The 144179-nt window shown below is 39.7% G+C and overlaps 31 non-coding genes and 1 pseudogene across 31 annotated transcripts; 19 read left to right on the forward strand and 13 right to left on the reverse strand.

The window, feature by feature from the left end:
• The first annotated feature begins 3035 nt into the window (after positions 1–3035).
• On the forward strand, positions 3036–3122 carry trnay-gua (transfer RNA tyrosine (anticodon GUA)). Its single transcript is given in 2 exon segments — positions 3036–3072; positions 3087–3122. It is a non-coding gene; the product is annotated as a tRNA-Tyr (tRNA).
• Positions 3123–3176: 54 nt separating this feature from the next.
• Positions 3177–3248, reverse strand: trnae-cuc (transfer RNA glutamic acid (anticodon CUC)). Its single transcript has one exon. It is a non-coding gene; the product is annotated as a tRNA-Glu (tRNA).
• Positions 3249–6546: 3298 nt separating this feature from the next.
• trnay-gua (transfer RNA tyrosine (anticodon GUA)) lies at positions 6547–6633 on the forward strand. Its single transcript is given in 2 exon segments — positions 6547–6583; positions 6598–6633. It is a non-coding gene; the product is annotated as a tRNA-Tyr (tRNA).
• A 54-nt stretch (positions 6634–6687) lies between these two features.
• trnae-cuc (transfer RNA glutamic acid (anticodon CUC)) lies at positions 6688–6759 on the reverse strand. Its single transcript has one exon. It is a non-coding gene; the product is annotated as a tRNA-Glu (tRNA).
• Positions 6760–10057: 3298 nt separating this feature from the next.
• trnay-gua (transfer RNA tyrosine (anticodon GUA)) lies at positions 10058–10144 on the forward strand. The gene is given in 2 exon segments: positions 10058–10094; positions 10109–10144. It is a non-coding gene; the product is annotated as a tRNA-Tyr (tRNA).
• Positions 10145–10198: 54 nt separating this feature from the next.
• trnae-cuc (transfer RNA glutamic acid (anticodon CUC)) lies at positions 10199–10270 on the reverse strand. The gene has a single exon. It is a non-coding gene; the product is annotated as a tRNA-Glu (tRNA).
• A 3298-nt stretch (positions 10271–13568) lies between these two features.
• trnay-gua (transfer RNA tyrosine (anticodon GUA)) lies at positions 13569–13655 on the forward strand. The gene is given in 2 exon segments: positions 13569–13605; positions 13620–13655. It is a non-coding gene; the product is annotated as a tRNA-Tyr (tRNA).
• A 54-nt stretch (positions 13656–13709) lies between these two features.
• trnae-cuc (transfer RNA glutamic acid (anticodon CUC)) lies at positions 13710–13781 on the reverse strand. Its single transcript has one exon. It is a non-coding gene; the product is annotated as a tRNA-Glu (tRNA).
• Positions 13782–17079: 3298 nt separating this feature from the next.
• trnay-gua (transfer RNA tyrosine (anticodon GUA)) lies at positions 17080–17166 on the forward strand. Its single transcript is given in 2 exon segments — positions 17080–17116; positions 17131–17166. It is a non-coding gene; the product is annotated as a tRNA-Tyr (tRNA).
• A 54-nt stretch (positions 17167–17220) lies between these two features.
• trnae-cuc (transfer RNA glutamic acid (anticodon CUC)) lies at positions 17221–17292 on the reverse strand. The gene has a single exon. It is a non-coding gene; the product is annotated as a tRNA-Glu (tRNA).
• Positions 17293–20590: 3298 nt separating this feature from the next.
• Positions 20591–20677, forward strand: trnay-gua (transfer RNA tyrosine (anticodon GUA)). Its single transcript is given in 2 exon segments — positions 20591–20627; positions 20642–20677. It is a non-coding gene; the product is annotated as a tRNA-Tyr (tRNA).
• Positions 20678–20731: 54 nt separating this feature from the next.
• trnae-cuc (transfer RNA glutamic acid (anticodon CUC)) lies at positions 20732–20803 on the reverse strand. Its single transcript has one exon. It is a non-coding gene; the product is annotated as a tRNA-Glu (tRNA).
• Positions 20804–24103: 3300 nt separating this feature from the next.
• trnay-gua (transfer RNA tyrosine (anticodon GUA)) lies at positions 24104–24190 on the forward strand. Its single transcript is given in 2 exon segments — positions 24104–24140; positions 24155–24190. It is a non-coding gene; the product is annotated as a tRNA-Tyr (tRNA).
• Positions 24191–24244: 54 nt separating this feature from the next.
• trnae-cuc (transfer RNA glutamic acid (anticodon CUC)) lies at positions 24245–24316 on the reverse strand. The gene has a single exon. It is a non-coding gene; the product is annotated as a tRNA-Glu (tRNA).
• Positions 24317–27616: 3300 nt separating this feature from the next.
• trnay-gua (transfer RNA tyrosine (anticodon GUA)) lies at positions 27617–27703 on the forward strand. Its single transcript is given in 2 exon segments — positions 27617–27653; positions 27668–27703. It is a non-coding gene; the product is annotated as a tRNA-Tyr (tRNA).
• A 54-nt stretch (positions 27704–27757) lies between these two features.
• On the reverse strand, positions 27758–27829 carry trnae-cuc (transfer RNA glutamic acid (anticodon CUC)). The gene has a single exon. It is a non-coding gene; the product is annotated as a tRNA-Glu (tRNA).
• A 3300-nt stretch (positions 27830–31129) lies between these two features.
• Positions 31130–31216, forward strand: trnay-gua (transfer RNA tyrosine (anticodon GUA)). The gene is given in 2 exon segments: positions 31130–31166; positions 31181–31216. It is a non-coding gene; the product is annotated as a tRNA-Tyr (tRNA).
• Positions 31217–31270: 54 nt separating this feature from the next.
• trnae-cuc (transfer RNA glutamic acid (anticodon CUC)) lies at positions 31271–31342 on the reverse strand. The gene has a single exon. It is a non-coding gene; the product is annotated as a tRNA-Glu (tRNA).
• A 3298-nt stretch (positions 31343–34640) lies between these two features.
• On the forward strand, positions 34641–34727 carry trnay-gua (transfer RNA tyrosine (anticodon GUA)). The gene is given in 2 exon segments: positions 34641–34677; positions 34692–34727. It is a non-coding gene; the product is annotated as a tRNA-Tyr (tRNA).
• Positions 34728–38153: 3426 nt separating this feature from the next.
• trnay-gua (transfer RNA tyrosine (anticodon GUA)) lies at positions 38154–38240 on the forward strand. Its single transcript is given in 2 exon segments — positions 38154–38190; positions 38205–38240. It is a non-coding gene; the product is annotated as a tRNA-Tyr (tRNA).
• Positions 38241–38294: 54 nt separating this feature from the next.
• Positions 38295–38366, reverse strand: trnae-cuc (transfer RNA glutamic acid (anticodon CUC)). The gene has a single exon. It is a non-coding gene; the product is annotated as a tRNA-Glu (tRNA).
• Positions 38367–41666: 3300 nt separating this feature from the next.
• trnay-gua (transfer RNA tyrosine (anticodon GUA)) lies at positions 41667–41753 on the forward strand. Its single transcript is given in 2 exon segments — positions 41667–41703; positions 41718–41753. It is a non-coding gene; the product is annotated as a tRNA-Tyr (tRNA).
• Positions 41754–45179: 3426 nt separating this feature from the next.
• trnay-gua (transfer RNA tyrosine (anticodon GUA)) lies at positions 45180–45266 on the forward strand. Its single transcript is given in 2 exon segments — positions 45180–45216; positions 45231–45266. It is a non-coding gene; the product is annotated as a tRNA-Tyr (tRNA).
• Positions 45267–48692: 3426 nt separating this feature from the next.
• Positions 48693–48779, forward strand: trnay-gua (transfer RNA tyrosine (anticodon GUA)). Its single transcript is given in 2 exon segments — positions 48693–48729; positions 48744–48779. It is a non-coding gene; the product is annotated as a tRNA-Tyr (tRNA).
• A 3426-nt stretch (positions 48780–52205) lies between these two features.
• On the forward strand, positions 52206–52292 carry trnay-gua (transfer RNA tyrosine (anticodon GUA)). Its single transcript is given in 2 exon segments — positions 52206–52242; positions 52257–52292. It is a non-coding gene; the product is annotated as a tRNA-Tyr (tRNA).
• Positions 52293–55718: 3426 nt separating this feature from the next.
• trnay-gua (transfer RNA tyrosine (anticodon GUA)) lies at positions 55719–55805 on the forward strand. Its single transcript is given in 2 exon segments — positions 55719–55755; positions 55770–55805. It is a non-coding gene; the product is annotated as a tRNA-Tyr (tRNA).
• A 54-nt stretch (positions 55806–55859) lies between these two features.
• trnae-cuc (transfer RNA glutamic acid (anticodon CUC)) lies at positions 55860–55931 on the reverse strand. Its single transcript has one exon. It is a non-coding gene; the product is annotated as a tRNA-Glu (tRNA).
• Positions 55932–59230: 3299 nt separating this feature from the next.
• Positions 59231–59317, forward strand: trnay-gua (transfer RNA tyrosine (anticodon GUA)). Its single transcript is given in 2 exon segments — positions 59231–59267; positions 59282–59317. It is a non-coding gene; the product is annotated as a tRNA-Tyr (tRNA).
• Positions 59318–62743: 3426 nt separating this feature from the next.
• On the forward strand, positions 62744–62830 carry trnay-gua (transfer RNA tyrosine (anticodon GUA)). The gene is given in 2 exon segments: positions 62744–62780; positions 62795–62830. It is a non-coding gene; the product is annotated as a tRNA-Tyr (tRNA).
• Positions 62831–62884: 54 nt separating this feature from the next.
• Positions 62885–62956, reverse strand: trnae-cuc (transfer RNA glutamic acid (anticodon CUC)). Its single transcript has one exon. It is a non-coding gene; the product is annotated as a tRNA-Glu (tRNA).
• A 3301-nt stretch (positions 62957–66257) lies between these two features.
• Positions 66258–66344, forward strand: trnay-gua (transfer RNA tyrosine (anticodon GUA)). The gene is given in 2 exon segments: positions 66258–66294; positions 66309–66344. It is a non-coding gene; the product is annotated as a tRNA-Tyr (tRNA).
• Positions 66345–77218: 10874 nt separating this feature from the next.
• LOC113569182 (E3 ubiquitin/ISG15 ligase TRIM25-like) lies at positions 77219–79172 on the reverse strand (annotated as a pseudogene).
• Positions 79173–144179: the final 65007 nt, after the last annotated feature.

Below are 144179 nucleotides of genomic sequence, written 5' to 3' on the forward strand. Positions count from 1 at the left end.
GACTGAATGACTGAATGAATGATTTAATTAATTAATTAATTAACACTTTATAGTCATCATACATATTACAATGAAATTCTGTGCTGTCCTCTCAACATGAACCATATTAAAAGAGATACATGACAAACACAGACAAGCACGTAATTAAATACAGCAGCAGACAGCAGTAGGGAGCAACAGTAAATACAAAAGAGCAATAATGTGAAAAATAGGTGCATGTGCAGTGTGTGTCTCAGTGCGTAGGTTAGGTATATACAGATGGGGTAATCGGGGGGAAAAGCTGTCTTTAGTCTATTGGTCCGAGTTTTTATTGTTTTATATCTCTATCCTGAAGGCAGAGGGACAGAAAGTCTGTGGCCTGGGTACTTAGGATCTATGCTAATACTGCAGGCTAATGTTGCAGACATTAGTGCAGATCCTGCATGAGTTCAGGTCAGGGAGAGTGGTCATCTTGCAATCCCACAGTCCTGAGTTCAGATCAGGGAGCAGGCATCCCGCAATCCCACAAATCCTTCATATTTTGTGCTCCACAGCTTTCAAATCATAGTCATATTACAGAGACAAAGAATACTTTCAGTGGTGCTTCTCTGGAAGTTTTCCGGTAACTGGGAGTAGAGTCCAGCCTGATTGAGCTCCCTTGAGCTGCTGGGCCCTCATCAGCCAGTGGGATATGAACAGTGCCCAGATAAGGTGGGCTATAATGTGGAGTCCCATGTACATTATGTTGTCTACAAACTCCGCTTCCTCAGCTTGTATGAATAATGGAGCATGCACTGTTCTTCTGTAATCCACAATGACCTCTTTAGTCTTGGTGGTGTTCAGAACAAGTTTGTTGCATAAGCACCACATGGCTATGTGATGGATCTTCTCTCTGTAGTAGGTCTCATCATTATTCGCTATGAGACCTATTACTGTGGTCTCATCTGCGAACTTCACAATGGTGTTGGAAGCATGGATGTGATGCAGTCATGTGTGAAAAGGGTAATGAGGATGGGGCTAAGCCCCCAGCCCTCGAGCAAACCTGTATTCTTGGTGAGTGGAGATGATGTATGGATCAAGCACCACTCCACCCTTTTCTAAATAGCCTTGTTCAGTGTCTGTTCCTTTAAATGATAATGAGCCAAAGATTAATCTGTTTTTACCCAGAGAAAAGCAGCAGAAATAAAGACTACTATGTCTTTGTGTTGCAGTTATTTGACTAATTTCCTCCTTTACTAATATTTATTCCTGGCACTCTGCTTGCTACAATCACAGCACTCATTCTCTTAGCCCATCCCGACCACTCTGAATAATCACCTGCACCCATCCCTTATTTTTCTCCACTGAATTTAATCCCCACAAATGCCCAAGTAGTATGGATGGCCGTCTGATGCCAGTTAGAGATGTTGGTAATCCTGCTGCTTTCTTCACTGAATATTTTTTTTATCCTTGTTTTGCCTTTTGCAAATAAAATTATTTCCTCATTTTGCCTTCATCCTGTTTTAGAATATCAAAGTAGATCAGGCAGACAACAGTTTATTTACTATCATTAATATATTTAAGATAGCATACAGCCTATGTATCCTTCAGCGGAGTGGGTTGTTAGTATTGTTGCCTCTGTGTGCGAGGGTTTGAGTCCCTATCTGGGTGAAGTTCCCATACTCTGCTTGTGCTGTGCAGCATTACTCGGATGGTAGCGCAGCAGACTTTTACTCTGAGGGTGTAGGGTTCACGTGCAAGTGAAAACAGGATGTACTTTCTCATATCTTTCTGTTCGCTTCCTTTTGTACACACTACAGACTGTGCCCTAGAGATGCTTGAATGAATCTTCAACATTCACACTTGTGCTGACTGTCAGCTAATGCATCAGGGAAGCAATTTTGGAACAAAAGCAGACTTTTACTCTGAGGGTGTAGGGTTCACGTCCCTGTGCAAGTGAAAACATTGCTACTTTGCCTCTAAAGTGTGCTTATGAACTTGCATTGAATACCTCTTGATCAAATCAAGAATCAGGACCCTGCTAACTAAACTGACCTTTCACATTTCTATCCTTTCCCCCATCTGTGACAATGTGTGTTGGCTGTTATCCCAAGTTAGGCTAGCTAGTTCTCTTAGCAAGGAGTAAATGTTATGATCCGGCTTACTTTATAAAATCAAGACTTCTGAGCCTATCCTTTATGACTTACTGAGATGATTCTGATAGCAAGTTCATTGCACCTTGTGTACTTGTAGTGCGGGCAGCAGTTTCAATATAGGCTGAGAGAAGGAGCAGACTTGTTCTAGTCACATAATCCATTAACATTTAAACAACAGAAGCTTGTCAGTGGAGGTTGTACTTTCTCATACATTTCTGTTAGCTACCTTTGTACACAATACAGACTGATGCTTGAATGAATCTTCAACATTCAAACTTGTGCTGACTGTTAGCTAATGCATCAGGGAAGCAATTTTGGAACAAACCTTTGAGGCAATTGTTTTTCAGGTAAATTGTCTGTATTCAGGCGAAGACATGTGCATGTTCAAGTCCTTGCCCTCTACTTCATTCTTTGCACTTGACTGAAAAAGACCTGACATTGTGTAATGCCATTGCTTAATCGAGGGCCAAAACAACAGCAATCTTGGTTATCAAAGACTCACTCCACCCTGAACAAAGCCTCTTCACTTAGAAGCCATGATAAAACCTCCAGCGCAGCAGGTGAGGAAAAATCGATCCTTTCAAGAGGTTTTATATTCCACAGGCAGTTTGACATCTCAATGCGTTCCACATGAAAGCAATTTTCTTTCCATATGTGCACATTGCACTTTTAATGTTTCTGATATTTCAGCCACTCGTTTTTCTCTCTACATGAAACACTTTAAAAAGTTTTTTATAAAAGCACTGCATGTTATTCTGACCAGTTATTTCCTTTCTCCATTCATGTACACAAAGTCCAGTATGCATCTAAATGTCATCAGAAGAGATATGTCAAATGAACGTTACAATTTAAACATTCACAACTGGCTGTGTTTCTTGCCAACAAACTGGTGTTTGGACCTTTGGGACACCGTCTGTGTTACCTTCGATAGCTCAGGTGGTAGAGCGGAGGACTGTAGAAGTTAAAGCAGTTATCCTTAGGCCGTTGGTTCAAATCCGACTCGAAGGAAGTTGATGTTTTCACGTGTAATTTTCCATTTTAAGGTAGGAAAAACATAGATCATTCCCTGACCGGGAATCGAACCCGGGCCGCGGCGGTGAGAGCGCCAAATCCTAGCCACTAGACCACCAGGGACAAAGCGTTAGTTTCCTCATGACACCAACATTTTTCAAAGTCTGCACTCCTACTATACGGATGACATTTGGATGCATACTGGCTTTGGTATGCATGTGAGGAAACAGGCCATAAAGCGAGTTATTCATCTTTCTTTTTGTTCAAAAAAAAAGATGAAGTTTGCAAGAGTCAAAGCTCTTTTTTTACCATCTGGGATCATTCAAGAAAAGTGGGAATGCTAGTGTCACTAACACATGGAAAGAGCTGTTAATGTAATGTCTCATACACACAGGGAGAACAATTCAGGCAGAACTAAAGGGGCACCCAGCCCTCGAGCAAACCTGTATTCTGGGTGAGTGGAGATGATGTATGGTCCCCTATTCTCACCACCTGTGTTTTATTGGTAAAAAAAAGTCTCTAATCCGTGGATAGTTCCATACTGTAGGAGGATTACATTTAAAAATAAATCCACAAAATATCAACAAATTACATCTTAACATATGTATTAGGATGTTTTAGGTGGCACAGAAACTTAAACTGCAATTTTTGGCCGGATATAAGTATGGCAAGAAAACTGCACACATCCCCTATATCTGTCACTACACATACAGATACAACCCTCCCCAAACCTTACTACTGTTCCTAGAGGGTCCACACTAACAAGAATGTACTGCTCAGACAGGCAGATTACAGGCACACAACAATTTGCATAGTGCCAGCACTGTACTGCTGACATCACTCCTCATTGCTGCACCAAGACAGTGCAGGCAGCAGCTAGAACACCTGCCAACAGATTAACTTTCAACATTTTGTAAACCATACTTCCGTATTTTAGTGAGCGCTTTACAGATTAGAGATTTCTCAGATTGTGTATCATTAGCAGAGCTGTACTGGGGTGCGGAACAAAAGCAAATGATGGTAGATATCGATAAAATTGCAGACATTGTAAGAGACCATGACACCAACACACAGGATGAAATTTATTTCTGTGAACTGATTTATTTCATGAACATCCACAAGCTCATGCTAATAACAATTCTATGTAAGCTGTATATTGTCAAAACAATAAAATGGTGCAAGTTAAAGGGCACCTACTATACCCCCTTTAAAACAAGTTAACACAGTTCCATGAGGTCTAAATAAAATGTATGTGACATCCTTGGATTAAAATACCACAAGGATCAAGCACCACTCCACCCTTTTCTAAATAGCCTTGTTCAGTGTCTGTTCCTTTAAATGATAATGAGCCAAAGATGAATCTGTTTTTACTCAGAGAAAAGCAGCAGAAATAAAGACTACTATGCCTTTGTGTTGCAGTTATTTGACTAATTTCCTCCTTTACTAATATTTATTCCTGGCACTCTGCTTGCTACATAATTTCTTAAATAGGTAATAAAATGAACAGTGAGAACTCAAACAGGAGCCTTTCTGACCATGTTGTCTGTGCACTCTCAAAAAATGCCTCCTTTAACTGACCCATCATTTATGCAATATCATACACCCAGCCAGATATTGCTCAGACCACACCCACCAATCACAGCACTCATTCTCTTAGCCCGTGCCAACCACTCTGAATTATCACCTGCACCCATCCCTTATTTTTCTCCACTGAATTTAATCCCCACAAATGCCCAAGTTGTATGGATGGCCGTCTGATGCCAGTTAGAGATGTTGGTAATCCTGCTGCTTTCTTCACTGAATATTTTTTTTATCCTTGTTTTGCCTTTTGCAAATAAAATTATTTCCTCATTTTGCCTTCATCCTGTTTTAGAATATCAAAGTAGATGTCAGACAACAGTTTATTTACTATCATTAATATATTTAAGATAGCATACAGCCTATGTATCCTTCAGCGGAGTGGGTTGTTAGTATTGTTGCCTCTATGTGCGAGGGTTTGAGTCCCTATCTGGGTGAAGTTCCCATACTCTGCTTGTGCTGTGCAGCATTACTCGGATGGTAGCGCAGCAGACTTTTACTCTGAGGGTGTAGGGTTCACGTGCAAGTGAAAACAGGATGTACTTTCTCATATCTTTCTGTTCGCTTCCTTTTGTACACACTACAGGCTGTGCCCTAGAGATGCTTGAATGAATCTTCAACATTCACACTTGTGCTGACTGTTAGCTAATGCATCAGGGAAGCAATTTTGGAACAAAAGCAGACTTTTACTCTGAGGGTGTAGGGTTCACGTCCCTGTGCAAGTGAAAACATTGCTACTTTGCCACTAAAGTGTGCTTATGAACTTGCATTGAATACCTCTTGATCAAATCAAGAATCAGGACCCTGCTAACTAAACTGACCTTTCACATTTCTATCCTTTCCCCCATCTGTGACAATGTGTGTTGGCTGTTATCCCAAGTTAGGCTAGCTAGTTCTCTTAGCAAGGAGTAAATGTTAAGATCCTGCTTACTTTATAAAATCAAGACTTCTGAGCCTATCCTTTTTGACTTACTGAGATCATTCTGATAGCAAGTTCATTGCACCTTGTGTACTTGTAGTGCGGGCAGCAGTTTCAATATAGGCTGAGAGAAGGAGCAGACTTGTTCTAGTCACATAATCCATTAACATTTAAACAACAGAAGCTTGTCAGTGGAGGTTGTACTTTCTCATACATTTCTGTTCGCTTCCTTTGTACACAATACAGACTGATGCTTGAATGAATCTTCAACATTCACACTTGTGCTGACTGTTAGCTAATGCATTAGGGAAGCAATTTTGGAACAAACCTTTGAGGCAATCGTTTTTCAGGTAAATTGTCTGTATTCAGGCGAAGACATGTGCATGTTCAAGTCCTTGCCCTCTACTTCATTCTTTGCACTTGACTGAGAAAGACCTGACATTGCGTAATGCCATTGCTTAATCGAGGGCCAAAACAACAGCAATCTTGGTTATCAAAGACTCACTCCACCCTGAACAAAGCCTCTTCACTTAGAAGCCATGATAAAACCTCCAGCGCAGCAGGTGAGGAAAAATCGATCCTTTCAAGAGGTTTTATATTCCACAGGCAGTTTGACATCTCAATGCGTTCCACATGAAAGCAATTTTCTTTCCATATGTGCACATTGCACTTTTAATGTTTCTGATATTTCAGCCACTCGTTTTTCTCTCTACATGAAACACTTTAAAAAGTTTTTTATAAAAGCACTGCATGTTATTCTGACCAGTTATTTCCTTTCTCCATTCATGTACACAAAGTCCAGTATGCATCTAAATGTCATCAGAGGAGATATGTCAAATGAATGTTACAATTTAAACATTCACAACTGGCTGTGTTTCTTGCCAACAAACTGGTGTTTGGACCTTTGGGACACCGTCTGTGTTACCTTCGATAGCTCAGGTGGTAGAGCGGAGGACTGTAGAAGTTAAAGCAGTTATCCTTAGGCCGTTGGTTCAAATCCGACTCGAAGGAAGTTGATGTTTTCACGTGTAATTTTCCATTTTAAGGTAGGAAAAACATAGATCATTCCCTGACCGGGAATCGAACCCGGGCCGCGGCGGTGAGAGCGCCGAATCCTAGCCACTAGACCACCAGGGACAAAGCGTTAATTTCCTCATGACACCAACATTTTTCAAAGTCTGCACTCCTACTATACGGATGACATTTGGATGCATACTGGCTTTGGTATGCATGTGAGGAAACAGGCCATAGAGCGAGTTATTCATCTTTCTTTTTGTTCAAAAAAAAAGATGAAGTTTGCAAGAGTCAAAGCTCTTTTTTTACCATCTGGGATCATTCAAGAAAAGTGGGAATGCTAGTGTCACTAACACATGGAAAGAGCTGTTAATGTAATGTCTCGTACACACAGGGAGAACAATTCAGGCAGAACTAAAGGGGCACCCAGCCCTCGAGCAAACCTGTATTCTGGGTGAGTGGAGATGATGTATGGTCCCCTATTCTCACCACCTGTGTTTTATTGGTAAAAAAAAGTCTCTAATCCGTGGATAGTTCCATACTGTAGGAGGATTAAATTTAAAAATAAATCCACAAAATATCAACAAATTACATCTTAACATATGTATTAGGATGTTTTAGGTGGCACAGAAACTTAAACTGCAATTTTTGGCCGGATATAAGTATGGCAAGAAAACTGCACACATCCCCTATATCTGTCACTACACATACAGATACAACCCTCCCCAAACCTTACTACTGTTCCTAGAGGGTCCACACTAACAAGAATGTACTGCTCAGACAGGCAGATTACAGGCACACAACAATTTGCATAGTGCCAGCACTGTACTGCTGACATCACTCCTCATTGCTGCACCAAGACAGTGCAGGCAGCAGCTAGAACACCTGCCAACAGATTAACTTTCAACATTTTGTAAACCATACTTCCGTATTTTAGTGAGCGCTTTACAGATTAGAGATTTCTCAGATTGTGTATCATTAGCAGAGCTGTACTGGGGTGCGGAACAAAAGCAAATGATGGTAGATATCGATAAAATTGCAGACATTGTAAGAGACCATGACACCAACACACAGGATGAAATTTATTTCTGTGAACTGATTTATTTCATGAACATCCACAAGCTCATGCTAATAACAATTCTATGTAAGCTGTATATTGTCAAAACAATAAAATGGTGCAAGTTAAAGGGCACCTACTATACCCCCTTTAAAACAAGTTAACACAGTTCCATGAGGTCTAAATAAAACGTATGTGACATCCTTGGATTAAAATACCACAAGGATCAAGCACCACTCCACCCTTTTCTAAATAGCCTTGTTCAGTGTCTGTTCCTTTAAATGATAATGAGCCAAAGATGAATCTGTTTTTACTCAGAGAAAAGCAGCAGAAATAAAGACTACTATGCCTTTGTGTTGCAGTTATTTGACTAATTTCCTCCTTTACTAATATTTATTCCTGGCACTCTGCTTGCTACATAATTTCTTAAATAGGTAATAAAATGAACAGTGAGAACTCAAACAGGAGCCTTTCTGACCATGTTGTCTGTGCACTCTCAAAAAATGCCTCCTTTAACTGACCCATCATTTATGCAATATCATACACCCAGCCAGATATTGCTCAGACCACACCCACCAATCACAGCACTCATTCTCTTAGCCCGTGCCAACCACTCTGAATTATCACCTGCACCCATCCCTTATTTTTCTCCACTGAATTTAATCCCCACAAATGCCCAAGTTGTATGGATGGCCGTCTGATGCCAGTTAGAGATGTTGGTAATCCTGCTGCTTTCTTCACTGAATATTTTTTTTATCCTTGTTTTGCCTTTTGCAAATAAAATTATTTCCTCATTTTGCCTTCATCCTGTTTTAGAATATCAAAGTAGATGTCAGACAACAGTTTATTTACTATCATTAATATATTTAAGATAGCATACAGCCTATGTATCCTTCAGCGGAGTGGGTTGTTAGTATTGTTGCCTCTATGTGCGAGGGTTTGAGTCCCTATCTGGGTGAAGTTCCCATACTCTGCTTGTGCTGTGCAGCATTACTCGGATGGTAGCGCAGCAGACTTTTACTCTGAGGGTGTAGGGTTCACGTGCAAGTGAAAACAGGATGTACTTTCTCATATCTTTCTGTTCGCTTCCTTTTGTACACACTACAGGCTGTGCCCTAGAGATGCTTGAATGAATCTTCAACATTCACACTTGTGCTGACTGTTAGCTAATGCATCAGGGAAGCAATTTTGGAACAAAAGCAGACTTTTACTCTGAGGGTGTAGGGTTCACGTCCCTGTGCAAGTGAAAACATTGCTACTTTGCCACTAAAGTGTGCTTATGAACTTGCATTGAATACCTCTTGATCAAATCAAGAATCAGGACCCTGCTAACTAAACTGACCTTTCACATTTCTATCCTTTCCCCCATCTGTGACAATGTGTGTTGGCTGTTATCCCAAGTTAGGCTAGCTAGTTCTCTTAGCAAGGAGTAAATGTTAAGATCCTGCTTACTTTATAAAATCAAGACTTCTGAGCCTATCCTTTTTGACTTACTGAGATCATTCTGATAGCAAGTTCATTGCACCTTGTGTACTTGTAGTGCGGGCAGCAGTTTCAATATAGGCTGAGAGAAGGAGCAGACTTGTTCTAGTCACATAATCCATTAACATTTAAACAACAGAAGCTTGTCAGTGGAGGTTGTACTTTCTCATACATTTCTGTTCGCTTCCTTTGTACACAATACAGACTGATGCTTGAATGAATCTTCAACATTCACACTTGTGCTGACTGTTAGCTAATGCATTAGGGAAGCAATTTTGGAACAAACCTTTGAGGCAATCGTTTTTCAGGTAAATTGTCTGTATTCAGGCGAAGACATGTGCATGTTCAAGTCCTTGCCCTCTACTTCATTCTTTGCACTTGACTGAGAAAGACCTGACATTGCGTAATGCCATTGCTTAATCGAGGGCCAAAACAACAGCAATCTTGGTTATCAAAGACTCACTCCACCCTGAACAAAGCCTCTTCACTTAGAAGCCATGATAAAACCTCCAGCGCAGCAGGTGAGGAAAAATCGATCCTTTCAAGAGGTTTTATATTCCACAGGCAGTTTGACATCTCAATGCGTTCCACATGAAAGCAATTTTCTTTCCATATGTGCACATTGCACTTTTAATGTTTCTGATATTTCAGCCACTCGTTTTTCTCTCTACATGAAACACTTTAAAAAGTTTTTTATAAAAGCACTGCATGTTATTCTGACCAGTTATTTCCTTTCTCCATTCATGTACACAAAGTCCAGTATGCATCTAAATGTCATCAGAGGAGATATGTCAAATGAATGTTACAATTTAAACATTCACAACTGGCTGTGTTTCTTGCCAACAAACTGGTGTTTGGACCTTTGGGACACCGTCTGTGTTACCTTCGATAGCTCAGGTGGTAGAGCGGAGGACTGTAGAAGTTAAAGCAGTTATCCTTAGGCCGTTGGTTCAAATCCGACTCGAAGGAAGTTGATGTTTTCACGTGTAATTTTCCATTTTAAGGTAGGAAAAACATAGATCATTCCCTGACCGGGAATCGAACCCGGGCCGCGGCGGTGAGAGCGCCGAATCCTAGCCACTAGACCACCAGGGACAAAGCGTTAATTTCCTCATGACACCAACATTTTTCAAAGTCTGCACTCCTACTATACGGATGACATTTGGATGCATACTGGCTTTGGTATGCATGTGAGGAAACAGGCCATAGAGCGAGTTATTCATCTTTCTTTTTGTTCAAAAAAAAAGATGAAGTTTGCAAGAGTCAAAGCTCTTTTTTTACCATCTGGGATCATTCAAGAAAAGTGGGAATGCTAGTGTCACTAACACATGGAAAGAGCTGTTAATGTAATGTCTCGTACACACAGGGAGAACAATTCAGGCAGAACTAAAGGGGCACCCAGCCCTCGAGCAAACCTGTATTCTGGGTGAGTGGAGATGATGTATGGTCCCCTATTCTCACCACCTGTGTTTTATTGGTAAAAAAAAGTCTCTAATCCGTGGATAGTTCCATACTGTAGGAGGATTAAATTTAAAAATAAATCCACAAAATATCAACAAATTACATCTTAACATATGTATTAGGATGTTTTAGGTGGCACAGAAACTTAAACTGCAATTTTTGGCCGGATATAAGTATGGCAAGAAAACTGCACACATCCCCTATATCTGTCACTACACATACAGATACAACCCTCCCCAAACCTTACTACTGTTCCTAGAGGGTCCACACTAACAAGAATGTACTGCTCAGACAGGCAGATTACAGGCACACAACAATTTGCATAGTGCCAGCACTGTACTGCTGACATCACTCCTCATTGCTGCACCAAGACAGTGCAGGCAGCAGCTAGAACACCTGCCAACAGATTAACTTTCAACATTTTGTAAACCATACTTCCGTATTTTAGTGAGCGCTTTACAGATTAGAGATTTCTCAGATTGTGTATCATTAGCAGAGCTGTACTGGGGTGCGGAACAAAAGCAAATGATGGTAGATATCGATAAAATTGCAGACATTGTAAGAGACCATGACACCAACACACAGGATGAAATTTATTTCTGTGAACTGATTTATTTCATGAACATCCACAAGCTCATGCTAATAACAATTCTATGTAAGCTGTATATTGTCAAAACAATAAAATGGTGCAAGTTAAAGGGCACCTACTATACCCCCTTTAAAACAAGTTAACACAGTTCCATGAGGTCTAAATGAAACGTATGTGACATCCTTGGATTAAAATACCACAAGGATCAAGCACCACTCCACCCTTTTCTAAATAGCCTTGTTCAGTGTCTGTTCCTTTAAATGATAATGAGCCAAAGATGAATCTGTTTTTACTCAGAGAAAAGCAGCAGAAATAAAGACTACTATGCCTTTGTGTTGCAGTTATTTGACTAATTTCCTCCTTTACTAATATTTATTCCTGGCACTCTGCTTGCTACATAATTTCTTAAATAGGTAATAAAATGAACAGTGAGAACTCAAACAGGAGCCTTTCTGACCATGTTGTCTGTGCACTCTCAAAAAATGCCTCCTTTAACTGACCCATCATTTATGCAATATCATACACCCAGCCAGATATTGCTCAGACCACACCCACCAATCACAGCACTCATTCTCTTAGCCCGTGCCAACCACTCTGAATTATCACCTGCACCCATCCCTTATTTTTCTCCACTGAATTTAATCCCCACAAATGCCCAAGTTGTATGGATGGCCGTCTGATGCCAGTTAGAGATGTTGGTAATCCTGCTGCTTTCTTCACTGAATATTTTTTTTATCCTTGTTTTGCCTTTTGCAAATAAAATTATTTCCTCATTTTGCCTTCATCCTGTTTTAGAATATCAAAGTAGATGTCAGACAACAGTTTATTTACTATCATTAATATATTTAAGATAGCATACAGCCTATGTATCCTTCAGCGGAGTGGGTTGTTAGTATTGTTGCCTCTATGTGCGAGGGTTTGAGTCCCTATCTGGGTGAAGTTCCCATACTCTGCTTGTGCTGTGCAGCATTACTCGGATGGTAGCGCAGCAGACTTTTACTCTGAGGGTGTAGGGTTCACGTGCAAGTGAAAACAGGATGTACTTTCTCATATCTTTCTGTTCGCTTCCTTTTGTACACACTACAGGCTGTGCCCTAGAGATGCTTGAATGAATCTTCAACATTCACACTTGTGCTGACTGTTAGCTAATGCATCAGGGAAGCAATTTTGGAACAAAAGCAGACTTTTACTCTGAGGGTGTAGGGTTCACGTCCCTGTGCAAGTGAAAACATTGCTACTTTGCCACTAAAGTGTGCTTATGAACTTGCATTGAATACCTCTTGATCAAATCAAGAATCAGGACCCTGCTAACTAAACTGACCTTTCACATTTCTATCCTTTCCCCCATCTGTGACAATGTGTGTTGGCTGTTATCCCAAGTTAGGCTAGCTAGTTCTCTTAGCAAGGAGTAAATGTTAAGATCCTGCTTACTTTATAAAATCAAGACTTCTGAGCCTATCCTTTTTGACTTACTGAGATCATTCTGATAGCAAGTTCATTGCACCTTGTGTACTTGTAGTGCGGGCAGCAGTTTCAATATAGGCTGAGAGAAGGAGCAGACTTGTTCTAGTCACATAATCCATTAACATTTAAACAACAGAAGCTTGTCAGTGGAGGTTGTACTTTCTCATACATTTCTGTTCGCTTCCTTTGTACACAATACAGACTGATGCTTGAATGAATCTTCAACATTCACACTTGTGCTGACTGTTAGCTAATGCATTAGGGAAGCAATTTTGGAACAAACCTTTGAGGCAATCGTTTTTCAGGTAAATTGTCTGTATTCAGGCGAAGACATGTGCATGTTCAAGTCCTTGCCCTCTACTTCATTCTTTGCACTTGACTGAGAAAGACCTGACATTGCGTAATGCCATTGCTTAATCGAGGGCCAAAACAACAGCAATCTTGGTTATCAAAGACTCACTCCACCCTGAACAAAGCCTCTTCACTTAGAAGCCATGATAAAACCTCCAGCGCAGCAGGTGAGGAAAAATCGATCCTTTCAAGAGGTTTTATATTCCACAGGCAGTTTGACATCTCAATGCGTTCCACATGAAAGCAATTTTCTTTCCATATGTGCACATTGCACTTTTAATGTTTCTGATATTTCAGCCACTCGTTTTTCTCTCTACATGAAACACTTTAAAAAGTTTTTTATAAAAGCACTGCATGTTATTCTGACCAGTTATTTCCTTTCTCCATTCATGTACACAAAGTCCAGTATGCATCTAAATGTCATCAGAGGAGATATGTCAAATGAATGTTACAATTTAAACATTCACAACTGGCTGTGTTTCTTGCCAACAAACTGGTGTTTGGACCTTTGGGACACCGTCTGTGTTACCTTCGATAGCTCAGGTGGTAGAGCGGAGGACTGTAGAAGTTAAAGCAGTTATCCTTAGGCCGTTGGTTCAAATCCGACTCGAAGGAAGTTGATGTTTTCACGTGTAATTTTCCATTTTAAGGTAGGAAAAACATAGATCATTCCCTGACCGGGAATCGAACCCGGGCCGCGGCGGTGAGAGCGCCGAATCCTAGCCACTAGACCACCAGGGACAAAGCGTTAATTTCCTCATGACACCAACATTTTTCAAAGTCTGCACTCCTACTATACGGATGACATTTGGATGCATACTGGCTTTGGTATGCATGTGAGGAAACAGGCCATAGAGCGAGTTATTCATCTTTCTTTTTGTTCAAAAAAAAAGATGAAGTTTGCAAGAGTCAAAGCTCTTTTTTTACCATCTGGGATCATTCAAGAAAAGTGGGAATGCTAGTGTCACTAACACATGGAAAGAGCTGTTAATGTAATGTCTCGTACACACAGGGAGAACAATTCAGGCAGAACTAAAGGGGCACCCAGCCCTCGAGCAAACCTGTATTCTGGGTGAGTGGAGATGATGTATGGTCCCCTATTCTCACCACCTGTGTTTTATTGGTAAAAAAAAGTCTCTAATCCGTGGATAGTTCCATACTGTAGGAGGATTAAATTTAAAAATAAATCCACAAAATATCAACAAATTACATCTTAACATATGTATTAGGATGTTTTAGGTGGCACAGAAACTTAAACTGCAATTTTTGGCCGGATATAAGTATGGCAAGAAAACTGCACACATCCCCTATATCTGTCACTACACATACAGATACAACCCTCCCCAAACCTTACTACTGTTCCTAGAGGGTCCACACTAACAAGAATGTACTGCTCAGACAGGCAGATTACAGGCACACAACAATTTGCATAGTGCCAGCACTGTACTGCTGACATCACTCCTCATTGCTGCACCAAGACAGTGCAGGCAGCAGCTAGAACACCTGCCAACAGATTAACTTTCAACATTTTGTAAACCATACTTCCGTATTTTAGTGAGCGCTTTACAGATTAGAGATTTCTCAGATTGTGTATCATTAGCAGAGCTGTACTGGGGTGCGGAACAAAAGCAAATGATGGTAGATATCGATAAAATTGCAGACATTGTAAGAGACCATGACACCAACACACAGGATGAAATTTATTTCTGTGAACTGATTTATTTCATGAACATCCACAAGCTCATGCTAATAACAATTCTATGTAAGCTGTATATTGTCAAAACAATAAAATGGTGCAAGTTAAAGGGCACCTACTATACCCCCTTTAAAACAAGTTAACACAGTTCCATGAGGTCTAAATAAAACGTATGTGACATCCTTGGATTAAAATACCACAAGGATCAAGCACCACTCCACCCTTTTCTAAATAGCCTTGTTCAGTGTCTGTTCCTTTAAATGATAATGAGCCAAAGATGAATCTGTTTTTACTCAGAGAAAAGCAGCAGAAATAAAGACTACTATGCCTTTGTGTTGCAGTTATTTGACTAATTTCCTCCTTTACTAATATTTATTCCTGGCACTCTGCTTGCTACATAATTTCTTAAATAGGTAATAAAATGAACAGTGAGAACTCAAACAGGAGCCTTTCTGACCATGTTGTCTGTGCACTCTCAAAAAATGCCTCCTTTAACTGACCCATCATTTATGCAATATCATACACCCAGCCAGATATTGCTCAGACCACACCCACCAATCACAGCACTCATTCTCTTAGCCCGTGCCAACCACTCTGAATTATCACCTGCACCCATCCCTTATTTTTCTCCACTGAATTTAATCCCCACAAATGCCCAAGTTGTATGGATGGCCGTCTGATGCCAGTTAGAGATGTTGGTAATCCTGCTGCTTTCTTCACTGAATATTTTTTTTATCCTTGTTTTGCCTTTTGCAAATAAAATTATTTCCTCATTTTGCCTTCATCCTGTTTTAGAATATCAAAGTAGATGTCAGACAACAGTTTATTTACTATCATTAATATATTTAAGATAGCATACAGCCTATGTATCCTTCAGCGGAGTGGGTTGTTAGTATTGTTGCCTCTATGTGCGAGGGTTTGAGTCCCTATCTGGGTGAAGTTCCCATACTCTGCTTGTGCTGTGCAGCATTACTCGGATGGTAGCGCAGCAGACTTTTACTCTGAGGGTGTAGGGTTCACGTGCAAGTGAAAACAGGATGTACTTTCTCATATCTTTCTGTTCGCTTCCTTTTGTACACACTACAGGCTGTGCCCTAGAGATGCTTGAATGAATCTTCAACATTCACACTTGTGCTGACTGTTAGCTAATGCATCAGGGAAGCAATTTTGGAACAAAAGCAGACTTTTACTCTGAGGGTGTAGGGTTCACGTCCCTGTGCAAGTGAAAACATTGCTACTTTGCCACTAAAGTGTGCTTATGAACTTGCATTGAATACCTCTTGATCAAATCAAGAATCAGGACCCTGCTAACTAAACTGACCTTTCACATTTCTATCCTTTCCCCCATCTGTGACAATGTGTGTTGGCTGTTATCCCAAGTTAGGCTAGCTAGTTCTCTTAGCAAGGAGTAAATGTTAAGATCCTGCTTACTTTATAAAATCAAGACTTCTGAGCCTATCCTTTTTGACTTACTGAGATCATTCTGATAGCAAGTTCATTGCACCTTGTGTACTTGTAGTGCGGGCAGCAGTTTCAATATAGGCTGAGAGAAGGAGCAGACTTGTTCTAGTCACATAATCCATTAACATTTAAACAACAGAAGCTTGTCAGTGGAGGTTGTACTTTCTCATACATTTCTGTTCGCTTCCTTTGTACACAATACAGACTGATGCTTGAATGAATCTTCAACATTCACACTTGTGCTGACTGTTAGCTAATGCATTAGGGAAGCAATTTTGGAACAAACCTTTGAGGCAATCGTTTTTCAGGTAAATTGTCTGTATTCAGGCGAAGACATGTGCATGTTCAAGTCCTTGCCCTCTACTTCATTCTTTGCACTTGACTGAGAAAGACCTGACATTGCGTAATGCCATTGCTTAATCGAGGGCCAAAACAACAGCAATCTTGGTTATCAAAGACTCACTCCACCCTGAACAAAGCCTCTTCACTTAGAAGCCATGATAAAACCTCCAGCGCAGCAGGTGAGGAAAAATCGATCCTTTCAAGAGGTTTTATATTCCACAGGCAGTTTGACATCTCAATGCGTTCCACATGAAAGCAATTTTCTTTCCATATGTGCACATTGCACTTTTAATGTTTCTGATATTTCAGCCACTCGTTTTTCTCTCTACATGAAACACTTTAAAAAGTTTTTTATAAAAGCACTGCATGTTATTCTGACCAGTTATTTCCTTTCTCCATTCATGTACACAAAGTCCAGTATGCATCTAAATGTCATCAGAGGAGATATGTCAAATGAACGTTACAATTTAAACATTCACAACTGGCTGTGTTTCTTGCCAACAAACTGGTGTTTGGACCTTTGGGACACCGTCTGTGTTACCTTCGATAGCTCAGGTGGTAGAGCGGAGGACTGTAGAAGTTAAAGCAGTTATCCTTAGGCCGTTGGTTCAAATCCGACTCGAAGGAAGTTGATGTTTTCACGTGTAATTTTCCATTTTAAGGTAGGAAAAACATAGATCATTCCCTGACCGGGAATCGAACCCGGGCCGCGGCGGTGAGAGCGCCGAATCCTAGCCACTAGACCACCAGGGACAAAGCGTTAATTTCCTCATGACACCAACATTTTTCAAAGTCTGCACTCCTACTATACGGATGACATTTGGATGCATACTGGCTTTGGTATGCATGTGAGGAAACAGGCCATAGAGCGAGTTATTCATCTTTCTTTTTGTTCAAAAAAAAAGATGAAGTTTGCAAGAGTCAAAGCTCTTTTTTTACCATCTGGGATCATTCAAGAAAAGTGGGAATGCTAGTGTCACTAACACATGGAAAGAGCTGTTAATGTAATGTCTCGTACACACAGGGAGAACAATTCAGGCAGAACTAAAGGGGCACCCAGCCCTCGAGCAAACCTGTATTCTGGGTGAGTGGAGATGATGTATGGTCCCCTATTCTCACCACCTGTGTTTTATTGGTAAAAAAAAGTCTCTAATCCGTGGATAGTTCCATACTGTAGGAGGATTAAATTTAAAAATAAATCCACAAAATATCAACAAATTACATCTTAACATATGTATTAGGATGTTTTAGGTGGCACAGAAACTTAAACTGCAATTTTTGGCCGGATATAAGTATGGCAAGAAAACTGCACACATCCCCTATATCTGTCACTACACATACAGATACAACCCTCCCCAAACCTTACTACTGTTCCTAGAGGGTCCACACTAACAAGAATGTACTGCTCAGACAGGCAGATTACAGGCACACAACAATTTGCATAGTGCCAGCACTGTACTGCTGACATCACTCCTCATTGCTGCACCAAGACAGTGCAGGCAGCAGCTAGAACACCTGCCAACAGATTAACTTTCAACATTTTGTAAACCATACTTCCGTATTTTAGTGAGCGCTTTACAGATTAGAGATTTCTCAGATTGTGTATCATTAGCAGAGCTGTACTGGGGTGCGGAACAAAAGCAAATGATGGTAGATATCGATAAAATTGCAGACATTGTAAGAGACCATGACACCAACACACAGGATGAAATTTATTTCTGTGAACTGATTTATTTCATGAACATCCACAAGCTCATGCTAATAACAATTCTATGTAAGCTGTATATTGTCAAAACAATAAAATGGTGCAAGTTAAAGGGCACCTACTATACCCCCTTTAAAACAAGTTAACACAGTTCCATGAGGTCTAAATGAAACGTATGTGACATCCTTGGATTAAAATACCACAAGGATCAAGCACCACTCCACCCTTTTCTAAATAGCCTTGTTCAGTGTCTGTTCCTTTAAATGATAATGAGCCAAAGATGAATCTGTTTTTACTCAGAGAAAAGCAGCAGAAATAAAGACTACTATGCCTTTGTGTTGCAGTTATTTGACTAATTTCCTCCTTTACTAATATTTATTCCTGGCACTCTGCTTGCTACATAATTTCTTAAATAGGTAATAAAATGAACAGTGAGAACTCAAACAGGAGCCTTTCTGACCATGTTGTCTGTGCACTCTCAAAAAATGCCTCCTTTAACTGACCCATCATTTATGCAATATCATACACCCAGCCAGATATTGCTCAGACCACACCCACCAATCACAGCACTCATTCTCTTAGCCCGTGCCAACCACTCTGAATTATCACCTGCACCCATCCCTTATTTTTCTCCACTGAATTTAATCCCCACAAATGCCCAAGTTGTATGGATGGCCGTCTGATGCCAGTTAGAGATGTTGGTAATCCTGCTGCTTTCTTCACTGAATATTTTTTTTATCCTTGTTTTGCCTTTTGCAAATAAAATTATTTCCTCATTTTGCCTTCATCCTGTTTTAGAATATCAAAGTAGATGTCAGACAACAGTTTATTTACTATCATTAATATATTTAAGATAGCATACAGCCTATGTATCCTTCAGCGGAGTGGGTTGTTAGTATTGTTGCCTCTATGTGCGAGGGTTTGAGTCCCTATCTGGGTGAAGTTCCCATACTCTGCTTGTGCTGTGCAGCATTACTCGGATGGTAGCGCAGCAGACTTTTACTCTGAGGGTGTAGGGTTCACGTGCAAGTGAAAACAGGATGTACTTTCTCATATCTTTCTGTTCGCTTCCTTTTGTACACACTACAGGCTGTGCCCTAGAGATGCTTGAATGAATCTTCAACATTCACACTTGTGCTGACTGTTAGCTAATGCATCAGGGAAGCAATTTTGGAACAAAAGCAGACTTTTACTCTGAGGGTGTAGGGTTCACGTCCCTGTGCAAGTGAAAACATTGCTACTTTGCCACTAAAGTGTGCTTATGAACTTGCATTGAATACCTCTTGATCAAATCAAGAATCAGGACCCTGCTAACTAAACTGACCTTTCACATTTCTATCCTTTCCCCCATCTGTGACAATGTGTGTTGGCTGTTATCCCAAGTTAGGCTAGCTAGTTCTCTTAGCAAGGAGTAAATGTTAAGATCCTGCTTACTTTATAAAATCAAGACTTCTGAGCCTATCCTTTTTGACTTACTGAGATCATTCTGATAGCAAGTTCATTGCACCTTGTGTACTTGTAGTGCGGGCAGCAGTTTCAATATAGGCTGAGAGAAGGAGCAGACTTGTTCTAGTCACATAATCCATTAACATTTAAACAACAGAAGCTTGTCAGTGGAGGTTGTACTTTCTCATACATTTCTGTTCGCTTCCTTTGTACACAATACAGACTGATGCTTGAATGAATCTTCAACATTCACACTTGTGCTGACTGTTAGCTAATGCATTAGGGAAGCAATTTTGGAACAAACCTTTGAGGCAATCGTTTTTCAGGTAAATTGTCTGTATTCAGGCGAAGACATGTGCATGTTCAAGTCCTTGCCCTCTACTTCATTCTTTGCACTTGACTGAGAAAGACCTGACATTGCGTAATGCCATTGCTTAATCGAGGGCCAAAACAACAGCAATCTTGGTTATCAAAGACTCACTCCACCCTGAACAAAGCCTCTTCACTTAGAAGCCATGATAAAACCTCCAGCGCAGCAGGTGAGGAAAAATCGATCCTTTCAAGAGGTTTTATATTCCACAGGCAGTTTGACATCTCAATGCGTTCCACATGAAAGCAATTTTCTTTCCATATGTGCACATTGCACTTTTAATGTTTCTGATATTTCAGCCACTCGTTTTTCTCTCTACATGAAACACTTTAAAAAGTTTTTTATAAAAGCACTGCATGTTATTCTGACCAGTTATTTCCTTTCTCCATTCATGTACACAAAGTCCAGTATGCATCTAAATGTCATCAGAAGAGATATGTCAAATGAACGTTACAATTTAAACATTCACAACTGGCTGTGTTTCTTGCCAACAAACTGGTGTTTGGACCTTTGGGACACCGTCTGTGTTACCTTCGATAGCTCAGGTGGTAGAGCGGAGGACTGTAGAAGTTAAAGCAGTTATCCTTAGGCCGTTGGTTCAACTCCGACTCGAAGGAAGTTGATGTTTTCACGTGTAATTTTCCATTTTAAGGTAGGAAAAACATAGATCATTCCCTGACCGGGAATCGAACCCGGGCCGCGGCGGTGAGAGCGCCGAATCCTAGCCACTAGACCACCAGGGACAAAGCGTTAGTTTCCTCATGACACCAACATTTTTCAAAGTCTGCACTCCTACTATACGGATGACATTTGGATGCATACTGGCTTTGGTATGCATGTGAGGAAACAGGCCATAAAGCGAGTTATTCATCTTTCTTTTTGTTCAAAAAAAAAGATGAAGTTTGCAAGAGTCAAAGCTCTTTTTTTACCATCTGGGATCATTCAAGAAAAGTGGGAATGCTAGTGTCACTAACACATGGAAAGAGCTGTTAATGTAATGTCTCGTACACACAGGGAGAACAATTCAGGCAGAACTAAAGGGGCACCCAGCCCTCGAGCAAACCTGTATTCTGGGTGAGTGGAGATGATGTATGGTCCCCTATTCTCACCACCTGTGTTTTATTGGTAAAAAAAAGTCTCTAATCCGTGGATAGTTCCATACTGTAGGAGGATTAAATTTAAAAATAAATCCACAAAATATCAACAAATTACATCTTAACATATGTATTAGGATGTTTTAGGTGGCACAGAAACTTAAACTGCAATTTTTGGCCGGATATAAGTATGGCAAGAAAACTGCACACATCCCCTATATCTGTCACTACACATACAGATACAACCCTCCCCAAACCTTACTACTGTTCCTAGAGGGTCCACACTAACAAGAATGTACTGCTCAGACAGGCAGATTACAGGCACACAACAATTTGCATAGTGCCAGCACTGTACTGCTGACATCACTCCTCATTGCTGCACCAAGACAGTGCAGGCAGCAGCTAGAACACCTGCCAACAGATTAACTTTCAACATTTTGTAAACCATACTTCCGTATTTTAGTGAGCGCTTTACAGATTAGAGATTTCTCAGATTGTGTATCATTAGCAGAGCTGTACTGGGGTGCGGAACAAAAGCAAATGATGGTAGATATCGATAAAATTGCAGACATTGTAAGAGACCATGACACCAACACACAGGATGAAATTTATTTCTGTGAACTGATTTATTTCATGAACATCCACAAGCTCATGCTAATAACAATTCTATGTAAGCTGTATATTGTCAAAACAATAAAATGGTGCAAGTTAAAGGGCACCTACTATACCCCCTTTAAAACAAGTTAACACAGTTCCATGAGGTCTAAATAAAATGTATGTGACATCCTTGGATTAAAATACCACAAGGATCAAGCACCACTCCACCCTTTTCTAAATAGCCTTGTTCAGTGTCTGTTCCTTTAAATGATAATGAGCCAAAGATGAATCTGTTTTTACCCAGAGAAAAGCAGCAGAAATAAAGACTACTATGCCTTTGTGTTGCAGTTATTTGACTAATTTCCTCCTTTACTAATATTTATTCCTGGCACTCTGCTTGCTACATAATTTCTTAAATAGGTAATAAAATGAACAGTGAGAACTCAAACAGGAGCCTTTCTGACCATGTTGTCTGTGCACTCTCAAAAAATGCCTCCTTTAACTGACCCATCATTTATGCAATATCATACACCCAGCCAGATATTGCTCAGACCACACCCACCAATCACAGCACTCATTCTCTTAGCCCGTGCCAACCACTCTGAATTATCACCTGCACCCATCCCTTATTTTTCTCCACTGAATTTAATCCCCACAAATGCCCAAGTTGTATGGATGGCCGTCTGATGCCAGTTAGAGATGTTGGTAATCCTGCTGCTTTCTTCACTGAATATTTTTTTTATCCTTGTTTTGCCTTTTGCAAATAAAATTATTTCCTCATTTTACCTTCATCCTGTTTTAGAATATCAAAGTAGATCAGTCAGACAACAATTTATTTACTATCATTAATATATTTAAGATAGCATACAGCCTATGTATCCTTCAGCGGAGTGGGTTGTTAGTATTGTTGCCTCTATGTGCGAGGGTTTGAGTCCCTATCTGGGTGAAGTTCCCATACTCTGCTTGTGCTGTGCAGCATTACTCGGATGGTAGCGCAGCAGACTTTTACTCTGAGGGTGTAGGGTTCACGTGCAAGTGAAAACAGGATGTACTTTCTCATATCTTTCTGTTCGCTTCCTTTTGTACACACTACAGGCTGTGCCCTAGAGATGCTTGAATGAATCTTCAACATTCACACTTGTGCTGACTGTTAGCTAATGCATCAGGGAAGCAATTTTGGAACAAAAGCAGACTTTTACTCTGAGGGTGTAGGGTTCACGTCCCTGTGCAAGTGAAAACATTGCTACTTTGCCACTAAAGTGTGCTTATGAACTTGCATTGAATACCTCTTGATCAAATCAAGAATCAGGACCCTGCTAACTAAACTGACCTTTCACATTTCTATCCTTTCCCCCATCTGTGACAATGTGTGTTGGCTGTTATCCCAAGTTAGGCTAGCTAGTTCTCTTAGCAAGGAGTAAATGTTAAGATCCTGCTTACTTTATAAAATCAAGACTTCTGAGCCTATCCTTTTTGACTTACTGAGATCATTCTGATAGCAAGTTCATTGCACCTTGTGTACTTGTAGTGCGGGCAGCAGTTTCAATATAGGCTGAGAGAAGGAGCAGACTGGTTCTAGTCACATAATCCATTAACATTTAAACAACAGAAGCTTGTCAGTGGAGGTTGTACTTTCTCATACATTTCTGTTCGCTTCCTTTGTACACAATACAGACTGATGCTTGAATGAATCTTCAACATTCACACTTGTGCTGACTGTTAGCTAATGCATTAGGGAAGCAATTTTGGAACAAACCTTTGAGGCAATCGTTTTTCAGGTAAATTGTCTGTATTCAGGCGAAGACATGTGCATGTTCAAGTCCTTGCCCTCTACTTCATTCTTTGCACTTGACTGAGAAAGACCTGACATTGTGTAATGCCATTGCTTAATCGAGGGCCAAAACAACAGCAATCTTGGTTATCAAAGACTCACTCCACCCTGAACAAAGCCTCTTCACTTAGAAGCCATGATAAAACCTCCAGCGCAGCAGGTGAGGAAAAATCGATCCTTTCAAGAGGTTTTATATTCCACAGGCAGTTTGACATCTCAATGCGTTCCACATGAAAGCAATTTTCTTTCCATATGTGCACATTGCACTTTTAATGTTTCTGATATTTCAGCCACTCGTTTTTCTCTCTACATGAAACACTTTAAAAAGTTTTTTATAAAAGCACTGCATGTTATTCTGACCAGTTATTTCCTTTCTCCATTCATGTACACAAAGTCCAGTATGCATCTAAATGTCATCAGAAGAGATATGTCAAATGAACGTTACAATTTAAACATTCACAACTGGCTGTGTTTCTTGCCAACAAACTGGTGTTTGGACCTTTGGGACACCGTCTGTGTTACCTTCGATAGCTCAGGTGGTAGAGCGGAGGACTGTAGAAGTTAAAGCAGTTATCCTTAGGCCGTTGGTTCAACTCCGACTCGAAGGAAGTTGATGTTTTCACGTGTAATTTTCCATTTTAAGGTAGGAAAAACATAGATCATTCCCTGACCGGGAATCGAACCCGGGCCGCGGCGGTGAGAGCGCCGAATCCTAGCCACTAGACCACCAGGGACAAAGCGTTAGTTTCCTCATGACACCAACATTTTTCAAAGTCTGCACTCCTACTATACGGATGACATTTGGATGCATACTGGCTTTGGTATGCATGTGAGGAAACAGGCCATAGAGCGAGTTATTCATCTTTCTTTTTGTTCAAAAAAAAAGATGAAGTTTGCAAGAGTCAAAGCTCTTTTTTTACCATCTGGGATCATTCAAGAAAAGTGGGAATGCTAGTGTCACTAACACATGGAAAGAGCTGTTAATGTAATGTCTCGTACACACAGGGAGAACAATTCAGGCAGAACTAAAGGGGCACCCAGCCCTCGAGCAAACCTGTATTCTGGGTGAGTGGAGATGATGTATGGTCCCCTATTCTCACCACCTGTGTTTTATTGGTAAAAAAAAGTCTCTAATCCGTGGATAGTTCCATACTGTAGGAGGATTAAATTTAAAAATAAATCCACAAAATATCAACAAATTACATCTTAACATATGTATTAGGATGTTTTAGGTGGCACAGAAACTTAAACTGCAATTTTTGGCCGGATATAAGTATGGCAAGAAAACTGCACACATCCCCTATATCTGTCACTACACATACAGATACAACCCTCCCCAAACCTTACTACTGTTCCTAGAGGGTCCACACTAACAAGAATGTACTGCTCAGACAGGCAGATTACAGGCACACAACAATTTGCATAGTGCCAGCACTGTACTGCTGACATCACTCCTCATTGCTGCACCAAGACAGTGCAGGCAGCAGCTAGAACACCTGCCAACAGATTAACTTTCAACATTTTGTAAACCATACTTCCGTATTTTAGTGAGCGCTTTACAGATTAGAGATTTCTCAGATTGTGTATCATTAGCAGAGCTGTACTGGGGTGCGGAACAAAAGCAAATGATGGTAGATATCGATAAAATTGCAGACATTGTAAGAGACCATGACACCAACACACAGGATGAAATTTATTTCTGTGAACTGATTTATTTCATGAACATCCACAAGCTCATGCTAATAACAATTCTATGTAAGCTGTATATTGTCAAAACAATAAAATGGTGCAAGTTAAAGGGCACCTACTATACCCCCTTTAAAACAAGTTAACACAGTTCCATGAGGTCTAAATAAAACGTATGTGACATCCTTGGATTAAAATACCACAAGGATCAAGCACCACTCCACCCTTTTCTAAATAGCCTTGTTCAGTGTCTGTTCCTTTAAATGATAATGAGCCAAAGATGAATCTGTTTTTACTCAGAGAAAAGCAGCAGAAATAAAGACTACTATGCCTTTGTGTTGCAGTTATTTGACTAATTTCCTCCTTTACTAATATTTATTCCTGGCACTCTGCTTGCTACATAATTTCTTAAATAGGTAATAAAATGAACAGTGAGAACTCAAACAGGAGCCTTTCTGACCATGTTGTCTGTGCACTCTCAAAAAATGCCTCCTTTAACTGACCCATCATTTATGCAATATCATACACCCAGCCAGATATTGCTCAGACCACACCCACCAATCACAGCACTCATTCTCTTAGCCCGTGCCAACCACTCTGAATTATCACCTGCACCCATCCCTTATTTTTCTCCACTGAATTTAATCCCCACAAATGCCCAAGTTGTATGGATGGCCGTCTGATGCCAGTTAGAGATGTTGGTAATCCTGCTGCTTTCTTCACTGAATATTTTTTTTATCCTTGTTTTGCCTTTTGCAAATAAAATTATTTCCTCATTTTGCCTTCATCCTGTTTTAGAATATCAAAGTAGATCAGTCAGACAACAATTTATTTACTATCATTAATATATTTAAGATAGCATACAGCCTATGTATCCTTCAGCGGAGTGGGTTGTTAGTATTGTTGCCTCTATGTGCGAGGGTTTGAGTCCCTATCTGGGTGAAGTTCCCATACTCTGCTTGTGCTGTGCAGCATTACTCGGATGGTAGCGCAGCAGACTTTTACTCTGAGGGTGTAGGGTTCACGTGCAAGTGAAAACAGGATGTACTTTCTCATATCTTTCTGTTCGCTTCCTTTTGTACACACTACAGGCTGTGCCCTAGAGATGCTTGAATGAATCTTCAACATTCACACTTGTGCTGACTGTTAGCTAATGCATCAGGGAAGCAATTTTGGAACAAAAGCAGACTTTTACTCTGAGGGTGTAGGGTTCACGTCCCTGTGCAAGTGAAAACATTGCTACTTTGCCACTAAAGTGTGCTTATGAACTTGCATTGAATACCTCTTGATCAAATCAAGAATCAGGACCCTGCTAACTAAACTGACCTTTCACATTTCTATCCTTTCCCCCATCTGTGACAATGTGTGTTGGCTGTTATCCCAAGTTAGGCTAGCTAGTTCTCTTAGCAAGGAGTAAATGTTAAGATCCTGCTTACTTTATAAAATCAAGACTTCTGAGCCTATCCTTTTTGACTTACTGAGATCATTCTGATAGCAAGTTCATTGCACCTTGTGTACTTGTAGTGCGGGCAGCAGTTTCAATATAGGCTGAGAGAAGGAGCAGACTTGTTCTAGTCACATAATCCATTAACATTTAAACAACAGAAGCTTGTCAGTGGAGGTTGTACTTTCTCATACATTTCTGTTCGCTTCCTTTGTACACAATACAGACTGATGCTTGAATGAATCTTCAACATTCACACTTGTGCTGACTGTTAGCTAATGCATTAGGGAAGCAATTTTGGAACAAACCTTTGAGGCAATCGTTTTTCAGGTAAATTGTCTGTATTCAGGCGAAGACATGTGCATGTTCAAGTCCTTGCCCTCTACTTCATTCTTTGCACTTGACTGAGAAAGACCTGACATTGCGTAATGCCATTGCTTAATCGAGGGCCAAAACAACAGCAATCTTGGTTATCAAAGACTCACTCCACCCTGAACAAAGCCTCTTCACTTAGAAGCCATGATAAAACCTCCAGCGCAGCAGGTGAGGAAAAATCGATCCTTTCAAGAGGTTTTATATTCCACAGGCAGTTTGACATCTCAATGCGTTCCACATGAAAGCAATTTTCTTTCCATATGTGCACATTGCACTTTTAATGTTTCTGATATTTCAGCCACTCGTTTTTCTCTCTACATGAAACACTTTAAAAAGTTTTTTATAAAAGCACTGCATGTTATTCTGACCAGTTATTTCCTTTCTCCATTCATGTACACAAAGTCCAGTATGCATCTAAATGTCATCAGAAGAGATATGTCAAATGAACGTTACAATTTAAACATTCACAACTGGCTGTGTTTCTTGCCAACAAACTGGTGTTTGGACCTTTGGGACACCGTCTGTGTTACCTTCGATAGCTCAGGTGGTAGAGCGGAGGACTGTAGAAGTTAAAGCAGTTATCCTTAGGCCGTTGGTTCAAATCCGACTCGAAGGAAGTTGATGTTTTCACGTGTAATTTTCCATTTTAAGGTAGGAAAAACATAGATCATTCCCTGACCGGGAATCGAACCCGGGCCGCGGCGGTGAGAGCGCCGAATCCTAGCCACTAGACCACCAGGGACAAAGCGTTAGTTTCCTCATGACACCAACATTTTTCAAAGTCTGCACTCCTACTATACGGATGACATTTGGATGCATACTGGCTTTGGTATGCATGTGAGGAAACAGGCCATAAAGCGAGTTATTCATCTTTCTTTTTGTTCAAAAAAAAAGATGAAGTTTGCAAGAGTCAAAGCTCTTTTTTTACCATCTGGGATCATTCAAGAAAAGTGGGAATGCTAGTGTCACTAACACATGGAAAGAGCTGTTAATGTAATGTCTCGTACACACAGGGAGAACAATTCAGGCAGAACTAAAGGGGCACCCAGCCCTCGAGCAAACCTGTATTCTGGGTGAGTGGAGATGATGTATGGTCCCCTATTCTCACCACCTGTGTTTTATTGGTAAAAAAAAGTCTCTAATCCGTGGATAGTTCCATACTGTAGGAGGATTAAATTTAAAAATAAATCCACAAAATATCAACAAATTACATCTTAACATATGTATTAGGATGTTTTAGGTGGCACAGAAACTTAAACTGCAATTTTTGGCCGGATATAAGTATGGCAAGAAAACTGCACACATCCCCTATATCTGTCACTACACATACAGATACAACCCTCCCCAAACCTTACTACTGTTCCTAGAGGGTCCACACTAACAAGAATGTACTGCTCAGACAGGCAGATTACAGGCACACAACAATTTGCATAGTGCCAGCACTGTACTGCTGACATCACTCCTCATTGCTGCACCAAGACAGTGCAGGCAGCAGCTAGAACACCTGCCAACAGATTAACTTTCAACATTTTGTAAACCATACTTCCGTATTTTAGTGAGCGCTTTACAGATTAGAGATTTCTCAGATTGTGTATCATTAGCAGAGCTGTACTGGGGTGCGGAACAAAAGCAAATGATGGTAGATATCGATAAAATTGCAGACATTGTAAGAGACCATGACACCAACACACAGGATGAAATTTATTTCTGTGAACTGATTTATTTCATGAACATCCACAAGCTCATGCTAATAACAATTCTATGTAAGCTGTATATTGTCAAAACAATAAAATGGTGCAAGTTAAAGGGCACCTACTATACCCCCTTTAAAACAAGTTAACACAGTTCCATGAGGTCTAAATAAAATGTATGTGACATCCTTGGATTAAAATACCACAAGGATCAAGCACCACTCCACCCTTTTCTAAATAGCCTTGTTCAGTGTCTGTTCCTTTAAATGATAATGAGCCAAAGATGAATCTGTTTTTACCCAGAGAAAAGCAGCAGAAATAAAGACTACTATGCCTTTGTGTTGCAGTTATTTGACTAATTTCCTCCTTTACTAATATTTATTCCTGGCACTCTGCTTGCTACATAATTTCTTAAATAGGTAATAAAATGAACAGTGAGAACTCAAACAGGAGCCTTTCTGACCATGTTGTCTGTGCACTCTCAAAAAATGCCTCCTTTAACTGACCCATCATTTATGCAATATCATACACCCAGCCAGATATTGCTCAGACCACACCCACCAATCACAGCACTCATTCTCTTAGCCCGTGCCAACCACTCTGAATTATCACCTGCACCCATCCCTTATTTTTCTCCACTGAATTTAATCCCCACAAATGCCCAAGTTGTATGGATGGCCGTCTGATGCCAGTTAGAGATGTTGGTAATCCTGCTGCTTTCTTCACTGAATATTTTTTTTATCCTTGTTTTGCCTTTTGCAAATAAAATTATTTCCTCATTTTGCCTTCATCCTGTTTTAGAATATCAAAGTAGATCAGTCAGACAACAATTTATTTACTATCATTAATATATTTAAGATAGCATACAGCCTATGTATCCTTCAGCGGAGTGGGTTGTTAGTATTGTTGCCTCTATGTGCGAGGGTTTGAGTCCCTATCTGGGTGAAGTTCCCATACTCTGCTTGTGCTGTGCAGCATTACTCGGATGGTAGCGCAGCAGACTTTTACTCTGAGGGTGTAGGGTTCACGTGCAAGTGAAAACAGGATGTACTTTCTCATATCTTTCTGTTCGCTTCCTTTTGTACACACTACAGGCTGTGCCCTAGAGAAGCTTGAATGAATCTTCAACATTCACACTTGTGCTGACTGTTAGCTAATGCATCAGGGAAGCAATTTTGGAACAAAAGCAGACTTTTACTCTGAGGGTGTAGGGTTCACGTCCCTGTGCAAGTGAAAACATTGCTACTTTGCCACTAAAGTGTGCTTATGAACTTGCATTGAATACCTCTTGATCAAATCAAGAATCAGGACCCTGCTAACTAAACTGACCTTTCACATTTCTATCCTTTCCCCCATCTGTGACAATGTGTGTTGGCTGTTATCCCAAGTTAGGCTAGCTAGTTCTCTTAGCAAGGAGTAAATGTTAAGATCCTGCTTACTTTATAAAATCAAGACTTCTGAGCCTATCCTTTTTGACTTACTGAGATCATTCTGATAGCAAGTTCATTGCACCTTGTGTACTTGTAGTGCGGGCAGCAGTTTCAATATAGGCTGAGAGAAGGAGCAGACTTGTTCTAGTCACATAATCCTTTAACATTTAAACAACAGAAGCTTGTCAGTGGAGGTTGTACTTTCTCATACATTTCTGTTCGCTTCCTTTGTACACAATACAGACTGATGCTTGAATGAATCTTCAACATTCACACTTGTGCTGACTGTTAGCTAATGCATTAGGGAAGCAATTTTGGAACAAACCTTTGAGGCAATCGTTTTTCAGGTAAATTGTCTGTATTCAGGCGAAGACATGTGCATGTTCAAGTCCTTGCCCTCTACTTCATTCTTTGCACTTGACTGAGAAAGACCTGACATTGCGTAATGCCATTGCTTAATCGAGGGCCAAAACAACAGCAATCTTGGTTATCAAAGACTCACTCCACCCTGAACAAAGCCTCTTCACTTAGAAGCCATGATAAAACCTCCAGCGCAGCAGGTGAGGAAAAATCGATCCTTTCAAGAGGTTTTATATTCCACAGGCAGTTTGACATCTCAATGCGTTCCACATGAAAGCAATTTTCTTTCCATATGTGCACATTGCACTTTTAATGTTTCTGATATTTCAGCCACTCGTTTTTCTCTCTACATGAAACACTTTAAAAAGTTTTTTATAAAAGCACTGCATGTTATTCTGACCAGTTATTTCCTTTCTCCATTCATGTACACAAAGTCCAGTATGCATCTAAATGTCATCAGAAGAGATATGTCAAATGAACGTTACAATTTAAACATTCACAACTGGCTGTGTTTCTTGCCAACAAACTGGTGTTTGGACCTTTGGGACACCGTCTGTGTTACCTTCGATAGCTCAGGTGGTAGAGCGGAGGACTGTAGAAGTTAAAGCAGTTATCCTTAGGCCGTTGGTTCAAATCCGACTCGAAGGAAGTTGATGTTTTCACGTGTAATTTTCCATTTTAAGGTAGGAAAAACATAGATCATTCCCCGACCGGGAATCGAACCCGGGCCGCGGCGGTGAGAGCGCCGAATCCTAGCCACTAGACCACCAGGGACAAAGCGTTAGTTTCCTCATGACACCAACATTTTTCAAAGTCTGCACTCCTACTATACGGATGACATTTGGATGCATACTGGCTTTGGTATGCATGTGAGGAAACAGGCCATAAAGCGAGTTATTCATCTTTCTTTTTGTTCAAAAAAAAAGATGAAGTTTGCAAGAGTCAAAGCTCTTTTTTTACCATCTGGGATCATTCAAGAAAAGTGGGAATGCTAGTGTCACTAACACATGGAAAGAGCTGTTAATGTAATGTCTCGTACACACAGGGAGAACAATTCAGGCAGAACTAAAGGGGCACCCAGCCCTCGAGCAAACCTGTATTCTGGGTGAGTGGAGATGATGTATGGTCCCCTATTCTCACCACCTGTGTTTTATTGGTAAAAAAAAGTCTCTAATCCGTGGATAGTTCCATACTGTAGGAGGATTAAATTTAAAAATAAATCCACAAAATATCAACAAATTACATCTTAACATATGTATTAGGATGTTTTAGGTGGCACAGAAACTTAAACTGCAATTTTTGGCCGGATATAAGTATGGCAAGAAAACTGCACACATCCCCTATATCTGTCACTACACATACAGATACAACCCTCCCCAAACCTTACTACTGTTCCTAGAGGGTCCACACTAACAAGAATGTACTGCTCAGACAGGCAGATTACAGGCACACAACAATTTGCATAGTGCCAGCACTGTACTGCTGACATCACTCCTCATTGCTGCACCAAGACAGTGCAGGCAGCAGCTAGAACACCTGCCAACAGATTAACTTTCAACATTTTGTAAACCATACTTCCGTATTTTAGTGAGCGCTTTACAGATTAGAGATTTCTCAGATTGTGTATCATTAGCAGAGCTGTACTGGGGTGCGGAACAAAAGCAAATGATGGTAGATATCGATAAAATTGCAGACATTGTAAGAGACCATGACACCAACACACAGGATGAAATTTATTTCTGTGAACTGATTTATTTCATGAACATCCACAAGCTCATGCTAATAACAATTCTATGTAAGCTGTATATTGTCAAAACAATAAAATGGTGCAAGTTAAAGGGCACCTACTATACCCCCTTTAAAACAAGTTAACACAGTTCCATGAGGTCTAAATAAAACGTATGTGACATCCTTGGATTAAAATACCACAAGGATCAAGCACCACTCCACCCTTTTCTAAATAGCCTTGTTCAGTGTCTGTTCCTTTAAATGATAATGAGCCAAAGATGAATCTGTTTTTACCCAGAGAAAAGCAGCAGAAATAAAGACTACTATGCCTTTGTGTTGCAGTTATTTGACTAATTTCCTCCTTTACTAATATTTATTCCTGGCACTCTGCTTGCTACATAATTTCTTAAATAGGTAATAAAATGAACAGTGAGAACTCAAACAGGAGCCTTTCTGACCATGTTGTCTGTGCACTCTCAAAAAATGCCTCCTTTAACTGACCCATCATTTATGCAATATCATACACCCAGCCAGATATTGCTCAGACCACACCCACCAATCACAGCACTCATTCTCTTAGCCCGTGCCAACCACTCTGAATTATCACCTGCACCCATCCCTTATTTTTCTCCACTGAATTTAATCCCCACAAATGCCCAAGTTGTATGGATGGCCGTCTGATGCCAGTTAGAGATGTTGGTAATCCTGCTGCTTTCTTCACTGAATATTTTTTTTATCCTTGTTTTGCCTTTTGCAAATAAAATTATTTCCTCATTTTGCCTTCATCCTGTTTTAGAATATCAAAGTAGATGTCAGACAACAGTTTATTTACTATCATTAATATATTTAAGATAGCATACAGCCTATGTATCCTTCAGCGGAGTGGGTTGTTAGTATTGTTGCCTCTATGTGCGAGGGTTTGAGTCCCTATCTGGGTGAAGTTCCCATACTCTGCTTGTGCTGTGCAGCATTACTCGGATGGTAGCGCAGCAGACTTTTACTCTGAGGGTGTAGGGTTCACGTGCAAGTGAAAACAGGATGTACTTTCTCATATCTTTCTGTTCGCTTCCTTTTGTACACACTACAGGCTGTGCCCTAGAGATGCTTGAATGAATCTTCAACATTCACACTTGTGCTGACTGTTAGCTAATGCATCAGGGAAGCAATTTTGGAACAAAAGCAGACTTTTACTCTGAGGGTGTAGGGTTCACGTCCCTGTGCAAGTGAAAACATTGCTACTTTGCCACTAAAGTGTGCTTATGAACTTGCATTGAATACCTCTTGATCAAATCAAGAATCAGGACCCTGCTAACTAAACTGACCTTTCACATTTCTATCCTTTCCCCCATCTGTGACAATGTGTGTTGGCTGTTATCCCAAGTTAGGCTAGCTAGTTCTCTTAGCAAGGAGTAAATGTTAAGATCCTGCTTACTTTATAAAATCAAGACTTCTGAGCCTATCCTTTTTGACTTACTGAGATCATTCTGATAGCAAGTTCATTGCACCTTGTGTACTTGTAGTGCGGGCAGCAGTTTCAATATAGGCTGAGAGAAGGAGCAGACTTGTTCTAGTCACATAATCCATTAACATTTAAACAACAGAAGCTTGTCAGTGGAGGTTGTACTTTCTCATACATTTCTGTTCGCTTCCTTTGTACACAATACAGACTGATGCTTGAATGAATCTTCAACATTCACACTTGTGCTGACTGTTAGCTAATGCATTAGGGAAGCAATTTTGGAACAAACCTTTGAGGCAATCGTTTTTCAGGTAAATTGTCTGTATTCAGGCGAAGACATGTGCATGTTCAAGTCCTTGCCCTCTACTTCATTCTTTGCACTTGACTGAGAAAGACCTGACATTGCGTAATGCCATTGCTTAATCGAGGGCCAAAACAACAGCAATCTTGGTTATCAAAGACTCACTCCACCCTGAACAAAGCCTCTTCACTTAGAAGCCATGATAAAACCTCCAGCGCAGCAGGTGAGGAAAAATCGATCCTTTCAAGAGGTTTTATATTCCACAGGCAGTTTGACATCTCAATGCGTTCCACATGAAAGCAATTTTCTTTCCATATGTGCACATTGCACTTTTAATGTTTCTGATATTTCAGCCACTCGTTTTTCTCTCTACATGAAACACTTTAAAAAGTTTTTTATAAAAGCACTGCATGTTATTCTGACCAGTTATTTCCTTTCTCCATTCATGTACACAAAGTCCAGTATGCATCTAAATGTCATCAGAAGAGATATGTCAAATGAACGTTACAATTTAAACATTCACAACTGGCTGTGTTTCTTGCCAACAAACTGGTGTTTGGACCTTTGGGACACCGTCTGTGTTACCTTCGATAGCTCAGGTGGTAGAGCGGAGGACTGTAGAAGTTAAAGCAGTTATCCTTAGGCCGTTGGTTCAAATCCGACTCGAAGGAAGTTGATGTTTTCACGTGTAATTTTCCATTTTAAGGTAGGAAAAACATAGATCATTTCCCGACCGGGAATCGAACCCCGGCCGCGGCGGTGAGAGCGCCGAATCCTAGCCACTAGACCACAAGGGACAAAGCGTTAGTTTCCTCATGACACCAACATTTTTCAAAGTCTGCACTCCTACTATACGGATGACATTTGGATGCATACTGGCTTTGGTATGCATGTGAGGAAACAGGCCATAAAGCGAGTTATTCATCTTTCTTTTTGTTCAAAAAAAAAGATGAAGTTTGCAAGAGTCAAAGCTCTTTTTTTACCATCTGGGATCATTCAAGAAAAGTGGGAATGCTAGTGTCACTAACACATGGAAAGAGCTGTTAATGTAATGTCTCGTACACACAGGGAGAACAATTCAGGCAGAACTAAAGGGGCACCCAGCCCTCGAGCAAACCTGTATTCTGGGTGAGTGGAGATGATGTATGGTCCCCTATTCTCACCACCTGTGTTTTATTGGTAAAAAAAAGTCTCTAATCCGTGGATAGTTCCATACTGTAGGAGGATTAAATTTAAAAATAAATCCACAAAATATCAACAAATTACATCTTAACATATGTATTAGGATGTTTTAGGTGGCACAGAAACTTAAACTGCAATTTTTGGCCGGATATAAGTATGGCAAGAAAACTGCACACATCCCCTATATCTGTCACTACACATACAGATACAACCCTCCCCAAACCTTACTACTGTTCCTAGAGGGTCCACACTAACAAGAATGTACTGCTCAGACAGGCAGATTACAGGCACACAACAATTTGCATAGTGCCAGCACTGTACTGCTGACATCACTCCTCATTGCTGCACCAAGACAGTGCAGGCAGCAGCTAGAACACCTGCCAACAGATTAACTTTCAACATTTTGTAAACCATACTTCCGTATTTTAGTGAGCGCTTTACAGATTAGAGATTTCTCAGATTGTGTATCATTAGCAGAGCTGTACTGGGGTGCGGAACAAAAGCAAATGATGGTAGATATCGATAAAATTGCAGACATTGTAAGAGACCATGACACCAACACACAGGATGAAATTTATTTCTGTGAACTGATTTATTTCATGAACATCCACAAGCTCATGCTAATAACAATTCTATGTAAGCTGTATATTGTCAAAACAATAAAATGGTGCAAGTTAAAGGGCACCTACTATACCCCCTTTAAAACAAGTTAACACAGTTCCATGAGGTCTAAATAAAATGTATGTGACATCCTTGGATTAAAATACCACAAGGATCAAGCACCACTCCACCCTTTTCTAAATAGCCTTGTTCAGTGTCTGTTCCTTTAAATGATAATGAGCCAAAGATGAATCTGTTTTTACCCAGAGAAAAGCAGCAGAAATAAAGACTACTATGCCTTTGTGTTGCAGTTATTTGACTAATTTCCTCCTTTACTAATATTTATTCCTGGCACTCTGCTTGCTACATAATTTCTTAAATAGGTAATAAAATGAACAGTGAGAACTCAAACAGGAGCCTTTCTGACCATGTTGTCTGTGCACTCTCAAAAAATGCCTCCTTTAACTGACCCATCATTTATGCAATATCATACACCCAGCCAGATATTGCTCAGACCACACCCACCAATCACAGCACTCATTCTCTTAGCCCGTGCCAACCACTCTGAATTATCACCTGCACCCATCCCTTATTTTTCTCCACTGAATTTAATCCCCACAAATGCCCAAGTTGTATGGATGGCCGTCTGATGCCAGTTAGAGATGTTGGTAATCCTGCTGCTTTCTTCACTGAATATTTTTTTTATCCTTGTTTTGCCTTTTGCAAATAAAATTATTTCCTCATTTTGCCTTCATCCTGTTTTAGAATATCAAAGTAGATCAGTCAGACAACAATTTATTTACTATCATTAATATATTTAAGATAGCATACAGCCTATGTATCCTTCAGCGGAGTGGGTTGTTAGTATTGTTGCCTCTATGTGCGAGGGTTTGAGTCCCTATCTGGGTGAAGTTCCCATACTCTGCTTGTGCTGTGCAGCATTACTCGGATGGTAGCGCAGCAGACTTTTACTCTGAGGGTGTAGGGTTCACGTGCAAGTGAAAACAGGATGTACTTTCTCATATCTTTCTGTTCGCTTCCTTTTGTACACACTACAGGCTGTGCCCTAGAGAAGCTTGAATGAATCTTCAACATTCACACTTGTGCTGACTGTTAGCTAATGCATCAGGGAAGCAATTTTGGAACAAAAGCAGACTTTTACTCTGAGGGTGTAGGGTTCACGTCCCTGTGCAAGTGAAAACATTGCTACTTTGCCACTAAAGTGTGCTTATGAACTTGCATTGAATACCTCTTGATCAAATCAAGAATCAGGACCCTGCTAACTAAACTGACCTTTCACATTTCTATCCTTTCCCCCATCTGTGACAATGTGTGTTGGCTGTTATCCCAAGTTAGGCTAGCTAGTTCTCTTAGCAAGGAGTAAATGTTAAGATCCTGCTTACTTTATAAAATCAAGACTTCTGAGCCTATCCTTTTTGACTTACTGAGATCATTCTGATAGCAAGTTCATTGCACCTTGTGTACTTGTAGTGCGGGCAGCAGTTTCAATATAGGCTGAGAGAAGGAGCAGACTTGTTCTAGTCACATAATCCTTTAACATTTAAACAACAGAAGCTTGTCAGTGGAGGTTGTACTTTCTCATACATTTCTGTTCGCTTCCTTTGTACACAATACAGACTGATGCTTGAATGAATCTTCAACATTCACACTTGTGCTGACTGTTAGCTAATGCATTAGGGAAGCAATTTTGGAACAAACCTTTGAGGCAATCGTTTTTCAGGTAAATTGTCTGTATTCAGGCGAAGACATGTGCATGTTCAAGTCCTTGCCCTCTACTTCATTCTTTGCACTTGACTGAGAAAGACCTGACATTGCGTAATGCCATTGCTTAATCGAGGGCCAAAACAACAGCAATCTTGGTTATCAAAGACTCACTCCACCCTGAACAAAGCCTCTTCACTTAGAAGCCATGATAAAACCTCCAGCGCAGCAGGTGAGGAAAAATCGATCCTTTCAAGAGGTTTTATATTCCACAGGCAGTTTGACATCTCAATGCGTTCCACATGAAAGCAATTTTCTTTCCATATGTGCACATTGCACTTTTAATGTTTCTGATATTTCAGCCACTCGTTTTTCTCTCTACATGAAACACTTTAAAAAGTTTTTTATAAAAGCACTGCATGTTATTCTGACCAGTTATTTCCTTTCTCCATTCATGTACACAAAGTCCAGTATGCATCTAAATGTCATCAGAAGAGATATGTCAAATGAACGTTACAATTTAAACATTCACAACTGGCTGTGTTTCTTGCCAACAAACTGGTGTTTGGACCTTTGGGACACCGTCTGTGTTACCTTCGATAGCTCAGGTGGTAGAGCGGAGGACTGTAGAAGTTAAAGCAGTTATCCTTAGGCCGTTGGTTCAAATCCGACTCGAAGGAAGTTGATGTTTTCACGTGTAATTTTCCATTTTAAGGTAGGAAAAACATAGATCATTCCCCGACCGGGAATCGAACCCGGGCCGCGGCGGTGAGAGCGCCGAATCCTAGCCACTAGACCACCAGGGACAAAGCGTTAGTTTCCTCATGACACCAACATTTTTCAAAGTCTGCACTCCTACTATACGGATGACATTTGGATGCATACTGGCTTTGGTATGCATGTGAGGAAACAGGCCATAAAGCGAGTTATTCATCTTTCTTTTTGTTCAAAAAAAAAGATGAAGTTTGCAAGAGTCAAAGCTCTTTTTTTACCATCTGGGATCATTCAAGAAAAGTGGGAATGCTAGTGTCACTAACACATGGAAAGAGCTGTTAATGTAATGTCTCGTACACACAGGGAGAACAATTCAGGCAGAACTAAAGGGGCACCCAGCCCTCGAGCAAACCTGTATTCTGGGTGAGTGGAGATGATGTATGGTCCCCTATTCTCACCACCTGTGTTTTATTGGTAAAAAAAAGTCTCTAATCCGTGGATAGTTCCATACTGTAGGAGGATTAAATTTAAAAATAAATCCACAAAATATCAACAAATTACATCTTAACATATGTATTAGGATGTTTTAGGTGGCACAGAAACTTAAACTGCAATTTTTGGCCGGATATAAGTATGGCAAGAAAACTGCACACATCCCCTATATCTGTCACTACACATACAGATACAACCCTCCCCAAACCTTACTACTGTTCCTAGAGGGTCCACACTAACAAGAATGTACTGCTCAGACAGGCAGATTACAGGCACACAACAATTTGCATAGTGCCAGCACTGTACTGCTGACATCACTCCTCATTGCTGCACCAAGACAGTGCAGGCAGCAGCTAGAACACCTGCCAACAGATTAACTTTCAACATTTTGTAAACCATACTTCCGTATTTTAGTGAGCGCTTTACAGATTAGAGATTTCTCAGATTGTGTATCATTAGCAGAGCTGTACTGGGGTGCGGAACAAAAGCAAATGATGGTAGATATCGATAAAATTGCAGACATTGTAAGAGACCATGACACCAACACACAGGATGAAATTTATTTCTGTGAACTGATTTATTTCATGAACATCCACAAGCTCATGCTAATAACAATTCTATGTAAGCTGTATATTGTCAAAACAATAAAATGGTGCAAGTTAAAGGGCACCTACTATACCCCCTTTAAAACAAGTTAACACAGTTCCATGAGGTCTAAATAAAACGTATGTGACATCCTTGGATTAAAATACCACAAGGATCAAGCACCACTCCACCCTTTTCTAAATAGCCTTGTTCAGTGTCTGTTCCTTTAAATGATAATGAGCCAAAGATGAATCTGTTTTTACCCAGAGAAAAGCAGCAGAAATAAAGACTACTATGCCTTTGTGTTGCAGTTATTTGACTAATTTCCTCCTTTATTAATATTTATTCCTGGCACTCTGCTTGCTACATAATTTCTTAAATAGGTAATAAAATGAACAGTGAGAACTCAAACAGGAGCCTTTCTGACCATGTTGTCTGTGCACTCTCAAAAAATGCCTCCTTTAACTGACCCATCATTTATGCAATATCATACACCCAGCCAGATATTGCTCAGACCACACCCACCAATCACAGCACTCATTCTCTTAGCCCGTGCCAACCACTCTGAATTATCACCTGCACCCATCCCTTATTTTTCTCCACTGAATTTAATCCCCACAAATGCCCAAGTTGTATGGATGGCCGTCTGATGCCAGTTAGAGATGTTGGTAATCCTGCTGCTTTCTTCACTGAATATTTTTTTTATCCTTGTTTTGCCTTTTGCAAATAAAATTATTTCCTCATTTTGCCTTCATCCTGTTTTAGAATATCAAAGTAGATCAGTCAGACAACAATTTATTTACTATCATTAATATATTTAAGATAGCATACAGCCTATGTATCCTTCAGCGGAGTGGGTTGTTAGTATTGTTGCCTCTATGTGCGAGGGTTTGAGTCCCTATCTGGGTGAAGTTCCCATACTCTGCTTGTGCTGTGCAGCATTACTCGGATGGTAGCGCAGCAGACTTTTACTCTGAGGGTGTAGGGTTCACGTGCAAGTGAAAACAGGATGTACTTTCTCATATCTTTCTGTTCGCTTCCTTTTGTACACACTACAGGCTGTGCCCTAGAGATGCTTGAATGAATCTTCAACATTCACACTTGTGCTGACTGTTAGCTAATGCATCAGGGAAGCAATTTTGGAACAAAAGCAGACTTTTACTCTGAGGGTGTAGGGTTCACGTCCCTGTGCAAGTGAAAACATTGCTACTTTGCCACTAAAGTGTGCTTATGAACTTGCATTGAATACCTCTTGATCAAATCAAGAATCAGGACCCTGCTAACTAAACTGACCTTTCACATTTCTATCCTTTCCCCCATCTGTGACAATGTGTGTTGGCTGTTATCCCAAGTTAGGCTAGCTAGTTCTCTTAGCAAGGAGTAAATGTTAAGATCCTGCTTACTTTATAAAATCAAGACTTCTGAGCCTATCCTTTTTGACTTACTGAGATCATTCTGATAGCAAGTTCATTGCACCTTGTGTACTTGTAGTGCGGGCAGCAGTTTCAATATAGGCTGAGAGAAGGAGCAGACTTGTTCTAGTCACATAATCCATTAACATTTAAACAACAGAAGCTTGTCAGTGGAGGTTGTACTTTCTCATACATTTCTGTTCGCTTCCTTTGTACACAATACAGACTGATGCTTGAATGAATCTTCAACATTCACACTTGTGCTGACTGTTAGCTAATGCATTAGGGAAGCAATTTTGGAACAAACCTTTGAGGCAATCGTTTTTCAGGTAAATTGTCTGTATTCAGGCGAAGACATGTGCATGTTCAAGTCCTTGCCCTCTACTTCATTCTTTGCACTTGACTGAGAAAGACCTGACATTGTGTAATGCCATTGCTTAATCGAGGGCCAAAACAACAGCAATCTTGGTTATCAAAGACTCACTCCACCCTGAACAAAGCCTCTTCACTTAGAAGCCATGATAAAACCTCCAGCGCAGCAGGTGAGGAAAAATCGATCCTTTCAAGAGGTTTTATATTCCACAGGCAGTTTGACATCTCAATGCGTTCCACATGAAAGCAATTTTCTTTCCATATGTGCACATTGCACTTTTAATGTTTCTGATATTTCAGCCACTCGTTTTTCTCTCTACATGAAACACTTTAAAAAGTTTTTTATAAAAGCACTGCATGTTATTCTGACCAGTTATTTCCTTTCTCCATTCATGTACACAAAGTCCAGTATGCATCTAAATGTCATCAGAAGAGATATGTCAAATGAACGTTACAATTTAAACATTCACAACTGGCTGTGTTTCTTGCCAACAAACTGGTGTTTGGACCTTTGGGACACCGTCTGTGTTACCTTCGATAGCTCAGGTGGTAGAGCGGAGGACTGTAGAAGTTAAAGCAGTTATCCTTAGGCCGTTGGTTCAAATCCGACTCGAAGGAAGTTGATGTTTTCACGTGTAATTTTCCATTTTAAGGTAGGAAAAACATAGATCATTTCCCGACCGGGAATCGAACCCCGGCCGCGGCGGTGAGAGCGCCGAATCCTAGCCACTAGACCACAAGGGACAAAGCGTTAGTTTCCTCATGACACCAACATTTTTCAAAGTCTGCACTCCTACTATACGGATGACATTTGGATGCATACTGGCTTTGGTATGCATGTGAGGAAACAGGCCATAAAGCGAGTTATTCATCTTTCTTTTTGTTCAAAAAAAAAGATGAAGTTTGCAAGAGTCAAAGCTCTTTTTTTACCATCTGGGATCATTCAAGAAAAGTGGGAATGCTAGTGTCACTAACACATGGAAAGAGCTGTTAATGTAATGTCTCGTACACACAGGGAGAACAATTCAGGCAGAACTAAAGGGGCACCCAGCCCTCGAGCAAACCTGTATTCTGGGTGAGTGGAGATGATGTATGGTCCCCTATTCTCACCACCTGTGTTTTATTGGTAAAAAAAAGTCTCTAATCCGTGGATAGTTCCATACTGTAGGAGGATTAAATTTAAAAATAAATCCACAAAATATCAACAAATTACATCTTAACATATGTATTAGGATGTTTTAGGTGGCACAGAAACTTAAACTGCAATTTTTGGCCGGATATAAGTATGGCAAGAAAACTGCACACATCCCCTATATCTGTCACTACACATACAGATACAACCCTCCCCAAACCTTACTACTGTTCCTAGAGGGTCCACACTAACAAGAATGTACTGCTCAGACAGGCAGATTACAGGCACACAACAATTTGCATAGTGCCAGCACTGTACTGCTGACATCACTCCTCATTGCTGCACCAAGACAGTGCAGGCAGCAGCTAGAACACCTGCCAACAGATTAACTTTCAACATTTTGTAAACCATACTTCCGTATTTTAGTGAGCGCTTTACAGATTAGAGATTTCTCAGATTGTGTATCATTAGCAGAGCTGTACTGGGGTGCGGAACAAAAGCAAATGATGGTAGATATCGATAAAATTGCAGACATTGTAAGAGACCATGACACCAACACACAGGATGAAATTTATTTCTGTGAACTGATTTATTTCATGAACATCCACAAGCTCATGCTAATAACAATTCTATGTAAGCTGTATATTGTCAAAACAATAAAATGGTGCAAGTTAAAGGGCACCTACTATACCCCCTTTAAAACAAGTTAACACAGTTCCATGAGGTCTAAATAAAACGTATGTGACATCCTTGGATTAAAATACCACAAGGATCAAGCACCACTCCACCCTTTTCTAAATAGCCTTGTTCAGTGTCTGTTCCTTTAAATGATAATGAGCCAAAGATGAATCTGTTTTTACTCAGAGAAAAGCAGCAGAAATAAAGACTACTATGCCTTTGTGTTGCAGTTATTTGACTAATTTCCTCCTTTACTAATATTTATTCCTGGCACTCTGCTTGCTACATAATTTCTTAAATAGGTAATAAAATGAACAGTGAGAACTCAAACAGGAGCCTTTCTGACCATGTTGTCTGTGCACTCTCAAAAAATGCCTCCTTTAACTGACCCATCATTTATGCAATATCATACAGCCAGCCAGATATTGCTCAGACCACACCCACCAATCACAGCACTCATTCTCTTAGCCCGTGCCAACCACTCTGAATTATCACCTGCACCCATCCCTTATTTTTCTCCACTGAATTTAATCCCCACAAATGCCCAAGTTGTATGGATGGCCGTCTGTTGCCAGTTAGAGATGTTGGTAATCCTGCTGCTTTCTTCACTGAATATTTTTTTTATCCTTGTTTTGCCTTTTGCAAATAAAATTATTTCCTCATTTTGCCTTCATCCTGTTTTAGAATATCAAAGTAGATCAGTCAGACAACAATTTATTTACTATCATTAATATATTTAAGATAGCATACAGCCTATGTATCCTTCAGCGGAGTGGGTTGTTAGTATTGTTGCCTCTATGTGCGAGGGTTTGAGTCCCTATCTGGGTGAAGTTCCCATACTCTGCTTGTGCTGTGCAGCATTACTCGGATGGTAGCGCAGCAGACTTTTACTCTGAGGGTGTAGGGTTCACGTGCAAGTGAAAACAGGATGTACTTTCTCATATCTTTCTGTTCGCTTCCTTTTGTACACACTACAGACTGTGCCCTAGAGATGCTTGAATGAATCTTCAACATTCACACTTGTGCTGACTGTTAGCTAATGCATCAGGGAAGCAATTTTGGAACAAAAGCAGACTTTTACTCTGAGGGTGTAGGGTTCACGTCCCTGTGCAAGTGAAAACATTGCTACTTTGCCACTAAAGTGTGCTTATGAACTTGCATTGAATACCTCTTGATCAAATCAAGAATCAGGACCCTGCTAACTAAACTGACCTTTCACATTTCTATCCTTTCCCCCATCTGTGACAATGTGTGTTGGCTGTTATCCCAAGTTAGGCTAGCTAGTTCTCTTAGCAAGGAGTAAATGTTAAGATCCTGCTTACTTTATAAAATCAAGACTTCTGAGCCTATCCTTTTTGACTTACTGAGATCATTCTGATAGCAAGTTCATTGCACCTTGTGTACTTGTAGTGCGGGCAGCAGTTTCAATATAGGCTGAGAGAAGGAGCAGACTTGTTCTAGTCACATAATCCATTAACATTTAAACAACAGAAGCTTGTCAGTGGAGGTTGTACTTTCTCATACATTTCTGTTCGCTTCCTTTGTACACAATACAGACTGATGCTTGAATGAATCTTCAACATTCACACTTGTGCTGACTGTTAGCTAATGCATTAGGGAAGCAATTTTGGAACAAACCTTTGAGGCAATCGTTTTTCAGGTAAATTGTCTGTATTCAGGCGAAGACATGTGCATGTTCAAGTCCTTGCCCTCTACTTCATTCTTTGCACTTGACTGAGAAAGACCTGACATTGTGTAATGCCATTGCTTAATCGAGGGCCAAAACAACAGCAATCTTGGTTATCAAAGACTCACTCCACCCTGAACAAAGCCTCTTCACTTAGAAGCCATGATAAAACCTCCAGCGCAGCAGGTGAGGAAAAATCGATCCTTTCAAGAGGTTTTATATTCCACAGGCAGTTTGACATCTCAATGCGTTCCACATGAAAGCAATTTTCTTTCCATATGTGCACATTGCACTTTTAATGTTTCTGATATTTCAGCCACTCGTTTTTCTCTCTACATGAAACACTTTAAAAAGTTTTTTATAAAAGCACTGCATGTTATTCTGACCAGTTATTTCCTTTCTCCATTCATGTACACAAAGTCCAGTATGCATCTAAATGTCATCAGAAGAGATATGTCAAATGAACGTTACAATTTAAACATTCACAACTGGCTGTGTTTCTTGCCAACAAACTGGTGTTTGGACCTTTGGGACACCGTCTGTGTTACCTTCGATAGCTCAGGTGGTAGAGCGGAGGACTGTAGAAGTTAAAGCAGTTATCCTTAGGCCGTTGGTTCAAATCCGACTCGAAGGAAGTTGATGTTTTCACGTGTAATTTTCCATTTTAAGGTAGGAAAAACATAGATCATTTCCCGACCGGGAATCGAACCCCGGCCGCGGCGGTGAGAGCGCCGAATCCTAGCCACTAGACCACAAGGGACAAAGCGTTAGTTTCCTCATGACACCAACATTTTTCAAAGTCTGCACTCCTACTATACGGATGACATTTGGATGCATACTGGCTTTGGTATGCATGTGAGGAAACAGGCCATAAAGCGAGTTATTCATCTTTCTTTTTGTTCAAAAAAAAAGATGAAGTTTGCAAGAGTCAAAGCTCTTTTTTTACCATCTGGGATCATTCAAGAAAAGTGGGAATGCTAGTGTCACTAACACATGGAAAGAGCTGTTAATGTAATGTCTCGTACACACAGGGAGAACAATTCAGGCAGAACTAAAGGGGCACCCAGCCCTCGAGCAAACCTGTATTCTGGGTGAGTGGAGATGATGTATGGTCCCCTATTCTCACCACCTGTGTTTTATTGGTAAAAAAAAGTCTCTAATCCGTGGATAGTTCCATACTGTAGGAGGATTAAATTTAAAAATAAATCCACAAAATATCAACAAATTACATCTTAACATATGTATTAGGATGTTTTAGGTGGCACAGAAACTTAAACTGCAATTTTTGGCCGGATATAAGTATGGCAAGAAAACTGCACACATCCCCTATATCTGTCACTACACATACAGATACAACCCTCCCCAAACCTTACTACTGTTCCTAGAGGGTCCACACTAACAAGAATGTACTGCTCAGACAGGCAGATTACAGGCACACAACAATTTGCATAGTGCCAGCACTGTACTGCTGACATCACTCCTCATTGCTGCACCAAGACAGTGCAGGCAGCAGCTAGAACACCTGCCAACAGATTAACTTTCAACATTTTGTAAACCATACTTCCGTATTTTAGTGAGCGCTTTACAGATTAGAGATTTCTCAGATTGTGTATCATTAGCAGAGCTGTACTGGGGTGCGGAACAAAAGCAAATGATGGTAGATATCGATAAAATTGCAGACATTGTAAGAGACCATGACACCAACACACAGGATGAAATTTATTTCTGTGAACTGATTTATTTCATGAACATCCACAAGCTCATGCTAATAACAATTCTATGTAAGCTGTATATTGTCAAAACAATAAAATGGTGCAAGTTAAAGGGCACCTACTATACCCCCTTTAAAACAAGTTAACACAGTTCCATGAGGTCTAAATAAAACGTATGTGACATCCTTGGATTAAAATACCACAAGGATCAAGCACCACTCCACCCTTTTCTAAATAGCCTTGTTCAGTGTCTGTTCCTTTAAATGATAATGAGCCAAAGATGAATCTGTTTTTACTCAGAGAAAAGCAGCAGAAATAAAGACTACTATGCCTTTGTGTTGCAGTTATTTGACTAATTTCCTCCTTTACTAATATTTATTCCTGGCACTCTGCTTGCTACATAATTTCTTAAATAGGTAATAAAATGAACAGTGAGAACTCAAACAGGAGCCTTTCTGACCATGTTGTCTGTGCACTCTCAAAAAATGCCTCCTTTAACTGACCCATCATTTATGCAATATCATACACCCAGCCAGATATTGCTCAGACCACACCCACCAATCACAGCACTCATTCTCTTAGCCCGTGCCAACCACTCTGAATTATCACCTGCACCCATCCCTTATTTTTCTCCACTGAATTTAATCCCCACAAATGCCCAAGTTGTATGGATGGCCGTCTGATGCCAGTTAGAGATGTTGGTAATCCTGCTGCTTTCTTCACTGAATATTTTTTTTATCCTTGTTTTGCCTTTTGCAAATAAAATTATTTCCTCATTTTGCCTTCATCCTGTTTTAGAATATCAAAGTAGATCAGTCAGACAACAATTTATTTACTATCATTAATATATTTAAGATAGCATACAGCCTATGTATCCTTCAGCGGAGTGGGTTGTTAGTATTGTTGCCTCTATGTGCGAGGGTTTGAGTCCCTATCTGGGTGAAGTTCCCATACTCTGCTTGTGCTGTGCAGCATTACTCGGATGGTAGCGCAGCAGACTTTTACTCTGAGGGTGTAGGGTTCACGTGCAAGTGAAAACAGGATGTACTTTCTCATATCTTTCTGTTCGCTTCCTTTTGTACACACTACAGGCTGTGCCCTAGAGAAGCTTGAATGAATCTTCAACATTCACACTTGTGCTGACTGTTAGCTAATGCATCAGGGAAGCAATTTTGGAACAAAAGCAGACTTTTACTCTGAGGGTGTAGGGTTCACGTCCCTGTGCAAGTGAAAACATTGCTACTTTGCCACTAAAGTGTGCTTATGAACTTGCATTGAATACCTCTTGATCAAATCAAGAATCAGGACCCTGCTAACTAAACTGACCTTTCACATTTCTATCCTTTCCCCCATCTGTGACAATGTGTGTTGGCTGTTATCCCAAGTTAGGCTAGCTAGTTCTCTTAGCAAGGAGTAAATGTTAAGATCCTGCTTACTTTATAAAATCAAGACTTCTGAGCCTATCCTTTTTGACTTACTGAGATCATTCTGATAGCAAGTTCATTGCACCTTGTGTACTTGTAGTGCGGGCAGCAGTTTCAATATAGGCTGAGAGAAGGAGCAGACTTGTTCTAGTCACATAATCCATTAACATTTAAACAACAGAAGCTTGTCAGTGGAGGTTGTACTTTCTCATACATTTCTGTTCGCTTCCTTTGTACACAATACAGACTGATGCTTGAATGAATCTTCAACATTCACACTTGTGCTGACTGTTAGCTAATGCATTAGGGAAGCAATTTTGGAACAAACCTTTGAGGCAATCGTTTTTCAGGTAAATTGTCTGTATTCAGGCGAAGACATGTGCATGTTCAAGTCCTTGCCCTCTACTTCATTCTTTGCACTTGACTGAGAAAGACCTGACATTGTGTAATGCCATTGCTTAATCGAGGGCCAAAACAACAGCAATCTTGGTTATCAAAGACTCACTCCACCCTGAACAAAGCCTCTTCACTTAGAAGCCATGATAAAACCTCCAGCGCAGCAGGTGAGGAAAAATCGATCCTTTCAAGAGGTTTTATATTCCACAGGCAGTTTGACATCTCAATGCGTTCCACATGAAAGCAATTTTCTTTCCATATGTGCACATTGCACTTTTAATGTTTCTGATATTTCAGCCACTCGTTTTTCTCTCTACATGAAACACTTTAAAAAGTTTTTTATAAAAGCACTGCATGTTATTCTGACCAGTTATTTCCTTTCTCCATTCATGTACACAAAGTCCAGTATGCATCTAAATGTCATCAGAAGAGATATGTCAAATGAACGTTACAATTTAAACATTCACAACTGGCTGTGTTTCTTGCCAACAAACTGGTGTTTGGACCTTTGGGACACCGTCTGTGTTACCTTCGATAGCTCAGGTGGTAGAGCGGAGGACTGTAGAAGTTAAAGCAGTTATCCTTAGGCCGTTGGTTCAAATCCGACTCGAAGGAAGTTGATGTTTTCACGTGTAATTTTCCATTTTAAGGTAGGAAAAACATAGATCATTTCCCGACCGGGAATCGAACCCCGGCCGCGGCGGTGAGAGCGCCGAATCCTAGCCACTAGACCACAAGGGACAAAGCGTTAGTTTCCTCATGACACCAACATTTTTCAAAGTCTGCACTCCTACTATACGGATGACATTTGGATGCATACTGGCTTTGGTATGCATGTGAGGAAACAGGCCATAAAGCGAGTTATTCATCTTTCTTTTTGTTCAAAAAAAAAGATGAAGTTTGCAAGAGTCAAAGCTCTTTTTTTACCATCTGGGATCATTCAAGAAAAGTGGGAATGCTAGTGTCACTAACACATGGAAAGAGCTGTTAATGTAATGTCTCGTACACACAGGGAGAACAATTCAGGCAGAACTAAAGGGGCACCCAGCCCTCGAGCAAACCTGTATTCTGGGTGAGTGGAGATGATGTATGGTCCCCTATTCTCACCACCTGTGTTTTATTGGTAAAAAAAAGTCTCTAATCCGTGGATAGTTCCATACTGTAGGAGGATTAAATTTAAAAATAAATCCACAAAATATCAACAAATTACATCTTAACATATGTATTAGGATGTTTTAGGTGGCACAGAAACTTAAACTGCAATTTTTGGCCGGATATAAGTATGGCAAGAAAACTGCACACATCCCCTATATCTGTCACTACACATACAGATACAACCCTCCCCAAACCTTACTACTGTTCCTAGAGGGTCCACACTAACAAGAATGTACTGCTCAGACAGGCAGATTACAGGCACACAACAATTTGCATAGTGCCAGCACTGTACTGCTGACATCACTCCTCATTGCTGCACCAAGACAGTGCAGGCAGCAGCTAGAACACCTGCCAACAGATTAACTTTCAACATTTTGTAAACCATACTTCCGTATTTTAGTGAGCGCTTTACAGATTAGAGATTTCTCAGATTGTGTATCATTAGCAGAGCTGTACTGGGGTGCGGAACAAAAGCAAATGATGGTAGATATCGATAAAATTGCAGACATTGTAAGAGACCATGACACCAACACACAGGATGAAATTTATTTCTGTGAACTGATTTATTTCATGAACATCCACAAGCTCATGCTAATAACAATTCTATGTAAGCTGTATATTGTCAAAACAATAAAATGGTGCAAGTTAAAGGGCACCTACTATACCCCCTTTAAAACAAGTTAACACAGTTCCATGAGGTCTAAATAAAACGTATGTGACATCCTTGGATTAAAATACCACAAGGATCAAGCACCACTCCACCCTTTTCTAAATAGCCTTGTTCAGTGTCTGTTCCTTTAAATGATAATGAGCCAAAGATGAATCTGTTTTTACTCAGAGAAAAGCAGCAGAAATAAAGACTACTATGCCTTTGTGTTGCAGTTATTTGACTAATTTCCTCCTTTACTAATATTTATTCCTGGCACTCTGCTTGCTACATAATTTCTTAAATAGGTAATAAAATGAACAGTGAGAACTCAAACAGGAGCCTTTCTGACCATGTTGTCTGTGCACTCTCAAAAAATGCCTCCTTTAACTGACCCATCATTTATGCAATATCATACACCCAGCCAGATATTGCTCAGACCACACCCACCAATCACAGCACTCATTCTCTTAGCCCGTGCCAACCACTCTGAATTATCACCTGCACCCATCCCTTATTTTTCTCCACTGAATTTAATCCCCACAAATGCCCAAGTTGTATGGATGGCCGTCTGATGCCAGTTAGAGATGTTGGTAATCCTGCTGCTTTCTTCACTGAATATTTTTTTTATCCTTGTTTTGCCTTTTGCAAATAAAATTATTTCCTCATTTTGCCTTCATCCTGTTTTAGAATATCAAAGTAGATCAGTCAGACAACAATTTATTTACTATCATTAATATATTTAAGATAGCATACAGCCTATGTATCCTTCAGCGGAGTGGGTTGTTAGTATTGTTGCCTCTATGTGCGAGGGTTTGAGTCCCTATCTGGGTGAAGTTCCCATACTCTGCTTGTGCTGTGCAGCATTACTCGGATGGTAGCGCAGCAGACTTTTACTCTGAGGGTGTAGGGTTCACGTGCAAGTGAAAACAGGATGTACTTTCTCATATCTTTCTGTTCGCTTCCTTTTGTACACACTACAGGCTGTGCCCTAGAGAAGCTTGAATGAATCTTCAACATTCACACTTGTGCTGACTGTTAGCTAATGCATCAGGGAAGCAATTTTGGAACAAAAGCAGACTTTTACTCTGAGGGTGTAGGGTTCACGTCCCTGTGCAAGTGAAAACATTGCTACTTTGCCACTAAAGTGTGCTTATGAACTTGCATTGAATACCTCTTGATCAAATCAAGAATCAGGACCCTGCTAACTAAACTGACCTTTCACATTTCTATCCTTTCCCCCATCTGTGACAATGTGTGTTGGCTGTTATCCCAAGTTAGGCTAGCTAGTTCTCTTAGCAAGGAGTAAATGTTAAGATCCTGCTTACTTTATAAAATCAAGACTTCTGAGCCTATCCTTTTTGACTTACTGAGATCATTCTGATAGCAAGTTCATTGCACCTTGTGTACTTGTAGTGCGGGCAGCAGTTTCAATATAGGCTGAGAGAAGGAGCAGACTTGTTCTAGTCACATAATCCATTAACATTTAAACAACAGAAGCTTGTCAGTGGAGGTTGTACTTTCTCATACATTTCTGTTCGCTTCCTTTGTACACAATACAGACTGATGCTTGAATGAATCTTCAACATTCACACTTGTGCTGACTGTTAGCTAATGCATTAGGGAAGCAATTTTGGAACAAACCTTTGAGGCAATCGTTTTTCAGGTAAATTGTCTGTATTCAGGCGAAGACATGTGCATGTTCAAGTCCTTGCCCTCTACTTCATTCTTTGCACTTGACTGAGAAAGACCTGACATTGTGTAATGCCATTGCTTAATCGAGGGCCAAAACAACAGCAATCTTGGTTATCAAAGACTCACTCCACCCTGAACAAAGCCTCTTCACTTAGAAGCCATGATAAAACCTCCAGCGCAGCAGGTGAGGAAAAATCGATCCTTTCAAGAGGTTTTATATTCCACAGGCAGTTTGACATCTCAATGCGTTCCACATGAAAGCAATTTTCTTTCCATATGTGCACATTGCACTTTTAATGTTTCTGATATTTCAGCCACTCGTTTTTCTCTCTACATGAAACACTTTAAAAAGTTTTTTATAAAAGCACTGCATGTTATTCTGACCAGTTATTTCCTTTCTCCATTCATGTACACAAAGTCCAGTATGCATCTAAATGTCATCAGAAGAGATATGTCAAATGAACGTTACAATTTAAACATTCACAACTGGCTGTGTTTCTTGCCAACAAACTGGTGTTTGGACCTTTGGGACACCGTCTGTGTTACCTTCGATAGCTCAGGTGGTAGAGCGGAGGACTGTAGAAGTTAAAGCAGTTATCCTTAGGCCGTTGGTTCAAATCCGACTCGAAGGAAGTTGATGTTTTCACGTGTAATTTTCCATTTTAAGGTAGGAAAAACATAGATCATTTCCCGACCGGGAATCGAACCCCGGCCGCGGCGGTGAGAGCGCCGAATCCTAGCCACTAGACCACAAGGGACAAAGCGTTAGTTTCCTCATGACACCAACATTTTTCAAAGTCTGCACTCCTACTATACGGATGACATTTGGATGCATACTGGCTTTGGTATGCATGTGAGGAAACAGGCCATAAAGCGAGTTATTCATCTTTCTTTTTGTTCAAAAAAAAAGATGAAGTTTGCAAGAGTCAAAGCTCTTTTTTTACCATCTGGGATCATTCAAGAAAAGTGGGAATGCTAGTGTCACTAACACATGGAAAGAGCTGTTAATGTAATGTCTCGTACACACAGGGAGAACAATTCAGGCAGAACTAAAGGGGCACCCAGCCCTCGAGCAAACCTGTATTCTGGGTGAGTGGAGATGATGTATGGTCCCCTATTCTCACCACCTGTGTTTTATTGGTAAAAAAAAGTCTCTAATCCGTGGATAGTTCCATACTGTAGGAGGATTAAATTTAAAAATAAATCCACAAAATATCAACAAATTACATCTTAACATATGTATTAGGATGTTTTAGGTGGCACAGAAACTTAAACTGCAATTTTTGGCCGGATATAAGTATGGCAAGAAAACTGCACACATCCCCTATATCTGTCACTACACATACAGATACAACCCTCCCCAAACCTTACTACTGTTCCTAGAGGGTCCACACTAACAAGAATGTACTGCTCAGACAGGCAGATTACAGGCACACAACAATTTGCATAGTGCCAGCACTGTACTGCTGACATCACTCCTCATTGCTGCACCAAGACAGTGCAGGCAGCAGCTAGAACACCTGCCAACAGATTAACTTTCAACATTTTGTAAACCATACTTCCGTATTTTAGTGAGCGCTTTACAGATTAGAGATTTCTCAGATTGTGTATCATTAGCAGAGCTGTACTGGGGTGCGGAACAAAAGCAAATGATGGTAGATATCGATAAAATTGCAGACATTGTAAGAGACCATGACACCAACACACAGGATGAAATTTATTTCTGTGAACTGATTTATTTCATGAACATCCACAAGCTCATGCTAATAACAATTCTATGTAAGCTGTATATTGTCAAAACAATAAAATGGTGCAAGTTAAAGGGCACCTACTATACCCCCTTTAAAACAAGTTAACACAGTTCCATGAGGTCTAAATAAAACGTATGTGACATCCTTGGATTAAAATACCACAAGGATCAAGCACCACTCCACCCTTTTCTAAATAGCCTTGTTCAGTGTCTGTTCCTTTAAATGATAATGAGCCAAAGATGAATCTGTTTTTACTCAGAGAAAAGCAGCAGAAATAAAGACTACTATGCCTTTGTGTTGCAGTTATTTGACTAATTTCCTCCTTTACTAATATTTATTCCTGGCACTCTGCTTGCTACATAATTTCTTAAATAGGTAATAAAATGAACAGTGAGAACTCAAACAGGAGCCTTTCTGACCATGTTGTCTGTGCACTCTCAAAAAATGCCTCCTTTAACTGACCCATCATTTATGCAATATCATACACCCAGCCAGATATTGCTCAGACCACACCCACCAATCACAGCACTCATTCTCTTAGCCCGTGCCAACCACTCTGAATTATCACCTGCACCCATCCCTTATTTTTCTCCACTGAATTTAATCCCCACAAATGCCCAAGTTGTATGGATGGCCATCTGATGCCAGTTAGAGATGTTGGTAATCCTGCTGCTTTCTTCACTGAATATTTTTTTTATCCTTGTTTTGCCTTTTGCAAATAAAATTATTTCCTCATTTTGCCTTCATCCTGTTTTAGAATATCAAAGTAGATCAGTCAGACAACAATTTATTTACTATCATTAATATATTTAAGATAGCATACAGCCTATGTATCCTTCAGCGGAGTGGGTTGTTAGTATTGTTGCCTCTATGTGCGAGGGTTTGAGTCCCTATCTGGGTGAAGTTCCCATACTCTGCTTGTGCTGTGCAGCATTACTCGGATGGTAGCGCAGCAGACTTTTACTCTGAGGGTGTAGGGTTCACGTGCAAGTGAAAACAGGATGTACTTTCTCATATCTTTCTGTTCGCTTCCTTTTGTACACACTACAGACTGTGCCCTAGAGATGCTTGAATGAATCTTCAACATTCACACTTGTGCTGACTGTTAGCTAATGCATCAGGGAAGCAATTTTGGAACAAAAGCAGACTTTTACTCTGAGGGTGTAGGGTTCACGTCCCTGTGCAAGTGAAAACATTGCTACTTTGCCACTAAAGTGTGCTTATGAACTTGCATTGAATACCTCTTGATCAAATCAAGAATCAGGACCCTGCTAACTAAACTGACCTTTCACATTTCTATCCTTTCCCCCATCTGTGACAATGTGTGTTGGCTGTTATCCCAAGTTAGGCTAGCTAGTTCTCTTAGCAAGGAGTAAATGTTAAGATCCTGCTTACTTTATAAAATCAAGACTTCTGAGCCTATCCTTTTTGACTTACTGAGATCATTCTGATAGCAAGTTCATTGCACCTTGTGTACTTGTAGTGCGGGCAGCAGTTTCAATATAGGCTGAGAGAAGGAGCAGACTTGTTCTAGTCACATAATCCATTAACATTTAAACAACAGAAGCTTGTCAGTGGAGGTTGTACTTTCTCATACATTTCTGTTCGCTTCCTTTGTACACAATACAGACTGATGCTTGAATGAATCTTCAACATTCACACTTGTGCTGACTGTTAGCTAATGCATTAGGGAAGCAATTTTGGAACAAACCTTTGAGGCAATCGTTTTTCAGGTAAATTGTCTGTATTCAGGCGAAGACATGTGCATGTTCAAGTCCTTGCCCTCTACTTCATTCTTTGCACTTGACTGAGAAAGACCTGACATTGTGTAATGCCATTGCTTAATCGAGGGCCAAAACAACAGCAATCTTGGTTATCAAAGACTCACTCCACCCTGAACAAAGCCTCTTCACTTAGAAGCCATGATAAAACCTCCAGCGCAGCAGGTGAGGAAAAATCGATCCTTTCAAGAGGTTTTATATTCCACAGGCAGTTTGACATCTCAATGCGTTCCACATGAAAGCAATTTTCTTTCCATATGTGCACATTGCACTTTTAATGTTTCTGATATTTCAGCCACTCGTTTTTCTCTCTACATGAAACACTTTAAAAAGTTTTTTATAAAAGCACTGCATGTTATTCTGACCAGTTATTTCCTTTCTCCATTCATGTACACAAAGTCCAGTATGCATCTAAATGTCATCAGAAGAGATATGTCAAATGAACGTTACAATTTAAACATTCACAACTGGCTGTGTTTCTTGCCAACAAACTGGTGTTTGGACCTTTGGGACACCGTCTGTGTTACCTTCGATAGCTCAGGTGGTAGAGCGGAGGACTGTAGAAGTTAAAGCAGTTATCCTTAGGCCGTTGGTTCAAATCCGACTCGAAGGAAGTTGATGTTTTCACGTGTAATTTTCCATTTTAAGGTAGGAAAAACATAGATCATTCCCCGACCGGGAATCGAACCCGGGCCGCGGCGGTGAGAGCGCCGAATCCTAGCCACTAGACCACCAGGGACAAAGCGTTAGTTTCCTCATGACACCAACATTTTTCAAAGTCTGCACTCCTACTATACGGATGACATTTGGATGCATACTGGCTTTGGTATGCATGTGAGGAAACAGGCCATAAAGCGAGTTATTCATCTTTCTTTTTGTTCAAAAAAAAAGATGAAGTTTGCAAGAGTCAAAGCTCTTTTTTTACCATCTGGGATCATTCAAGAAAAGTGGGAATGCTAGTGTCACTAACACATGGAAAGAGCTGTTAATGTAATGTCTCGTACACACAGGGAGAACAATTCAGGCAGAACTAAAGGGGCACCCAGCCCTCGAGCAAACCTGTATTCTGGGTGAGTGGAGATGATGTATGGTCCCCTATTCTCACCACCTGTGTTTTATTGGTAAAAAAAAGTCTCTAATCCGTGGATAGTTCCATACTGTAGGAGGATTAAATTTAAAAATAAATCCACAAAATATCAACAAATTACATCTTAACATATGTATTAGGATGTTTTAGGTGGCACAGAAACTTAAACTGCAATTTTTGGCCGGATATAAGTATGGCAAGAAAACTGCACACATCCCCTATATCTGTCACTACACATACAGATACAACCCTCCCCAAACCTTACTACTGTTCCTAGAGGGTCCACACTAACAAGAATGTACTGCTCAGACAGGCAGATTACAGGCACACAACAATTTGCATAGTGCCAGCACTGTACTGCTGACATCACTCCTCATTGCTGCACCAAGACAGTGCAGGCAGCAGCTAGAACACCTGCCAACAGATTAACTTTCAACATTTTGTAAACCATACTTCCGTATTTTAGTGAGCGCTTTACAGATTAGAGATTTCTCAGATTGTGTATCATTAGCAGAGCTGTACTGGGGTGCGGAACAAAAGCAAATGATGGTAGATATCGATAAAATTGCAGACATTGTAAGAGACCATGACACCAACACACAGGATGAAATTTATTTCTGTGAACTGATTTATTTCATGAACATCCACAAGCTCATGCTAATAACAATTCTATGTAAGCTGTATATTGTCAAAACAATAAAATGGTGCAAGTTAAAGGGCACCTACTATACCCCCTTTAAAACAAGTTAACACAGTTCCATGAGGTCTAAATAAAACGTATGTGACATCCTTGGATTAAAATACCACAAGGATCAAGCACCACTCCACCCTTTTCTAAATAGCCTTGTTCAGTGTCTGTTCCTTTAAATGATAATGAGCCAAAGATGAATGTTTTTACCCAGAGAAAAGCAGCAGAAATAAAGACTACTATGCCTTTGTGTTGCAGTTATTTGACTAATTTCCTCCTTTACTAATATTTATTCCTGGCACTCTGCTTGCTACATAATTTCTTAAATAGGTAATAAAATGAACAGTGAGAACTCAAACAGGAGCCTTTCTGACCATGTTGTCTGTGCACTCTCAAAAAATGCCTCCTTTAACTGACCCATCATTTATGCAATATCATACACCCAGCCAGATATTGCTCAGACCACACCCACCAATCACAGCACTCATTCTCTTAGCCCGTGCCAACCACTCTGAATTATCACCTGCACCCATCCCTTATTTTTCTCCACTGAATTTAATCCCCACAAATGCCCAAGTTGTATGGATGGCCGTCTGATGCCAGTTAGAGATGTTGGTAATCCTGCTGCTTTCTTCACTGAATATTTTTTTTATCCTTGTTTTGCCTTTTGCAAATAAAATTATTTCCTCATTTTGCCTTCATCCTGTTTTAGAATATCAAAGTAGATCAGTCAGACAACAATTTATTTACTATCATTAATATATTTAAGATAGCATACAGCCTATGTATCCTTCAGCGGAGTGGGTTGTTAGTATTGTTGCCTCTATGTGCGAGGGTTTGAGTCCCTATCTGGGTGAAGTTCCCATACTCTGCTTGTGCTGTGCAGCATTACTCGGATGGTAGCGCAGCAGACTTTTACTCTGAGGGTGTAGGGTTCACGTGCAAGTGAAAACAGGATGTACTTTCTCATATCTTTCTGTTCGCTTCCTTTTGTACACACTACAGACTGTGCCCTAGAGATGCTTGAATGAATCTTCAACATTCACACTTGTGCTGACTGTTAGCTAATGCATCAGGGAAGCAATTTTGGAACAAAAGCAGACTTTTACTCTGAGGGTGTAGGGTTCACGTCCCTGTGCAAGTGAAAACATTGCTACTTTGCCACTAAAGTGTGCTTATGAACTTGCATTGAATACCTCTTGATCAAATCAAGAATCAGGACCCTGCTAACTAAACTGACCTTTCACATTTCTATCCTTTCCCCCATCTGTGACAATGTGTGTTGGCTGTTATCCCAAGTTAGGCTAGCTAGTTCTCTTAGCAAGGAGTAAATGTTAAGATCCTGCTTACTTTATAAAATCAAGACTTCTGAGCCTATCCTTTTTGACTTACTGAGATCATTCTGATAGCAAGTTCATTGCACCTTGTGTACTTGTAGTGCGGGCAGCAGTTTCAATATAGGCTGAGAGAAGGAGCAGACTTGTTCTAGTCACATAATCCATTAACATTTAAACAACAGAAGCTTGTCAGTGGAGGTTGTACTTTCTCATACATTTCTGTTCGCTTCCTTTGTACACAATACAGACTGATGCTTGAATGAATCTTCAACATTCACACTTGTGCTGACTGTTAGCTAATGCATTAGGGAAGCAATTTTGGAACAAACCTTTGAGGCAATCGTTTTTCAGGTAAATTGTCTGTATTCAGGCGAAGACATGTGCATGTTCAAGTCCTTGCCCTCTACTTCATTCTTTGCACTTGACTGAGAAAGACCTGACATTGTGTAATGCCATTGCTTAATCGAGGGCCAAAACAACAGCAATCTTGGTTATCAAAGACTCACTCCACCCTGAACAAAGCCTCTTCACTTAGAAGCCATGATAAAAACCTCCAGCGCAGCAGGTGAGGAAAAATCGATCCTTTCAAGAGGTTTTATATTCCACAGGCAGTTTGACATCTCAATGCGTTCCACATGAAAGCAATTTTCTTTCCATATGTGCACATTGCACTTTTAATGTTTCTGATATTTCAGCCACTCGTTTTTCTCTCTACATGAAACACTTTAAAAAGTTTTTTATAAAAGCACTGCATGTTATTCTGACCAGTTATTTCCTTTCTCCATTCATGTACACAAAGTCCAGTATGCATCTAAATGTCATCAGAAGAGATATGTCAAATGAACGTTACAATTTAAACATTCACAACTGGCTGTGTTTCTTGCCAACAAACTGGTGTTTGGACCTTTGGGACACCGTCTGTGTTACCTTCGATAGCTCAGGTGGTAGAGCGGAGGACTGTAGAAGTTAAAGCAGTTATCCTTAGGCCGTTGGTTCAAACCCGACTCGAAGGAAGTTGATGTTTTCACGTGTAATTTTCCATTTTAAGGTAGGAAAAACATAGATCATTCCCCGACCTGGAATCCAACCCGGGCCGCGGCGGTGAGAGCGCCGAATCCTAGCCACTAGACCACCAGGGACAAAGCGTTAGTTTCCTCATGACACCAACATTTTTCAAAGTCTGCACTCCTACTATACGGATGACATTTGGATGCATACTGGCTTTGGTATGCATGTGAGGAAACAGGCCATAAAGCGAGTTATTCATCTTTCTTTTTGTTCAAAAAAAAAGATGAAGTTTGCAAGAGTCAAAGCTCTTTTTTTACCATTTGGGATCATTCAAGAAAAGTGGGAATGCTAGTGTCACTAACACATGGAAAGAGCTGTTAATGTAATGTCTCGTACACACAGGGAGAACAATTCAGGCAGAACTAAAGGGGCACCCAGCCCTCGAGCAAACCTGTATTCTGGGTGAGTGGAGATGATGTATGGTCCCCTATTCTCACCACCTGTGTTTTATTGGTAAAAAAAAGTCTCTAATCCGTGGATAGTTCCATACTGTAGGAGGATTAAATTTAAAAATAAATCCACAAAATATCAACAAATTACATCTTAACATATGTATTAGGATGTTTTAGGTGGCACAGAAACTTAAACTGCAATTTTTGGCCGGATATAAGTATGGCAAGAAAACTGCACACATCCCCTATATCTGTCACTACACATACAGATACAACCCTCCCCAAACCTTACTACTGTTCCTAGAGGGTCCACACTAACAAGAATGTACTGCTCAGACAGGCAGATTACAGGCACACAACAATTTGCATAGTGCCAGCACTGTACTGCTGACATCACTCCTCATTGCTGCACCAAGACAGTGCAGGCAGCAGCTAGAACACCTGCCAACAGATTAACTTTCAACATTTTGTAAACCATACTTCCGTATTTTAGTGAGCGCTTTACAGATTAGAGATTTCTCAGATTGTGTATCATTAGCAGAGCTGTACTGGGGTGCGGAACAAAAGCAAATGATGGTAGATATCGATAAAATTGCAGACATTGTAAGAGACCATGACACCAACACACAGGATGAAATTTATTTCTGTGAACTGATTTATTTCATGAACATCCACAAGCTCATGCTAATAACAATTCTATGTAAGCTGTATATTGTCAAAACAATAAAATGGTGCAAGTTAAAGGGCACCTACTATACCCCCTTTAAAACAAGTTAACACAGTTCCATGAGGTCTAAATAAAACGTATGTGACATCCTTGGATTAAAATACCACAAGGATCAAGCACCACTCCACCCTTTTCTAAATAGCCTTGTTCAGTGTCTGTTCCTTTAAATGATAATGAGCCAAAGATGAATCTGTTTTTACTCAGAGAAAAGCAGCAGAAATAAAGACTACTATGCCTTTGTGTTGCAGTTATTTGACTAATTTCCTCCTTTACTAATATTTATTCCTGGCACTCTGCTTGCTACATAATTTCTTAAATAGGTAATAAAATGAACAGTGAGAACTCAAACAGGAGCCTTTCTGACCATGTTGTCTGTGCACTCTCAAAAAATGCCTCCTTTAACTGACCCATCATTTATGCAATATCATACACCCAGCCAGATATTGCTCAGACCACACCCACCAATCACAGCACTCATTCTCTTAGCCCGTGCCAACCACTCTGAATTATCACCTGCACCCATCCCTTATTTTTCTCCACTGAATTTAATCCCCACAAATGCCCAAGTTGTATGGATGGCCGTCTGATGCCAGTTAGAGATGTTGGTAATCCTGCTGCTTTCTTCACTGAATATTTTTTTTATCCTTGTTTTGCCTTTTGCAAATAAAATTATTTCCTCATTTTGCCTTCATCCTGTTTTAGAATATCAAAGTAGATCAGTCAGACAACAATTTATTTACTATCATTAATATATTTAAGATAGCATACAGCCTATGTATCCTTCAGCGGAGTGGGTTGTTAGTATTGTTGCCTCTATGTGCGAGGGTTTGAGTCCCTATCTGGGTGAAGTTCCCATACTCTGCTTGTGCTGTGCAGCATTACTCGGATGGTAGCGCAGCAGACTTTTACTCTGAGGGTGTAGGGTTCACGTGCAAGTGAAAACAGGATGTACTTTCTCATATCTTTCTGTTCGCTTCCTTTTGTACACACTACAGACTGTGCCCTAGAGATGCTTGAATGAATCTTCAACATTCACACTTGTGCTGACTGTTAGCTAATGCATCAGGGAAGCAATTTTGGAACAAAAGCAGACTTTTACTCTGAGGGTGTAGGGTTCACGTCCCTGTGCAAGTGAAAACATTGCTACTTTGCCACTAAAGTGTGCTTATGAACTTGCATTGAATACCTCTTGATCAAATCAAGAATCAGGACCCTGCTAACTAAACTGACCTTTCACATTTCTATCCTTTCCCCCATCTGTGACAATGTGTGTTGGCTGTTATCCCAAGTTAGGCTAGCTAGTTCTCTTAGCAAGGAGTAAATGTTAAGATCCTGCTTACTTTATAAAATCAAGACTTCTGAGCCTATCCTTTTTGACTTACTGAGATCATTCTGATAGCAAGTTCATTGCACCTTGTGTACTTGTAGTGCGGGCAGCAGTTTCAATATAGGCTGAGAGAAGGAGCAGACTTGTTCTAGTCACATAATCCATTAACATTTAAACAACAGAAGCTTGTCAGTGGAGGTTGTACTTTCTCATACATTTCTGTTCGCTTCCTTTGTACACAATACAGACTGATGCTTGAATGAATCTTCAACATTCACACTTGTGCTGACTGTTAGCTAATGCATTAGGGAAGCAATTTTGGAACAAACCTTTGAGGCAATCGTTTTTCAGGTAAATTGTCTGTATTCAGGCGAAGACATGTGCATGTTCAAGTCCTTGCCCTCTACTTCATTCTTTGCACTTGACTGAGAAAGACCTGACATTGTGTAATGCCATTGCTTAATCGAGGGCCAAAACAACAGCAATCTTGGTTATCAAAGACTCACTCCACCCTGAACAAAGCCTCTTCACTTAGAAGCCATGATAAAACCTCCAGCGCAGCAGGTGAGGAAAAATCGATCCTTTCAAGAGGTTTTATATTCCACAGGCAGTTTGACATCTCAATGCGTTCCACATGAAAGCAATTTTCTTTCCATATGTGCACATTGCACTTTTAATGTTTCTGATATTTCAGCCACTCGTTTTTCTCTCTACATGAAACACTTTAAAAAGTTTTTTATAAAAGCACTGCATGTTATTCTGACCAGTTATTTCCTTTCTCCATTCATGTACACAAAGTCCAGTATGCATCTAAATGTCATCAGAAGAGATATGTCAAATGAACGTTACAATTTAAACATTCACAACTGGCTGTGTTTCTTGCCAACAAACTGGTGTTTGGACCTTTGGGACACCGTCTGTGTTACCTTCGATAGCTCAGGTGGTAGAGCGGAGGACTGTAGAAGTTAAAGCAGTTATCCTTAGGCCGTTGGTTCAAATCCGACTCGAAGGAAGTTGATGTTTTCACGTGTAATTTTCCATTTTAAGGTAGGAAAAACATAGATCATTCCCCGACCGGGAATCGAACCCGGGCCGCGGCGGTGAGAGCGCCGAATCCTAGCCACTAGACCACCAGGGACAAAGCGTTAGTTTCCTCATGACACCAACATTTTTCAAAGTCTGCACTCCTACTATACGGATGACATTTGGATGCATACTGGCTTTGGTATGCATGTGAGGAAACAGGCCATAAAGCGAGTTATTCATCTTTCTTTTTGTTCAAAAAAAAAAGATGAAGTTTGCAAGAGTCAAAGCTCTTTTTTTACCATCTGGGATCATTCAAGAAAAGTGGGAATGCTAGTGTCACTAACACATGGAAAGAGCTGTTAATGTAATGTCTCGTACACACAGGGAGAACAATTCAGGCAGAACTAAAGGGGCACCCAGCCCTCGAGCAAACCTGTATTCTGGGTGAGTGGAGATGATGTATGGTCCCCTATTCTCACCACCTGTGTTTTATTGGTAAAAAAAAGTCTCTAATCCGTGGATAGTTCCATACTGTAGGAGGATTAAATTTAAAAATAAATCCACAAAATATCAACAAATTACATCTTAACATATGTATTAGGATGTTTTAGGTGGCACAGAAACTTAAACTGCAATTTTTGGCCGGATATAAGTATGGCAAGAAAACTGCACACATCCCCTATATCTGTCACTACACATACAGATACAACCCTCCCCAAACCTTACTACTGTTCCTAGAGGGTCCACACTAACAAGAATGTACTGCTCAGACAGGCAGATTACAGGCACACAACAATTTGCATAGTGCCAGCACTGTACTGCTGACATCACTCCTCATTGCTGCACCAAGACAGTGCAGGCAGCAGCTAGAACACCTGCCAACAGATTAACTTTCAACATTTTGTAAACCATACTTCCGTATTTTAGTGAGCGCTTTACAGATTAGAGATTTCTCAGATTGTGTATCATTAGCAGAGCTGTACTGGGGTGCGGAACAAAAGCAAATGATGGTAGATATCGATAAAATTGCAGACATTGTAAGAGACCATGACACCAACACACAGGATGAAATTTATTTCTGTGAACTGATTTATTTCATGAACATCCACAAGCTCATGCTAATAACAATTCTATGTAAGCTGTATATTGTCAAAACAATAAAATGGTGCAAGTTAAAGGGCACCTACTATACCCCCTTTAAAACAAGTTAACACAGTTCCATGAGGTCTAAATAAAACGTATGTGACATCCTTGGATTAAAATACCACAAGGATCAAGCACCACTCCACCCTTTTCTAAATAGCCTTGTTCAGTGTCTGTTCCTTTAAATGATAATGAGCCAAAGATGAATCTGTTTTTACCCAGAGAAAAGCAGCAGAAATAAAGACTACTATGCCTTTGTGTTGCAGTTATTTGACTAATTTCCTCCTTTACTAATATTTATTCCTGGCACTCTGCTTGCTACATAATTTCTTAAATAGGTAATAAAATGAACAGTGAGAACTCAAACAGGAGCCTTTCTGACCATGTTGTCTGTGCACTCTCAAAAAATGCCTCCTTTAACTGACCCATCATTTATGCAATATCATACACCCAGCCAGATATTGCTCAGACCACACCCACCAATCACAGCACTCATTCTCTTAGCCCGTGCCAACCACTCTGAATTATCACCTGCACCCATCCCTTATTTTTCTCCACTGAATTTAATCCCCACAAATGCCCAAGTTGTATGGATGGCCGTCTGATGCCAGTTAGAGATGTTGGTAATCCTGCTGCTTTCTTCACTGAATATTTTTTTTATCCTTGTTTTGCCTTTTGCAAATAAAATTATTTCCTCATTTTGCCTTCATCCTGTTTTAGAATATCAAAGTAGATCAGTCAGACAACAATTTATTTACTATCATTAATATATTTAAGATAGCATACAGCCTATGTATCCTTCAGCGGAGTGGGTTGTTAGTATTGTTGCCTCTATGTGCGAGGGTTTGAGTCCCTATCTGGGTGAAGTTCCCATACTCTGCTTGTGCTGTGCAGCATTACTCGGATGGTAGCGCAGCAGACTTTTACTCTGAGGGTGTAGGGTTCACGTGCAAGTGAAAACAGGATGTACTTTCTCATATCTTTCTGTTCGCTTCCTTTTGTACACACTACAGACTGTGCCCTAGAGATGCTTGAATGAATCTTCAACATTCACACTTGTGCTGACTGTTAGCTAATGCATCAGGGAAGCAATTTTGGAACAAAAGCAGACTTTTACTCTGAGGGTGTAGGGTTCACGTCCCTGTGCAAGTGAAAACATTGCTACTTTGCCACTAAAGTGTGCTTATGAACTTGCATTGAATACCTCTTGATCAAATCAAGAATCAGGACCCTGCTAACTAAACTGACCTTTCACATTTCTATCCTTTCCCCCATCTGTGACAATGTGTGTTGGCTGTTATCCCAAGTTAGGCTAGCTAGTTCTCTTAGCAAGGAGTAAATGTTAAGATCCTGCTTACTTTATAAAATCAAGACTTCTGAGCCTATCCTTTTTGACTTACTGAGATCATTCTGATAGCAAGTTCATTGCACCTTGTGTACTTGTAGTGCGGGCAGCAGTTTCAATATAGGCTGAGAGAAGGAGCAGACTTGTTCTAGTCACATAATCCATTAACATTTAAACAACAGAAGCTTGTCAGTGGAGGTTGTACTTTCTCATACATTTCTGTTCGCTTCCTTTGTACACAATACAGACTGATGCTTGAATGAATCTTCAACATTCACACTTGTGCTGACTGTTAGCTAATGCATTAGGGAAGCAATTTTGGAACAAACCTTTGAGGCAATCGTTTTTCAGGTAAATTGTCTGTATTCAGGCGAAGACATGTGCATGTTCAAGTCCTTGCCCTCTACTTCATTCTTTGCACTTGACTGAGAAAGACCTGACATTGTGTAATGCCATTGCTTAATCGAGGGCCAAAACAACAGCAATCTTGGTTATCAAAGACTCACTCCACCCTGAACAAAGCCTCTTCACTTAGAAGCCATGATAAAACCTCCAGCGCAGCAGGTGAGGAAAAATCGATCCTTTCAAGAGGTTTTATATTCCACAGGCAGTTTGACATCTCAATGCGTTCCACATGAAAGCAATTTTCTTTCCATATGTGCACATTGCACTTTTAATGTTTCTGATATTTCAGCCACTCGTTTTTCTCTCTACATGAAACACTTTAAAAAGTTTTTTATAAAAGCACTGCATGTTATTCTGACCAGTTATTTCCTTTCTCCATTCATGTACACAAAGTCCAGTATGCATCTAAATGTCATCAGAAGAGATATGTCAAATGAACGTTACAATTTAAACATTCACAACTGGCTGTGTTTCTTGCCAACAAACTGGTGTTTGGACCTTTGGGAGACCGTCTCTGTTACCTTCGATAGCTCAGGTGGTAGAGCAGAGGACTGTAGAAGTTAAAGCAGTTATCCTTAGGCCGCTGGTTCAAATCCGACTCGAAGGAAGTTGATGTTTTCACGAACAATTTTTCATTTTAAGGTAGGAAAAACATAGAGCATTCCCTGACCAGGAATCAAACCCAGACCACGGCGGTGAGAGCACCAAATTCTAGCCACTAGACCACCAGGTACAAAGCCTTAGTTTCCTCATGACACCAACATTTTTCAAAGTCTGCACTCCTACTATACAGATGACATTTGGATGCATACTGGCCTTGGTATGCATGTGAGGAAACAGGCCATAAAGCGAGTTATTCATCTTTCTTTTTGTTCAACAAAAAAGATGAAGTTTGCAAGAGTCAAAGCTCTTTTTTTACCATCTGGGATCATTCAAGAAAAGTGGGAACGCTAGAGTCACTAACACATGGAAAGAGCTGTTAATGTAATGTCTCTTACACACAGGGAGAACACTTCAGGCAAACCTAAAAGGGTTAGGTGTGGTTGACATGATAGCTCCAGAGTTTCAAGACGATGGGTATGGTCTCCCATTGTAAACAAACACACACGCAGACACACATAGGTTTATAAACACACACACACATTCATTATATGCAAACTGACTGGATCTCACATAATACAAACTGCAATCCTCAGATGCTAGAGCAGCAGACCTTTACTCTGAGGGTTTAGGTTTCATGTCCCTGTGCAAGTGAAAACATTGTTACTTTGCCACTAAAGTTTGCTTGTGAACTTTGAGACTGAAAATAATGCCAATATTATCACTCGAATGGGGCCCATTATTTCTATAGTAAGGTTTTGCATGCACTTGTTAGGAAAACAAGGAGAGAAAGGACCAGAGTCTGCACAAGGATGTTAATAGGCAGATAGGATATCTATCAATTTATAATACCAATGCTAAAGTGTATTAACATACAGCGTCAAGTAGGACTTCCTTGGTGTGTGGTGCAGCCGAAGGGCAGTCCCTCAGCATGAAATCATATAACAAATTTTGTACTATATGTGAATGTCTTAAGGGTCATTTGGCTTGTCAGACACGTCAGCTACTGGTGATTTCTTCAGTCGACTGGTGTGTATCCACTGTGCTGATCCCGACGTTAGCACAGTGGTTCGGGTAATTGCGATTGTTGGAGGTCCATACGCAGCTTCACCAACTTTCTGAATATTCATTGATTTGACCAAAACAGTGTCACCTGGAATAAATGGATGAGTAGGTTTGTCTGCAGGAAGAGGGAGAGCTCAAGAGACATTACTATGCACCTTGTACCTTCAAGTTCAAGTTCCGTTTATTCGTCACATACATAGTCATACGCAGTGAAATGGTGGAGAGTGCTCTGTCCAAACTGAGGAAGAGAAACAGGGGTGCATAGAGAAAAATATATATATGCAGGTAAATATATATATTCTATGTATGTATAAAAATATTTTAACAAAGTATGTACAATATATGTATATTATGATTATATACACAATGTACAATGTATATGGTTGGGTATATATGTACACAATCTACAGAATGTACAGATCCATTTTATATAATAACATATCTACAGTTGTTGTGTAACAGGGTACTTGAGTATAAATCTATATACACAGATGTACAGATATACAGTCATGTTACATGGTGGTGGTGGTCCCCACAGTTTATCAGTTTCCCTGATTCAGGGCCCGAATGGCCTGTGGGAAGAAGCTCCTCTTCAGCCTCTCTGTCTTGGTCTTCAGGGAGCGGAAGCGCCTCCCTGACCTCAACAGAGTGAAGAGTCTATTGTTGGGATGGGTGGGGTCCTTCACAATTTTCCTGGCCTTGCTCTGGCACCGCTTGTAGTAGATGGTCTGCAGGTCAGGAAGTTCCGTGTGAGTGATGCGCTCTGCTGAACGCACTACCCTTTGGAGTGCTTGTCTGTCCTGCTTGGTGCTATTCCGAAACCAGACTGTGATGTTCCCCGTGAGGATGCTCTCGATAGTGCAGGTGTAGAAGTTCCGCAGTACTTTGGAGGGCAGTCTGAAGTCCCTTAGGCATCTGAGGTGGTAAAGATGCTGACGAGCCTTCTTTGCAAGGGGGTTGGTATGGCGGGACCAGGACAGATCCTGCGAGATGTGAACTCCAAGGTAACTGAAACTATCTACTCTCTCCACCGTGGTTCCACTGATCCTCACAGGTTGGTAGTGCCACACCTGCTTCTTGCTGCTATCCACGATCAGCTCCTTTGTCTTGCTGACGTTTAGGAGGAGATTATTTTCCTGGCACCAGTTTTCCAGGTGTTTAATCTCCTCCAGGTAGGTCCTCTCGTCGTTGTCCAAGATCAGACCCACGACAACGGTGTCGTCAGCAAACTTGACAATGATGTTAGAGCTGGAAGTGGCTGTGCAGTCGTAGGTGTACAGTGAGTAGAGCAGGGGGCTTAGGACACAACCCTGAGGAGCTCCAGTGCTGAGGGTGAGGGTGGATGAGGCGCAGTTGCCCACCCGTACTGATTGCGGTCTGTCTGTTAGGAAGTTGGAGATCCAGTGGCACAGGGATGTATGCAGTCCTAGATCTCCCAACTTAGTAGTGAGTAGGGAGGGGATGATAGTGTTAAATGCTGAACTGTAGTCGACAAATAGCATTTTAACATAATTTCCCCTCCCTTCGTCCAGGTGAGTCAGTGTAGTGTGGAGCAGATGTGCAATTGCATCGTCAGTGGAGCGGTTGTGGCGGTATGCAAATTGCAGTGGGTCCATGGAGGCTGGCAGTGAAGATGTGATGAAGTCTCTGACTAGCTTTTCAAAGCACTTCATCACGACTGATGTGAGGGCGACAGGGCGGTAGTCATTGAGGTCGGAGGGTCGAGGTTTCTTCGGGACGGGGACGATGGTGGACCGCTTGAAGCTGGACGGGACGATACCGAGCGTCAGGGAGAGATTAAAGATGTCGGTGAATACCGGGGCTAGCTGATCTGCGCAGGCTTTGAGGACCCTCCAGCAGATACCGTCTGGTCCCATCGCCTTCCTGGTATTCACCCTTTTAAACACTCTCCTCACGTCACTCTCCGTGATGATGAGAGGGCGCTGTTCTATGGTGGGCCCCGCGTATGTGCCATCGACTGCCCCGATAGTGCCATTAGCACTAGCGCCGTTAGCATTGGCGCTGTTAGCACTAGCGCTGTTAGCATTTGTGCTGCTAGCATTAGCGCTGCTAGATGTAGCCTCGAAGCGAGCAAAGAATGTATTCAGCTCGTTCACCAGAGACTCATCCGCACTCATCAGTCCGGAGGGTGGACTCCTGTAGTCCGTGATCATCCGTAGTCCCTGCCACAGGGATCTAGAGCCACTCTGCTGGAACTGTGTCTCTAGTTTCTTCCCGTAGCGTCGCTTCGCCTCCCTCACCGCCCTGCGCACTCCGTATGCTGCGGACTTGTACTCGTCCATGTTCCCGCTGATGATCCCCGCATTGTAGGCAGCAGTGCGAGAGTTCAGAGCCTCATGGATGGTTCTGTCCACCCAGGGCTTCTGGTTGGAAAACTTCTTGATGGTGATTCTTGGGATCGTGTCGTCCACCAGTTTCCAAATAAACCCCACTACTGCCTCTGTAAACTCGCTGACATCATCAGTGCTGCGCCGGAACATGTCCCAGTCCGTGTCATCCAGAGCATCCTGCAGAGCGGCCACCGATTGGTCTGTTCAGCGCGCGACCTCCCTCTGAACCGGAGCTTCCCGTTTCAGCCTTTGTTTATATTTTGGTAGGAGGAAGATGGCGGCGTGGTCCGACTTACCAAACGATGGATGAGCTAGTGCCTTGTAACTGTCCTTGTATGGGGTGTAGCAGTGGTCTAGTGTCCTATTTCCCCTGGTGGGGAAGGTTACGTGCTGGTAAAGGTTGGGCACCGCACGCTTGAGGTTAGCGCTGTTGAAATCCCCAACCACAATAAGTGCAGCGTCCCGGTGCTGTGCCTAAAACTGTGTGAGAGCCTCATGAAGTTCACACAGTGCAGTGTCCATGTTAGCCTGAGGTGAGATGTACACGGTGTTGATAATGACCGAAATGAACTCCCGGGGAAGGTAGAAAGGATGAAGCTTGAGGGCGAGCAGCTCCAGGTTGGGTGAGCAGGAGCAGGCGAGAGTAACAACATTGGCATTGTTACACCAGCTGTTGTTTACCATCACACACACTCCGCCGCCTCTCGACTTCCCTGAACCTGCCGTCCTGTCCATGCGGTGAACCGAGAAGAACTCGGCCGGCTGGATAGCGTGGTTTGGTACCGCTGGGTTCAGCCACGACTCGGTGAAGCAGAGGAGATTGCAGTCCCGAATGTCCCTCTGGAACTTTATCCTGGCCCGGAGGTCATCGAGCTTGTTATCCAGAAACTGGATGTTGGCTAGCAGGATGCTGGGTAAGGGAGCTCGGTGTGCCCGAGCCCTCAGCTTGTTCCTGACGCCGGCTCGCTTCCCTTGAGGCCTTTTCCTCGTGCCGCGTCTTTTGTTTTCCCTCAGGATCTCCGTCGGCCATCTTGGGTCCGGGGTTACAGACGGCTTGAGGTGAGTGCTATGTAGATTAAGAGAAATAAGGGCATCTCTGCTGTACGAGATACGTGCCGTGGTGTGTAGAGAAGGGCTGCGGAGAAATCATGGGTAGCGGGAAGAGCGAAAAGAGCGAAAAGGATAGTGAAAAGAGCGAAAAAAGTGCCAGGTGCAGACCGAGCAGTCGTGACGGCAGCCGACCTCACCGGCGCCATCTTGATCGTGGCACAATACTATTAATCCATATATAAATGTGATTATCTCAACTATATGTAAACTATTCCCCTCATATTTCATAATAAATCCTTCTCTCCTCACTGTTCTGGACATATATTGATACTTATATTGCTGATCTCTGATGACTCTGCCTGTGCTAAATGGCCTTCTGTACTGATGGAAATGGAATTTCATGCTTGACTAGCTCAAAAACAAGCAAAAACAACACTCAGAAAGTAACAGTCAGTCTAATGCACAACGAAGCAGCTGATACACAGCAAACATTGGGTCGAACACCAACAAAGACTAATGAATAAACAGGACTTTATACATACACGGTAACAACGTAGATAACAAGGAACAGGTGTGACACATGGTCGGGGTGTGGCAAAGAAGACACACACACACACACACACACACACACACACACACACACACACACACACACACACACACACACACACACACCACGTGAACATAAGGAGGAGTCTAGGAGGAGGGGGCCATACCGTGACAAGCAGCTGTAAGGTCCAGAGTTTAGGTCAAAGGAATCTCTGTGGTGTGGCCAGAATGCTGATTGGAATTCATAAATGAAACAATTTGATCTTAAGAAATTATTAAGCTGAGTGAGCATGAACTTTTCAATAACCATAAAAGGGAGTAAAGTTATTTTATGTGATGAATACAATCTTACAGCTTGGTGTAACACATGGCTGCCAAATGGTTAACCAGAGACTTGTCAAGGTCTACAAGCCACAATGTCTCTCATCTACTGTGATGTTTGGTGGAGGACCAGTGATCTTCCCACTGGAAGCAGGAAGATTGGTCTTTGTGAAGAACAAATTAATTGAGCCATATACAAGGTTGTCTAGGAGGAAATGTTGCTTCCTTTTTGTCTGACAGTCTTCCCCAACCCTGAGGACTGGCTTTTCCAGCAAGACAGTTAATATGAACTTGTTTTCTTTGCATTATTCGACAGCTAAAAACAATGCATCTTTTTACCATTATCAACAACATCTTTGTCATCTTAAATAAATTATCTAAATTACAACAGTATAATTTGTTATAGAATAAAACAGAAGTGGATTGGATTACCACTACATGATTTGGATTACCCCTATATTGGCTTTCCTGGTTTCGACCATGGCTTATTCACCCATTACGAAGTTGGAACATAATAAACCTATCTACCTACATCTGTGAGCGTCTGGCCTTCCTTGTCACGTTACAGCCGCATACTACCCCTAGTGGGTACAAATAAATACATATTTAATTTTATGCATATTTTTCAAATGTTTACATTTACATCAGACTGACCTTTTGCAAATAAAATGCTTTACACAATCATCATTGCAAAAATCATGTCATAAATGATGATTTATTGAGTTATTTGACATGTAACTCATACATTTATTGTACATTGCAAACAGCAAACAGCTTACTGATAAAGGTAACATATTTGCCACAGTGTGCCAGTCACTCCACTGGCCCCCCCACACACACACAACACCTGCCACGGTCCCTATCATCTATGTGTTGATTATGGCACACACCTGTTCCTTGTTTGCTCCTCTTTTGTTCAACTAGTTATTTAAGCCTACAGATACCTGCCATTGGTGCTGTGCATTGCTATTTGTCCTGTGCCTGGGTCCTACTCTTAAGAAGTAAGAACCTTTCGATCCTGCATTGTTCTACACATCGGTAGCTTCGCTATGCCTCGTCAGCATGTTTTGAGTTCATTTGAGTCGAGTATGGAGAATAAAGATTCTCTCAGATTTCACTGCCTGCGCAGCTTCCAGGGAGTGAGGCAAGCAGCACAGATTGGGCTGACCTGCAGACTGTCCAGCCCATGGTTTTGGGACAGCAGAGGCAGGAGATTTGTGAGCTTCAGTCCATGATGGAGAACCTCACTTGCTGTGTGCCAAGCCTCTCCATGGGTCCCGATACAGGTTGGTTGGCCCTACACCCACTGATTGGGTGCACATTGCCATGCCAGAGGTCTACTGTTGAGATGGCTGTGAGAGTATTGTTTTCCAGTGTGAGCTGTATTTCACCTACCAGCTACATCTACCTAACCATGGCAAAGTCACATTTGTCATCTCCAGACTCATGGGGAGGACCAAGACTTTGGGGATAGCACTAGTGTCCTGCTTGTTTCCACTGCTGGTGACTACCCTGAGTTCATTAAGGAAATCAAGGATTTGTGGCCAGGCTCTCTCAGCGCATTACACTAAGTCTCTCCTACACACACATGATTCACTCATATCACATTACTGAGTGGGTTCCCCACTGTTCCATTCACTGCCTCGTCACATGGGCTATGCCCCTCCTGTCCACCTCTGTGGAGAGCCAAGAAGCCAATAACTCTATCTCCATCCCTGCACCATACCAGGACCTTGCTGAGGTCTTCAGTCTAATCAAGGCTGTGCAGCTTCCTCCCCACTGTAGCTTTGACTGTGGCATCAACCACAGGGTGGTCTTGGAGCAATACATCAAGAAGGCTCTGGCACAGGGTTACATCCACCCCTTCACCTCACCTGCCTCAGATAGTGTCTTCTTCATTAAGAAGAAAGATGGTGGGCTGAGGCCATGCATCAATTCAAAATGTCTCTAAATGCTTTGCTAGTTAAATATTCATACCTGTTGCTGCTTATACCAGCTGCTCTCAAGCAGCTAAGGAGAGTGCAGTACTTCACAAACATGTTGTGTGCCTAATTAGGAGGGTGATGAATGGAAGACAGCCTTTAGCATTTCCTCTGGACACTATGATTATCTGCTTCTTCCACCTGGCCTAACCACAGCATTGTCAGTCTTTCAGGCATACATCATTGAGGTATTTATCGAGTTTCTGAGTAGATCCATTACTGCTTAGATTGACAACATCCTGATCTACTCTCCTTTGTTTAATTGATATTTGCATGACATATGTGCAGTCCTCAGTACTGTCCTGTGCAATCATCTGTTTTGCAAGCTGGAGAAGTGTGAGTTTCTCCTATGTGAGGTAAACTTCCTAGTGTACATCATTTGGGAGGGCGGTGTGCATATGCTACCCGGCAAGGTGGAAGCAGTGACTGGATGGCCAAAACCCCAGACATGCTGTGAGCTCCAGCGGTTGGCACCCCTGCACAAGAACCTGGAGTACCTCCAGATGGCTGAAGTCCAGGCAGGCTCAGTATTCTCTCTTTTTCTCGTGTTTTGTTTTTCAGATAATGCACAAACCAGGGGAGAAGAATGTGAAGGAGGACGCACTCTCCAAGCAGTACAGTGCCAAGGCATGCCCCACCAACCAGAAGCCTTTCCTCCCTCCTTCCTTCTTTGTAGGAGTTGTATGCTGGAATTTTGATCATGACATTGAGGTTGCTAATGGTGTGGGTGACATCAAAGGACAGCCGGGTAGAGCACACAGGCAAGCTGGCCCCCAGATATGCTAGTCCTTATGCCATTATTAGCTAGATGAACTAATGATGATGCATGGCTTGCTGGGGAGCAGCCATGCATCATCGTCATTCCACATGTTTGCCCTGAAGCCCTTCGTAGCAAGACCCCTTGATGATGACAACAACCCCAAGAGATCACCACCACCACCACCAATGGAACTGGAGGTTGATCTTGCTTTCAAAGTGCATGCCCTTCTAGATTAGTAAAAAATAGGCAGGCAGCTGCATTATCTTGTCAACTGGGAGGTGTAAGGCACAGAAGAACAGAGCCAGGTACCAGTTTCCCAAATCCTGGATCCCGATTTCACATCCTCCTTCCACCACAAACACTGGATGATACCTGCACCTCACCAGCCAGGAAGACCCCATTTCTGGAGGCTGCCGGGATCCTTGAGGGGAGGGGTTCTGTCATGGGTTATGGTGCACCCAGCAGAACCCCACAAGAGGGACACGCTCACAGAAACACAGCTGCCACGGTTCCTATAACCCACGTACTGATTATTGCACACACCTGTCATTTTGTTTGCCCTATTTAAGACAGCATGCACCTGACGTTGGTGCTGTGCATTGCTAGTCATCCTGCATCTGGAGCCGTCACCTTTACCTGCTCTAAAGCTCTTTTTGTTACTGCATTGTTCTACGCATCGATTTATTTCTGCTGCTTCATCAGCTTCTGTATTGTTATGAGTTTGCTCAAGTCGAGTATAGGCAATAAAAATTCTCTTGACTTTCTCTCATCTCTCGCTCCCTCATCACTATCACAAAATGAAAATATTAAATTAGCCCCTGAAATTAGTAGTAAAACTGACCAATAGATAGAATTTCTGTGATATATGCAAAATGATTATAAAACAATAAACAGGAAAAAAAGAAATATATCACGTTTTTTTTCTCTCTTTCTCTTTCACCCTGCTCTGTTTATTTCTGAAATGAAAATATCTGAATTAAACATTTACATGATACAACCAAACAAAAAAGATTAACTGTTACTAAGCGTGATCTACATCCAGTGAACTAACTACCAATGCCAATCTATATACTTTAACTTGTGATAGGCACAAACATTTATGCTTTGTTTCATCTAGAATACATGCTGACATAGAGTTACCCACAAGGAAATTACAGAGTTCAACAAGGCAAGACTATCTCACATTAAGATAGATATACAGGCACATAGTCTTCTACAGAGATTTATAACACAACACTCTTTCAATTTCTATATATTGAAAATAATATAATAATCAGACAAGTTAAAAAAATCATAAATATTCAATAATCACTTAAAATAATGAAAGATTAATCACATATAATAAGCATCAAAATTAAAGAAGAAAAAGCTTAAGAAAGTTTATTAATTCCATTTTCCTGAAACCTTTCCTAACTAAAGTATATAAATGCACACCTAAGTTAAATATTAACAGGATCTGTTTGATATTTGACAAGTGCTTTTTATTTGTATCTCACATGTAGTTTGACAGAAGCTGCTAAAATGTAGAGATGTGCTTGTTCTAGGCATTAAATAATAATAAGTGTTTATCATTATATATACACGCTATAATTTGTTGTTACAGACTTATTGTGTCCACCAATTGAACCAGACATCCCTGATTTTGGCTATTGTGGGATCAATCTTTGTTGTATTCTGCTTGTATGTCTGCTCTGTCTGGGCTTGAATTGCATTTGCTTTGTCCGGTCAAAAGGTGTGGTTTTATATATGTAGTCTAGCTAGGAATCATCTAACAATGATCTGAGAGGGGAACACTGAGTTGACAGGGGTGCAGTGCAGGGTACCTTGGGTTTCCACTTTTTGTTGTTTTTGTTGTGGGTTGAGGGTTTTCTTGTTTGTTATCATGTGTAACTTGTTTCATGTGACTATCTAGATTGTCATGGAATATCTCTTGTGTGCCTTCATGCGGAATGTATTCCTCATTACTCTTTGAGCTGTTCCCAAGAGTTTCTTGTGTTTCTTTATGTGTATCATGTTTTCCATCAGATTGGATGGGTTCAGGATGAGCTGTATTAGGATCCAGAGTTATATGCACTGAGAGAAAAAGATATGATATAAACTCATTATAACAATTTAACACAGGTAATAATGAAACCCCTATAGAGTCTCAAAAAAAGTAAGCTACACCCTTTGTATGTTTTTATGTAACCTTATTGATTGACATTACATATAAAACTGTTTAGTTAATAAATTTTAAATTAAATTAAAAGAAATCCATGTGCACATTAATATCAAGCTATTTGCATTGGAGTCATTCACACACCAGTAATTATAAATAGTGTTTGTAATGTCCATGAGAATATATTTGTGGTTGCTGGAATTCAGAACTACCCTGAGATGGCCATATATGTTTTTTTTTAAAAAGTCCAAGTTTAAGGTCCATTCAACCAATAATTTTAGTTTACGCAGGCCCCAATGACAACAACTACATTATTGCATTATTGCTGTATTATATTTTGAGAAGCTGGCCTAAAGTACCTCTAATGTCAGGCAACAACACATATGTGTTATTTAAAATATGCCAACATCCATAACACACGAATTTAAATCAATATGTATATATTTTTTATAAATCTGAATTAATGAGAGTATATAATTACAGATTAGGAATATCTAAATTCAGCATCTACCAAACATGCATTTTTGATATCAGGATCCTGAAGACATGCTCTTCAAACATTGTCTTCCTACAACAGTCCTTCTGTTTAACTTCACAAAAACTTAGTGATCAGTAAATACTTATTCATCTCAAGAAGCTTTTTCATTATCTTGTTAAGTGAGTCTCCTCACTTAGATAAGTGTTAATATTGATGTGAGCACAGTTGTTGGTTTGTGGAGGACTGTTCATGTCTGGGTATATCTACAGTACAGCAGAAGAAAGAAGAAATTCCTCAGCATGAGGAGTGCTATCCAATGCCAGAGCAATAAAATGGTAGTGATGATTACTGTAATCAAACCTTAATGTGCATTTAATTTGTTGGGACTGAAGTTTGAACTTTGAGGAATGTTTCAGTAAACAAGGTAATGGACTCCTTTTGCATCCTATATTGAGAGGTAGAAGAAATCTAGCCATTTACTCTTCCAACATGAGTTTGGAGAGCTTCTAGCTATTGCAAGTTTAAGAATTATGGAGAATAAATCAAGTCATCATATAGTTTTTCACTCTTAATAGTAACAGTACAAATCAGTGTGATTGTTAGGGGGACACATTGGGATTCCAATGTTCAGTATTGAAATTATGAGGAGTAAGAAAAAGGTGTCTAATCATTCACTCATTAGCTGAAAACAGCAAGATTTTAGCTAGCACCATTTTCAGATGTATATAGTAAGAGTAACACTATTTATTACTATTAATATCATTTTAATAGTAATAAAATTAAAGACATTTAAAAAATAATTTTGTATTTTTATTAAAGTGACATAATTTATGTTCTATCCTGATAATAAATCATCTTGAATAACTTGACAGCAGAATAAATATTTTGTCTTCGGGGTTCAGAATACTGTTCTTAAATTATATCATCAGTAAATGCCTATAAATAATTATCGGTATCAGATGCTGTCCCATAATGGGCTGTAATGCTATTGAGAAAAAAGGAGACCCTGACCTGTAGGAGGTGGCTATTGTCATCATTGTGTAAGAGCTGTTCCAGTTCAGTGTCTCTCCTCCTTAACTCAATGATTTCCTGCTGCAGTTCCCTAATGAACTCTTTAGCCTGAATCTTCGCTGTCTTCCTCTTCTCCTCCATTGCTTCAAGCTCAGCTTTTCTTTTCTCTATGCAGTGCATCAGTGCACTGAAGAGGTTCATGCTGTCTGTGATTTTCTTCACTATGTTTTTCTAAGTTGTGACAATTTAAATACATTCATTCTTTGTTTTTAAACAATGTTACTTGAATTATCAATGTAACAGAACAGTATTAATGAATAGTAGGCAATTGTTGCACATCAATTAAGACATACTTTATTACATTTTTCAGAGGACTCAATTTCCTCAGTCTTTTTCAGTCATTCCTGGATCATCTGTTGAATGTCTGCCTGTGTTTTTCTCATCTGACTCTATAGCAAATAGATAAATCATAATAAAACCACACGTGTCATTATGCAAAGTATGAGCTATATTAAAAAACATTTCTCTGAATGTCTCTTGCCTTCTTCACATGACTCTCTCTCTCTACAGGAACAGTGTTGTGAGTCTTGTGGTATGTCTCATACAGAACTGACAAATACACATCTGGTCATCTCTGCAGAAAAGCTCTATGGGCCTGTTGTGTTTCTGACAGATGTAGTCCTCTAGGTTCTCCACTGGGTCAATCAGTTTATGATTCTTGAGTTTAGCTGTAGTTTTATGAGGCATCAGCTGTGTGTTACAGCAGGACATCCCACAGTCCAGACAGGACTTTTCTTCATTACAGTAGCCACACAGAACATTTTTAGACTTGGAGGGAAGTTGCTCTTCAGGATTGCTGGATTTCATCTGAAATGACTTGAAATGAGCTGCCAATCCTGAGATAAATGTGTTCACACATAGTTCAGTCCTTTTTGGGAATTCTGCCGCACAAAATGGACACTGGCAGTGTGTACTGTTATCCCAGCATGCTTTGAGACAGCTCATGCAGAAATTGTGTCCACATGGAGTAGAGACTGGATCACTAAACACTTCCAGACAAATAGAGCACTGGAGTTCCTCTTCAGACAGGAAATGGCTCGAAGAAGCCATGACTAAACTAGAACACACAGAAACATTCTGATGGTAAAATAAGATCCCATCCCTCATGTCCCAGATGTTAATTTTCACTTTCAAAGAAAAATTACTATAATTAATTATGCTTCTTATAACTGATATACATGCAGCTTTATACACATTCTTTGGTTTCATTCTACCATTTAGCAGTTTATTTGTAGTTGTATATCACTGCAGAGAACTCATTCATACATGCTGCTCTGTCCTTTACCTATCCTTTTTCTCATACTCCCCAAGAAACTGGCAGGGATGGTGCTACAAGCTTACTTCTGTCCCAGAAATTATGCTTCACACTTCTTTCATTGTCTCATCTTAATATTTCCTTATTTGAATCCTATGCTCTTACAGTCTGCTCTCCCATCAGACTTTATATTGTCATCTACTGTCAACCTGGACAAATAATCATATTCAGCATCTATATCATCCAATAAAATAGAAATAAAATATCCAGTAATATGAATATAGAAAATAAATAGAAATAAATTGCATTTTAAAAAATGTAAAATTCCTCACTCGCCCTCTAGGTGGTCTTTTTCCTCGGGTCCTCTACCTGAGGCCTGGGAGCCTGAAGGTCCTGCATAGTATCTTAGATGTTTGCAGGACTCTTCTGGATCGAGATCTCGGATGTTGTTCCTGGTATTTGCTGGAGCCATTCTGCCAGTTTCTGGGTTACAACCCCTAGCACTTCAATTAGGGCATTCCTGGACCTTGGTTGTTTCATCCTGGATAGTGGCTCTGACCCTTGGCCCCCGTCTTTCTGCTTAGTGTACAGTTTCAGAATGCTGGATATGGGATGAAACTCCATGTATGTTGAGTTTGTCAAGTCTGCTGAGTGCTTCTATCTCTTCCTTAGGCCAGCCTATTATGACAGCGGTACCTGATCACTAGCAGGGCATAGGTGTTAATCACTCATATCTTGTTTTTCCCCATTTAGCTGACGTCTCAGGACTTGCCTCACTTTTTGTAGGTATTTGGCAGCAGGTGCTTTCCTTGTGGCCTCTTCATGATTTCCATTTGCCTGTGGGATTCCAATGTAAATACATATGTGTGTGTGTATATATATATATATATATATATATATATATATATATATATATATATATATATATGTATATATATATGTATATATATATATATATATATATATATATATATATATATATATATATATATGTGTGTGTGTGTGTGTGTGTGTGTGTGTGATATTACCCTCTGGTAATGTGATCCCCTCTGTTCTAGCCACCTAACCTCTCCTTGTAACCATACAAGCACACTTAGCAGGTCCGAATGACATTCTGATGTTTTTGCTGTATTATCTTGGAGTCAATGTCTTGTTCTCTTCTGGCATCGAATGTAATGTCATCCATGTACAGGAGATGGATAATTGTTGTTCTAATTCGTAGCCAGCATCTGAAACCTCTCTTGGTGATGATCTCACTGGGGGCACTTGATGCTGACTTGTGCTATTGGCTGAAAGTTGGCCTCTAGTGTTGTCTTCCACAGCCCCATTGAGTTCTTTATGAAGACTCAGATTCCTGTTGATGTATCTACAGCCTCAAGCATTCCAGGATCCATGTGTGAGGCATTGAGCCATAGACTTTCTTGTAATCAGTCCAGGTGGTGCACAGGTTGGTCTGTCTAGTCTTACAGGCTTAAGACTGTTTTATCCATCAGCAGGTGGTGCTTGGCTCCTTTGGTGTTCTTGCCAGAGCCCGTCTGGGCTCTGCTCATGTACTGAAACATGTGCCTACTTATCTTAGCTGCAATGATGCCTGACAGGAGCGTCCATGTTGTATAGAGGCAGGTTATCTGCCAGTAGTTGATGGAATTGCGCCTTTTTGGATGCAGCCCTAAAGGCAATCCCTAATGTGACCATCACTGAAACCAACACAAACCAACTGCAACAGCAACAGTGATATTACAGATGCTTGGCTACAAGATCAACATCATCATCAAGGAGCAATATCCTCCATGGAGAAGGGGGTTGATGGCCAAGATAAAGGCTACACAGAGAAATCAGCCACCTGTCAGAAATGCAGAAAGGCACCATAAGGCACCTGAAAGTACCTGAGAAGTACAACAAGCTGTCCATACCTGAGGCCAAGACTGGCCTTCAGGTAACCATTCAGGGTGGGTTCCATCCATCCAGTCAGCTTCTTCAGCCAGTAGTGTGCTGTCGAGTCCTTCATGCTTGAGACCCTTTCTGGGAGGTCTGCTAGTGTGTGTAACGTTCAGAGCACGTACAGAGTGTGAGTCATATGATGTAAGGTGAATGCAGATTAATTAGAGAACATGCAAAGTCCACAGATGTAGTATTACCCCATTTAGCTAATCCAAAGTATTAGCCAAGGTCATATAACCAAAAGACCAGTCAACAAGGTAAACCAAACAGTGAGGGAACAGGCAAAGAGGGTTATCCAAAAACAGGCAGATATCAAAAAACCCAGAAGCAACAAACACTATGACAAATGGCTGAGAAACATAACCAAAGACTTCACAAAGACTGAAAACAAACATGGGGTTTAAATACAGAGACTAATGGGAACTAACACAATTCAGGTGGGCACAGTAACAGGTATGTAATGAACTAGTCAGGGGACAGAACCAAAAGAAACCGAAACAAGGGAACACAAAGACACAAAACCAGAGACATTTCATGGGAAGGATGAGCGTGACAGTGTGATGGTTACTGGGAGACTGCTGTTGGCTCTCAGGTTCTCTAACCACTAGGAATTGTGGTTGTGTGATTCCTCCTTCTCCCAGATGCCTTTCCAGTATTGTTCATTCTCCAGCTTTGGGGGCTCTGTTCTTATGCTGTTGCCACTGTCACAGCTCATGGGAGAATATTTTCTTCTACTTCTCATGTGTATCTCTTCAGGCAGTCAGCCAGAATAGAGACTTGGCAGTCTCCAAGGACTCAGGTATGGACAGATTGAGTATTTCTCAGGTACCTGCATTTCTGGTAGCTGGCTGACTTCTGGTCTTGGAGGATACTTAGATAGATATATCAGCTTGTTGGTTTCAGTGATGATCACAGTAGGGATGGCCCTTAGGGCTGCATTCAGCCTTTCAGCTACTTCACTTGGTCTTGGTGTGGCTTTGTTGCCTGTCCAGCTTTTTTCAAGAATTTGAATCTCAGTAGCTCTAGTATTGAGCTTTATGTTTGGTTCCCAAGGTCTGGGTGTGGTAATGATGATATCTCCCCTCTGACCTGTCATCCTGGCTCCCCCTTGCCATAGCTTCTGTGTTGTACCTTGTCAATCTCAAGTTGTGATATCAATTGCTGTTGAGTTAGTCTAGATGTTGAATGTCAAAGCACCCACCGTTCCCACATGCTCTGCATATACCGCCTCACATAGCCAAAGCAATAAATCCCCAAAATCCTCATTATACATTTTTTTATTTTAAAAATTGAAATTGAGTGAATGGAAGATACATGGATGAGGTCCCAAAAGGTCATTGACACTATCATCAGTTTTATGAAATGCAACCACATTATTAATAATAATAATATTCTTTGTTAATTCTTGAATTTGTTGTACAGCACTGACTACTCTGAATTTGTTGAACAAGGATGGGTTTACTGAAAATAATCATAGTGAATAAATAAATATATAAGAAAAGAATGGGTTAGTTCTGCAGGTGTTTCCAAAATGCCTTCATTATGCAAAGTTTAACCCCCTTAAACACCAACACCCCCTAGTGGGCCCGCCGGTGGGCCCAGACTAGCATACTCAAATAAATTAATTGATAACATTGAATATTGTTAAAGTATAGCACATTTATCAACATAACATTTCTTAGGACTAATACAAGTACCTACTTACCGATTTTCTGTTTGCCAGAAATCGCATGCTGAAGACATTGTGTTTTTTGGGTAGATTTCCACAACAACGTGCCTGCCCTTTTAAATGGCCTTTTAAAACATTCTTCCAGTATAAGATAGTTCAGATTTTGTCATAGAATATTCAATTACCATCAAAACAACTGTGTGACATGTTTATATGGTATATAGAGTACTAAATGGTATAGAGAGTATAAGTACTACTTCATTGCACCAACAGGAGGGATCAACTAATTCATAATTTTTACATTCAGTATGTCTTCACTGTTACACCTGAAAAGCATTTATAAATTATAAAGCAACGTTAATATGCCCATTCTAACAATTGAATTGGCTGAGCCATGTTCTAAGCTTTGGAAAAATAAAGACAACTCAATTTACACACATGACTACACACATTACACAAATTCCTTGCAAAATAACTTATTTTAGCAATAACTTCCTTTGAGTTCTTCTATAGTTACTGCAGTGTCAGCCTAATGTAATGCCCATTTTGATCAATTCATTGTTTAGTTTTGACTATTTCAGCTGTCTTAAAAACTGATGAACCTGTTTGTTGATCTGATTACATTCTCTTAATGTCCAGACTTTTGAATCTAAAAATGGTAGCAGGTTGAACTTGTAAAACTTAAATATATAGCACAGTGTATATTTTTTCCACATATCTGTCATAAGAATGTCTAAGAAGAAAATTGTCTTTGATTCTGATTCTGAAATTGATGAGATTTGTAAATGAATTTAAGGAAATAAAATCAACATCTTGCTCTCCAAAAATCCTTATTTATAAAAGGTTCTCACTTAAATATTTCAATCTTTAAAATATTTAGTTTAGTGCTGAGTGGTTAAGTTTACATTTTAATGAAACATTTTTATATGACTATGCTGAGGATATTTGGAATTTGCCCTTTTAGAACATGAAAAAAAACTCAGTTCTACTCAGTTCACAAAAAAAACAAATCTGGCAAATAAAAACCCTTCAGTAATTACAGATCTACACTGTACCAAAGATTTGAATCATCTCTCATATTTTACTCACCGCTCATTTTATTCATTCACAATGTATTCAGTGTAGATCTAAATAACATGAGATAGTAAAGATATTGTTCATTTTGTAATGTTTTGTCATACCAAGTATAACATTTTACATATATTTAAAATATAAAAAAGCCACAAGTGCTGATCCACAAGGTCCATATTGATGCAAGATTATTGATGCCAGTCACTGTGGTTTTGTATCTCAGAAATGTATGATTTTTAGACCAGCGTTTTTTCATTGTTTTATATTTAGCAGTCATGTGACATGTCTGGGTGAGGCAGATTAGTGAGCATAGATTGGTTTATTAAATAAACCAAAGACCAAGAACCAAAATGAAGTAAACTAAATGAGAGTAAATAGTAGCTTAGTTTGAAATGTCAGATAGATGTGGCTAAGTGCACCTCCAATTATAAGCTCTTTTTTTGAACGATTTGTATTCGTTCACTTTAACACTAATTATCTGAAATTATACAAATAGCATAATGATCATTCAAGAATCAAATTTAAGTAGACACTTGGGTGAAGACATATATTCACATCCAGGCTTATTTTTTTCATCATTTAGGTTCCATTTGAGATCATTTAATATAAAAATGTCCAAAAACAAAAACAATGCCTTTTATTTTTTGGGTTTATAATGTGTAATCGCATGCAGGATATTCATTTTCAGTCACACACACACACCATATATACTCTATTTATGGAAACAGCTGCCAATCACACCACTTGCAGCTGGAAAAAGTTTGTGAAGTAATTTTATAGTCCCCCCCACCCCCCACCCTCCACCCCTTTCACATCTTGGTCCATGGTGGGTGAGATTTGCTTTCACTCAAAAAAATAGCTCTTTATGGCTCAATAGAAACCACAGAATTAAGGAAATGAGGGTCTTATTGCTCTACTCAATAGCCTTGCTACATGAGTAATGTGCATTTTATGGTAACTAAAGGCTTGCGTAATTTGTGTTAGGTTACAAAGGAAAGAAACGTGTGTTTTTGTACAAAGATGTGAGTAAGCAAATAAAGAACTTTATTAACAATCTATATACTGTTTAAACATGTCATGCAGTTACTTTGATGGTAATTTAATTTTCTATGACAAAATCTGAAGTTATCTTATACCGGAAGCATGTTTTCAAAGGCCATTTAATAGGACAGGCACGATTGTTGGGGAAATTTACCAAGAAAACTATGACGTTTAACAGGTCAAGGAGAATGCGGGGATGAGTCATGTTAAAGAGAACATACATTTTTATTCAGAAGCACAGCTCAACACACACAAACACACTACATGTGTCAAACACCGACAGCCTTGACGATATGACACGAGACTTATATACACTCATGACAATTAAACACAACAAGGATCAGGTGCACAGCACAAGAGGGTGTGGCAATACAGACACACACAGACACGCATGCACAGACACAGACATTTGAGGGGGGAGGGGCCATACCGTGACAAAAACATGGTGTATTTCTTGTGGATTTCTGGCAAATGGTTGGATGTAGACTGAAAATCAGGAAGCAGATACTTATATTAACCCTTGATACCTGATGCTATCAAGAAATTTATTTTATTATTCTAGAGGACACATGTGTAGCAGGAGTTTAATCCCTGTAGGAGGCTAATGTAAGGTGCTGCGGATGGGGACATACAGGGATAATTAGTAAAAACAGAATGCAGATTAAGACCAGGGTGTAACAGTGCCCATGTCCGAGTGGCCCACTGAGCGCCTTGAGGACCATGCTGAGGAAGGGTGAATGTGGTGAAAGGATACAATATTATCAAGCCACAGTATCTGAGTGGCTGACAGCCAGCTTCTCTCCTCAGGTCAATACTCATTCTAGTCCACCTGATGATGCATCCTGTGCGCAGCCTGGAGCTCAGTAAGGTGTTCACGGTGTAAGCCGGACCACCTTCTACATTCCTGAGAGTAGGCTAAGCAAACATGGAAAGGAATGATATGATCACACCAACACATGAAGGGATAATAAAATACAGCTATAAGGTTGACCTTAAATGTGATGCCAATACCCAATCTCCTGGCTGCTATAGGAGGGTGTCTCCCTGAGATAGGTCCACTTACCTCTTGAAAGCAGTGATGGTGTAGTGAATGCAAACACAGGAGAAAGGGAGAAAGGAGGTTTTATTGGGTCAGTAAAGCAGGCTTGAAGTGAATGGAGAGATTTCAGTAGGATCCTCAATGTAGCAAGGCAGGCAGGAGGGAGCTTGTCTGTACACTAGATAAGGCCAGTCCAGTGTTACAAATGAGGGGCAGAGTCTGGGAGGTGTCCAAGGATCAGGCAGAAGACAGGCTCTAGAGAACAGACAGTGTTCGGTAACCAGGAAATCTAACATAAACAAAAGGCTCAGTATGCATCATGCAATCAGCAATACTTCACAATGAGAGTATGACAGAGGAGAGCTTAAATAGGAGATCTATGTACAGAAGAGAATAGGCAACAGGTGTATCTAGTTAGTATTCCGGTGAACCAGATCAGAGACTATGGAAAGAGGAGGCAGGAAGAGGTGGTGGGGGTGGCTGTGCTGGAACAGGCTTAGTTCATAGGATCAGTGACAGATGGCTGCACACAGGCGATGTGGTGTCCCTTCCCAACCAACATTCCATAGCTGTAAGACTGGATGAAGGAAAAAAAACTTGAATCATGGTTTTCTACTTTATTTACACATTCAATTTTATTTAGTTCAATCCAGGAATAATGTCAGGGTGAAATAATACCAAAGCAACAAACCAAACATCAGATTGTTAGGGGAGGTAGGAATTAACTAAACTAACAAAAAAGTACAATATTCTTCCATAACTCCCTAGTCAAAAACAGGAGAAGAGTATTTAAAAAATTAAACCCACCCTTACACTCCAGATGACAAACAATTTAAAGTAAACAGGAAAGCTGTATAGAATTTATCTGATTTTTGCATCACATGAGCTTAGAAAAGTAACTTAATGTGAACATGCAAACATGATGTATAGTGACTAATGACTTTGTGTGCATTTGGAGAGATTTTTGGACACTTCGGAGAAGTCTAGGACACCTAGTCGAAAACATTTCATGTATATGCTCAAAACTGTTCAATATATTACACAAAACCATGGTGAATCAGAAAATGCAGAGTATGAGTGAAAATGAATCTCCAGCATCAATAGACACAGTATATACCAAAATATTGAAATGCAATGGCATCCAACATCAGCCTCAAATGTTTTCTCATGCGGGCAACTCAAACAACCTTGCTCTGGAAAGATGCAGAAATCTATTTTGCTGCACGTGCTATGCTAATCCAACATTCTACAAGTTAAGACATGTCACATCTGGCAGCACATGTCTCAGGCTTTCTCTTCATAATGAGATTGCCATTGCTAACAGAACACATTTCCACAGCTTTAAGGACTTCTAAATGTGAAAACTTCCAGACCTTTCAAGCCAACTTGGTTAGATACATTCATTTGACATACTAGCTGTCACAGTACCTTAGCTAGCATGAGATGGTTAGGTAAACTCTCGGCATCAGGAAAAATGTGTTCAGTGCCTTTTTGCTTAAAAATGATGCTAAGAAACAGATTTTCAAATCTGGTGATTATGAGGTCCTGCCGAGTGGTTCATGGATTTCTCAGTGGTAAAGTCCTTGTTTTCTGTGTGTATGCAATATTGTAAATGGGACTACATTTATTGGTACCTTTTTAAACATAAGGAGGCAAAGGCACATGCCATTTAGCCGAAATAGCTCAGCAGGGAGAGCGTTAGACGGAAGATCTAAAGGTCCCTGCTTTAATCCCGGGTTTCAGCATCTGTGCAGTGCTGATTTCCACTTCTGATGGTGAGCTTTTTTTAAATGTGCTTCATAAACCTTTACGTTCTTTTACTAAAAAATGATTGCGACGTTGCTGTTTTTATGCTATCGGAAGTTTTCTTGGCGTAATAGCACTAAAGACTTTGAATTCAGTGATCCTATTTAAAATTTCCTGAAACTTGGACTAACTTATCATATGTTTCATCACTGCACATAGAGGCGCTTGAAGAGTGGCTTCTGCACAAACGCTTTTGAAATGTAGTTCATTAGTCGTAAGCTGGACAAGGGAAGGGTAGGCGTCAACTTGCATGTATGCTTGGTACAATATTATAGGAATCCTGTTTCACATCGCTCCTATGTTTTCATGGAATGGGGCCTACATCAGCTAGCTTTGGCTGATGGACGGGCTTTGTTCTACCAAAACAGGTGATGTAAAGAAGTCATTTGCTTCCTAAATTTCTTGAAAATCACACTCTACCAAGAGACATCGCATAATGGGAAAAAAACAAAACATTGTACACTAAATACAGCAACCAACATACTTATCCTTAATGTGTACCATTGCAGAAGAGATGCACTGGAGATTTTGTATTCTAAAGACATTGAGCATCATACTTATCCTTAACGTGTAACACTGCAGAAGAGACGTACTGGAGAATGCAGACAATGATCCCACTACCTCTCTCATTGCATAATGTGAAAACACCTTCCAAAATATTGTATTCTAACAACAGTGAGCAACACACTCATCCAAAGAGTGTATCATTGCTGATAAGACACACTGGAGAAGGTAGACATCCATGCCACTAACTGACGCATGTTAAGCAAACGCTCTACCACTTGAGCTAATTCCCCTTCCCCATGGCCTCTTTCCCTTGGCTCTCAAACATAAGCTTATGGCTGAAGAATGATTGAATAGGACAGTCTACAATATCCAACATCAGCGTCAAATGTTTTCTCATGCGGGCAACTCAAACAACCTTGCTCTGGAAAGATGCAGAAATCTATTTTGCTGTGCCTGCTATGCTAATCCAACATTCTACATCTGGCAGCCCTTGTCTCAGGCTTTCTCTTCGTAATGAGATTGCCAATGCTAATCTAATACATTTCCAGAGCTTTAAGGACTTCCAAAGTGAAAACTTCCAGACCTTTCAAGCCAACTTGGTTAGATGCATTCATTTGACATACTAGCTGTCACAGTACAAAAGGTCTGGAGGTTTTCGATTTTGCAAGTCCTCAAAGCTATGGAAAGGTATTCTGAAACCACTTGCAATCTCATCACAAAGAGAAAGCCTGAGACATGGTCTGCCACATGTGACATTTCTCAACTTGTAGAATGTTTGCTTAGCACGACAGGGGGAGCAGAATCGATTTCTGCATCTTTCCAGAGGAAGTATGTTCGCGTCGCAATTATGTGAAAACATTTGAAACTGTTGTTGGATTTTGTATTCAGACTTGAGCCATAAGCTTATGTTTGATTACCAAAGGAAAGGAAGGTTAAAAGGAAAGTGACTTAGCTCAAGTGGGAGAGGGCTTGCTTAGCATGTAAGAGGTAGTGGGATCGATGCCCACATTCTCCAGTCTAGCTTTTTAACAGATTTGCATCGTTAGTATTAGAATGTTAGCCACTGTTTTGGAAGAGTTTTTAGCATTATGCAATGCCTCCTCAAAAGTGTGATTTTCAAGAACTTTAGTAAGCACATGACTTATTTGCATCATCTGTTTTGGTAGGATAAAGCCATCCATGAGCCAAAGGAAGCTGAGGTAGGCCTCATTCCATGAAAACAGGAGTGGTGTGAACCAGGATACAAACACATTTGGACCAAGCATACATGCAAGCTGACAAATACCCTTCCCTTGTTTAGGTGTTTGGCCAGCAGTCAACTAATGAACTACATTTCAAAAGCATTTGTGCAGAAGCCACTGTTCAAGAGCCTGCCTGTGCAGTGAGGAAACATATCATAAGGAATTACAAGTTCCACAAAAGTTTAAGTAAGATCACTGAATTCAAAGTCTAGAGCACAATTTTAATCTATTACATTTAATAAAAGCGTAAAGACAAGAACATCTTATTCGTTTTTTAGAAAAGGAATGTAAAGGCTTATTAAATGTACTTAAAAAAGAAAACTATCGGATGATGAGTTATGTCTGGCAAAGACAACAAAACCTGAGAGTGTACCTTTAGATGTTGAGTCTAATGCTCTCTCAACTGACCTATTTTGGCTAGTGGTAGCATTCCTTTGTCTTTTTCAGATAAAAATGTTACAAATGAATGTAGCTCCATTTACAATAATATGGTATGTACTCAGAAAATAATGACTTTACCGCTGTGAAGTCCATGGACCGGCTGGGCAGGACCTCAACAGCACAGTCATGCCTTGAGGTGAACTTTCATTTCCATAAAATTTTTGTGCATGAAAGGTATGACAAGAAAGTATTTCTTGACCGTTTCTGGACCACATTCTTACCAGTTATAATCACTGCACCAAGTCTCAAGTGATATAGATGAAGGAAGATTATTTCCCCCCAATTTATAACATTTCGCATCTTTACCTCCCGATTTGGCAATGTGTTTCTTAGCATTATGTATAAGCAAAAAGACACTGAGAACATTTTTCCTCACACCGTGAGTGGAGCTAACCATCTCATGCTAGCTACGGTACTATGGCAGCTAGTATGTCACATGAATGCGTATAACCTAGTTGGCTTAAAAGGACTGGAGGTTTCGATTTTGCAAGTCCTCAAAGCTATGGAAAGGTATTCTGAAACCACTTGCAATCTCATCACAAAGAGAAAGCCTGAGACATGGTCTGCCAGATGTGACATTTCTCAACTTGTAGAATGTTTGCTTAGCATTACAGGGGGAGCAGAATCGATTTCTGCATCTTTCCAGAGGAAGTATGTTCGAGTTCTCATTATGTGAAAACATTTGAAACTGTTGTTGGATTTTGTAGGATGTCCTATTCAGACTTGAGCCATAAACTTATGTTTGATTACCAAAGGAAAGGAGAGTTAGAGGGTGGGGGAATTAGCTCAAGTGGGAGAGTGCTTGCTTAGTATGTAAGAGGTAGTGGGATCGATGCCCACGTTCTCCAGTCTAGCTTTTCAACATATTTGCATCCTTAGTATTAGAATATTAGCCACTGTTTTGGAAGGGTTTTTAGCATTATGCAATGCCTCTTCAAAAGTGTGATTTTGAAGAACTTTAGTAAGCACATGACTTATTTGCATCATCTGTTTTGGTAGGATAAAGCCATCCATGAGCCAAAGGAGGCTGAGGTAGGCCTCATTCCATGAAAACAGGAGTGGTGTGAACCAGGATACAAACACATTTGGACCAAGCATACATGCAAGCTGACAAATACCCTTCCCTTGTTTAGGTGTTTGGCCAGCAGTCAACTAATGAACTACATTTCAAAAGCATTTGTGCAGAAGCCACTGTTCAAGAGCCTGCCTGTGCAGTGAGGAAACATATCATAAGGAATTACAAGTTCCACAAAAGTTTAAGTAAGATCACTGAATTCAAAGTCTAGAGCACAATTTTAATCTATTACATTTAATAAAAGCGTAAAGACAAGAACATCTTATTCGTTTTTTAGAAAAGGAATGTAAAGGCTTATTAAATGTACTTAAAAAAGAAAACTATCGGATGATGAGTTATGTCTGGCAAAGACAACAAAACCTGAGAGTGTACCTTTAGATGTTGAGTCTAATGCTCTCTCAACTGACCTATTTTGGCTAGTGGTAGCATTCCTTTGTCTTTTTCAGATAAAAATGTTACAAATGAATGTAGCTCCATTTACAATAATATGGTATGTACTCAGAAAATAATGACTTTACCGCTGTGAAATCCATGGACCGGCCGGGCAGGACCTCAACAGCACAGTCATGCCTTGAGGTGAACTTTCATTTCCATAAAATTTTTGTGCATGAATGGTATGACAAGAAAGTATTTCTTGACCATTTCTGGACCACATTCTTACCAGTTATAATCACTGCGCCAAGTCTCAAGTGATATAGATGAAGGAAGATTATTTCCCCCCAATTTATAACATTTCGCATCATCTTTACCTCCCGATTTGGCAATGTGTTTCTTAGCATTATGTATAAGCAAAAAGACACTGAGAACATTTTCCTCACACCGTGAGTGGAGCTAACCATCTCATGCTAGCTACGGTACTATGGCAGCTAGTATGTCACATGAACGCGTATAACCTAGTTGGCTTAAAAGGACTGGAGGTTTTCGATTTTGCAAGTCCTCAAAGCTATGGAAAGGTATTCTGAAACCACTTGCAATCTCATCACAAAGAGAAAGCCTGAGACATGGTCTGCCAGATGTGACATTTCTCAACTTGTAGAATGTTTGCTTAGCATGACAGGGGGAGCAGAATCGATTTCTACATCTTTCCAGAGGAAGTATGTTCGAGTTCTCATTATGTGAAAACATTTGAAACTGTTGTTGGATTTTGTAGGATGTCCTATTCAGACTTGAGCCATAAACTTATGTTTGATTACCAAAGGAAAGGAGAGTTAAAGGGTGGGGGAATTAGCTCAAGTGGGAGAGTGCTTGCTTAGTATGTAAGAGGTAGTGGGATCGATGCCCAGGTTCTCCAGTCTAGCTTTTCAACATATTTGCATCCTTTGTATTAGAATATTAGCCACTGTTTTGGAAGGGTTTTTAGCATTATGCAATGCCTCTTCAAAAGTGTGATTTTGAAGAACTTTAGTAAGCACATGACTTATTTGCATCATCTGTTTTGGTAGGATAAAGCCATCCATGAGCCAAAGGAAGCTGAGGTAGGCCTCATTCCATGAAAACAGGAGTGGTGTGAACCAGGATACAAACACATTTGGACCAAGCATACATGCAAGCTGACAAATACCCTTCCCTTGTTTAGGTGTTTGGCCAGCAGTTAACTAATGAACTACATTTCAAAAGCATTTGTGCAGAAGCCACTGTTCAAGAGCCTGCCTGTGCAGTGAGGAAACATATCATAAGGAATTACAAGTTCCACAAAAGTTTAAGTAAGATCACTGAATTCAAAGTCTAGAGCACAATTTTAATCTATTACATTTAATAAAAGCGTAAAGACAAGAACATCTTATTCGTTTTTTAGAAAAGGAATGTAAAGGCTTATTAAATGTACTTAAAAAAGAAAACTATCGGATGATGAGTTATGTCTGGCAAAGACAACAAAACCTGAGAGTGTACCTTTAGATGTTGAGTCTAATGCTCTCTCAACTGACCTATTTTGGCTAGTGGTAGCATTCCTTTGTCTTTTTCAGATAAAAATGTTACAAATGAATGTAGCTCCATTTACAATAATATGGTATGTACTCAGAAAATAATGACTTTACCGCTGTGAAATCCATGGACCGGCCGGGCAGGACCTCAACAGCACAGTCATGCCTTGAGGTGAACTTTCATTTCCATAAAATTTTTGTGCATGAATGGTATGACAAGAAAGTATTTCTTGACCATTTCTGGACCACATTCTTACCAGTTATAATCACTGCACCAAGTCTCAAGTGATATAGATGAAGGAAGATTATTTCCCCCCAATTTATAACATTTCGCATCATCTTTACCTCCCCATTTGGCAATGTGTTTCTTAGCATTATGTATAAGCAAAAAGACACTGAGAACATTTTTCCTCACACCGTGAGTGGAGCTAACCATCTCATGCTAGCTACGGTACTATGGCAGCTAGTATGTCACATGAACGCGTATAACCTAGTTGGCTTAAAAGGACTGGAGGTTTTCGATTTTGCAAGTCCTCAAAGCTATGGAAAGGTATTCTGAAACCACTTGCAATCTCATCACAAAGAGAAAGCCTGAGACATGGTCTGCCAGATGTGACATTTCTCAACTTGTAGAATGTTTGCTTAGCATGACAGGGGGAGCAGAATCGATTTCTGCATCTTTCCAGAGGAAGTATGTTCGAGTTCTCATTATGTGAAAACATTTGAAACTGTTGTTGGATTTTGTAGGATGTCCTATTCAGACTTGAGCCATAAACTTATGTTTGATTACCAAAGGAAAGGAGAGTTAAAGGGTGGGGGAATTAGCTCAAGTGGGAGAGTGCTTGCTTAGTATGTAAGAGGTAGTGGGATCGATGCCCAGGTTCTCCAGTCTAGCTTTTCAACATATTTGCATCCTTTGTATTAGAATATTAGCCACTGTTTTGGAAGGGTTTTTAGCATTATGCAATGCCTCTTCAAAAGTGTGATTTTGAAGAACTTTAGTAAGCACATGACTTATTTGCATCATCTGTTTTGGTAGGATAAAGCCATCCATGAGCCAAAGGAAGCTGAGGTAGGCCTCATTCCATGAAAACAGGAGTGGTGTGAACCAGGATACAAACACATTTGGACCAAGCATACATGCAAGCTGACAAATACCCTTCCCTTGTTTAGGTGTTTGGCCAGCAGTTAACTAATGAACTACATTTCAAAAGCATTTGTGCAGAAGCCACTGTTCAAGAGCCTGCCTGTGCAGTGAGGAAACATATCATAAGGAATTACAAGTTCCACAAAAGTTTAAGTAAGATCACTGAATTCAAAGTCTAGAGCACAATTTTAATCTATTACATTTAATAAAAGCGTAAAGACAAGAACATCTTATTCGTTTTTTAGAAAAGGAATGTAAAGGCTTATTAAATGTACTTAAAAAAGAAAACTATCGGATGATGAGTTATGTCTGGCAAAGACAACAAAACCTGAGAGTGTACCTTTAGATGTTGAGTCTAATGCTCTCTCAACTGACCTATTTTGGCTAGTGGTAGCATTCCTTTGTCTTTTTCAGATAAAAATGTTACAAATGAATGTAGCTCCATTTACAATAATATGGTATGTACTCAGAAAATAATGACTTTACCGCTGTGAAATCCATGGACCGGCCGGGCAGGACCTCAACAGCACAGTCATGCCTTGAGGTGAACTTTCATTTCCATAAAATTTTTGTGCATGAATGGTATGACAAGAAAGTATTTCTTGACCATTTCTGGACCACATTCTTACCAGTTATAATCACTGCGCCAAGTCTCAAGTGATATAGATGAAGGAAGATTATTTCCCCCCAATTTATAACATTTCGCATCATCTTTACCTCCCCATTTGGCAATGTGTTTCTTAGCATTATGTATAAGCAAAAAGACACTGAGAACATTTTTCCTCACACCGTGAGTGGAGCTAACCATCTCATGCTAGCTACGGTACTATGGCAGCTAGTATGTCACATGAACGCGTATAACCTAGTTGGCTTAAAAGGACTGGAGGTTTTCGATTTTGCAAGTCCTCAAAGCTATGGAAAGGTATTCTGAAACCACTTGCAATCTCATCACAAAGAGAAAGCCTGAGACATGGTCTGCCAGATGTGACATTTCTCAACTTGTAGAATGTTTGCTTAGCATGACAGGGGGAGCAGAATCGATTTCTGCATCTTTCCAGAGGAAGTATGTTCGAGTTCTCATTATGTGAAAACATTTGAAACTGTTGTTGGATTTTGTAGGATGTCCTATTCAGACTTGAGCCATAAACTGATGTTTGATTACCAAAGGAAAGGAGAGTTAAAGGGTGGGGGAATTAGCTCAAGTGGGAGAGTGCTTGCTTAGTATGTAAGAGGTAGTGGGATCGATGCCCAGGTTCTCCAGTCTAGCTTTTCAACATATTTGCATCCTTTGTATTAGAATATTAGCCACTGTTTTGGAAGGGTTTTTAGCATTATGCAATGCCTCTTCAAAAGTGTGATTTTGAAGAACTTTAGTAAGCACATGACTTATTTGCATCATCTGTTTTGGTAGGATAAAGCCATCCATGAGCCAAAGGAAGCTGAGGTAGGCCTCATTCCATGAAAACAGGAGTGGTGTGAACCAGGATACAAACACATTTGGACCAAGCATACATGCAAGCTGACAAATACCCTTCCCTTGTTTAGGTGTTTGGCCAGCAGTCAACTAATGAACTACATTTCAAAAGCATTTGTGCAGAAGCCACTGTTCAAGAGCCTGCCTGTGCAGTGAGGAAACATATCATAAGGAATTACAAGTTCCACAAAAGTTTAAGTAAGATCACTGAATTCAAAGTCTAGAGCACAATTTTAATCCATTACATTTAATAAAAGCGTAAAGACAAGAACATCTTATTTGTTTTTTAGAAAAGGAATGTAAAGGCTTATTAAATGTACTTTAAAAAGAAAACTATCGGATGATGAGTTATGTCTGGCAAAGACAACAAAATCTGAGAGTGTACCTTTAGATGTTGAGTCTAATGCTCTCTCAACTGACCTATTTTGGCTAGTGGTAGCATTCCTTTGTCTTTTTCAGATTAAAATGTTACCAATGAATGTAGCTCCATTTAAAATAATATGGTATGTACTCAGAAAATAATGACTTTACCGCTGTGAAATCCATGGACCGGCTGGGCAGGACCTCAACAGCACAGTCATGCCTTGAGGTGAACTTTCATTTCCATAAAATTTTTGTGCATGAATGGTATGACAAGAAAGTATTTCTTGACCGTTTCTGGACCACATTCTTACCAGTTATAATCACTGCACCAAGTCTCAAGTGATATAGATGAAGGAAGATTATTTCCCCCCAATTTATAACATTTCGCATCATCTTTACCTCCCGATTTGGCAATGTGTTTCTTAGCATTATGTATAAGCAAAAAGTCACTGAGAACATTTTCCTTACACCTTGAGTGGAGCTAACCATCTCATGCTAGCTACGGTACTATGGCAGCTAGTATGTCACATGAACGCGTATAACCTAGTTGGCTTAAAAGGACTGGAGATTTTTGATTTTGCAAGTCCTCAAAGCTATGGAAAGGTATTCTGAAACGACTTGCAATCTCATCACAAAGAGAAAGCCTGAGACATGGTCTGCCAGATGTGACATTTCTCAACTTGTAGAATGTTTGCTTAGCATGACAGGGGGAGCAGAATCGATTTCTGCATCTTTCCAGAGGAAGTATGTTCGAGTTCTCATTATGTGAAAACATTTGAAACTGTTGTTGGATTTTGTAGGATGTCCTATTCAGACTTGAGCCATAAACTTATGTTTGATTACCAAAGGAAAGGAGGGTCAAAAGGCAGGAGAATTAGCTCAAGTGGGAGAGTGCTTGCTTAGCATGTAAGAGGTAGTGGGATCGATGCCCACATTCTCCAGTCTAGCTTCTCAAAATATTTGCATCCCTAGTATTAGAATATTAGCCACTGTTTTGGAAGGGTTTTTAGCATTATGCAATGCCTCTTCAAAAGTGTGATTTTGAAGAACTTTAGTAAGCACATGACTTATTTGCATCATCTGTTTTGGTAGGATAAAGCCATCCATGAGCCAAAGGAAGCTGAGGTAGGCCTCATTCCATGAAAACAGGAGTGGTGTGAACCAGGATACAAACACATTTGGACCAAGCATACATGCAAGCTGACAAATACCCTTCCCTTGTTTAGGTCTTTGGTCAGCAGTCAACTAATGAACTACATTTCAAAAGCATTTGTGCAGAAGCCACTGTTCAAGAGCCTGCCTGTGCAGTGAGGAAACATATCATAAGGAATTACAAGTTCCACAAAAGTTTAAGTAAGATCACTGAATTCAAAGTCTAGAGCACAATTTTAATCCATTACATTTAATAAAAGCGTAAAGACAAGAACATCTTATTCGTTTTTTAGAAAAGGAATGTAAAGGCTTATTAAATGTACTTAAAAAAGAAAACTATCGGATGATGAGTTATGTCTGGCAAAGACAACAAAACCTGAGAGTGTACCTTTAGATGTTGAGTCTAATGCTCTCTCAACTGACCTATTTTGGCTAGTGGTAGCATTCCTTTGTCTTTTTCAGATAAAAATGTTACAAATGAATGTAGCTCCATTTACAATAATATGGTATGTACTCAGAAAATAATGACTTTACCGCTGTGAAATCCATGGACCGGCTGGGCAGGACCTCAACAGCACAGTCATGCCTTGAGGTGAACTTTCATTTCCATAAAATTTTTGTGCATGAATGGTATGACAAGAAAGTATTTCTTGACCGTTTCTGGACCACATTCTTACCAGTTATAATCACTGCACCAAGTCTCAAGTGATATAGATGAAGGAAGATTATTTCCCCCCAATTTATAACATTTCACATCTTTACCTCCCGATTTGGCAATGTGTTTCTTAGCATTATGTATAAGCAAAAAGACACTGAGAACATTTTTCCTCACACCGTGAGTGGAGCTAACCATCTCATGCTAGCTACGGTACTATGGCAGCTAGTATGTCACATGAACGCGTATAACCTAGTTGGCTTAAAAGGACTGGAGGTTTTCGATTTTGCAAGTCCTCAAAGCTATGGAAAGGTATTCTGAAACCACTTGCAATCTCATCACAAAGAGAAAGCCTGAGACATGGTCTGCCAGATGTGACATTTCTCAACTTGTACAATGTTTGCTTAACATGACAGGGGGAGCAGAATCGATTTCTGCATCTTTCCAGAGGAAGTATGTTCGACTTCTCATTATGAGAAAACATTTGAAACTGTTGTTGGATTTTGTAGGATGTCCTATTCAGACTTGAGCTATAAACTTTTGTTTGATTACCAAAGGAAAGGAGAGTTAAAGGGTGGGGGAATTAGCTCAAGTGGGAGAGTGCTTGATTAGCATGTAAGAGGTAGTGGGATCGATGCCCACGTTCTCCAGTCTAGCTTGTCAACATATTTGCATCCTTAGTATTAGAATATTAGCCACTGTTTTGGAAGGGTTTTTAGCATTATGCAATGCCTCTTCAAAAGTGTGATTTTGAAGAACTTTAGTAAGCACATGACTTATTTGCATCATCTGTTTTGGTAGGATAAAGCCATCCATGAGCCAAAGGAAGCTGAGGTAGGCCTCATTCCATGAAAACAGGAGTGGTGTGAACCAGGATACAAACACATTTGGACCAAGCATACATGCAAGCTGACAAATACCCTTCCCTTGTTTAGGTGTTTGGCCAGCAGTCAACTAATGAACTACATTTCAAAAGCATTTGTGCAGAAGCCACTGTTCAAGAGCCTGCCTGTGCAGTGAGGAAACATATCATAAGGAATTACAAGTTCCACAAAAGTTTAAGTAAGATCACTGAATTCAAAGTCTAGAGCACAATTTTAATCCATTACATTTAATAAAAGCGTAAAGACAAGAACATCTTATTTGTTTTTTAGAAAAGGAATGTAAAGGCTTATTAAATGTACTTAAAAAAGAAAACGATCGGATGATGAGTTATGTCTGGCAAAGACAACAAAACCTGAGAGTGTACCTTTAGATGTTGAGTCTAATGCTCTCTCAACTGACCTATTTTGGCTAGTGGTAGCATTCCTTTGTCTTTTTCAGATAAAAATGTTACAAATGAATGTAGCTCCATTTACAATAATATGGTATGTACTCAGAAAATAATGACTTTACCGCTGTGAAATCCATGGACCGGCTGGGCAGGACATCAACAGCACAGTCATGCCTTGAGGTGAACTTTCATTTCCATAAAATTTTTGTGCATGAATGGTATGACAAGAAAGTATTTCTTGACCATTTCTGGACCACATTCTTACCAGTTATAATCACTGCACCAAGTCTCAAGTGATATAGATGAAGGAAGATTATTTCCCCCCAATTTATAACATTTCGCATCATCTTTACCTCCCGATTTGGCAATGTGTTTCTTAGCATCATGTATAAGCAAAAAGACACTGAGAGCATTTTTCTTCACACCGTGAGTGGAGCTAAACATCTCATGCTAGCTACGGTACTATGGCAGCTAGTATGTCACATGAACGGGTATAACCTAGTTGGCTTAAAAGGACTGGAGGTTTTCGATATGGCAAGTCCTCAAAGCTATGGAAAGGTATTCTGAAACCACTTGCAATCTCATCACAAAGAGAAAGCCTGAGACATGGTCTGCCAGATGTGACATTTCTCAACTTGTAGAATGTTTGCTTAGCATGACAGGGGGAGCAGAATCGATTTCTGCATCTTTCCAGAGGAAGTATGTTCGAGTTCTCATTATGTGAAAACATTTGAAACTGTTGTTGGATTTTGTAGGATGTCCTATTCAGACTTGAGCCATGAACTTATGTATGATTACCAAAGGAAAGGAGATTTAAAGGGCAGGGGAATTAGCTCAAGTGGGAGAGCGCTTGCTTACAATGTAAGAGGTAGTGGGATCGATGCCCACATTCTCCAGTCCAGCTTTAAAACATATTTGCATCCTTAGTATTAGAATATTAGCCACTGTTCTGGAAGGGTTTTTAGCATTATGCAATGCCTCTTCAAAAGTGTGATTTTGAAGAACTTTAGTAAGCACATGACTTATTTGCATCATCTGTTTTGCTAGGATAAAGCCATCCATGAGCCAAAGGAAGCTGAGGTAGGCCTCATTCCATGAAAACAGGAGTGGTGTGAACCAGGATACAAACACATTTGGACCAAGCATACATGCAAGCTGACAAATACCCTTCCCTTGTTTAGGTCTTTGGCCAGCAGTCAACTAATGAACTACATTTCAAAAGCATTTGTGCAGAAGCCACTGTTCAAGAGCCTGCCTGTGCAGTGAGGAAACATATCATAAGGAATTACAAGTTCCACAAAAGTTTAAGTAAGATCACTGAATTCAAAGTCTAGAGCACAATTTTAATCCATTACATTTAATAAAAGCGTAAAGACAAGAACATCTTATTCGTTTTTTAGAAAAGGAATGTAAAGGCTTATTAAATGTACTTAAAAAAGAAAACTATCGGATGATGAGTTATGTCTCGCAAAGACAACAAAACCTGAGAGTGTACCTTTAGATGTTGAGTCTAATGCTCTCTCAACTGACCTATTTTGGCTAGTGGTAGCATTCCTTTGTCTTTTTCAGATAAAAATGTTACAAATGAATGTAGCTCCATTTACAATAATATGGTATGTACTCAGAAAATAATGACTTTACCGCTGTGAAATCCATGGACCGGCTGGGCAGGACCTCAACAGCACAGTCATGCCTTGAGGTGAACTTTCATTTCCATAAAATTTTTGTGCATGAATGGTATGACAAGAAAGTATTTCTTGACCGTTTCTGGACCACATTCTTACCAGTTATAATCACTGCACCAAGTCTCAAGTGATATAGATGAAGGAAGATTATTTCCCCCCAATTTATAACATTTCACATCTTTACCTCCCGATTTGGCAATTTGTTTCTTAGCATTATGTATAAGCAAAAAGACACTGAGAACATTTTTCCTCACACCGTGAGTGGAGCTAACCATCTCATGCTAGCTACGGTACTATGGCAGCTAGTATGTCACATGAACGCGTATAACCTAGTTGGCTTAAAAGGACTGGAGGTTTTTGATTTTGCAAGTCCTCAAAGCTATGGAAAGGTATTGTGAAACCACTTGCAATCTCATCACAAAGAGAAAGCCTGAGACATGGTCTGCCAGATGTGACATTTCTCAACTTGTACAGTGTTTGCTTAACATGACAAGGGGAGCAGAATCGATTTCTGCATCTTTCCAGAGGAAGTATGTTCGACTTCTCATTATGAGAAAACATTTGAAACTGTTGTTGGATTTTGTAGGATGTCCTATTCAGACTTGAGCTATAAACTTTTGTTTGATTACCAAAGGAAAGGAGAGTTAAAGGGTGGGGGAATTAGTTCAAGTGGGAGAGTGCTTGATTAGCATGTAAGAGGTAGTGGGATCGATGCCCACATTCTCCAGTCTAGCTTTTCAACATATTTGCATCCTTAGTATTAGAATATTAGCCACTGTTTTGGAAGGGTTTTTAGCATTATGCAATGCCTCTTCAAAAGTGTGATTTTGAAGAACTTTAGTAAGCACATGACTTATTTGCATCATCTGTTTTGGTAGGATAAAGCCATCCATGAGCCAAAGGAAGCTGAGGTAGGCCTCATTCCATGAAAACAGGAGTGGTGTGAACCAGGATACAAACACATTTGGACCAAGCATACATGCAAGCTGACAAATACCCTTCCCTTGTTTAGGCCTTTGGCCAGCAGTCAACTAATGAACTACATTTCAAAAGCATTTGTGCAGAAGCCACTGTTCAAGAGCCTGCCTGTGCAGTGAGGAAACATATCATAAGGAATTACAAGTTCCACAAAAGTTTAAGTAAGATCACTGAATTCAAAGTCTAGAGCACAATTTTAATCCATTACATTTAATAAAAGCGTAAAGACAAGAACATCTTATTCGTTTTTTAGAAAAGGAATGTAAAGGCTTATTAAATGTACTTAAAAAAGAAAACTATCGGATGATGAGTTATGTCTGGCAAAGACAACAAAACCTGAGAGTGTACCTTTAGATGTTGAGTCTAATGCTCTCTCAACTGACCTATTTTGGCTAGTGGTAGCATTCCTTTGTCTTTTTCAGATAAAAATGTTACAAATGAATGTAGCTCCATTTACAATAATATGGTATGTACTCAGAAAATAATGACTTTACCGCTGTGAAATCCATGGACCGGCTGGGCAGGACCTCAACAGCACAGTCATGCCTTGAGGTGAACTTTCATTTCCAAAAAATTTTTGTGCATGAATGGTATGACAAGAAAGTATTTCTTGACCGTTTCTGGACCACATTCTTACCAGTTATAATCACTGCACCAAGTCTCAAGTGATATAGATGAAGGAAGATTATTTCCCCCCAATTTATAACATTTCACATCTTTACCTCCCGATTTGGCAATGTGTTTCTTAGCATTATGTATAAGCAAAAAGACACTGAGAACATTTTTCCTCACACCGTGAGTGGAGCTAACCATCTCATGCTAGCTACGGTACTATGGCAGCTAGTATGTCACATGAACGCGTATAACCTAGTTGGCTTAAAAGGACTGGAGGTTTTCGATTTTGCAAGTCCTCAAAGCTATGGAAAGGTATTCTGAAACCACTTGCAATCTCATCACAAAGAGAAAGCCTGAGACATGGTCTGCCAGATGTGACATTTCTCAACTTGTACAATGTTTGCTTAACATGACAGGGGGAGCAGAATCGATTTCTGCATCTTTCCAGAGGAAGTATGTTCGAGTTCTCATTATGTGAAAACATTTGAAACTGTTGTTGGATTTTGTAGGATGTCCTATTCAGACTTGAGCCATGAACTTATGTATGATTACCAAAGGAAAGGAGATTTAAAGGGCAGGGGAATTAGCTCAAGTGGGAGAGCGCTTGCTTACAATGTAAGAGGTAGTGGGATCGATGCCCACATTCTCCAGTCCAGCTTTAAAACATGTTTGCATCCTTAGTATTAGAATATTAGCCACTGTTCTGGAAGGGTTTTTAGCATTATGCAATGCCTCTTCAAAAGTGTGATTTTGAAGAACTTTAGTAAGCACATGACTTATTTGCATCATCTGTTTTGCTAGGATAAAGCCATCCATGAGCCAAAGGAAGCTGAGGTAGGCCTCATTCCATGAAAACAGGAGTGGTGTGAACCAGGATACAAACACATTTGGACCAAGCATACATGCAAGCTGACAAATACCCTTCCCTTGTTTAGGTGTTTGGCCAGCAGTCAACTAATGAACTACATTTCAAAAGCATTTGTGCAGAAACCACTGTTCAAGAGCCTGCCTGTGCAGTGAGGAAACATATCATAAGGAATTACAAGTTCCACAAAAGTTTAAGTAAGATCACTGAATTCAAAGTCTAGAGCACAATTTTAATCCATTACATTTAATAAAAGCGTAAAGACAAGAACATCTTATTTGTTTTTTAGAAAAGGAATGTAAAGGCTTATTAAATGTACTTAAAAAAGAAAACTATCGGATGATGAGTTATGTCTGGCAAAGACAATAAAATCTGAGAGTGTACCTTTAGATGTTGAGTCTAATGCTCTCTCAACTGACATATTTTGGCTAGTGGTAGCATTCCTTTGTCTTTTTCAGATTAAAATGTTACCAATGAATGTAGCTCCATTTACAAAAATATGGTATGTACTCAGAAAATAATGAATTTACCGCTGTGAAATCCATGGACCGGCTGGGCAGGACCTCAACAGCACAGTCATGCCTTGAGGTGAACTTTCATTTCCATAAAATTTTTGTGCATGAATGGTTTGACAAGAAAGTATTTCTTGACCATTTCTGGACCACATTCTTACCAGTTATAATCACTGCACCAAGTCTCAAGTGATATAGATGAAGGAAGATTATTTCCCCCCAATTTATAACATTTCACATCTTTACCTCCCGATTTGGCAATGTGTTTCTTAGCATTATGTATAAGCAAAAAGACACTGAGAACATTTTTCCTCACACCGTGAGTGGAGCTAACCATCTCATGCTAGCTACGGTACTATGGCAGCTAGTATGTCACATGAACGGGTATAACCTAGTTGGCTTAAAAGGACTGGAGGTTTTCGATTTTGCAAGTCCTCAAAGCTATGGAAAGGTATTCTGAAACCACTTGCAATCTCATCACAAAGAGAAAGCCTGAGACATGGTCTGCCAGATGTGACATTTCTCAACTTGTACAATGTTTGCTTAACATGACAGGGGGAGCAGAATCGATTTCTGCATCTTTCCAGAGGAAGTATGTTCGACTTCTCATTATGAGAAAACATTTGAAACTTGTTGGATTTTGTAGGATGTCCTATTCAGACTTGAGCTATAAACTTTTGTTTGATTACCAAAGGAAAGGAGAGTTAAAGGGTGGGGGAATTAGCTCAAGTGGGAGAGTGCTTGATTAGCATGTAAGAGGTAGTGTGATCGATGCCCCCGTTCTCCAGTCTAGCTTGTCAACATATTTGCATCCTTAGTATTAGAATATTAGCCACTGTTTTGGAAGGGTTTTTAGCATTATGCAATGCCTCTTCAAAAGTGTGATTTTGAAGAATTTTAGTAAGCACATGACTTATTTGCATCATCTGTTTTGGTAGGATAAAGCCATCCATGAGCCAAAGGAAGCTGAGGTAGGCCTCATTCCATGAAAACAGGAGTGGTGTGAACCAGGATACAAACACATTTGGACCAAGCATACATGCAAGCTGACAAATACCCTTCCCTTGTTTAGGCCTTTGGCCAGCAGTCAACTAATGAACTACATTTCAAAAGCATTTGTGCAGAAGCCACTGTTCAAGAGCCTGCCTGTGCAGTGAGGAAACATATCATAAGGAATTACAAGTTCCACAAAAGTTTAAGTAAGATCACTGAATTCAAAGTCTAGAGCACAATTTTAATCCATTACATTTAATAAAAGCGTAAAGACAAGAACATCTTATTCGTTTTTTAGAAAAGGAATGTAAAGGCTTATTAAATGTACTTAAAAAAGAAAACTATCGGATGATGAGTTATGTCTGGCAAAGACAACAAAACCTGAGAGTGTACCTTTAGATGTTGAGTCTAATGCTCTCTCAACTGACCTATTTTTGCTAGTGGTAGCATTCCTTTGTCTTTTTCAGATAAAAATGTTACAAATGAATGTAGCTCCATTTACAATAATATGGTATGTACTCAGAAAATAATGACTTTACCGCTGTGAAATCCATGGACCGGCTGGGCAGGACCTCAACAGCACAGTCATGCCTTGAGGTGAACTTTCATTTCCAAAAAATTTTTGTGCATGAATGGTATGACAAGAAAGTATTTCTTGACCGTTTCTGGACCACATTCTTACCAGTTATAATCACTGCACCAAGTCTCAAGTGATATAGATGAAGGAAGATTATTTCCCCCCAATTTATAACATTTCACATCTTTACCTCCCGATTTGGCAATGTGTTTCTTAGCATTATGTATAAGCAAAAAGACACTGAGAACATTTTTCCTCACACCGTGAGTGGAGCTAACCATCTCATGCTAGCTACGGTACTATGGCAGCTAGTATGTCACATGAACGCGTATAACCTAGTTGGCTTAAAAGGACTGGAGGTTTTCGATTTTGCAAGTCCTCAAAGCTATGGAAAGGTATTCTGAAACCACTTGCAATCTCATCACAAAGAGAAAGCCTGAGACATGGTCTGCCAGATGTGACATTTCTCAACTTGTACAATGTTTGCTTAACATGACAGGGGGAGCAGAATCGATTTCTGCATCTTTCCAGAGGAAGTATGTTCGAGTTCTCATTATGTGAAAACATTTGAAACTGTTGTTGGATTTTGTAGGATGTCCTATTCAGACTTGAGCCATGAACTTATGTATGATTACCAAAGGAAAGGAGATTTAAAGGGCAGGGGAATTAGCTCAAGTGGGAGAGCGCTTGCTTACAATGTAAGAGGTAGTGGGATCGATGCCCACATTCTCCAGTCCAGCTTTAAAACATGTTTGCATCCTTAGTATTAGAATATTAGCCACTGTTCTGGAAGGGTTTTTAGCATTATGCAATGCCTCTTCAAAAGTGTGATTTTGAAGAACTTTAGTAAGCACATGACTTATTTGCATCATCTGTTTTGCTAGGATAAAGCCATCCATGAGCCAAAGGAAGCTGAGGTAGGCCTCATTCCATGAAAACAGGAGTGGTGTGAACCAGGATACAAACACATTTGGACCAAGCATACATGCAAGCTGACAAATACCCTTCCCTTGTTTAGGTGTTTGGCCAGCAGTCAACTAATGAACTACATTTCAAAAGCATTTGTGCAGAAACCACTGTTCAAGAGCCTGCCTGTGCAGTGAGGAAACATATCATAAGGAATTACAAGTTCCACAAAAGTTTAAGTAAGATCACTGAATTCAAAGTCTAGAGCACAATTTTAATCCATTACATTTAATAAAAGCGTAAAGACAAGAACATCTTATTTGTTTTTTAGAAAAGGAATGTAAAGGCTTATTAAATGTACTTAAAAAAGAAAACTATCGGATGATGAGTTATGTCTGGCAAAGACAATAAAATCTGAGAGTGTACCTTTAGATGTTGAGTCTAATGCTCTCTCAACTGACATATTTTGGCTAGTGGTAGCATTCCTTTGTCTTTTTCAGATTAAAATGTTACCAATGAATGTAGCTCCATTTACAAAAATATGGTATGTACTCAGAAAATAATGAATTTACCGCTGTGAAATCCATGGACCGGCTGGGCAGGACCTCAACAGCACAGTCATGCCTTGAGGTGAACTTTCATTTCCATAAAATTTTTGTGCATGAATGGTTTGACAAGAAAGTATTTCTTGACCATTTCTGGACCACATTCTTACCAGTTATAATCACTGCACCAAGTCTCAAGTGATATAGATGAAGGAAGATTATTTCCCCCCAATTTATAACATTTCACATCTTTACCTCCCGATTTGGCAATGTGTTTCTTAGCATTATGTATAAGCAAAAAGACACTGAGAACATTTTTCCTCACACCGTGAGTGGAGCTAACCATCTCATGCTAGCTACGGTACTATGGCAGCTAGTATGTCACATGAACGGGTATAACCTAGTTGGCTTAAAAGGACTGGAGGTTTTCGATTTTGCAAGTCCTCAAAGCTATGGAAAGGTATTCTGAAACCACTTGCAATCTCATCACAAAGAGAAAGCCTGAGACATGGTCTGCCAGATGTGACATTTCTCAACTTGTACAATGTTTGCTTAACATGACAGGGGGAGCAGAATCGATTTCTGCATCTTTCCAGAGGAAGTATGTTCGACTTCTCATTATGAGAAAACATTTGAAACTGTTGTTGGATTTTGTAGGATGTCCTATTCAGACTTGAGCTATAAACTTTTGTTTGATTACCAAAGGAAAGGAGAGTTAAAGGGTGGGGGAATTAGCTCAAGTGGGAGAGTGCTTGATTAGCATGTAAGAGGTAGTGTGATCGATGCCCCCGTTCTCCAGTCTAGCTTGTCAACATATTTGCATCCTTAGTATTAGAATATTAGCCACTGTTTTGGAAGGGTTTTTAGCATTATGCAATGCCTCTTCAAAAGTGTGATTTTGAAGAACTTTAGTAAGCACATGACTTATTTGCATCATCTGTTTTGGTAGGATAAAGCCATCCATGAGCCAAAGGAAGCTGAGGTAGGCCTCATTCCATGAAAACAGGAGTGGTGTGAACCAGGATACAAACACATTTGGACCAAGCATACATGCAAGCTGACAAATACCCTTCCCTTGTTTAGGTGTTTGGCCAGCAGTCAACTAATGAACTACATTTCAAAAGCATTTGTGCAGAAGCCACTGTTCAAGAGCCTGCCTGTGCAGTGAGGAAACATATCATAAGGAATTACAAGTTCCACAAAAGTTTAAGTAAGATCACTGAATTCAAAGTCTAGAGCACAATTTTAATCCATTACATTTAATAAAAGCGTAAAGACAAGAACATCTTATTTGTTTTTTAGAAAAGGAATGTAAAGGCTTATTAAATGTACTTAAAAAAGAAAACGATCGGATGATGAGTTATGTCTGGCAAAGACAACAAAACCTGAGAGTGTACCTTTAGATGTTGAGTCTAATGCTCTCTCAACTGACCTATTTTGGCTAGTGGTAGCATTCCTTTGTCTTTTTCAGATAAAAATGTTACAAATGAATGTAGCTCCATTTACAATAATATGGTATGTACTCAGAAAATAATGACTTTACCGCTGTGAAATCCATGGACCGGCTGGGCAGGACATCAACAGCACAGTCATGCCTTGAGGTGAACTTTCATTTCCATAAAATTTTTGTGCATGAATGGTATGACAAGAAAGTATTTCTTGACCATTTCTGGACCACATTCTTACCAGTTATAATCACTGCACCAAGTCTCAAGTGATATAGATGAAGGAAGATTATTTCCCCCCAATTTATAACATTTCACATCTTTACCTCCCGATTTGGCAATGTGTTTCTTAGCATTATGTATAAGCAAAAAGACACTGAGAACATTTTTCCTCACACCGTGAGTGGAGCTAACCATCTCATGCTAGCTACGGTACTATGGCAGCTAGTATGTCACATGAACGCGTATAACCTAGTTGGCTTAAAAGGACTGGAGGTTTTTGATTTTGCAAGTCCTCAAAGCTATGGAAAGGTATTGTGAAACCACTTGCAATCTCATCACAAAGAGAAAGCCTGAGACATGGTCTGCCAGATGTGACATTTCTCAACTTGTACAGTGTTTGCTTAACATGACAGGGGGAGCAGAATCGATTTCTGCATCTTTCCAGAGGAAGTATGTTCGACTTCTCATTATGAGAAAACATTTGAAACTGTTGTTGGATTTTGTAGGATGTCCTATTCAGACTTGAGCTATAAACTTTTGTTTGATTACCAAAGGAAAGGAGAGTTAAAGGGTGGGGGAATTAGTTCAAGTGGGAGAGTGCTTGATTAGCATGTAAGAGGTAGTGGGATCGATGCCCACATTCTCCAGTCTAGCTTTTCAACATATTTGCATCCTTAGTATTAGAATATTAGCCACTGTTTTGGAAGGGTTTTTAGCATTATGCAATGCCTCTTCAAAAGTGTGATTTTGAAGAACTTTAGTAAGCACATGACTTATTTGCATCATCTGTTTTGGTAGGATAAAGCCATCCATGAGCCAAAGGAAGCTGAGGTAGGCCTCATTCCATGAAAACAGGAGTGGTGTGAACCAGGATACAAACACATTTGGACCAAGCATACATGCAAGCTGACAAATACGCTTCCCTTGTTTAGGCCTTTGGCCAGCAGTCAACTAATGAACTACATTTCAAAAGCATTTGTGCAGAAGCCACTGTTCAAGAGCCTGCCTGTGCAGTGAGGAAACATATCATAAGGAATTACAAGTTCCACAAAAGTTTAAGTAAGATCACTGAATTCAAAGTCTAGAGCACAATTTTAATCCATTACATTTAATAAAAGCGTAAAGACAAGAACATCTTATTCGTTTTTTAGAAAAGGAATGTAAAGGCTTATTAAATGTACTTAAAAAAGAAAACTATCGGATGATGAGTTATGTCTGGCAAAGACAACAAAACCTGAGAGTGTACCTTTAGATGTTGAGTCTAATGCTCTCTCAACTGACCTATTTTGGCTAGTGGTAGCATTCCTTTGTCTTTTTCAGATAAAAATGTTACAAATGAATGTAGCTCCATTTACAATAATATGGTATGTACTCAGAAAATAATGACTTTACCGCTGTGAAATCCATGGACCGGCTGGGCAGGACCTCAACAGCACAGTCATGCCTTGAGGTGAACTTTCATTTCCAAAAAATTTTTGTGCATGAATGGTATGACAAGAAAGTATTTCTTGACCGTTTCTGGACCACATTCTTACCAGTTATAATCACTGCACCAAGTCTCAAGTGATATAGATGAAGGAAGATTATTTCCCCCCAATTTATAACATTTCACATCTTTACCTCCCGATTTGGCAATGTGTTTCTTAGCATTATGTATAAGCAAAAAGACACTGAGAACATTTTTCCTCACACCGTGAGTGGAGCTAACCATCTCATGCTAGCTACGGTACTATGGCAGCTAGTATGTCACATGAACGCGTATAACCTAGTTGGCTTAAAAGGACTGGAGGTTTTCGATTTTGCAAGTCCTCAAAGCTATGGAAAGGTATTCTGAAACCACTTGCAATCTCATCACAAAGAGAAAGCCTGAGACATGGTCTGCCAGATGTGACATTTCTCAACTTGTACAATGTTTGCTTAACATGACAGGGGGAGCAGAATCGATTTCTGCATCTTTCCAGAGGAAGTATGTTCGAGTTCTCATTATGTGAAAACATTTGAAACTGTTGTTGGATTTTGTAGGATGTCCTATTCAGACTTGAGCCATGAACTTATGTATGATTACCAAAGGAAAGGAGATTTAAAGGGCAGGGGAATTAGCTCAAGTGGGAGGGTGCTTGCTTACAATGTAAGAGGTAGTGGGATCGATGCCCACATTCTCCAGTCCAGCTTTAAAACATATTTGCATCCTTAGTATTAGAATATTAGCCACTGTTCTGGAAGGGTTTTTAGCATTATGCAATGCCTCTTCAAAAGTGTGATTTTGAAGAACTTTAGTAAGCACATGACTTATTTGCATCATCTGTTTTGCTAGGATAAAGCCATCCATGAGCCAAAGGAAGCTGAGGTAGGCCTCATTCCATGAAAACAGGAGTGGTGTGAACCAGGATACAAACACATTTGGACCAAGCATACATGCAAGCTGACAAATACCCTTCCCTTGTTTAGGTGTTTGGCCAGCAGTCAACTAATGAACTACATTTCAAAAGCATTTGTGCAGAAGCCACTGTTCAAGAGCCTGCCTGTGCAGTGAGGAAACATATCATAAGGAATTACAAGTTCCACAAAAGTTTAAGTAAGATCACTGAATTCAAAGTCTAGAGCACAATTTTAATCCATTACATTTAATAAAAGCGTAAAGACAAGAACATCTTATTTGTTTTTTAGAAAAGGAATGTAAAGGCTTATTAAATGTACTTAAAAAAGAAAACTATCGGATGATGAGTTATGTCTGGCAAAGACAATAAAATCTGAGAGTGTACCTTTAGATGTTGAGTCTAATGCTCTCTCAACTGACATATTTTGGCTAGTGGTAGCATTCCTTTGTCTTTTTCAGATTAAAATGTTACCAATGAATGTAGCTCCATTTACAAAAATATGGTATGTACTCAGAAAATAATGACTTTACCGCTGTGAAATCCATGGACCGGCTGGGCAGGACCTCAACAGCACAGTCATGCCTTGAGGTGAACTTTCATTTCCATAAAATTTTTGTGCATGAATGGTTTGACAAGAAAGTATTTCTTGACCGTTTCTGGACCACATTCTTACCAGTTATAATCACTGCACCAAGTCTCAAGTGATATAGATGAAGGAAAATTATTTCCCCCCAAATTATAACATTTCGCATCATCTTTACCTCCCGATTTGGCAATGTGTTTCTTAGCATCATGTATAAGCAAAAAGACACTGAGAACATTTTTCCTCACACCGTGAGTGGAGCTAACCATCTCATGCTAGCTACGGTACTATGGCAGCTAGTATGTCAAATGAACGCGTATAACCTAGTTGGCTTAAAAGGACTGGAGGTTTTCGATTTTGCAAGTCCTCAAAGCTATGGAAAGGTATTCTGAAACCACTTGCAATCTCATCACAAAGAGAAAGCCTGAGACATGGTCTGCCAGAAGTGACATTTCTCAACTTGTACAATGTTTGCTTAACATGACAGGGGAGCAGAATCGATTTCTGCATCTTTTCAGAGGAAGTATGTTCGAGTTGCCATTATGTGAAAACATTTGAAACTGTTGTTGGATTTTGTAGGATGTCCTATTCAGAATTGAGCCATAAACTTATGTTTGATTACCAAAGGAAAGGAGTGTTAAAGAGTAGGGGAATTAGCTCAAGTGGGAGAGTGCTTGCTTAGCATGTAAGAGGTAGTGGGATCGATGCCCACATTCTCCAGTCTAGCTTTTCAACATATTTGCATCCTTAGTATTAGAATATTAGCCACTGTTTTGGAAGGGTTTTTAGCATTATGCAATGCCTCTTCAAAAGTGTGATTTTGAAGAACTTTAGTAAGCACATGACCTATTTGCATCATCTGTTTTGGTAGGATAAAGCCATCCATGAGCCAAAGGAAGCTGAGGTAGGCCTCATTCCATGAAAACAGGAGTGGTGTGAACCAGGATACAAACACATTTGGACCAAGCATACATGCAAGCTGACAAATACCCTTCCCTTGTTTAGGTGTTTGGCCAGCAGTCAACTAATGAACTACATTTCAAAAGCATTTGTGCAGAAGCCACTGTTCAAGAGCCTGCCTGTGCAGTGAGGAAACATATCATAAGGAATTACAAGTTCCACAAAAGTTTAAGTAAGATCACTGAATTCAAAGTCTAGAGCACAATTTTAATCCATTACATTTAATAAAAGCGTAAAGACAAGAACATCTTATTTGTTTTTTAGAAAAGGAATGTAAAGGCTTATTAAATGTACTTAAAAAAGAAAACTATCGGATGATGAGTTATGTCTGGCAAAGACAATAAAATCTGAGAGTGTACCTTTAGATGTTGAGTCTAATGCTCTCTCAACTGACATATTTTGGCTAGTGGTAGCATTCCTTTGTCTTTTTCAGATTAAAATGTTACCAATGAATGTAGCTCCATTTACAAAAATATGGTATGTACTCAGAAAATAATGACTTTACCGCTGTGAAATCCATGGACCGGCTGGGCAGGACCTCAACAGCACAGTCATGCCTTGAGGTGAACTTTCATTTCCATAAAATTTTTGTGCATGAATGGTTTGACAAGAAAGTATTTCTTGACCGTTTCTGGACCACATTCTTACCAGTTATAATCACTGCACCAAGTCTCAAGTGATATAGATGAAGGAAAATTATTTCCCCCCAAATTATAACATTTCGCATCATCTTTACCTCCCGATTTGGCAATGTGTTTCTTAGCATCATGTATAAGCAAAAAGACACTGAGAACATTTTTCCTCACACCGTGAGTGGAGCTAACCATCTCATGCTAGCTACGGTACTATGGCAGCTAGTATGTCAAATGAACGCGTATAACCTAGTTGGCTTAAAAGGACTGGAGGTTTTCGATTTTGCAAGTCCTCAAAGCTATGGAAAGGTATTCTGAAACCACTTGCAATCTCATCACAAAGAGAAAGCCTGAGACATGGTCTGCCAGAAGTGACATTTCTCAACTTGTACAATGTTTGCTTAACATGACAGGGGAGCAGAATCGATTTCTGCATCTTTTCAGAGGAAGTATGTTCGAGTTGCCATTATGTGAAAACATTTGAAACTGTTGTTGGATTTTGTAGGATGTCCTATTCAGAATTGAGCCATAAACTTATGTTTGATTACCAAAGGAAAGGAGTGTTAAAGAGTAGGGGAATTAGCTCAAGTGGGAGAGTGCTTGCTTAGCATGTAAGAGGTAGTGGGATCGATGCCCACATTCTCCAGTCTAGCTTTTCAACATATTTGCATCCTTAGTATTAGAATATTAGCCACTGTTTTGGAAGGGTTTTTAGCATTATGCAATGCCTCTTCAAAAGTGTGATTTTGAAGAACTTTAGTAAGCACATGACCTATTTGCATCATCTGTTTTGGTAGGATAAAGCCATCCATGAGCCAAAGGAAGCTGAGGTAGGCCTCATTCCATGAAAACAGGAGTGGTGTGAACCAGGATACAAACACATTTGGACCAAGCATACATGCAAGCTGACAAATACCCTTCCCTTGTTTAGGTGTTTGGCCAGCAGTCAACTAATGAACTACATTTCAAAAGCATTTGTGCAGAAGCCACTGTTCAAGAGCCTGCCTGTGCAGTGAGGAAACATATCATAAGGAATTACAAGTTCCACAAAAGTTTAAGTAAGATCACTGAATTCAAAGTCTAGAGCACAATTTTAATCCATTACATTTAATAAAAGCGTAAAGACAAGAACATCTTATTCGTTTTTTAGAAAAGGAATGTAAAGGCTTATTAAATGTACTTAAAAAAGAAAACTATCGGATGATGAGTTATGTCTGGCAAAGACAACAAAATATGAGAGTGTACCTTTAGATGTTGAGTCTAATGCTCTCTCAACTGACCTATTTTGGCTAGTGGTAGCATTCCTTTGTCTTTTTCAGATTAAAATGTTACCAATGAATGTAGCTCCATTTACAATAATATGGTATGTACTCAGAAAATAATGACTTTACCGCTGTGAAATCCATGGACCGGCTGGGCAGGACCTCAACAGCACAGTCAAGCCTTGAGGTGAACTTTCATTTCCATAAAATTTTTGTGCATGAATGGTATGACAAGAAAGTATTTCTTGACCGTTTCTGGACCACATTCTTACCAGTTATAATCACTGCACCAAGTCTCAAGTGATATAGATGAAGGAAGATTATTTCCCCCCAATTTATAACATTTCGCATCATCTTTACCTCCCGATTTGGCAATGTGTTTCTTAGCATCATGTATAAGCAAAAAGACACTGAGAACATTTTTCCTCACACCGTGAGTGGAGCTAACCATCTCATGCTAGCTACGGTACTATGGCAGCTAGTATGTCACATGAACGTGTATAACCTAGTTGGCTTAAAAGGTCTGGAGGTTTTCGATTTTGCAAGTCCTCAAAGATATGGAAAGGTATTCTGAAACTACTTGCAATCTCATCACAAAGAGAAAGCCTGAGACATGCTCTGCCAGATGTGACATTTCTCAACTTGTAGAATGTTTGCTTAACATGACAGGGGGAGCAGAATCGATTTCTGCATCTTTCCAGAGGAAGTATGTTCGAGTTCTCATTTTGTGAAAACATTTGAAACTGTTGTTGGATTTTGTAGGATGTCCTATTCAGACTTGAGCCATAAACTTATGTTTGATTACCAAAGGAAAGGAGAGTTAAAGGGCGGGGAAATTAGCTCAAGTGGGAGAGTGCTTGCTTAGCATGTAAGAGGTAGTGGGATCGATGCCCAAGTTCTCCAGTCTAGCTTTTCAACATATTTGCATCCTTAGTATTAGAATATTAGCCACTGTTTTGGAAGGGTTTTTAGCATTATGCAATGCCTCTTCAAAAGTGTGATTTTGAAGAACTTTAGTAAGCACATGACTTATTTGCATCATCTGTTTTGGTAGGATAAAGCCATCCATGAGCCAAAGGAAGCTGAGGTAGGCCTCATTCCATGAAAACAGGAGTGGTGTGAACCAGGATACAAACACATTTGGACCAAGCATATATGCAAGGTGACAAATACCCTTCCCTTGTTTAGGTGTTTGGCCAGCAGTCAACTAATGAACTACATTTCAAAAGCATTTGTGCAGAAGCCACTGTTCAAGAGCCTGCCTGTGCAGTGAGGAAACATATTATAAGGAATTACAAGTTCCACAAAAGTTTAAGATCACTGAATTCAAAGTCTAGAGCACAATTTTAATCCATTACATTTAATAAAAGCGTAAAGACAAGAACATCTTATTCGTTTTTTAGAAAAGGAATGTAAAGGCTTATTAAATGTACTTAAAAAAGAAAATTATCGGATGATGAGTTATGTCTTGCAAAGACAACAAAACCTGAGAGTGTACCTTTAGATGTTGAGTCTAATGCTCTCTCAACTGACCTATTTTGGCTAGTGGTAGCATTCCTTTGTCTTTTTCAGATTAAAATGTTACCAATGAATGTAGCTCCATTTACAATAATATGGTATGTACTCAGAAAATAATGACTTTACCGCTGTGAAATCCATGGACCGGCTGGGCAGGACCTCAACAGCACAGTCAAGCCTTGAGGTGAACTTTCATTTCCATAAAATTTTTGTGCATGAATGGTTTGACAAGAAAGTATTTCTTGACCGTTTCTGGACCACATTCTTACCAGTTATAATCACTGCACCAAGTCTCAAGTGATATAGATGAAGGAAAATTATTTCCCCCCAAATTATAACATTTCGCATCATCTTTACCTCCCGATTTGGCAATGTGTTTCTTAGCATCATGTATAAGCAAAAAGACACTGAGAACCTTTTTCCTCACAACGTGAGTGGAGCTAGCCATATCATGCTAGCTACGGTACTATGGCAGCTAGTATGTCACATGAACGCGTATAACCTAGTTGGCTTAAAAGGACTGGAGGTTTTCGATTTTGCAAGTCCTCAAAGCTATGGAAAGGTATTCTGAAACCACTTGCAATCTCATCACAAAGAGAAAGCCTGAGACATGGTCTGCTAGATGTGACATTTCTCAACTTGTAGAATGTTTGCTTAGCATGACAGGGGGAGCAGAATCGATTTCTGCATCTTTCCAGAGGAAGTATGTTCGAGTTGCCATTATGTGAAAACATTTGAAACTGTTGTTGGATTTTGTAGGATGTCCTATTCAGACTTGAGACATAAGCTTATGTTTGATTACCAAAGGAAAGGAGGGTTAAAAGGAAGGAGAATTAGCTCAAGTGGGAGAGAGCTTGCTTTGCATGTAAAAGGTAGTGGGATCGATGCCCACATTCTCCAGTCTAGCTTTTTAACAGATTTGCATCCTTAGTATTAGAATGATAACCACTGTTTTGGAAGGGTTTTTAGCATTATGCAATGCCTCTTCAAAAGTGTGGTTTTCAAGAACTTTAGTAAGCACATGACTTATTTGCATCATCTGTTTTGGTAGGACAAAGCCATCCATGAGCCAAAGGAAGCTGAGGTAGGCCTCATTCCATGAAAACAGGAGTGGTGTGAACCAGGATACAAACACATTTGGACCAAGCATACATGCAAGCTGAAAAATACCCTTCCCTTGTTTAGGTGTTTGGCCAGCAGTCAACTAATGAACTACATTTCAAAAGCATTTGTGCAGAAGCCACTGTTCAAGAGCCTGCCTGTGCAGTGAGGAAACATATCATAAGGAATTACAAGTTCCACAAAAGTTTAAGTAAGATCACTGAATTCAAAGTCTAGAGCACAATTTTAATCCATTACATTTAATAAAAGCGTAAAGACAAGAACATCTTATTTGTTTTTTAGAAAAGGAATGTAAAGGCTTATTAAATGTACTTTAAAAAAGAAAACTATCGGATGATGAGTTATGTCTGGCAAAGACAACAAAATCTGAGAGTGTACCTTTAGATGTTGAGTCTAATGCTCTCTCAACTGACCTATTTTGGCTAGTGGTAGCATTCCTTTGTCTTTTTCAGATTAAAATGTTACCAATGAATGTAGCTCCATTTACAATAATATGGTATGTACTCAGAAAATAATGACTTTACCGCTGTGAAATCCATGGACCGGCTGGGCAGGACCTCAACAGCACAGTCAAGCCTTGAGGTGAACTTTCATTTCCATAAAATTTTTGTGCATGAATGGTATGACAAGAAAGTATTTCTTGACCGTTTCTGGACCACATTCTTACCAGTTATAATCACTGCACAAAGTCTCAAGTGATATAGATGAAGGAAGATTATTTCCCCCCAATTTATAACATTTCGCATCATCTTTACCTCCCGATTTGGCAATGTGTTTCTTAGCATTATGTATAAGCAAAAAGACACTGAGAACATTTTTCCTTACACCGTGAGTGGAGCTAACCATCTCATGCTAGCTACGGTACTATGGCAGCTAGTATGTCACATGAACGCGTATAACCTAGTTGGCTTAAAAGGACTGGAGGTTTTCGATTTTGCAAGTCCTCAAAGCTATGGAAAGGTATTCTGAAACCACTTGCAATCTCATCACAAAGAGAAAGCCTGAGATATGGTCTGCTAGATGTGACATTTCTCAACTTGTAGAATGTTTGCTTAGCATGACAGGGGGAGCAGAATCGATTTCTGCATCTTTCCAGAGGAAGTATGTTCGAGTTGCCATTATGTGAAAACATTTGAAACTGTTGTTGGATTTTGTAGGATGTCCTATTCAGACTTGAGACGTAAGCTTATGTTTGATTACCAAAGGAAAGGAGGGTTAAAAGGAAGGAGAATTAGCTCAAGTGGGAGAGAGCTTGCTTTGCATGTAAGAGGTAGTGGGATCGATGCCCACATTCTCCAGTCTAGCTTTTTAACAGATTTGCATCCTTAGTATTAGAATGATAACCACTGTTTTGGAAGGGTTTTTAGCATTATGCAATGCCTCTTCAAAAGTGTGGTTTTCAAGAACTTTAGTAAGCACATGACTTATTTGCATCATCTGTTTTGGTAGGACAAAGCCATCCATGAGCCAAAGGAAGCTGAGGTAGGCCTCATTCCATGAAAACAGGAGTGGTGTGAACCAGGATACAAACACATTTGGACCAAGCATACATGCAAGCTGAAAAATACCCTTCCCTTGTTTAGGTGTTTGGCCAGCAGTCAACTAATGAACTACATTTCAAAAGCATTTGTGCAGAAGCCACTGTTCAAGAGCCTGCCTGTGCAGTGAGGAAACATATCATAAGGAATTACAAGTTCCACAAAAGTTTAAGTAAGATCACTGAATTCAAAGTCTAGAGCACAATTTTAATCCATTACATTTAATAAAAGCGTAAAGACAAGAACATCTTATTTGTTTTTTAGAAAAGGAATGTAAAGGCTTATTAAATGTACTTTAAAAAAGAAAACTATCGGATGATGAGTTATGTCTGGCAAAGACAACAAAATCTGAGAGTGTACCTTTAGATGTTGAGTCTAATGCTCTCTCAACTGACCTATTTTGGCTAGTGGTAGCATTCCTTTGTCTTTTTCAGATTAAAATGTTACCAATGAATGTAGCTCCATTTACAATAATATGGTATGTACTCAGAAAATAATGACTTTACCGCTGTGAAATCCATGGACCGGCTGGGCAGGACCTCAACAGCACAGTCAAGCCTTGAGGTGAACTTTCATTTCCATAAAATTTTTGTGCATGAATGGTATGACAAGAAAGTATTTCTTGACCGTTTCTGGACCACATTCTTACCAGTTATAATCACTGCACAAAGTCTCAAGTGATATAGATGAAGGAAGATTATTTCCCCCCAATTTATAACATTTCGCATCATCTTTACCTCCCGATTTGGCAATGTGTTTCTTAGCATTATGTATAAGCAAAAAGACACTGAGAACATTTTTCCTTACACCGTGAGTGGAGCTAACCATCTCATGCTAGCTACGGTACTATGGCAGCTAGTATGTCACATGAACGCGTATAACCTAGTTGGCTTAAAAGGACTGGAGGTTTTCGATTTTGCAAGTCCTCAAAGCTATGGAAAGGTATTCTGAAACCACTTGCAATCTCATCACAAAGAGAAAGCCTGAGATATGGTCTGCTAGATGTGACATTTCTCAACTTGTAGAATGTTTGCTTAGCATGACAGGGGGAGCAGAATCGATTTCTGCATCTTTCCAGAGGAAGTATGTTCGAGTTGCCATTATGTGAAAACATTTGAAACTGTTGTTGGATTTTGTAGGATGTCCTATTCAGACTTGAGACATAAGCTTATGTTTGATTACCAAAGGAAAGGAGGGTTAAAAGGAAGGAGAATTAGCTCAAGTGGGAGAGAGCTTGCTTTGCATGTAAGAGGTAGTGGGATCGATGCCCACATTCTCCAGTCTAGCTTTTTAACAGATTTGCATCCTTAGTATTAGAATGATAACCACTGTTTTGGAAGGGTTTTTAGCATTATGCAATGCCTCTTCAAAAGTGTGGTTTTCAAGAACTTTAGTAAGCACATGACTTATTTGCATCATCTGTTTTGGTAGGACAAAGCCATCCATGAGCCAAAGGAAGCTGAGGTAGGCCTCATTCCATGAAAACAGGAGTGGTGTGAACCAGGATACAAACACATTTGGACCAAGCATACATGCAAGCTGAAAAATACCCTTCCCTTGTTTAGGTGTTTGGCCAGCAGTCAACTAATGAACTACATTTCAAAAGCATTTGTGCAGAAGCCACTGTTCAAGAGCCTGCCTGTGCAGTGAGGAAACATATCATAAGGAATTACAAGTTCCACAAAAGTTTAAGTAAGATCACTGAATTCAAAGTCTAGAGCACAATTTTAATCCATTACATTTAATAAAAGCGTAAAGACAAGAACATCTTATTTGTTTTTTAGAAAAGGAATGTAAAGGCTTATTAAATGTACTTTAAAAAAGAAAACTATCGGATGATGAGTTATGTCTGGCAAAGACAACAAAATCTGAGAGTGTACCTTTAGATGTTGAGTCTAATGCTCTCTCAACTGACCTATTTTGGCTAGTGGTAGCATTCCTTTGTCTTTTTCAGATTAAAATGTTACCAATGAATGTAGCTCCATTTACAATAATATGGTATGTACTCAGAAAATAATGACTTTACCGCTGTGAAATCCATGGACCGGCTGGGCAGGACCTCAACAGCACAGTCAAGCCTTGAGGTGAACTTTCATTTCCATAAAATTTTTGTGCATGAATGGTATGACAAGAAAGTATTTCTTGACCGTTTCTGGACCACATTCTTACCAGTTATAATCACTGCACAAAGTCTCAAGTGATATAGATGAAGGAAGATTATTTCCCCCCAATTTATAACATTTCGCATCATCTTTACCTCCCGATTTGGCAATGTGTTTCTTAGCATTATGTATAAGCAAAAAGACACTGAGAACATTTTTCCTTACACCGTGAGTGGAGCTAACCATCTCATGCTAGCTACGGTACTATGGCAGCTAGTATGTCACATGAACGCGTATAACCTAGTTGGCTTAAAAGGACTGGAGGTTTTCGATTTTGCAAGTCCTCAAAGCTATGGAAAGGTATTCTGAAACCACTTGCAATCTCATCACAAAGAGAAAGCCTGAGACATGGTCTGCTAGATGTGACATTTCTCAACTTGTAGAATGTTTGCTTAGCATGACAGGGGGAGCAGAATCGATTTCTGCATCTTTCCAGAGGAAGTATGTTCGAGTTGCCATTATGTGAAAACATTTGAAACTGTTGTTGGATTTTGTAGGATGTCCTATTCAGACTTGAGACATAAGCTTATGTTTGATTACCAAAGGAAAGGAGGGTTAAAAGGAAGGAGAATTAGCTCAAGTGGGAGAGAGCTTGCTTTGCATGTAAGAGGTAGTGGGATCGATGCCCACATTCTCCAGTCTAGCTTTTTAACAGATTTGCATCCTTAGTATTAGAATGATAACCACTGTTTTGGAAGGGTTTTTAGCATTATGCAATGCCTCTTCAAAAGTGTGGTTTTCAAGAACTTTAGTAAGCACATGACTTATTTGCATCATCTGTTTTGGTAGGACAAAGCCATCCATGAGCCAAAGGAAGCTGAGGTAGGCCTCATTCCATGAAAACAGGAGTGGTGTGAACCAGGATACAAACACATTTGGACCAAGCATACATGCAAGCTGAAAAATACCCTTCCCTTGTTTAGGTGTTTGGCCAGCAGTCAACTAATGAACTACATTTCAAAAGCATTTGTGCAGAAGCCACTGTTCAAGAGCCTGCCTGTGCAGTGAGGAAACATATCATAAGGAATTACAAGTTCCACAAAAGTTTAAGTAAGATCACTGAATTCAAAGTCTAGAGCACAATTTTAATCCATTACATTTAATAAAAGCGTAAAGACAAGAACATCTTATTTGTTTTTTAGAAAAGGAATGTAAAGGCTTATTAAATGTACTTTAAAAAAGAAAACTATCGGATGATGAGTTATGTCTGGCAAAGACAACAAAATCTGAGAGTGTACCTTTAGATGTTGAGTCTAATGCTCTCTCAACTGACCTATTTTGGCTAGTGGTAGCATTCCTTTGTCTTTTTCAGATTAAAATGTTACCAATGAATGTAGCTCCATTTACAATAATATGGTATGTACTCAGAAAATAATGACTTTACCGCTGTGAAATCCATGGACCGGCTGGGCAGGACCTCAACAGCACAGTCAAGCCTTGAGGTGAACTTTCATTTCCATAAAATTTTTGTGCATGAATGGTATGACAAGAAAGTATTTCTTGACCGTTTCTGGACCACATTCTTACCAGTTATAATCACTGCACAAAGTCTCAAGTGATATAGATGAAGGAAGATTATTTCCCCCCAATTTATAACATTTCGCATCATCTTTACCTCCCGATTTGGCAATGTGTTTCTTAGCATTATGTATAAGCAAAAAGACACTGAGAACATTTTTCCTTACACCGTGAGTGGAGCTAACCATCTCATGCTAGCTACGGTACTATGGCAGCTAGTATGTCACATGAACGCGTATAACCTAGTTGGCTTAAAAGGACTGGAGGTTTTCGATTTTGCAAGTCCTCAAAGCTATGGAAAGGTATTCTGAAACCACTTGCAATCTCATCACAAAGAGAAAGCCTGAGACATGGTCTGCTAGATGTGACATTTCTCAACTTGTAGAATGTTTGCTTAGCATGACAGGGGGAGCAGAATCGATTTCTGCATCTTTCCAGAGGAAGTATGTTCGAGTTGCCATTATGTGAAAACATTTGAAACTGTTGTTGGATTTTGTAGGATGTCCTATTCAGACTTGAGACATAAGCTTATGTTTGATTACCAAAGGAAAGGAGGGTTAAAAGGAAGGAGAATTAGCTCAAGTGGGAGAGAGCTTGCTTTGCATGTAAGAGGTAGTGGGATTGATGCCCACATTCTCCAGTCTAGCTTTTTAACAGATTTGCATCCTTAGTATTAGAATGATAACCACTGTTTTGGAAGGGTTTTTAGCATTATGCAATGCCTCTTCAAAAGTGTGGTTTTCAAGAACTTTAGTAAGCACATGACTTATTTGCATCATCTGTTTTGGTAGGACAAAGCCATCCATGAGCCAAAGGAAGCTGAGGTAGGCCTCATTCCATGAAAACAGGAGTGGTGTGAACCAGGATACAAACACATTTGGACCAAGCATACATGCAAGCTGAAAAATACCCTTCCCTTGTTTAGGTGTTTGGCCAGCAGTCAACTAATGAACTACATTTCAAAAGCATTTGTGCAGAAGCCACTGTTCAAGAGCCTGCCTGTGCAGTGAGGAAACATATCATAAGGAATTACAAGTTCCACAAAAGTTTAAGTAAGATCACTGAATTCAAAGTCTAGAGCACAATTTTAATCCATTACATTTAATAAAAGCGTAAAGACAAGAACATCTTATTTGTTTTTTAGAAAAGGAATGTAAAGGCTTATTAAATGTACTTTAAAAAAGAAAACTATCGGATGATGAGTTATGTCTGGCAAAGACAACAAAATCTGAGAGTGTACCTTTAGATGTTGAGTCTAATGCTCTCTCAACTGACCTATTTTGGCTAGTGGTAGCATTCCTTTGTCTTTTTCAGATTAAAATGTTACCAATGAATGTAGCTCCATTTACAATAATATGGTATGTACTCAGAAAATAATTACTTTACCGCTGTGAAATCCATGGACCGGCTGGGCAGGACCTCAACAGCACAGTCATGCCTTGAGGTGAACTTTCATTTCCATAAAATTTTTGTGCATGAATGGTATGACAAGAAAGTATTTCTTGACCGTTTCTGGACCACATTCTTACCAGTTATAATCACTGCACCAAGTCTCAAGTGATATAGATGAAGGAAGATTATTTCCCCCCAATTTATAACATTTCGCATCATCTTTACCTCCCGATTTGGCAATGTGTTTCTTAGCATTATGTATAAGCAAAAAGACACAGAAAACATTTTTCCTTACACCGTGAGTGGAGCTAACCATCTCATGCTAGCTACGGTACTATGGCAGCTAGTATGTCACATGAACGCGTATAACCTAGTTGGCTTAAAAGGACTGGAGGTTTTCGATTTTGCAAGTCCACAAAGCTATGGAAAGGTATTCTGAAACCACTTGCAATCTCATCACAAAGAGAAAGCCTGAGACATGGTCTGCCAGATGTGACATTTCTCAACTTGTAGAATGTTTGCTAAATATGACAGTGGGAGCAGAATCGATTTCTGCATCTTTCCAGAGGAAGTATGTTCGAGTTGCCATTATGTGAAAACATTTGAAACTGTTGTTGGATTTTGTAGGCTGTCCTATTCAGACTTGAGACATAAGCTTATGTTTGATTACCAAAGGAAAGGAGGGTTAAAAGGAAGGAGAATTAGCTCAAGTGGGAGAGAGCTTGCTTTGCATGTAAGAGGTAGTGGGATCGATGCCCACATTCTCCAGTCTAGCTTTTTAACAGATTTGCATCCTTAGTATTAGAATGATAACCACTGTTTTGGAAGGGTTTTTAGCATTATGCAATGCCTCTTCAAAAGTGTGGTTTTCAAGAACTTTAGTAAGCACATGACTTATTTGCATCATCTGTTTTGGTAGGACAAAGCCATCCATGAGCCAAAGGAAGCTGAGGTAGGCCTCATTCCATGAAAACAGGAGTGGTGTGAACCAGGATACAAACACATTTGGACCAAGCATACATGCAAGCTGAAAAATACCCTTCCCTTGTTTAGGTGTTTGGCCAGCAGTCAACTAATGAACTACATTTCAAAAGCATTTGTGCAGAAGCCACTGTTCAAGAGCCTGCCTGTGCAGTGAGGAAACATATCATAAGGAATTACAAGTTCCACAAAAGTTTAAGTAAGATCACTGAATTCAAAGTCTAGAGCACAATTTTAATCCATTACATTTAATAAAAGTGTAAAGACAAGAACATCTTATTTGTTTTTTAGAAAAGGAATGTAAAGGCTTATTAAATGTACTTTAAAAAAGAAAACTATCGGATGATGAGTTATGTCTGGCAAAGACAACAAAATCTGAGAGTGTACCTTTAGATGTTGAGTCTAATGCTCTCTCAACTGACCTATTTTGGCTAGTGGTAGCATTCCTTTGTCTTTTTCAGATTAAAATGTTACCAATGAATGTAGCTCCATTTACAATAATATGGTATGTACTCAGAAAATAATGACTTTACCGCTGTGAAATCCATGGACCGGCTGGGCAGGACCTCAACAGCACAGTCAAGCCTTGAGGTGAACTTTCATTTCCATAAAATTTTTTTGCATGAATGGTATGACAAGAAAGTATTTCTTGACCGTTTCTGGACCACATTCTTACCAGTTATAATCACTGCACAAAGTCTCAAGTGATATAGATGAAGGAAGATTATTTCCCCCCAATTTATAACATTTCGCATCATCTTTACCTCCCGATTTGGCAATGTGTTTCTTAGCATTATGTATAAGCAAAAAGACACTGAGAACATTTTTCCTTACACCGTGAGTGGAGCTAACCATCTCATGCTAGCTACGGTACTATGGCAGCTAGTATGTCACATGAACGCGTATAACCTAGTTGGCTTAAAAGGACTGGAGGTTTTCGATTTTGCAAGTCCTCAAAGCTATGGAAAGGTATTCTGAAACCACTTGCAATCTCATCACAAAGAGAAAGCCTGAGACATGGTCTGCTAGATGTGACATTTCTCAACTTGTAGAATGTTTGCTTAGCATGACAGGGGGAGCAGAATCGATTTCTGCATCTTTCCAGAGGAAGTATGTTCGAGTTGCCATTATGTGAAAACATTTGAAACTGTTGTTGGATTTTGTAGGATGTCCTATTCAGACTTGAGACATAAGCTTATGTTTGATTACCAAAGGAAAGGAGGGTTAAAAGGAAGGAGAATTAGCTCAAGTGCGAGAGAGCTTGCTTTGCATGTAAAAGGTAGTGGGATCGATGCCCACATTCTCCAGTCTAGCTTTTTAACAGATTTGCATCCTTAGTATTAGAATGATAACCACTGTTTTGGAAGGGTTTTTAGCATTATGCAATGCCTCTTCAAAAGTGTGGTTTTCAAGAACTTTAGTAAGCACATGACTTATTTGCATCATCTGTTTTGGTAGGACAAAGCCATCCATGAGCCAAAGGAAGCTGAGGTAGGCCTCATTCCATGAAAACAGGAGTGGTGTGAACCAGGATACAAACACATTTGGACCAAGCATACATGCAAGCTGAAAAATACCCTTCCCTTGTTTAGGTGTTTGGCCAGCAGTCAACTAATGAACTACATTTCAAAAGCATTTGTGCAGAAGCCACTGTTCAAGAGCCTGCCTGTGCAGTGAGGAAACATATCATAAGGAATTACAAGTTCCACAAAAGTTTAAGTAAGATCACTGAATTCAAAGTCTAGAGCACAATTTTAATCCATTACATTTAATAAAAGCGTAAAGACAAGAACATCTTATTTGTTTTTTAGAAAAGGAATGTAAAGGCTTATTAAATGTACTTTAAAAAAGAAAACTATCGGATGATGAGTTATGTCTGGCAAAGACAACAAAATCTGAGAGTGTACCTTTAGATGTTGAGTCTAATGCTCTCTCAACTGACCTATTTTGGCTAGTGGTAGCATTCCTTTGTCTTTTTCAGATTAAAATGTTACCAATGAATGTAGCTCCATTTACAATAATATGGTATGTACTCAGAAAATAATGACTTTACCGCTGTGAAATCCATGGACCGGCTGGGCAGGACCTCAACAGCACAGTCAAGCCTTGAGGTGAACTTTCATTTCCATAAAATTTTTGTGCATGAATGGTATGACAAGAAAGTATTTCTTGACCGTTTCTGGACCACATTCTTACCAGTTATAATCACTGCACAAAGTCTCAAGTGATATAGATGAAGGAAGATTATTTCCCCCCAATTTATAACATTTCGCATCATCTTTACCTCCCGATTTGGCAATGTGTTTCTTAGCATTATGTATAAGCAAAAAGACACTGAGAACATTTTTCCTTACACCGTGAGTGGAGCTAACCATCTCATGCTAGCTACGGTACTATGGCAGCTAGTATGTCACATGAACGCGTATAACCTAGTTGGCTTAAAAGGACTGGAGGTTTTCGATTTTGCAAGTCCTCAAAGCTATGGAAAGGTATTCTGAAACCACTTGCAATCTCATCACAAAGAGAAAGCCTGAGACATGGTCTGCTAGATGTGACATTTCTCAACTTGTAGAATGTTTGCTTAGCATGACAGGGGGAGCAGAATCGATTTCTGCATCTTTCCAGAGGAAGTATGTTCGAGTTGCCATTATGTGAAAACATTTGAAACTGTTGTTGGATTTTGTAGGATGTCCTATTCAGACTTGAGACATAAGCTTATGTTTGATTACCAAAGGAAAGGAGGGTTAAAAGGAAGGAGAATTAGCTCAAGTGGGAGAGAGCTTGCTTTGCATGTAAGAGGTAGTGGGATTGATGCCCACATTCTCCAGTCTAGCTTTTTAACAGATTTGCATCCTTAGTATTAGAATGATAACCACTGTTTTGGAAGGGTTTTTAGCATTATGCAATGCCTCTTCAAAAGTGTGGTTTTCAAGAACTTTAGTAAGCACATGACTTATTTGCATCATCTGTTTTGGTAGGACAAAGCCATCCATGAGCCAAAGGAAGCTGAGGTAGGCCTCATTCCATGAAAACAGGAGTGGTGTGAACCAGGATACAAACACATTTGGACCAAGCATACATGCAAGCTGAAAAATACCCTTCCCTTGTTTAGGTGTTTGGCCAGCAGTCAACTAATGAACTACATTTCAAAAGCATTTGTGCAGAAGCCACTGTTCAAGAGCCTGCCTGTGCAGTGAGGAAACATATCATAAGGAATTACAAGTTCCACAAAAGTTTAAGTAAGATCACTGAATTCAAAGTCTAGAGCACAATTTTAATCCATTACATTTAATAAAAGCGTAAAGACAAGAACATCTTATTTGTTTTTTAGAAAAGGAATGTAAAGGCTTATTAAATGTACTTTAAAAAAGAAAACTATCGGATGATGAGTTATGTCTGGCAAAGACAACAAAATCTGAGAGTGTACCTTTAGATGTTGAGTCTAATGCTCTCTCAACTGACCTATTTTGGCTAGTGGTAGCATTCCTTTGTCTTTTTCAGATTAAAATGTTACCAATGAATGTAGCTCCATTTACAATAATATGGTATGTACTCAGAAAATAATTACTTTACCGCTGTGAAATCCATGGACCGGCTGGGCAGGACCTCAACAGCACAGTCATGCCTTGAGGTGAACTTTCATTTCCATAAAATTTTTGTGCATGAATGGTATGACAAGAAAGTATTTCTTGACCGTTTCTGGACCACATTCTTACCAGTTATAATCACTGCACCAAGTCTCAAGTGATATAGATGAAGGAAGATTATTTCCCCCCAATTTATAACATTTCGCATCATCTTTACCTCCCGATTTGGCAATGTGTTTCTTAGCATTATGTATAAGCAAAAAGACACAGAAAACATTTTTCCTTACACCGTGAGTGGAGCTAACCATCTCATGCTAGCTACGGTACTATGGCAGCTAGTATGTCACATGAACGCGTATAACCTAGTTGGCTTAAAAGGACTGGAGGTTTTCGATTTTGCAAGTCCACAAAGCTATGGAAAGGTATTCTGAAACCACTTGCAATCTCATCACAAAGAGAAAGCCTGAGACATGGTCTGCCAGATGTGACATTTCTCAACTTGTAGAATGTTTGCTAAATATGACAGTGGGAGCAGAATCGATTTCTGCATCTTTCCAGAGGAAGTATGTTCGAGTTGCCATTATGTGAAAACATTTGAAACTGTTGTTGGATTTTGTAGGATGTCCTATTCAGACTTGAGACATAAGCTTATGTTTGATTACCAAAGGAAAGGAGGGTTAAAAGGAAGGAGAATTAGCTCAAGTGGGAGAGAGCTTGCTTTGCATGTAAGAGGTAGTGGGATCGATGCCCACATTCTCCAGTCTAGCTTTTTAACAGATTTGCATCCTTAGTATTAGAATGATAACCACTGTTTTGGAAGGGTTTTTAGCATTATGCAATGCCTCTTCAAAAGTGTGGTTTTCAAGAACTTTAGTAAGCACATGACTTATTTGCATCATCTGTTTTGGTAGGACAAAGCCATCCATGAGCCAAAGGAAGCTGAGGTAGGCCTCATTCCATGAAAACAGGAGTGGTGTGAACCAGGATACAAACACATTTGGACCAAGCATACATGCAAGCTGAAAAATACCCTTCCCTTGTTTAGGTGTTTGGCCAGCAGTCAACTAATGAACTACATTTCAAAAGCATTTGTGCAGAAGCCACTGTTCAAGAGCCTGCCTGTGCAGTGAGGAAACATATCACAAGGAATTACAAGTTCCACAAAAGTTTAAGTAAGATCACTGAATTCAAAGTCTAGAGCACAATTTTAATCCATTACATTTAATAAAAGCGTAAAGACAAGAACATCTTATTTGTTTTTTAGAAAAGGAATGTAAAGGCTTATTAAATGTACTTTAAAAAAGAAAACTATCGGATGATGAGTTATGTCTGGCAAAGACAACAAAATCTGAGAGTGTACCTTTAGATGTTGAGTCTAATGCTCTCTCAACTGACCTATTTTGGCTAGTGGTAGCATTCCTTTGTCTTTTTCAGATTAAAATGTTACCAATGAATGTAGCTCCATTTACAATAATATGGTATGTACTCAGAAAATAATGACTTTACCGCTGTGAAATCCATGGACCGGCTGGGCAGGACCTCAACAGCACAGTCAAGCCTTGAGGTGAACTTTCATTTCCATAAAATTTTTGTGCATGAATGGTATGACAAGAAAGTATTTCTTGACCGTTTCTGGACCACATTCTTACCAGTTATAATCACTGCACAAAGTCTCAAGTGATATAGATGAAGGAAGATTATTTCCCCCCAATTTATAACATTTCGCATCATCTTTACCTCCCGATTTGGCAATGTGTTTCTTAGCATTATGTATAAGCAAAAAGACACTGAGAACATTTTTCCTTACACCGTGAGTGGAGCTAACCATCTCATACTAGCTACGGTACTATGGCAGCTAGTATGTCACATGAACGCGTATAACCTAGTTGGCTTAAAAGGACTGGAGGTTTTCGATTTTGCAAGTCCTCAAAGCTATGGAAAGGTATTCTGAAACCACTTGCAATCTCATCACATAGAGAAAGCCTGAGACATGGTCTGCCAGATGTGACATTTCTCAACTTGTAGAATGTTTGCTAAATATGACAGTGGGAGCAGAATCGATTTCTGCATCTTTCCAGAGGAAGTATGTTCGAGTTGCCATTATGTGAAAACATTTGAAACTGTTGTTGGATTTTGTAGGATGTCCTATTCAGACTTGAGACATAAGCTTATGTTTGATTACCAAAGTAAAGGAGGGTTAAAAGGAAGGAGAATTAGCTCTAGTGGGAGAGCGCTTGCTTTGCATGTAAGAGGTAGTGGGATTGATGCCCACATTCTCCAGTCTAGCTTTTCAACATATTTGCATCCTTAGTATTAGAATATTAGCCACTGTTTTGGAAGGGTTTTTAGCATTATGCAATGCCTCTTCAAAAGTGTGGTTTTCAAGAACTTTAGTAAGCACATGACTTATTTGCATCATCTGTTTTGGTAGGACAAAGCCATCCATGAGCCAAAGGAACCTGAGGTAGGCCTCATTCCATGAAAACAGGAGTGGTGTGAACCAGGATACAAACACATTTGGACCAAGCATACATGCAAGCTGAAAAATACCCTTCCCTTGTTTAGGTGTTTGGCCAGAAGTCAACTAATGAACTACATTTCAAAAGCATTTGTGCAGAAGCCACTGTTCAAGAGCCTGCCTGTGCAGTGAGGAAACATATCATAAGGAATTACAAGTTCCACAAAAGTTTAAGTAAGATCACTGAATTCAAAGTCTAGAGCACAATTTTAATCCATTACATTTAATAAAAGCGTAAAGGCAAGAACATCTTATTCGTTTTTTAGAAAAGGAATGTATAGGCTTATTAAATGTACTTAAAAAAGAAAATTATCAGATGATGAGTTATGTCTGGCAAAGACAACAAAACCTGAGAGTGTACCTTTAGATGTTGAGTCTAATGCTCTCTCAACTGACCTATTTTGGCTAGTGGTAGCATTCCTTTGTCTTTTTCAGATTAAAATGTTACCAATGAATGTAGCTCCATTTACAATAATATGGTATGTACTCAGAAAATAATGACTTTACCGCTGTGAAATCCATGGACCGGCTGGGCAGGACCTCAACAGCACAGTCATGCCTTGAGGTGAACTTTCATTTCCATAAAATTTTTGTGCATGAATGGTATGACAAGAAAGTATTTCTTGACCGTTTCTGGACCACATTCTTACCAGTTATAATCACTGCACCAAGTCTCAAGTGATATAGATGAAGGAAGATTATATCCCCCCAATTTATAACTTTTCGCAACATCTTTACCTCCCGATTTGGCAATGTGTTTCTTAGCATCATGTATAAGCAAAAAGACACTGAGAACATTTTTCCTCACACCTTGAGTGGAGCTAACCATCTCATGCTAGCTACGGTACTATGGCAGCTAGTATGTCACATGAACGTGTATAACCTAGTTGGGTTAAAAGGTCTGGAGGTTTTCGATTTTGCAAGTCCTCAAAGCTATGGAAAGGTATTCTGAAACCACTTGCAATCTCATCACATAGAGAAAGCCTGAGACATGGTCTGCCAGATGTGACATTTCTCAACTTGTAGAATGTTTGCTAAATATGACAGTGGGAGCAGAATCGATTTCTGCATCTTTCCAGAGGAAGTATGTTCGAGTTGCCATTATGTGAAAACATTTGAAACTGTTGTTGGATTTTGTAGGATGTCCTATTCAGACTTGAGACATAAACTTATGTTTGATTACCAAAGTAAAGGAGGGTTAAAAGGAAGGAGAATTAGCTCAAGTGGGAGAGAGCTTGCTTTGCATGTAAGAGGTAGTGGGATTGATGCCCACATTCTCAAGTCTAGCTTTTCAACATATTTGCATCCTTAGTATTAGAATATTAGCCACTGTTTTGGAAGGGTTTTTAGCATTATGCAATGCCTCTTCAAAAGTGTGGTTTTCAAGAACTTTAGTAAGCACATGACTTATTTGCATCATCTGTTTTGGTAGGACAAAGCCATCCATGAGCCAAAGGAAGCTGAGGTAGGCCTCATTCCATGAAAACAGGAGTGGTGTGAACCAGGATACAAACACATTTGGACCAAGCATACATGCAAGCTGAAAAATACCCTTCCCTTGTTTAGGTGTTTGGCCAGCAGTCAACTAATGAACTACATTTCAAAAGCATTTGTGCAGAAGCCACTGTTCAAGAGCCTGCCTGTGCATTGAGGAAACATATCATAAGGAATTACAAGTTCCACAAAAGTTTAAGTAAGATGACAGAATTCAAAGTCTAGAGCACAATTTTAATCCATTACATTTAATAAAAGCGTAAAGACAAGAACATCTTATTTGTTTTTTAGAAAAGGAATGTAAAGGCTTATTAAATGTACTTAAAAAAGAAAACTATCGGATGATGAGTTATGTCTGGCAAAGACAACAAAATCTGAGAGTGTACCTTTAGATGTTGAGTCTAATGCTCTCTCAACTGACATATATTGGCTAGTGTTAGCATTCCTTTGTCTTTTTCAGATTAAAATGTTACCAATGAATGTAGCTCCATTTACAATAATATGGTATGTACTCAGAAAATAATGACTTTAACGCTGTGAAATCCATGGACCGGCTGGGCAGGACCTCAACAGCACAGTCAAGCCTTGAGGTCAACTTTCATTTCCATAAAATTTTTATGCATGAATGGTATGACAAGAAAGTATTTCTTGACCGTTTCTGGACCACATTCTTACCAGTTATAATCACTGCACCAAGTCTCAAGTGATATAGATGAAGGAAGATTATTTCCCCCCAATTTATAACATTTCGCATCATCTTTACCTCCCGATTTGGCAATGTGTTTCTTAGCATCATGTATAAGCAAAAAGACACTGAGAACATTTTTCCTCACACCGTGAGTGGAGCTAACCATCTCATGCTAGCTACGGTACTATGGCAGCTAGTATGTCACATGAACGCGTATAACCTAGTTGGCTTAAAAGGACTGGAGGTTTTCGATTTTGCAAGTCCTCAAAGCTATGGAAAGGTATTCTGAAACCACTTGCAATCTCATCACAAAGAGAAAGCCTGAGACATGGTCTGCCAGAAGTGACATTTCTCAACTTGTAGAATGTTTGCTTAGCATGACAGGGGAGCAGAATCGATTTCTGCATCTTTTCAGAAGAAGTATGTTCGAGCTGCCATTATGTGAAAACATTTGAAACTGTTGTTGGATTTTGTAGGATGTCCTATTCAGACTTAAGCAATAAACTTATCTTTGATTACCATAGGAAAGGAGAGCTAAAGGTCAGGGGAATTAGCTCAAGTGGGAGAGAGCTTGCTTAGTATTTAAAAGGTAGTGGGATCGATGCCCACATTCTCCAGTCTAGCTTTTCAAAATATTTGCATCCTTAGTATTAGAATATTAGCCACTGTTTTGGAAGGGTTTTTAGCATTATGCAATGCCTCTTCAAAAGTGTGGTTTTCAAGAACTTTAGTAAGCACATGACTTATTTGCATCATCTGTTTTGGTAGGACAAAGCCATCCATGAGCCAAAGGAAGCTGAGGTAGGCCTCATTCCATGAAAACAGGAGTGGTGTGAACCAGGATACAAACACATTTGGACCAAGCATACATGCAAGCTGAAAAATACCCTTCCCTTGTTTAGGTGTTTGGCCAGCAGTCAACTAATGAACTACATTTCAAAAGCATTTGTGCAGAAGCCACTGTTCAAGAGCCTGCCTGTGCAGTGAGGAAACATATCATAAGGAATTACAAGTTCCACAAAAGTTTAAGTAAGATCACTGAATTCAAAGTCTAGAGCACAATTTTAATCCATTACATTTAATAAAAGCGTAAAGACAAGAACATCTTATTTGTTTTTTAGAAAAGGAATGTAAAGGCTTATTAAATGTACTTTAAAAAAGAAAACTATCGGATGATGAGTTATGTCTGGCAAAGACAACAAAATCTGAGAGTGTACCTTTAGATGTTGAGTCTAATGCTCTCTCAACTGACCTATTTTGGCTAGTGGTAGCATTCCTTTGTCTTTTTCAGATTAAAATGTTACCAATGAATGTAGCTCCATTTACAATAATATGGTATGTACTCAGAAAATAATTACTTTACCGCTGTGAAATCCATGGACCGGCTGGGCAGGACCTCAACAGCACAGTCATGCCTTGAGGTGAACTTTCATTTCCATAAAATTTTTGTGCATGAATGGTATGACAAGAAAGTATTTCTTGACCGTTTCTGGACCACATTCTTACCAGTTATAATCACTGCACCAAGTCTCAAGTGATATAGATGAAGGAAGATTATTTCCCCCCAATTTATAACATTTCGCATCATCTTTACCTCCCGATTTGGCAATGTGTTTCTTAGCATTATGTATAAGCAAAAAGACACAGAAAACATTTTTCCTTACACCGTGAGTGGAGCTAACCATCTCATGCTAGCTACGGTACTATGGCAGCTAGTATGTCACATGAACGCGTATAACCTAGTTGGCTTAAAAGGACTGGAGGTTTTCGATTTTGCAAGTCCACAAAGCTATGGAAAGGTATTCTGAAACCACTTGCAATCTCATCACAAAGAGAAAGCCTGAGACATGGTCTGCCAGATGTGACATTTCTCAACTTGTAGAATGTTTGCTAAATATGACAGTGGGAGCAGAATCGATTTCTGCATCTTTCCAGAGGAAGTATGTTCGAGTTGCCATTATGTGAAAACATTTGAAACTGTTGTTGGATTTTGTAGGATGTCCTATTCAGACTTGAGACATAAGCTTATGTTTGATTACCAAAGGAAAGGAGGGTTAAAAGGAAGGAGAATTAGCTCAAGTGGGAGAGAGCTTGCTTTGCATGTAAGAGGTAGTGGGATCGATGCCCACATTCTCCAGTCTAGCTTTTTAACAGATTTGCATCCTTAGTATTAGAATGATAACCACTGTTTTGGAAGGGTTTTTAGCATTATGCAATGCCTCTTCAAAAGTGTGGTTTTCAAGAACTTTAGTAAGCACATGACTTATTTGCATCATCTGTTTTGGTAGGACAAAGCCATCCATGAGCCAAAGGAAGCTGAGGTAGGCCTCATTCCATGAAAACAGGAGTGGTGTGAACCAGGATACAAACACATTTGGACCAAGCATACATGCAAGCTGAAAAATACCCTTCCCTTGTTTAGGTGTTTGGCCAGCAGTCAACTAATGAACTACATTTCAAAAGCATTTGTGCAGAAGCCACTGTTCAAGAGCCTGCCTGTGCAGTGAGGAAACATATCACAAGGAATTACAAGTTCCACAAAAGTTTAAGTAAGATCACTGAATTCAAAGTCTAGAGCACAATTTTAATCCATTACATTTAATAAAAGCGTAAAGACAAGAACATCTTATTTGTTTTTTAGAAAAGGAATGTAAAGGCTTATTAAATGTACTTTAAAAAAGAAAACTATCGGATGATGAGTTATGTCTGGCAAAGACAACAAAATCTGAGAGTGTACCTTTAGATGTTGAGTCTAATGCTCTCTCAACTGACCTATTTTGGCTAGTGGTAGCATTCCTTTGTCTTTTTCAGATTAAAATGTTACCAATGAATGTAGCTCCATTTACAATAATATGGTATGTACTCAGAAAATAATGACTTTACCGCTGTGAAATCCATGGACCGGCTGGGCAGGACCTCAACAGCACAGTCAAGCCTTGAGGTGAACTTTCATTTCCATAAAATTTTTGTGCATGAATGGTATGACAAGAAAGTATTTCTTGACCGTTTCTGGACCACATTCTTACCAGTTATAATCACTGCACAAAGTCTCAAGTGATATAGATGAAGGAAGATTATTTCCCCCCAATTTATAACATTTCGCATCATCTTTACCTCCCGATTTGGCAATGTGTTTCTTAGCATTATGTATAAGCAAAAAGACACTGAGAACATTTTTCCTTACACCGTGAGTGGAGCTAACCATCTCATACTAGCTACGGTACTATGGCAGCTAGTATGTCACATGAACGCGTATAACCTAGTTGGCTTAAAAGGACTGGAGGTTTTCGATTTTGCAAGTCCTCAAAGCTATGGAAAGGTATTCTGAAACCACTTGCAATCTCATCACATAGAGAAAGCCTGAGACATGGTCTGCCAGATGTGACATTTCTCAACTTGTAGAATGTTTGCTAAATATGACAGTGGGAGCAGAATCGATTTCTGCATCTTTCCAGAGGAAGTATGTTCGAGTTGCCATTATGTGAAAACATTTGAAACTGTTGTTGGATTTTGTAGGATGTCCTATTCAGACTTGAGACATAAGCTTATGTTTGATTACCAAAGTAAAGGAGGGTTAAAAGGAAGGAGAATTAGCTCTAGTGGGAGAGCGCTTGCTTTGCATGTAAGAGGTAGTGGGATTGATGCCCACATTCTCCAGTCTAGCTTTTCAACATATTTGCATCCTTAGTATTAGAATATTAGCCACTGTTTTGGAAGGGTTTTTAGCATTATGCAATGCCTCTTCAAAAGTGTGGTTTTCAAGAACTTTAGTAAGCACATGACTTATTTGCATCATCTGTTTTGGTAGGACAAAGCCATCCATGAGCCAAAGGAACCTGAGGTAGGCCTCATTCCATGAAAACAGGAGTGGTGTGAACCAGGATACAAACACATTTGGACCAAGCATACATGCAAGCTGAAAAATACCCTTCCCTTGTTTAGGTGTTTGGCCAGAAGTCAACTAATGAACTACATTTCAAAAGCATTTGTGCAGAAGCCACTGTTCAAGAGCCTGCCTGTGCAGTGAGGAAACATATCATAAGGAATTACAAGTTCCACAAAAGTTTAAGTAAGATCACTGAATTCAAAGTCTAGAGCACAATTTTAATCCATTACATTTAATAAAAGCGTAAAGGCAAGAACATCTTATTCGTTTTTTAGAAAAGGAATGTATAGGCTTATTAAATGTACTTAAAAAAGAAAATTATCAGATGATGAGTTATGTCTGGCAAAGACAACAAAACCTGAGAGTGTACCTTTAGATGTTGAGTCTAATGCTCTCTCAACTGACCTATTTTGGCTAGTGGTAGCATTCCTTTGTCTTTTTCAGATTAAAATGTTACCAATGAATGTAGCTCCATTTACAATAATATGGTATGTACTCAGAAAATAATGACTTTACCGCTGTGAAATCCATGGACCGGCTGGGCAGGACCTCAACAGCACAGTCATGCCTTGAGGTGAACTTTCATTTCCATAAAATTTTTGTGCATGAATGGTATGACAAGAAAGTATTTCTTGACCGTTTCTGGACCACATTCTTACCAGTTATAATCACTGCACCAAGTCTCAAGTGATATAGATGAAGGAAGATTATATCCCCCCAATTTATAACTTTTCGCAACATCTTTACCTCCCGATTTGGCAATGTGTTTCTTAGCATCATGTATAAGCAAAAAGACACTGAGAACATTTTTCCTCACACCTTGAGTGGAGCTAACCATCTCATGCTAGCTACGGTACTATGGCAGCTAGTATGTCACATGAACGTGTATAACCTAGTTGGGTTAAAAGGTCTGGAGGTTTTCGATTTTGCAAGTCCTCAAAGCTATGGAAAGGTATTCTGAAACCACTTGCAATCTCATCACATAGAGAAAGCCTGAGACATGGTCTGCCAGATGTGACATTTCTCAACTTGTAGAATGTTTGCTAAATATGACAGTGGGAGCAGAATCGATTTCTGCATCTTTCCAGAGGAAGTATGTTCGAGTTGCCATTATGTGAAAACATTTGAAACTGTTGTTGGATTTTGTAGGATGTCCTATTCAGACTTGAGACATAAACTTATGTTTGATTACCAAAGTAAAGGAGGGTTAAAAGGAAGGAGAATTAGCTCAAGTGGGAGAGAGCTTGCTTTGCATGTAAGAGGTAGTGGGATTGATGCCCACATTCTCAAGTCTAGCTTTTCAACATATTTGCATCCTTAGTATTAGAATATTAGCCACTGTTTTGGAAGGGTTTTTAGCATTATGCAATGCCTCTTCAAAAGTGTGGTTTTCAAGAACTTTAGTAAGCACATGACTTATTTGCATCATCTGTTTTGGTAGGACAAAGCCATCCATGAGCCAAAGGAAGCTGAGGTAGGCCTCATTCCATGAAAACAGGAGTGGTGTGAACCAGGATACAAACACATTTGGACCAAGCATACATGCAAGCTGAAAAATACCCTTCCCTTGTTTAGGTGTTTGGCCAGCAGTCAACTAATGAACTACATTTCAAAAGCATTTGTGCAGAAGCCACTGTTCAAGAGCCTGCCTGTGCATTGAGGAAACATATCATAAGGAATTACAAGTTCCACAAAAGTTTAAGTAAGATGACAGAATTCAAAGTCTAGAGCACAATTTTAATCCATTACATTTAATAAAAGCGTAAAGACAAGAACATCTTATTTGTTTTTTAGAAAAGGAATGTAAAGGCTTATTAAATGTACTTAAAAAAGAAAACTATCGGATGATGAGTTATGTCTGGCAAAGACAACAAAATCTGAGAGTGTACCTTTAGATGTTGAGTCTAATGCTCTCTCAACTGACATATATTGGCTAGTGTTAGCATTCCTTTGTCTTTTTCAGATTAAAATGTTACCAATGAATGTAGCTCCATTTACAATAATATGGTATGTACTCAGAAAATAATGACTTTAACGCTGTGAAATCCATGGACCGGCTGGGCAGGACCTCAACAGCACAGTCAAGCCTTGAGGTCAACTTTCATTTCCATAAAATTTTTATGCATGAATGGTATGACAAGAAAGTATTTCTTGACCGTTTCTGGACCACATTCTTACCAGTTATAATCACTGCACCAAGTCTCAAGTGATATAGATGAAGGAAGATTATTTCCCCCCAATTTATAACATTTCGCATCATCTTTACCTCCCGATTTGGCAATGTGTTTCTTAGCATCATGTATAAGCAAAAAGACACTGAGAACATTTTTCCTCACACCGTGAGTGGAGCTAACCATCTCATGCTAGCTACGGTACTATGGCAGCTAGTATGTCACATGAACGCGTATAACCTAGTTGGCTTAAAAGGACTGGAGGTTTTCGATTTTGCAAGTCCTCAAAGCTATGGAAAGGTATTCTGAAACCACTTGCAATCTCATCACAAAGAGAAAGCCTGAGACATGGTCTGCCAGAAGTGACATTTCTCAACTTGTAGAATGTTTGCTTAGCATGACAGGGGAGCAGAATCGATTTCTGCATCTTTTCAGAAGAAGTATGTTCGAGCTGCCATTATGTGAAAACATTTGAAACTGTTGTTGGATTTTGTAGGATGTCCTATTCAGACTTAAGCAATAAACTTATCTTTGATTACCATAGGAAAGGAGAGCTAAAGGTCAGGGGAATTAGCTCAAGTGGGAGAGAGCTTGCTTAGTATTTAAAAGGTAGTGGGATCGATGCCCACATTCTCCAGTCTAGCTTTTCAAAATATTTGCATCCTTAGTATTAGAATATTAGCCACTGTTTTGGAAGGGTTTTTAGCATTATGCAATGCCTCTTCAAAAGTGTGATCTTCAAGAACTTTAGTAAGCACATGACTTATTTGCATTATCTGTTTTGGTAGGATAAAGCCATCCATGAGCCAAAGGAAGCTGAGGTAGGCCTCATCCCATGAAAACAGGAGTGGTTTGAACCAGGATACAAACACATTTGGACCAAGCATACATGCAATCTGACAAATACCCTTCCCTTGTTTAGGTGTTTGGCCAGCAGTCAACTAATGAACTACATTTCAAAAGCATTTGTGCAGAAGCCACTGTTCAAGAGCCTGCCTGTGCAGTGAGGAAACATATCATAAGGAATTACAAGTTCCACAAAAGTTTAAGTAAGATCACTGAATTCAAAGTCTAGAGCACAATTTTAATCCATTACATTTAATAAAAGCGTAAAGACAAGAACATCTTATTTGTTTTTTAGAAAAGGAATGTAAAGGCTTATTAAATGTACTTAAAAAAGAAAACTATCGGATGATGAGTTATGTCTGGCAAAGACAATAAAATCTGAGAGTGTACCTTTAGATGTTGAGTCTAATGCTCTCTCAACTGACATATTTTGGCTAGTGGTAGCATTCCTTTGTCTTTTTCAGATTAAAATGTTACCAATGAATGTAGCTCCATTTACAAAAATATGGTATGTACTCAGAAAATAATGAATTTACCGCTGTGAAATCCATGGACCGGCTGGGCAGGACCTCAACAGCACAGTCATGCCTTGAGGTGAACTTTCATTTCCATAAAATTTTTGTGCATGAATGGTTTGACAAGAAAGTATTTCTTGACCGTTTCTGGACCACATTCTTACCAGTTATAATCACTGCACCAAGTCTCAAGTGATATAGATGAAGGAAAATTATTTCCCCCCAAATTATAACATTTCGCATCATCTTTACCTCCCGATTTGGCAATGTGTTTCTTAGCATCATGTATAAGCAAAAAGACACTGAGAACATTTTTCCTCACACCGTGAGTGGAGCTAACCATCTCATGCTAGCTACGGTACTATGGCAGCTAGTATGTCACATGAACGCGTATAACCTAGTTGGCTTAAAAGGACTGGAGGTTTTCGATTTTGCAAGTCCTCAAAGCTATGGAAAGGTATTCTGAAACCACTTGCAATCTCATCACAAAGAGAAAGCCTGAGACATGGTCTGCCAGAAGTGACATTTCTCAACTTGTAGAATGTTTGCTTAGCATGACAGGGGAGCAGAATCGATTTCTGCATCTTTTCAGAGGAAGTATGTTCGAGTTGCCATTATGTGAAAACATTTGAAACTGTTGTTGGATTTTGTAGGATGTCCTATTCAGAATAGAGCCATAAACTTATGTTTGATTACCAAAGGAAAGGAGTGTTAAAGAGTAGGGGAATTAGCTCAAGTGGGAGAGTGCTTGCTTAGCATGTAAGAGGTAGTGGGATCGATGCCCACATTCTCCAGTCTAGCTTTTCAACATATTTGCATCCTTAGTATTAGAATATTAGCCACTGTTTTGGAAGGGTTTTTAGCATTATGCAATGCCTCTTCAAAAGTGTGATTTTGAAGAACTTTAGTAAGCACATGACTTATTTGCATCATCTGTTTTGGTAGGATAAAGCCATCCATGAGCCAAAGGAAGCTGAGGTAGGCCTCATTCCATGAAAACAGGAGTGGTGTGAACCAGGATACAAACACATTTGGACCAAGCATACATGCAAGCTGACAAATACCCTTCCCTTGTTTAGGCCTTTGGCCAGCAGTCAACTAATGAACTACATTTCAAAAGCATTTGTGCAGAAGCCACTGTTCAAGAGCCTGCCTGTGCAGTGAGGAAACATATCATAAGGAATTACAAGTTCCACAAAAGTTTAAGTAAGATCACTGAATTCAAAGTCTAGAGCACAATTTTAATCCATTACATTTAATAAAAGCGTAAAGACAAGAACATCTTATTTGTTTTTTAGAAAAGGAATGTAAAGGCTTATTAAATGTACTTTAAAAAAGAAAACTATCGGATGATGAGTTATGTCTGGCAAAGACAACAAAATCTGAGAGTGTACCTTTAGATGTTGAGTCTAATGCTCTCTCAACTGACCTATTTTGGCTAGTGGTAGCATTCCTTTGTCTTTTTCAGATTAAAATGTTACCAATGAATGTAGCTCCATTTACAATAATATGGTATGTACTCAGAAAATAATGACTTTACCGCTGTGAAATCCATGGACCGGCTGGGCAGGACCTCAACAGCACAGTCAAGCCTTGAGGTGAACTTTCATTTCCATAAAATTTTTGTGCATGAATGGTATGACAAGAAAGTATTTCTTGACCGTTTCTGGACCACATTCTTACCAGTTATAATCACTGCACAAAGTCTCAAGTGATATAGATGAAGGAAGATTATTTCCCCCCAATTTATAACATTTCGCATCATCTTTACCTCCCGATTTGGCAATGTGTTTCTTAGCATTATGTATAAGCAAAAAGACACTGAGAACATTTTTCCTTACACCGTGAGTGGAGCTAACCATCTCATGCTAGCTACGGTACTATGGCAGCTAGTATGTCACATGAACGCGTATAACCTAGTTGGCTTAAAAGGACTGGAGGTTTTCGATTTTGCAAGTCGTCAAAGCTATGGAAAGGTATTCTGAAACCACTTGCAATCTCATCACAAAGAGAAAGCCTGAGACATGGTCTGCTAGATGTGACATTTCTCAACTTGTAGAATGTTTGCTTAGCATGACAGGGGGAGCAGAATCGATTTCTGCATCTTTCCAGAGGAAGTATGTTCGAGTTGCCATTATGTGAAAACATTTGAAACTGTTGTTGGATTTTGTAGGATGTCCTATTCAGACTTGAGACATAAGCTTATGTTTGATTACCAAAGGAAAGGAGGGTTAAAAGGAAGGAGAATTAGCTCAAGTGGGAGAGAGCTTGCTTTGCATGTAAGAGGTAGTGGGATTGATGCCCACATTCTCCAGTCTAGCTTTTTAACAGATTTGCATCCTTAGTATTAGAATGATAACCACTGTTTTGGAAGGGTTTTTAGCATTATGCAATGCCTCTTCAAAAGTGTGGTTTTCAAGAACTTTAGTAAGCACATGACTTATTTGCATCATCTGTTTTGGTAGGACAAAGCCATCCATGAGCCAAAGGAAGCTGAGGTAGGCCTCATTCCATGAAAACAGGAGTGGTGTGAACCAGGATACAAACACATTTGGACCAAGCATACATGCAAGCTGAAAAATACCCTTCCCTTGTTTAGGTGTTTGGCCAGCAGTCAACTAATGAACTACATTTCAAAAGCATTTGTGCAGAAGCCACTGTTCAAGAGCCTGCCTGTGCAGTGAGGAAACATATCATAAGGAATTACAAGTTCCACAAAAGTTTAAGTAAGATCACTGAATTCAAAGTCTAGAGCACAATTTTAATCCATTACATTTAATAAAAGCGTAAAGACAAGAACATCTTATTTGTTTTTTAGAAAAGGAATGTAAAGGCTTATTAAATGTACTTTAAAAAAGAAAACTATCGGATGATGAGTTATGTCTGGCAAAGACAACAAAATCTGAGAGTGTACCTTTAGATGTTGAGTCTAATGCTCTCTCAACTGACCTATTTTGGCTAGTGGTAGCATTCCTTTGTCTTTTTCAGATTAAAATGTTACCAATGAATGTAGCTCCATTTACAATAATATGGTATGTACTCAGAAAATAATTACTTTACCGCTGTGAAATCCATGGACCGGCTGGGCAGGACCTCAACAGCACAGTCATGCCTTGAGGTGAACTTTCATTTCCATAAAATTTTTGTGCATGAATGGTATGACACGAAAGTATTTCTTGACCGTTTCTGGACCACATTCTTACCAGTTATAATCACTGCACCAAGTCTTAAGTGATATAGATGAAGGAATATTATTTCCCCCCAATTTATAACATTTCCCGTCATCTTTACCTCCCGATTTGGCAATGTGTTTCTTAGCATCATGTATAAGCAAAAAGACACTGAGAACATTTTTCCTCACACCGTGAGTGGAGCTAACCATCTCATGCTAGCTATGGTACTATGGCAGCTAGTATGTCACATGAACGCGTATAACCTAGTTGGCTTAAAAGGACTGGAGGTTTTCGATTTTGCAAGTCCTCAAAGCTATGGAAAGGTATTCTGAAACCACTTGCAATCTCATCACAAAGAGAAAGCCTGAGACATGGTCTGCCAGATGTGACATTTCTCAACTTGTAGAATGTTTGCTTAGCATGACAGGGGGAGCAGAATCGATTTCTGCATCTTTCCAGAGGAAGTATGTTCGAGTTGCCATTATGTGAAAACATTTGAAACTGTTGTTGGATTTTGTAGGCTGTCCTTTTCAGACTTGAGCCATAAACTTATGTTTGATTACCAAAGGAAAGGAGAGTTAAAGAGCAGGGCAATTAGCTCAAGTAGGAGAGTGCTTGCTTAGCATGTAAGAGGTAGTGGGATCGATGCCCACATTCTCCAGTCTAACTTTTCAACATATTTGCATCCTTAGTATTATAATATTAGCCACTGTTTTGG

This window comes from Electrophorus electricus, chromosome 5 (assembly GCF_041902795.1).
Source record: "Electrophorus electricus isolate QZ-2024a chromosome 5, ASM4190279v1, whole genome shotgun sequence".
Lineage (NCBI taxonomy): Eukaryota > Metazoa > Chordata > Actinopteri > Gymnotiformes > Gymnotidae > Electrophorus > Electrophorus electricus.